The sequence below is a fragment of the Engraulis encrasicolus genome, chromosome 8, assembly GCF_034702125.1.
Source record: "Engraulis encrasicolus isolate BLACKSEA-1 chromosome 8, IST_EnEncr_1.0, whole genome shotgun sequence".
In the NCBI taxonomy this organism is placed as follows: Eukaryota; Metazoa; Chordata; class Actinopteri; order Clupeiformes; family Engraulidae; genus Engraulis; species Engraulis encrasicolus.
This window is the reverse complement of record NC_085864.1, coordinates 39,990,440-40,134,618: the sequence shown is the minus strand read 5'-3', so window position 1 is coordinate 40,134,618 and position 144,179 is coordinate 39,990,440. Positions and strand designations below refer to the sequence as shown.

Here is a 144,179-nt window from a genome sequence, read left to right as displayed (position 1 = left end):
TCATCTGAAAAACCCCTCATGACGCCATAGCACCCATTAAAATAGAGTGTTTGGAAAAAAAACGAAATATTTTGGTCCAGTGTAGAGGGCGTAGTCAGAAGAAAACGGCAACCAATAGAAGTAATACTCATCATCACTTCTATTGGTTTCTGACACGTCCATCAACCACCAGCACTCACCCCTCCTCCCTGCGCGTTCATCGACTCGTGAACTTGACCGACCCCGCCCCCATCATTCATGCACACGCGACGAGGCTCATCATCACTCGGCTAGCAAGGTAACGAGAGTTAGCAGCAGGCTGAGCTACTTGGAAACTTTGCTGGCTTTTGCAGAGCTACAGGAAGAACTTTGGCTTTTGTTACACTGGACTAACCATGTCAGGATAACATAGTCCCTTGGATTATAGGCCTAGTCATTGGACTCGCAAGACCAGATTCCAACACTGGCTGACAATTGGAAATGGGACCTGACACTCTTGGACACAGATGTCGACTACGGCAGCGGCTTCAAACATAGGCTTTGGTGACCACATTTCTAATCGAGAGGTGAGGTAATATATTTGTCTGTATAATATTTTGTGAATTGGTTTAGGACACAGTGGTGTCTTTTTTTAAGCAAGTAGGCCTATCCATTGAGAGGGGTCAGAGGATTAGCTCAAGTTCCAACATATCTAGCTGCTACCTTAATCGCTTTATTTTTGGTGGTTTTTTTCCCCCCTGTGGCATTTATTCTGTGCGCATAAACACGTTTTCAGAATTGCTCTGTGTAACTCAGACGGTTAATCGCTACTCTTGTGTGTTTTGCTACTAGAATCTAGTTGTGCGAACGAGCGACAAACCAGCTGGGAGGATGGATGCACCTGTTCTCAATTCCCCTTCTCCACCCGCGTTCAGTAACTAAATACGGATTCACCCCGTAATAAGTAAGTAACCTACCATGTTTACACACACATTACTTTGACCAGCAAAGCCCATGTCTTTCTAGTGGTTTACAAAAATATATCGTTTACATGTTTTGCTTTGGGTATATACGTCTCTGTTGTATGACGATGGTAATACTGTAGCAAGCACAAGCACAACCTGTTCACCACTCCAGCATTGCAAAATAGATTGCCTTTGGGTTTTCAAATGTAACATGATTGTGGGTGTAGAACTAATGTTGTTAACTCGCTGATGTTGTTTTTGAGAAGACAGTAGTTTTGCATTTGATAAATACCACCTAATGACCATGACGGCTACACAGCAGATCTTTATTGTGATGGCTACACTGAATGATCACATGGAGATGCCGGTACATTATTTGTTTTTACCATGGTTATATAGAAATGTTCTGCTTTGTCCATTCCAATGTTGTGGTGTTTTCCATAGCTGTTCCTTGCTCCTGTATCACAACATATCAAGGCTGCCAAGTAAATGAAGGATGAATCACCACACACTGGTAGTTTATTTGCTGAACAATGCGTTTCGCTATTGCTTCATCAGGTTCACTCTCACATCAAGGCTGCCTTTGAGTTGTTAAAATGTTTTTCATGTTTGTGGGTGTAATTTCGTCCAGTTGCAGATACTACTATCCCTTTTGGAATGATCTGCCTTTGAGAAACAATGGTTCTATCTAACAAAAGCATATGAACAGATCCTGTAGTTGTAATTGATACACTAAATTATCATATTCCTATGTGTGCGCGCACACGCGCTATAGGTTTCAATTCAATACACTGGGACACTTTTCAGTCTTTGAGGTTGCTGGAATCAACACAGACTACCTCCATGCACCTAATCAGAACACTTTGCATGGTTTTTGTGTACTTGTCCCCTTTGTGTATTGCTGCTAATCTGTCTCTTTCTAGGTTCTGTTGGTTGCATGCAGATTGTGCCAGATGATTTATCTGTCTATGGTCTTAGCATGGGCTCTGTGCTAATATGCAATTTGTGATCTTTTTTCCCTCAGGTCAACCGCAGACAGGGTCCTTCCACAACCACATACTTATGCCAGTAAAAGCTACAGCTCTTCTCCGATCCAAGAAGCCTGGACTGCAGTCACCATCTCAACACACCAACCAAGAGAAATGCGGATGGCTCAATTCAGTATGTAGTTCTGCAAATATACTCAAAGGTCTTCACAGCCCCCCATGGTGCTGAATGCATTTACATTTATTTTTGTAAGGTAAAAACAATGCTGATTACAGATCATAACTTGGGCCATGAGTGAAATTTGAGGTAGCAGCCATCACCTGATGGTGAGAGGTGGTCCTAAGATCACAGAGAGAAGCAGGTTAAAATCCCATCCTTACCTCTCCCTACCTACATCTCCATCCACAGCTGAAGTGCACTTGAGCAAGGCACACAACTCCACTTTGCTCCTGGGACTGTAGCCAACACCCTGTAAAACCCTGCTGTGTAATTTTATGTAATGAAGCCCTAATATAGTATAACACATTGCTTGTTTCAGATATGGAAAATTGCACAATAAAAGTTCCAGGACGTGAAGGCTGCATACTGTGAACGTCAACCTTCAGGACTTTCTGCCCCAAGAGGGATGGCTGACGGCAGACACTCACAACCAGGTGAGCCCAGATAAAGGAGTTATTTTTGGTGTCCCTGCCCCAACAACCCAGGTTACTTACATTTAAAATGTCACTGGAGCTACTGTCAGATATGTGATTTCTAATTCTGTTTATCTTTTTACAGCACAGACGCCTCCAACCTCAGACTAGGCCCTTCACAGTTGCTGCACTTACCCACCTTCCCCGAGTTTTTGTGTGGTAATGACAACTGTAAATATAGTATAAAGTAATGTATCTAGTGTCATGTGTAATACATTGTTTAAATTGTCCATACATTTCAATGACAGTAAATATTGGTGGACACAATTTGACTGTGTGGCTTTTTTTAATTCATTCTCTGACTGAAAATGCATGGTTACATAATTTATATATTCCACAAGACTACAATCAGAAGATTATTTGACAGGTTGCATTTATTTTCTATGTATTAAAAAAAAACAAAGGTAACAAGACAAACATGGTTCCAAACAAAAAAGGTGAGATGTATAAATGTACAGATTAATGCTCCTACAGATAATGAAAAATAAACTCTGCACACTGCCGGTTTGTGTGTTTTATACCGTACTCTGTATAAACCTTTTATATTGCTCTAGTGGAGCAGGGTAACCCTGGGTATTGTACTGTGTATTACAACGTCAACCCTGTTCAAGTGCCCCATACTGTCTGTAGGCTGCATGCCTGAAGAGTCCGTTTCTCTCACCTAGTCCTACATCAGCCCAAAGTCTTCCATCAAAACTGAGAACACCACAGCATTTCCTTTCAATGTTCATGGGCATCTCCTTACAGATTGCGCAGAGGCGCCAGGTTGGTTGTGCTACTGGGCTGTGGCTGAGGACCAGATGTCATGTGCCAGGTCGAACATCAAACTGGGGTCACGGATCAGGGCACGCTGCAGTAACCGATGGGATTGCTTCAAATTCAATGATTGAATCAAGGCCTGCAAAGCAATAAATACGTTTTATGTAATGCATTTTCTATTTGATGATGGGGACTAAATAACTATTGACAATAAGACAGATATGGACATAAGCAATCATTATTGTGTGTATAAATAAAGATGTGCCAATTGTATGCATACAACGTTTTGCAGTCAATTTCTTACAAACTGGTGTTGTGCCAGGGGCACACAGATGTATGAAGTAGAAGGGCTTTTATGGATGTACTTGAACTACCACTGGTGTTGTGTACCTACAACCATGTCATATCACACTAGTACTCATAGGAGTAGAAATATTGTAATGGGTGTTATCACAACAGGTGTACTCGTGTTGCGATAGAGTACATCTGTTGTGATAACATCCATACAATACTTACACATCTGGAGGAATACAGCAGGACATATGTTATTGTGGGATGAATGTACATCCTTACAGTTAGCAGGGCGTCAATTCTGTTGGAGTCTTCCTAATCAATATCCCCGACCTCTGCTGCGTCTATCTTCCTCCTCCTCCATCTCTGGCCATCGGTCCTACTGGGCTGTTAGGTCGTTATGATTGTGATGGGCCAGGAAAGCTGGAGCTCTCGTCGTGGTCGTGGAAGGTCTAAAGCATATGAAAATATCGTCAGCCAAAACAATTTAATTAGCGTTGATCAGTTCGGTTGTTTTTCATTACTCCCTCTGTTCCTGTGTCTGCGCGTGCGGCAACCCAAGTGAAATATCCCCGTAAGATTCGTACATAACTGAGGTCCTTGCATAAAACGTATATATAAATACAATAGTAAAATGTATATTGCTGTACACATCTGTCAAAATAAATCCATGTCAGTACTGTAGCTACTGGCTACTGTCTAGGGATGACGGTATAGCATCTGTCATCAGTGTTAGGAAGTTAGAATGAGATAAGTAACATGTATCAAGTCAAGTTCAATAACTAATCTAGTATACATCTACTGTCATCAATATTTCTTGAAATGGCAACCATGACGGCCTGTGCGTTTATTGTGATGTTGAACATTCTTACCGTAGCCGGAGACAATGCCATGGCTGGAAGTTAGCTTGGCTAGTCGATTTGACGTGGCTTCTAGTTCTAGCCCCGCCTCGTGAGCTCTCGTGGGTTCCCGGGATAATCCGAACACTTGACAGACTGCATGCGCGTTCATGTGTTTTGAAGGCGTGGCTTTGAGGGGAGGGCTGAAGGGAGAGGCGGGCTGTGTATTTTCAAAAATATAGCTCGCTGGAACCGTTTTTCAAAGATCTCCTACTCCACCTTTAACTTTGAGTATACATTTCTGTATGCATAATCTCAGAGCATGTTTGAATACATTGAATCCGGCCCCGACTTCATACCAGCTTCTGATTTTGGCCCACTGTGCATTTGAGTTTGACACCCCTCTGTTCTACAGTGTATGTGCACTTCTTCTGTGGTAGAGAGCAATTGAAAATAAAAAAAAATGTTTACTTACCAGTTATAGTACTTGAGTGCAGTGATGATGGTTTCTTCATGGGTTTAAAGTCAGCTTTGTGGCCACCGAGGAAGACTGAAATAAATAAACACACACACACACACACACACACACACACGTTAAAATGCATGTTCTCTTACCCACATTTATGTAGCTTCGGCTTCAGAGACCGCAGAGGAGATGGGCAGATCAAGCCATCTGGAAAAACTCTTGGAGAAAAAAGACCAGGTAAAAGGGCATAGTTATAGGTTAATAAATGAACAAATAATTCAATTGCTGCTGTCACTAACAAATTATTGCTTTTTTTATGGGGGTGGCGTTCCAAAGGAAATCGCACATCTCAAATCACTTCTCAAGAAAGAGAGACTGAAATTCAGGCAGCACCGCCATCGGGCATCACTAAAAATTAAAAAAATGCAGCTAAGGTATGTGCATTCAAACTATACCCAACACTGTTGTATGGCATCTTGCACAAGTAAGAGCCATGCACAGTCTCAGCAGCCCGTACATTCTGCTATGACCACCTCATTACTCCCAAGTCAAACTATGAACTTGCATGTGATGTCTGTCCAAACAGCCTTGCACACCAAATGCGAGAAAGACCCAATCCCTCCCACTCCCTGCCAAAAAAGGCCCAAGAATTCCTGAAGGGGCAAATGGCTCTGTCCAGAGCCAAGCATCATGGGCAGAGGTATACCAAGGAGCAAAAAGTTATGTCTCTGCGCCTGTACCACCACAGCCCCCGGTGCTATGGGGAACTTAAGAAAACCTTTCAACTCCCATCAGCACGCACGCTGTCCCGCCATTTGATGGCTAGTCTTGGAAATTTTGAGGCAAGTATAATATGACTATTAAAACAGCAAAATCAAAATGGTGTTTGACGTGCCCCATCTGTTCAAGTCGGTCAGGAACAACAAGACCGAAAAGCTTGAGGAATACAGTAACAGTTGCTATGGGGGGGAGGGGCTTCGTGGAAGGGTCAATTAGCTAAATCAGCACTGGATAAAATTTGTGGTTGGTCGTTGTTATGTTTTTAGTAACACAGCCTAGTTAGCTCATTAGGTATAATGGAGTAACTGGTGTTGTAGCCATGTAATATTGCTGCTGATGTAATGACACCACATAAGAACTTTTACCTCTGCTATCAATCATACTATGAGCATCACCCAACCAGTATCTTCTTCATTATTCCACAGCCTGGGTTTCTCTTCGGGGTTTTGGGGAAGATCAAGGGGAAAACAAGTAGCATGACCCCAAAACAAAAGAAGTGTGCGCTCGTCCTGGACGAGATGTCCATCAAGCCACATGCTGACTACAGCATCAGGCTTGATGCCATTGAGGGCCTGTCTGATTCAGGGAAGCCAGCCAGCCAGGCAATGGTCTTCATGGTGCGGGGAATTTGTGGACGATGGAAGCAGGTGCGGAAGAAAAATATCTTAATTCTACCCAGTCAAATGATATGTAAATAATTCACAACATATGCGAACAAAGACCGTCAATACAGTTCCCTTCCTTTTTTTGTTAGCCCATTGCCTTCTTCCTCTCTGAAACAACAATGGCAAGTAATAACATCGCCAAGAAGCTGCAGGAGGCCGTCCAATTACTAGAGGGCGTTGGCCTTGAGGTTTGTTGTACAAAATCCCTTTGCTTTGTTGTAGTTATCTTGTCAGGCAGGTATTAAATTGGAGTGACAATATTGTGTTGCACTTTCAGGTTAAGTGTGTCATATGTGACCAGGGGCCCACAAATGTCCGGGCCATGAAGAACCTTGGGGCAACTTTGATGCTGCAGGAGGACGGTAGTCCTAAGAACTTACTGCACTTGGGGAACAGCAAAATTCCATTGTTGTTCGATGTGCCCCATCTTTTCAAGTCTGTCAGGAACAACTTGAAAAAACATCCGATCCACGTAATACAATAATGAAATTTACACAACATTTACAGCTGTAATAATGGAAATACAGCACAGTAAGCATGTGAAAATTAGCATTTGAAGTTATTCATGCATTAATGTCCATTACCTCAGATTGAAGGGCAAGAGGTCTCCTGGACACACATTAGGGAGTTTTACACGGAGGACCGAAAAAGCACCATCCGTATGGCCCCAAAGCTGACCGAAAAACACATAAACCTGCCACCCTTTGCGAACATGAGGGTAAAACTTGCAACCCAAGTTTTCTCTCATTCTGTAGCAGCTGGTGAGTAATCTTCATAACATGAAGAGAAAGAAAATTGGAATGTCCGATTATATCTGGAGATATTACAAGTTTTGAACACTGTGCAAGACTGCAAACGCAAGACTGTAGTTGTAAACAAAGTTAATTATTTGATTCATCTCCTTATAAAAGGCATGAAGACCATGGTGCTAAATGGCACCCTGCGGGAGGAGGCGCTTCACACGGCCAACTTTGTGGAGAAGTTGGACCGTTTATTTGACGTCCTTAACTCTAGGTAAAGCCACTACCAAAGATCAGAACTAACTTAAACTTTAAAGTAAAGTTGACGTTAGTGTTAGTATGGGATTTTTCCACACAAAGCCCTGTTTTTATGTTGTCTGGGAAGAGTTCGAGTGGTTGTGATGAAAATTTGGACATTTAGTGCACTCATCTTTACGCAGTAGTGCACAGAGCCTTCACAAATATAGCATTGGCCGTTTAGCCCCATTGACTCCCATTCATTTTTCACTTGTCTGCGTTCGCCCCCCGAGTTACAATGGGAGTGACCACGGTCCGCCATTACCATTGCTCTTCGAATCTAATTAGGTCATCATGGTCATGAGGTCATCATGGTATGTTTTAAGCCAGAAATAAGGCCCCACATGCAAAAAAAAAAAAAACATAGTTCCCCTTCATTGCATGTGGGGCCTTATTTCTGGCTTAAAACACACCAGTCTACTCACCCCTATTACTTTTTTTGTGATTTGTCCACTTCTTCAGATATTGTATCAAAAGATATTCTCTCAACAGTAGTGAATGGGGCATGTGAATACAGGCATTACATGACTCATTCCTCATTTTAAAACTGTGCTACAGTGGCAACAATTCCCATTATAATAATAATAATAATTGTATTTGTATAGCACTGTGTCATACAAGGCATGTAACTCAAAGTGCTTAACAAATGGGAAAAAACATTGTTAGAGATAGATTTAAAAGGAGAGGTATAGAGGAGAGGCAGAAAAAGCAGGAAGGCAGAGGAAGAAGAGATAGACAGAGAATGTAGAGTCATAAGGTCAACGTAGGTTAGGACCAGGATTCTTAGATGTGTAAGGTCCATAGTGGCTGGGCCTATCATAAGTCATAGATAGTCACACAGAGATTGGGCGCTCAGGTGCGGCCCCTGGTGGCATCAGGGGTGAGGAAAAACTCCCTTTCGCTTGAATCATAGTTTGTGAGGGGGAAAAAAAAAGCTCAGTGAGGTCTGAGAAAAAAGACCCCCTGTAGTCAGGAAGAAACCTCAGGCAGAGACCAGCGGCCACCTAGGGGAGCCCCCTGCCAGGGCTGGATTGCGAGTAGTAAGGGCGCTGCGGCGGCTGGGACACTATGACGCCTTGGTAGCTAGGAGTTGGCAAGGATGAAGAGGTGGGTCTTCAGCTGCTTCTTAAAGGAGTCGACGGAGGTGGCTGATCGGATCTCGATGGGGAGGGCGTTCCATCTCTTGGGCGCATAGCAGGCAAACGCGGCGTCGCCGATCTTCTTCTGCGGGGGGGTGGGGGTCCTTAGCAGCTTGGCATCAGTGGACCTGAGAGCTCGAGCAGGGGCATAAAAAGAAAGCATGTCTGAGATATAGCTAGGGGCAAGTCCATTTAATGCTTTAAATACTGTGAGCAGAATCTTAAAGTCGATTCTGTATGAGACAGGTAACCAGTGCAGGTCTGCCAAGACAGGAGAGATGTGCTCTCTCATTCTGGTTCTTGTTAGGATTCTTGCCGCAGAATTTTGAATGAGTTGCAATTTGTCAATTAATTTTTTTGGGAGACCAGAGAAGAGAGCATTGCAGTAGTCTATCCTACTGGTGACAAAGGCATGAATAAGTTTCTCAGCGTCTTGTCGGGGGGCCAAGCCGCGCACTTTGTTGACATTTCTAAGATGGAAAAAAGCAGATTTTGTTATCTTGTTGATGTGAGGCTCAAAGCTCAAATCCGAGTCTATGACCACACCTAGGCTAGTAACCTTATCTTTAATGTGTATGCTTAGGTCACCTAGGCTGGAGTGGAGTTTTGCACGTTTTTTTCTTAGGCCCAATGAGCAACACTTCAGTTTTATCTTCATTTAATTTTAGGAAGTTACTGTTCATCCAATCTGTAATGGCAGACATGCATTTAGTCAAGGCATGAATGGCAGTGGTTTGGCTAGGCTCGACAGAGATATATAGTTGAGTGTCATCGGCATAGCTATGAAAATCAACATTGTGCTCTCTGATGATGGAGCCCAGGGGCAACATATAGAGAGAGAAGAGGAGAGGGCCCAAGCAACTACCCTGAGCAACTCCAAAAGGCACATCATACTTGTTGGAGACGTATTCTCCGATGGTGACAAAAAACTGTCTTCCTGTAATATATGTTTTGAACCACTCTAAGACGTGACCGGACAAGCCTACCCAAGATTCAAGGCGGTCAATTAGTATGTTGTGGTCTATCGTGTCAAAGGCGGCACTGAGGTCGAGGAGGATAAGTGCTGAAACTTTGTTTGCGGCAGTGTTGAGCCTAAGATCACTTATTATTTTGGTTAGTGCTGTTTCGGTGCTATGGTTGGCTCTAAAGCCTGATTGGAATTTTTCCAAGATATCATTCCCAGCCAGATGTTGATTAAGCTGTTTAAATACAACATTGTCCAACATCTTACTTGTTACCTCATCTGAGTTCCCAGCAATGATATTCAAACTGCAAGGGGAGGCAAGAGCAAGTGTCATCATTGGTGATTGGCCTCCCCTTGCAGTGTTTCCCACAGAAATTTTGGAAACTATGGGGGCAACCAGGGTTTATTTTGTCCGGGGGGAGGGGGGTCTTCTCACACGGGCCTTTTTTTTTGGGGGGGGGGGGGGGTGTATTCTTGCAGCGTAAATGCAAAACGGCAAAACAATGACTACAGTATGACATTGGCGCATGGAGAAACTGTAGGCCTGGGCCTATATTTCAGCCATTTATATTTTGAGAAATAAGGCTACATAAGATTTTACCCATGACTTGTATAATAGTAGTACATTGTCATTGTCAAAAAATGCAGTACAGTGAATAATTTCTGTTTACAACACAGTTTCATTCGTCCCTCATGCAGGGGTCTGGGAAACAATAATAAAACAAAATAGGAGCAGAGATAAGAATTTAAGAGCACTGTGAAATTGTTAACGCATAGACAAAAAGGGTCTTAGAGGGTAGGCTATGCCTTTTCCCCCACACATATCTGTAGGCATACACATTCTACATGAGGGGTGCTGGTCACAGGGCCAGTTTTTTCCAAATTCCTCCCATTAAAAGGGCTGAACAACATATTACACATTTATGTCTATATTCACATTCATTACACATTAATTTCTATATGCAGCCCGATGTCTCCTCTGCTGTGTCAATGAAGGTCTGTCACCAAACTCATTACAACTGTAAAACAAAGCCTAGGGAGTGTTAGTAAACTCATCCCAACTGTCCCTTCTCTGAAGGTTTTTTATATTGCTCCCAAACCCAAGTAAACTACAACAACTTGACTAGGCGTTTGATCCCTGTCTTTCAAGCACTTGTGGTTCTCTCTATAGCAGGGGTGCCCAACCTTTGTTTAACCAAGATCTACTTTTGAAGTTGATGGTCTGCCGTGATCTACCAAGTCAAATTCAAGGATGTCAGTATGAAAATTTAAGACCACCATTTATTAATCACCATTATTATGAACAAAATGTTTTCAGTAGGCTACTATGGCCGTATCTTTTCAGTGTGTTTTTAAAGTGTGTTGAATAGCCTATCTTTACAAAGCAATGCAGCACTGATAGTATGCAGAGATAATTTCAGTCATACACAAGTCATAAACAACTGAAACAATTTCAAAATGATAAACATTTGGTATATAAAAGGCACATAGGCCCTATTTCTAAAATATGATGAAGCATTATCATGCCTTCAGTGGTATAGGCTACAAATTAAAAAGGGCTCAGAAATTCACCATTTGTTATGGGTAAATAGTAGGCGAGAGAGAGAGAGAGAGAGAGAGAGAGAGAGAGAGAGAGAGAGAGAGAGAGAGAGAGAGAGAGAGAGAGAGAGAGAGAGAGAGAGAGAGAGAGATGAGAGAACTCATTGGATTGGTTAACACCCCTGTTAAGTGTGACTTCTTCTATGAAGGTTTTTTTTTCAGCTCTCTGGGACAGTAGCACAGCAAAGGCTTTCTATTGTGAGTTTGGCCAATCGTTTTGTCCACAACTGAAGCAAGAAACAGCACAAATTGAAGTGAATTCCATACATGTCAACAACTAACATTTCCCTTACACGCGGCACGCGATGTAAACGCAGTTAGCGATGATGCATGCGACTAGCGATTTGGACGAAGATCCTCGCATATCGGCGTGTCATAACGCATCGTTGCGCACATGTTCTGTTACTCACCCGATGTTACACGTATGCACACATGAATCAACTGTAGGCCCTAATACCCTTACGGTCACTTCCTAATGCTTTCCCCTCATTCTGTGTTACCGTGGGACTACTTATCTAACCAATACAGAGTCTATAGGATATATTTACTCCAGGAGGAAAATGCGAAGGAAATTCAAAATCGTAATTCAAATCGTTTTTAACAAAAACGGATATCGTTAAAAAAAAAAAAAAAGTAAAAAAAAAAAATTTTTTTTTTTTTTTTTTTTTACATTTTCGTAAACTATGGCGGCCAAATTTAAACTATGGCGGGCCGCCATAGTTTCCTCAATGTATGGGAAACACTGCCTTGCAGTTTGAAAATTATTGCCGGGAACTCAGATGAGGTGGTAAGATATTCTGTCTAAAATGTGAACTGCTACCACTGTAGAACAGTTTTAAAGTGAGTAATGAGTCATTTAATGCCTGTATTCACGTGCCCCATTAACTACTGTTGAGAGGATATCATTTGACATCTCAAGAAGTGGACCAATCACAAAAAAGTAATAAGGGTGAGTACAGTGGTATGTTTTAAGCCAGAAATAAGGCCCCACATGCAAAAAAAATATTTTCCCTTTAAATAGTGCAAACACTCAATGTTTGTGTTTCTAATCCCTTACATGTTGACACCAGGATGAACATTGTAACATTTCCACCCTTTTTTTGCTTTGGTTATCATGTTGTGTGTATGGAAAACAGACTGTACATCATGTACGACTTATTCTAAAATTTTAATTTGATTTGGCAGGAGCCTACAGGACAAAAAGTACTGGAGACGACCTATAACTGGGAACTCCAGTAGGCTTGACTACCTCCAGAGCTGCTTGGGGTGGCTGAAAACTTGGAACTTTGCGTAAGTTACTTAAGAAATTAACTAAAACCACACATTTATTAGTAATAGAACTTAAGCCAGTTTAAGCGCTTAAAATATTGCTCCTCTGCAGATCTCACAGGACACCACCACCTTGCCATGCCGGTCTGATGGCCAGCATTCACAGCGTCCTGCAGCTACACAAGGAGCTCCGGAGTGAGGGCATAACCGTATTATGCACCTCAAAATTAAACCAGGACTGCCTGGAGGTACGCAACATAACGTTCATTCCACCAACAATAAAATATCCTACATCCTACTTATCCAGTGCCCAATGTTACTGAGTACACCCCATTGAAAAACAACATTTTGGAACATATTTCAATAACTACACAAGTTATTTCCAATATGTGCAGAGATTGAGTTTAACAACATCTGTTGAGCTTACAACAGGAAAGGTTGATTGCATCAAATCTTTCCCATTGTTACAAAATTATGGAGGTGCAAAATGAGTACACCCCCAATGTAAAAACTCCATTGACTATCTGCTTCGGTAATCTCAGTACATGTTGACATGCGTGTTATATGCTTGACCATCATATCGTAACGTAATGCAATGCAATTCATACCTGACCTCCTTTGCAGAACCTTTTCTCAGTAATCAGAGGGAAAGGGGGGCATCGTTTTCACCCGACAGCCCGGGAATTTGCCTCAGCTCTCAAAAGTGCGTGTGTCGCAGGCCTGGTTGATGCTGAGGGAAGTGGCACGAACTGCCTGCCTGACGGCTCAACAGTCCTGGTGACCAGCGAGGGAGGAAGAGGCACACTTCAGGTTAGACCGATACAACAAAAAAAAGACTGAAACGGCAAAAACACTTATAAAATCAATGGTCAATGCCATCTCACCAGTAGCCATAGTTCCCCAGTGTAATCAAGATTTTGTTTAAATCAAACTCCAATGTAACCCAACTACGCTCGTCTTTTTTCAGTTACTGTTCTTTTTTTTAATCGAATTTTAATGCACCAGACAAAGACACATCCTTGAAAGAATGACTGCATTTGCAATGTGTTTCACTCCTCTAGAACATCACTCCAGCATCAAACCAGCTACCTACCCAGGCTCCCGAGGAGGTAATGACATGTTTCATGAAATCAAAAAATATGACTAGTTGGGGGCAGGCAAATTATCTACAGTTATGCATTGAATTTTGTGTGTATTTGGAAATCACAGGGCGTCAATGAGGAACTACGGGAAGGGGAGGAGGAAGCCCTCAACTATGTGGCCGGCTGGGTATGCCAAAAGGTGAAGGAGGACCCCGAACTCAGGCAGTGCAGTGAATGCGAGCGTGTGCTCACAAAGCACAATGATGCAGAACATTCATACAGCACTGCCATGAGGGAGGGATCCTTCCTAAGGCAGAAGCAATATTCTTCAACTGCAGGCCTGTGCAACCCCTCAGACGTGCTCGGGTTGGCTATAAAAAAATCTGAGGTGGCCATCAAGAGAGCCCTGCCACGGGTCTGGGGATCAAGGGGCATCACAAGAGCCCTTCAGGACCTCTTAAAACATGAGGGGGCATTTGAACAGATCTTAGAAGCCCACCCTACACATGGAAAGAAAATCGAAAGAGTGGCCTCCAAAAAATTTATCATGTGTAGGATGGGAGCCGCAATTAAGAGGATGAATGAGGATGTGGGGGGAGGGAAGAGGCAAAAAGAAAAGACGGCAAGGAAGTTGGCGTGCCTGAACACTATCCCTAATGTTTGCTGACGTTAGAAAATTAACTAAAAATAATCAAATGTGTGTGAGTGACTGTGTGTGTGTGTGAGAGAGAAACGTAAAACGAATGAATGGGACAATAACGTCAGCAATTAAATAAATTCCTATTATTGATAACATTTTGTTGTTGTTGTTTGATGGTTATTTCATGGTTGAACAGGTCAAATTAGGACACCACCTCTCATTTAATGTTGTGTGCCATTCAAAGGGAGAGTTAAAATTTTGTTGTACCTTGTTAATGACAATAAAGGCTATGTTATGTTAGTAATAATTCAAATACAGCTGCGCTATGACGGAGGGGTTTGGTGTGGTATAGACAGTTTTACAATACAGTAACTTTGGGTGCAATACTACATTTTGAGCCATGTAATCTGGAATATATAGGGGAATACATTTTAAGAGTAAAGTTCTCAACATCGTGAACTATGAACCCAATTACACAGCTATGCATTAAAATATTAGGCTTAGGTTTCCCAGTGGAGTTGGGCAGTGAATACATAGCTTTTGAAAAGGAAAGCAGTAGGATATTTTGGACATCAACAAGTCAAATAAATATCATGAGTTGTCAAGGGCCCCATATAATTATGTGCATAAAGACAAGCTAGGCAGACAGGCCGATTTAAGAAGCGTCGAACAACAACACAATCAGAACCCAAATATATAGTACTACGTACCGATTAAGCCTAATTTTGAAATACACACTCCAGTAAATACCACACGTGCTGTAGCGGACCGGTAGCTTTCTCTAGAGCTAGCGCTACCTTACGCAAACCATTCCCTCAATTCCCAAAAAAGACAATCGTGTCTATCGTAAGGGGGACATAAGTTATATAAGTGGATACATTTAACATTTATTTTCTCGAAAAACACGTACCTTTTCGTCCTTAGGATGAACATCAGGATTCAGGACCGTTGCCTTAGTTCTAGACGCCGAACACATGATTATCAGCTGTCGATGAACGTCGTCAACCGACCGTTGTTTAGCAGATAGATTTGAACAGTCGTAAAATCCTTTGATCACGCGTGCGTCGATGTGGCCAGATGATTGGATCAGTGACAGCGCAGCTCAGTAGGCAATTGGCTCGTGGAACCGGAAAGGCGGGATATGTGCGGGCAGATGCCATATTTGCGTTACGAATCGTTACCATTCATTTTCAATGGGTGCTCTCATGAGTGGATCTTCTCCCTATAAGAAAACGTTCTCTGCTGCGTTCAGTGAGAAATGAATCTGCGAGACCATAACAACACAGGACATGGAAACGTGTGAATTTGTTTCTTGTGGCTCGTCTTTGGTGGACAAAAATAAAATGGATTACTATGAAGTATCACTTTGGTGAACCATTTTGCGGACGTAGTTGGAAGCCGGAAGCTAAGAGAGGTAGGTGCGCCACTTTTGAAAACTCCTGTTGTATCGTACCTGTGCTACCTAATGGAACTGTGAACCACTAGATCGCGACTTCTATGGAGCCACACACTGCGGCCAAAGCGTTCAAAAGGGTTTTAATGCACGCTAGGAGCTTTAAAACAGGTCATATACGTGCCCTACAGGCCAGGGTTGAACCGAAAACAGCGCAATTGCACAACTTTGAGCAGCACGCATGAAAATTTCTCGCGGTTTCCCCTTTCATCCTTTTCCCTGGGTCCACCCAAGATGGGATATGAATCCAAACTGGCCGGAATTGCCCTTTAACATTTCCAATCACTTATTGCATGAATGAATCACATACTAATCACTTATTGCATAAACAGCAGTTTTATTGCAGTAACAGATAACAAATAGACACAACCCGTAGAATCAATGAACTTTTAATAGAACAGGAATATAAAGTAACATGTATACATGAGGACAGACATGAATAGGTTTATACATTAAATAAGTTAATAAAAAAACGAACAAATAAACAACATTATAACAGACCAATCTACTCTTGCAGCCTGCTGCGGACCCGGAAACTCCAAGGCGCTATTACTAGATAAATGCAACAGTCCCTCTGCTGGCCCTTTACTTCGATGGCGTGAGTGAGGGGTCTGACACACCAAGGCGGTAAAGCGTCGCGGAACGGCCACGTTTTTTACCGGCGTCGGTGAAAATACATTGAAACCTATCTGTCCTTACACACCAACCGGCGGTAGTCGTGCGTCAGCGGCGCGGGAGCCGGCTCCGCGCCGCGCTGCATTTGGAAAATAGAACTCGAGCGTATTTTTCACGCCGGCGACCGGCGGTGTCTCATTCAAATGAATGGCAAAGTAGCATGCTAGCTTTGGCTGTGGCTAGGGTTTTGAATAGGACTGGCCGCGCACGCCGACGCTGTCAGTGTGCAAGGCAGAGAAAAGCACGCCGGCCAAAACTAAGCAGAAAGACCGCGTCCGTCCTGCGACCGTTCCGTTCCGCCTTGGTATGTTTTGGCCCTGACTTGAGGCCGGCTGAACAGGCGGTCCTTCCAGGCCCTGATGACTGCTATTGGCAGGGAGGCAGACCACAGGTGGGGCCCCGAGATTGAGGCCCTGGTCTTACTGTTCTGGTTGGCCTGTGGTGCTGCGTACAGGGTGTTGTCAAGATCCTTTGACATTCTTAGGACCACCGTGCACAGGATGGTGCATGCCACGAGCCAGCAAGTCATGGGCATTTTTGGGCAGGTCGTCCGCCACCCTACCCGGGAGGAGGTTGTGGGCATCAGCGCAGCCTTTACCCAACTGACGGGGACACAGATCTTCTGCAGGGTGGCGGGCAGCATAGACGGGTGCCACATCCGCGTGAAACCCCCAAAGGCGGATGAGGAGTGCTACAAAAACAGGAAACTGTTTCATGAAATTTTTCTACAGGCCGTTTGTGACCCCACTTTGAAATATCTGGACGTGTGCGTTGGATTTCCGGGCTCCGTCCACGATATGCAGGTTCTAAGGAACAGCCCGCTGTTCCACGAGAGGCAGTACCCTCCTCCAGGGTACTACTTGATCGGAGACGGCGGGTACGCCTGCCTGGAAAAACCGGTGGCCCTAATGACCACCTTCCGGATGCCGGTAAGGAATGCCATGGAAGCGGCGTACAATCGGCACCTCTCCAAGGCCCGGGTCGTGGTCGAGAGGTCATTTGGAGTACTAAAGGCAAGGTGGCGAGCAATTTTTCAGACAACGGTGGTGGTCAGCGTTTATTATGCACCAGAAATAATAACCTTCTGTACCATCCTTCACAACATCGCCCTGAGCCAGGGGGACATTTTGGAGCCCGTTGAGCCTGGGGAGGCAGATGAGCCAGATGAGGACCAGCCTGGGGATGACGAGCAGGAGGACGGCGCAGAGGAGGTGGAGGCTGGTACAGTGTCTGGGGCCCAGATGAGGTTCCGTATGGCAGAATCTTTCGGGCCTGCCCACCAGCATGACCACGGTTACATTTAACCCTTTTAATGCCAATGTTATTTTGGTGAAAATGCTCGATTTGGGCATCACATATTCAACAGGCTGTGGCTGGACAGGGGTAACAGATAGAGCCTAACTGTAAATTACAAAAATGTTGAGGAAGACCCAAAGTTTATTTTGGGAGTAAATATGCATACCTAATTAGCATATTATGACGTCATATGGGGCGGCCATTTTGAATTTTTAATTAGTAATGGAAAATATTGATAATTTTCAATAGATTTTCAATAGATTATTGAATTTATTTAGAAATATGTGGCATCCCATTACTGTGATGTTGTGCACATACATTATGGTCAAGTAAAAAAGTAGTTTTAAGCCTAACATATAGTAAATATTGTAACTAATATTGTAATAATAATATTATATTATATTAACTAGCAAGAAACGGAATAACTGGGAGGTTGTTGCCTGGAGTGCCAAAAGTGTTTGCATCTACCTGTGACTTTTTAGTCTGTGAAAACCTTTCTCAGACAGGGTAAGCACACATATTCAGTACACATATATGCCTATATAGCCTATTTTACTACACCTGTGACCTATATAGGCTACTGTAGGCCATTTGGATAAGGCGCAGGGGCAATGACCCCTGTATGCATAGGATCATCCTGGATGATCATCAGCATAGCTCAGTGAATGAATGTTACAGATTGTCACTTTTCACAGAACTAATGGGCACAGTGTCAAGATAATGGGCATAAAAAAGGCCTAATTTGTATCATGAGGTGTACCCTTGTGAAATCAGTTTCAGGAAAAGGGGTGGAGAGGCGGAGCAAATCAGCATCACCTCTCCTGTTATCTCAGCTCTATTGACTTATAAACTGCTTCTATTCATTTTGGTATCATAGGCTACTGTTAGGCATACAGACATGGATCGAAAGTACACACAGCCCAATTAGTCCGACGTTGTCACGTTATAGTAGGCCTATACTTTATAAGTAACACCTAAAGTCGGCTATCTGAAGGCGATCAGAAGCGGCACCATCTCCCCTCACGCATAGCGCAGCGCTTTCCTCTCCAGTCTCTCCGGTTACGCCCCCTCTTCCATGCTGCTTTAGTGACATGACAAACTCTAATAAAGACAGTCCAACCACGGCGACCAGCCCAGTTTTCAACAAGTCTAAAATATTCGTGTTATAGGGTATGCGTCTTCATTTCGCCGTGCGCAACGGTAAAAAAAACGCGGATATTTCCCCAAGCCATGTATCGAATTTCTACGGGATGTACAACGTCTAACAGGATAATCCATTATTTTTTTGTAGCAGTGGTTTTCCTTACGGTCTTTCATAGAGGGAAATGACATACGTTATCTTTATGTTTTAGCTTTTTTGCCTACTCCAGCTTAGGGGAAGACGCACGTCAAAGTTCACCACCAAGTGAAATATAGCCTATTTCGATGAACACATGATGACTGCAATCACTTTAGGGGCGACATATGGCATTGTATTGCATATAAAACGCACGACATAGAAATAGTGGTTGCCTATTTAGAGGTTTATTCAGTGAAATTACGCATATCGCCCTGTGGGTTTGGATGACAATAAACGCTTCTCGCATGTTCTAAGGAAATCCCCCGTAACCATTTACAAGTCGCCAAGCAAACACATTCTCACAACCCCGCAAATGTTCATTAGTTTGTGTTCAGGATCATGTTTCCTAGGTCTACACCGTGTTTCTGTGTTTGACAGGGGAGGTCCCAAACAGCCGATTGATCGTCTGTGTTGCAATCTCAGCAGCAACATCTTTTTTCTTATAATAATGGCTGCAATTACTTGAGGGGCGAAATACGCAATTGCATTGCACACAAAACATCATGACAAGTTGTCGTCTGGGGGCAGGCCAACTTGCTTCAGATTTATTCAGTGAATGAAACCAGTCGCATGCGTTCAGCTCGCTGGTGTTCAAATGGGAACTCCCCTACCTAATGAAGTCTCCAAACAAACCTCTTCTCTCAATCCCGAAACTTTCCATTGAGTTATGGTTAGGATCAGTTATGTTTGTAAAACTAAATGTATGTAAAACTGACGCCATGTTTCCCTGTGTTTGGCAAGGGGATCTATTTCACTGCCTATTCGAATTGGCTGTTCTTCTCTGTAGCCACGGCTAAGCTAGCAATAGGAGACGCATTGTCTAAGGCCATATTATAAATGTCTACACATATACAATCAACTTGTGAGAAAATATAATGTCACTAAACATAAACCACAAAGACAAATTGCATTTAGAATGTATTTGGGCTTGAATTAGAGGAAATTATGTGCACAATCTCACAACGCCGATCCTCCTTTGTTTTGAAATAGTGACTTGCAACGCAACTTCCGCGTCTGGGTTTTCAGATGGAAATTACTCGAAAAAAATGCACTAAGAGGGGTCGAAATTCTTAGAAAGGATTGAAGTACCACATGTCTGCCACCCAGTGGAAAGGAGTATGGACAAGATTTTACACTCTATTCGACGTGACAGCCCACCTAATTCAATACCACGACCTGTCGCAATTTTGCGACGACGGCATTAAAAGGGTTAAACACACACACACACACAGAAAAAGTTTAGATGTCCGTTAGATTTGAAAAGGCACACAGGTGGCAAAGTTGAATTAAAAGAGAAAAGTTCTTCCAGGCACTCCCAGCACAGTGTCCAAAACGGGAATTTAAGGCTTTTTAATGTAACGTCCCGTTTGGACATTGTGCTGGGAGTGCCTGGAAGTACTTTTCTCTTTTGATGTTGCGCTGTTAGTGTTTTCTGCTGTTAGGGTTTTGTGCTGTTAGGGTTATATTATATTGTTAATAATAATAATAATAATAATAATACAACAACAGTAAACAGGTTTTTTTTTCATACTTCAGTGTCTGTCCCTCTTTGTTGAATTAGAAATCCTTTTTTAAAAACTACAACCTTAAGGGCCGTACACACACAAACACATCGCTTCTCGCTTGATCGCCTACTCGCCTCTCTTTCATGGTACGTTCGCTGAAAGTTCCCGCGGCTTTAACTGCAAATGAACAGGCGAGAAGTACCGAACTCTGCCTTCCAATTGGTTACTCGCCTCGCTCGAAGATAAAATATTTTCAACTCGGGATCCGCCCACATCGCATCACTTGTACAGTACTCGCCTGCGAGTCTCACTGGGAGGCTGTTCCAATCTTCGTACTTTCCACCCTTCCCGCACTGTGTTTGGGTACGCAGGGCGGTTCCATTTCTAATCGCGGCGGTGAAGTGTACTGTAAACTACCCAGATAACGCCCTCAAACCGGCCATTTTTTGAAGTGTGCAGTTATGTACACTTTTCGCACTCAACGGCCGCCATGTTTGTTACGTAGTTTCCTCTCTGGTTGAGTGTCAGATTGGTCAAACTGCCGAATCTCTGTGATGACAGCATAGCTTTGATTCAAAAGACAATAGCCATGTGTATAAGAGAAAGGGGTAACTTAAAAATTGTCAACATAAGGAACAGTGTCTTCCGTGATGAATTGTATATTGGCGGTTGGTAAACTCTGATGACACGCGACAACCGTCATTTCCGTGAAGTGTATCAGACAGAACGTGAATTGGACCTGCACTTCACCCTCAAATTCAGCCGTTAAGTTGAGGGTGGAAAGTGCACTGTATCACAGTACACAGTGCAGAGTGTAGAGAATGGAACACGCTCTGGGACACATTGACATTCTATTGAGTTCATTCGCTGAGCGAGTAACTAGCAGCGACTTGTGTGTACGGCCCTTTACAGTGGTATAACAAAGCCACTCCTTGTGAGGTTGTAGTGATCAAAGAAAATGCACATTTCACACCATCACATTTTATCGAGAGAGAGAGAGAGAGAGAGAGAGTTGAGTGTGTGTGTGTGTGTTTGTGAATTTTACCTGTAGTGTCATTTCCAGTGCTGTTGTGTGTTGCTACTGCAGTGCTGTGGAGCTGCTGCTGTCCTCCTGTGGGGATGTGGTATTGACCGGCTCTGCTGTTTCTGTATTCCGAGTTGTTTCTAGGCCAACTGTCTGCGTGCAGTAGCCTGATAAACCAGCCTAAATGTATTGGAACTAGGGGTGGGCATAGATTAATTTTTTTAATCTAGATTAATCTCACTGTAATTATGAAATTAATCTAGATTAATCTAGATTAATCTATATCAAAATGGCTCATTCAGAATAGGCACGATAGCGAAATAATGCCGAAAAAAACCTTGGGGTTTCTTAAGACAGATGGCGCATTAGACCAGAGCTCATCTTTTTTTCCAAAATGCATCTCATCTTCAAAAAAATGGTCATGTTGATACTTGGAGATGAAAAAATCACAGCAATATGTGTTAAGTGTGTCCAATATGTTAGGAAGCATTTACAGTTATAAGATACTGAAATTTCAAAATGAACAGCGCTATAAGCTGTAGAGGCAAATACAGATAAATCTATCAAACATTTAGAATATTTAAACAATATTACCTCAACAATTCAGCATTTCTAATGGGCAGAGAGAGAGAGAGAGAGAGAGAGAGAGAGAGAGAGAATCTGCCACTGACTGTTAAAAGGAGCAGCGGCTCCTTTAAGAGAGGCAGGAGCTCTGCGCGTAGTAGGCACAGCAGCCCTCAGCAGAGCTAGGCTACTGGATATGCCTATCTAGAACCTACAGCACTGGCACACGGCGTCAAATTGTTCTCAGAGGTAGAATGCCAGATGAGTTACAACTCGACATGAATTCAGTTTGCAAAAAAAAAAAAGTCAAGCGCGACAACCGCGAGGTTTATTACCGTCGGACATGAGAATATCTCACTGAATCGCAAATGTGCGCGATTGCAACACAAACATTCAGCGAGAGTAGATATTGACAGTTTCAGTTTGACAAACTTCAAAATGCATAGGACTATCACACGGAATGTTTTGCAATTATAGCACAGGCAAGATTTCTGGAAGTTGTTTATGTATAGTATGCAATGCGTGAGGAAATGTAGGCTATGTCGGGCTGGTAGCTACTCACACACAATAATGTCTCTCTATGCTTCACCTCAAACAATAACGTCTCTTTAGTCTACCACTTATGAAAAAGCACTCAAAACAACAACTACCACGGCAGAGGGATTAATGTTTTCAGCATGCAAACACTTCATATTTAGTAGGTCTGCTGAAACAACAAGTGGAGAGAGGAGAAGCGACTGGAGCGCAGTCCAAAAGCGTCTGTCAATTAAACGCTATGGTGACGTGCATACCCAAACTCCAACCCTATATTTTGAGAATAGATTAACGTGCGATATTTTCTTTATTGCGCGACAAGAGTCTCACATTATCGCAGCACGTTAACGCCGATAACGGCCCACCACTAATTGGAACATTTTGCCGTCCAGCAGTTGGCGCTGGTTTTCCAGGCTATGCGTCTTTTTTCTCCTGTTAAAAAAAAGGTTGATACATTTCAAACTCCTAAATACGACTCACATTCAGGTAGATAGACAAATTCAACCTAACCAAAAGAAAGCACTATCTGAAATCTTATCTAAACCATCAACCCACAAAGCAACATATGGGGCTAAACAGGACAGATTAACAGGTTTTAACATGCATAATACATACCTGCAAACTTGTCACCTTTCGGCGAAATTCGCCGTTTTCATCTCAAAATAGGTCACTTACGTGAATCGTGTAGATCCGAAGAGTTTTTTTTTGGGGGGGGGGTAGGCAGACGGAGACAGACTACAGACAGATAGACTGGATACGGTAATACTTCTCATAGAATCTCTGCTAGTTTTACAGACATTACGGTTGAGCGACATTCTATTGATCTTTTCTTGGTCTGTCTCTGCCTGCCGTTTCCATTGGCCGGCAACTGTGTTGGGGGAAGCATTGACCAATCAGCGCGCTAATTCAAAATGCTAGTTAGCGGCAAAACTTTCCGAGGCACCAGTCGGAGTGAACAGCTGATGAAACGGTGGTCGCGAAACACACGCATCCCCCTGTCATTATCTTCTACCTTGGTACTGTCGCTTTGCTTTTACAAATGACCGTTGTCCAAATCACCGTTTCAAAGGTAAATGGAATTTGAGCAGGGTTTGGGAATTGTGAATCGTTTCATTAGCTAAGCCCGTCCACTTGTGAAAACACATAGCCCAATGGTAGAAGGTCTGCGGTCCTAACATGGATGTTTCGCTATATTTGAATTGACGGCAATATCTTGAAACGGTATTAACAACTTCAGAGTGAGAAAATGTGTTAGAATGACGGTAGGCAGGGCCTGACTGCGCTATAAATTGGCAGATTAGCAGAGAACTAAATTTGGTTCCCTTATGTCAGATCATTTAACCGTGAATAGCGAGAGGCCCACTACACACTCGATGAAACCTTCATAAACGTCAGAGGAATGCATAGCAATGGCTATTTGTCATGCCCCCGCATATTTTGCAACGTGTGCGATCATGATTTTAATGTTAGCCACCAAGGACATAATATTAATAATCTAATAAATAGCCTATTAACCTAGATGACATCTGTCTTTATCTTTTTCTACAATCTAATGCTTCTTCATAGTACAACACCATTTTATTGGGGAAATGCTGAAATTCGACTATCATTCAGTCATAAATTCTCTAAAATGCCTTGGTTCTATTTTATATAGCTAATTATATTATTGGCCTAGATTTCCCTATTACCCTCTTTAGCCAAAAACAGCAAACACTTTCATTTCATATTCAAATGCAGTGGGGCTCAAAGTTAAGACAACCTAAGTGACCATGTGCTCCCTCCTTTTGGCTGGTAAATAGGACAACTTAAATTTTGACAGGTGGTGAGTGCAGAGGCGCTTCTTGTCACTAGGCTAGATAGGCAGCCGCTTGGGGCCCCCAAACTAGATGGTAAATAACAGCTAAGAATTTTCGCTTGGGGTCCCAGCTTAACCTAGAATTGCCTCTGGGTGAGTGTATGTTTGGCTTGTAAGACATATATTGGCTGGTGAAGAATACAATTAATTCAGAAGTCTGATTTCTAGTGTAGGCCTAGTAAATAAAATATCGTCTTTTTCCCAGTTTTTTTTTTTGGGGGGGGGGGATTTGCCGGGCCGCGATGCCGCGATTAGTTTGTCACCTTTTTCAACCCTCCTGAGTTTGCAGGTATGATAATATAACATTGTTTCAGTCTTCTGATGTCCACAGACAGTTTTAACGTTAGAATTTGAAATAAAAAGTGTCACTGATTTTTACCTCGTCAGAAAATGATATTGGTCCTGCAGAAGTTAGAGAAGAGGAACCAGTAGGTGCTGTGTCTGGGGCTCAGCAGAGGTTCCGGATTGCAGAATGTTTTGAACCTGCCCACGCATACATTTAAAACACACACACACACACACACACACGCATAGACACACAATGACAAGTTCTGAAGTTGCATTTTTAGTGCTGCACTGTTAGAGTTTCAGTTCAGGTCAAGTTCCACAGTTTCAGCAGCATTTTTTAAAACTGTTTAAAACTTGTCTAAAAATAATTAGACAAGGTTAGAATTTGAGATAATGTGGCATTGATTTATGACGTCATCATAAAATGGTACCGTCCTGCAGAAGTCAGAGAAGAGGAACCAGTTGGTGTCGGGCCCAGTAGAGGTCTGCACTGCAAAATGTTTCGGACCTGCCCACGCATACATTTAAAAACACACACTCACTCACACACGCACTCAATGACAAATGTGTAACAACAAATTATTAGACAAATACAAACTGTTTTAAGGTTAGAATCAAGAATTTAAAATACAATGGGGCACTGATTTTACTGTTATAATGACACCCGTCATAAAATCCTGTGGATTTTCTTCTACTTGTCAGGCCACCCAACAATTTCACCTGTCAATTGATTTAGAAGTTTCATAGCAAAAACATACATGTTCGAAATAACTGTAACAACTGACGCTGAACATTACTAAAAATAACCACAAAAATAACACCAAACTCAAAGCAAAATTTAATTTATTAATTAAATTATTAAAGTATTAAAGTTTTCCCATTGACTTTGAATGGGAGTAAAACGTCTCCCTTAGCATGTCGCAATTAGTCGTTTGACCAACTTCCCGACGTCGCACCGAGAATATACACATATCCCCGGATTCCTCAGGACCAGAGCTTTCCAATGATGGCACCCCCAGCTCTGTACGACCTTCGGGGGCGGAGCTACGGCCGCAAACAACTTTATTTTGACTGTAACTTTTGAACGGAACACGGGACCAAGACAGGCGTGTTCCTTGACCCCAAATTATGTCTGGCGGAAAGCATCGCGGAGTCTCTACGACGTACCGTTCCGGAGATATTCGCGAAAAACCGTTTTTCCTATGTATTTCAATGGAGACGCGTCGGACGAAAAACGCCTAAGTCCCAAAGCCAAAAACCTTCCTCAGGAAAGTTGTTAGGAGTACGTTTCAGGTCATTTGGAGTCTATTGGTATACCTTTTTGTGAACTTTTTTTTCCGACCAATACTTGGTGTTTTTTGGTCAAAATTTTGCCAAAGTCCCCCGTTCATTTTCCCAACGAATCCCCTAGGTTCCTGACTTGAACAACTGACTCTCGCCAGGAGTTGCACCTGGTACTGCCACCCAAAGAGTCGAGGGTTTTTTTCCCTGGAACATAGGGTTTTTTTTGGGGGTATTTTTTTTGTTGTTGTCCGGGCAACAGGACTTTTTTGTTTGCATCAATGGAACTGTAGAACTATGTGGCTAACTGTAGAACAAATGTGGCTATTTACAAGGAGCTTTCATTTCCTGAAGCATTCTCTTCTTTTGTGGCTGAAGGCAGTCAGTGTTCTGATGTGCATCCGCCGCCTCTTGCACTCCTTGACATATTCGGCATAGGCCTCCTTCATCGTCATGTCAGGATGCCTCCTGACAACCTCAAGCTCCATGGGCGTCCACCGCAGCTTCAGTTTCTCAGGGATCATCCTGCTGACAGACTCGATGAAGGGTACCTCCTCCATCTCCACCTCTCGTAGTTCGGGCACCTCCTTCTCTGGTGGTTTGGGCTGGGTCACTGGGGGCACTTTCTTTGGCTGCTGGGGCTGTTTTGGCGGTTGCTGCCTTGGGAGCCTGTATGGTATGGAGCTGTGCAGCCAGTGGAGGGGAAAGATGGTCACATTCTCAAAAAACTGCTGTCCCAGAATGAGCTTCCTCTTCAGGTCCTGCTGGGAGAGGGGCATTTCTCTGTGCAGCTGTTGCAGGGCATTGTACTCGACGAAGGTATTGTTGTGTTTGAGGCCGACGCAGCTCACAAAAGCCAGCGTCAGGAGTTGCTGGGGCTTCTCCAAGGGGGGCAACTTTAAACTTTAATTAATTAACAAAATTTAATTAATTAATTTCAAATGTCACAAGTTACAAAAACAACAACAACAAAAAAACTAAGAGAGTCATTTTTTGGCCAGAGCCTCCAAAATGTCCAACAGCCGCTCATCTCTAGCAGCAGCCTGCTGCTGGCTCGCCGCTGCCTCTCCTCCCTCGCCATCATCTCTTGCCTCCACCGCTCCTCTCTGACCATTAGCTATTAGTTCCTATATATAAAAAAAATACAGAAGCAAAAATTTGTCATAGAAACTTAAAAGCATTATTCAGTTTTACATTTACATTTTAAAGTAGTAGTTGTACAAGGCTCCACACCTCTTGCTTTGGTTGCAGAACTGAAATAAACAATAGAACCACTCATACTAAAAATACGTCTGTAATCAGTTCCCATACAATTACAATTCCCATACAATAACTTACAACTACTATTTCAACAAAGAGTTTACAACGGCATTATTGATATTACCTTATATTTCTGCTTCAGATTTTCCCTTTTTTTAAGGAAATTGGTGGTAATCTGGCCCACCAACCCTCTCTTCTCCAGGTACATTCTGTTCATCATAGAAGCACAACCATAGCCAGAAGTAGTAAGAAATTGCTAGAGCAAGTGTATGTAAATGTACCGTCAGACAGGGTTGCCAGATGAGGCCGATAATTTCCAGCCCAAAAAATGCTCAAAACCCGCCTAGAAGCACAAAATCCCGCCCAATTCTATTGATTTCTATGGCAGAAATTGGGCGGGTTTTTCTGTTAAATGCCATATTTACCTGCACACGACCATCCTAAGCAGCCCAATCTGGCAACACTGCCGTCAGATGAGCTAATGATAAGGATACCCATTCTCCCCCATGACGAAAACCAGACTTGCCTATAGCCGACAGCGTTGGTGGTCTGGCCACCGGAGAATATACTTTTATTCGCGGACCCCCACCTTGTAAAATTGGCAGTGTCCTCGTCAGTCCCTGAGTTGTTAAAACAGAAATGACAGAAACAAGGGAAATAAAGTAAAACAGAAATAAGGCACTAGTGGTTTGTTTTACACATAGCTGTTTTGATATTACATTAGTTCAACTTTGTATGAACTTGAGACAGCTGCTGTTGCTGCATGAATAGCATTAATTGCGATGTTACGCATCTCCCCCATTTTCAGATACTGTTGAACAAAGACGTTTCCCATGTCTCCCCAATTGTAGACCCACCGGTACCCGTTTTATAATTGACAACTCTGGCGGTAGCATTACAGCTGCTGCTATCATTTGCGGAACGAGAAAAAAAGAAGGTAACATTTGGAGAAAATACTGCCCTGGATTTTGACGTCCCAGACGTCTGCGGGCTTAGCACAAATCGTGGGAGAGAGACAATAAATAAGCACATTCACCGACCGGAGCATGCTGCCATTCATACACACATCTTTAGCGATACTATCGACAATGTATTCAACTTACTTGCATTCAACATACTTCTTGGAAGTTATGAAAAATGATATAAACACACGAAAGCGATCATTGTTGTCGAGAATGCTACTATCATTCTGCTAAGCTACGCCTACATTAGCAGAGCACAAAAAGCAAATTACACAAGGCAACAACAGTATGAGATATATGTTGGCAGCACATAACGTCCAATATAAACAGTGATTATGTCCAACCGGAAAAAAAACTCAAGAACTTACATTTGTAGGTAGTAGGGGTACCGGTCGAAGGACCCGCTTCATTTGACTCGTCCGCCATGTTTTTCTTTTCTGAATATCAAAAGATCGCGGGCAGTTTGTCACGTCACTTCCGCTACGTAGGCAAAACGTAGACAATATGAAGGCCGTTGAGTGCGAAAAGTGTACAATTATCCACACTTCAAAAATGGCGGTTTTGGGGGCGTTATCCGGGTACTTGCAGTACACTTGACTTCGACGATTTTAGAAATGGAACGCCCTGCGTACCCAAACACAGTGCGGAAAGGGCGGTAAGTACGGGTAATGGAACACAGCACGAGATTCCCCCGCTTCCACCCCCGTGCACCAGAACTTTCAAGTGGTCTTTGGAAGCGGCGCGGCAGGTAGTAGAACTATGTAGCGACTGGTAACTTGTCCAGCCATAGGTCCTCGAGCAACCCCGACCCCATTGGGACACTTGTGCGTGCAGTGCAGACGCTCAAAGGTGTAGGTTTGGCTCGAAAAGTGGTGGGGACATTTCAATGGAAAATTGCTTTGTTTGCATTATATTTGTGAAAGATTGGTGGGGACAAGCTAGTTTTATCTCAAAAGTGGTATGGACAAGTCCCCACCATCCCCCCCTAAAATTACGCCCATGCAGACGCTGACATGACTAGGCCTACCTGAGAAAATGTGAAGAAGTGTCACACAACACTGAGTAGGCTATCACCTTACGGCACAACATAGTTAGCGTAATTAGACCGCCTATGCAAAAATAACTTCAGTTTCGCAGGATTCTTGGCCACACCCGGGATTCTGTTTGTTTACGTGCCACCACGTGTGGCATAGCCAGAGAAATTAGAACACAGGGAGAAGGCTCAGTCTCATTGGTTCCCATTGTAGCCAGTTAGCTTTGCATGCATACTGCAGTAACAAGCGTAGGCCAGTCCTTCATGTGGGAAAATGTATGGAATGGAAAGGGGAACCCATGCTAAATACATTGCTACTGCGATTTCCAGTCACAAATATCATCAATAAAACATTCCTGGTAAGCACTATGACTGTTGTTTAACAATAGGCTGTATTGACAAATCGTTCAGGTGAGAGTAGTTTTTATAGCAGGTTAGAAGATTTCACCCTGTACTCGCTAGCATCGCGCTAATGTTTATGGGTTTGGCCCCATAAAAATTGAGCTTTGTGACCCAGTATATAATAATCTAGTGGCGCAAAATAATCGAAACGCTACTCAAATGGGGTCTTATTATTTCTAGCTTCGAACTTAATATTAATATTTCAGGACAAAAAATTATAAAAAATCACAAAAATTATAATGGTAGAAAACTCCATTGACACCCATTCATTTTGCACTGTCCCGTGGTTAGGGTTAGCCAGTTGTGGCTAGTAACTATTTCCATGAGTGAACACCCCCTGGCATAGCCTACAAATTAGAATAGCACGCACAAAACGGCGATTGGTTACACCTAGGGTGACCAGCTGTCCGGACTTCGGCCGGACAACCCCGCCCCCTAACTTTCTAACCTAGCGTCCTCGCGCCGCACCCATTGCTTCGACTTGCCGACTCCCCGCCTCCGTGAAGAAGACAGTGAAGTCAGCATTCTAAACTGTAGGCAGAAATCAGGGAACAGCGCTGCCATCTTACCTCAGACTAACTCAGCTGCCAACAACAGTTTCACTTGTAAAACAAGATTTTTTGGAAAGGATTTTCGCATTTCATTACCTCATTCCGAAGGAGTCATCAGTAGGCCACTAACTTAATGTTGTATCAGAGACGGCAGGTTACGATAGACAAATCCTTCCGTTGTTGTCTGTATTGTTTCATAAATATTTTTTTCATGTATTTTGGGTAGCCATGCATACGTAAGCCTATAATAGCCAACTATTAATTTGTTCAAAGTTGGTCAGGAGTGTGTTTATCAGCGGTGTTTTAAAATGAGAGGCAAACTGCTTCTGTCAACCTTTTTTTCATGCAGACGCTGGATAACCATCGCAACAACACAAGCTCAAAATACAAACAGAGCGCCCCTGCAGAACGCTTTCTTTGCCCTGTTTGTAAAGTTGAGAGCCCTCGTCGTAAAGGCATTTAGCGGACAAACTTAGTTGCACTATGCGTTGCCACCAGTGCAGGAAAAAATAGGAAATAGACAGTAGAAAATAATATAGATACCTTATTTAACTTTCATACTGTCAGCACTTCTATGGACCGCAATTAACACTAATTGCACGGAGATTTCCCCGACATAAGGCGACAGCAATACAGTTAATTCGCTTGCGAAGTCTGGAGTTAAATCTGGAGTAACATGGTGGGCGCAGATATCGGAAACGCGACCGACTGTCAAGGTCTAGTTTGCGTCAATGACGTTGCCTCGCATCTCGAGGCCATAAGCAAAAGACTAGGAGGAGAGGAAAGACAAAGAGAGGGACACACGGACGTCGTGAACAGGTCGTAAAAACGGACCGATGGCCACCCTAGTTACACCGAGTCCAACAGTTGCCACAAATTGTGAAATGCCTTAGGTAGCCTATTCATATTCCTTGGTTACGTTGATCAACAAGTAGGGTAGGCTACTTGCCTTAAACCTCCACGGTGGATCCTACTGCCACACAGCAGATTACGTCTACTAGGCTGGACAACACTCTTCCCCTGTTAGATTCTGAAGTCCACACGTCACTTTTTTTTGACCTGGCTTGACCCGGTTGGGAAGAGGCCGAGGTAGAACAACCATTTTACAATGCATATTGCTCAATCCTTTAGGTTTGCAGTTAATAAGGGAAACAAAAATATTTATTTTCAATGAAAGAAATGTATAACTTATTTCCGGCTTGGCAGATTTTTTTAGTATAGGCCTTCAAAGCAACTTGCAGTAGGCCTACACAATGAATCAGCAATATATTATGTATGGAAACATATAGGCATAGAGGTAATATTTCAATGTTCTTATGCAGGAAGATATCCTGGTCAATCTATCACTGATTCTTGAAAGTTTGGCAAAAACATGTCCCTGCAGTAAAATATTAATTCTGTTGAAAATCAACCAAATTTTCACAAACAAAATGAACCCAGGTAATGGCCAAGGGGTCTGTCACACGAATACACAGTTGTTTGAAATATTTAAGTGCAATTTTATTACTTTTCATGGCTATAAACCTGTCCACACCCTGTAAAAACGCCTGTCCCAAGGACTGGCATCATCATTTCAATTGACTTAAAATACAAAAATCACTAACAGAATTGAACAATATCACCATGATGTGGAATACCATATTAAAGTGGTTCTACAGATGTGCACATAGTGGATGTAAAACAATATTTACTATTATTTACTGATTGCTCAAAATGTGCCCACCATATTGGTCACCACCGTCAGATTTTTTCTAAAAGACAAAAAAATCAGGTATGTACAAGGTAATTTTCATTACTGAGGACCCCTTTTCAAACCTTTAGCTCTACTGCCTACTTCACCATCACTGAAGCTCCTGTAAGTTTATTATTTTGTCCTCAATTTGTTAATTTGTTTGGACACTGGTACTGTCCCAACCATAAACTGTCAACACCGTCGGGGGTTTTAATAGTATTGTATTACATTAATGTTAATAAATATAATTTTTTTCAGAAAAGGTATGAAGCACCCAAGAAACAGAGCGAAAATGAAATGGCTAATGTTAACAAACAATGCATAATATTTAAAAGAGTGTTTTTTTGTCTCACACCGTCAGATGTCACCACCGTCAGATTTTGTTCTGCTCATCATTTTGTTCCATATTTTACTAAATTGTGCTGGTTAATGAAACATTACTAGGCATGTTAGTAATAATTGTGATCCAAAATGATACTCTAGCCACCACTGAGGTGCATTTGGATGTTTTTTTGTCAGAAAACCTGACGGTGGTGACATCTGATGGAGTTCACCAAAAAACACATGTTTTAAGTGTTTTTGACATGTTTTAAGAATATGCATACAATAAGTATCTACAGTTATGTTGAATTGTTAAAGTAATTCACTTTAATACAGTAAACATGTGTTTTTACTTCTAATTCTTTCTGCCGCTGTTGGCAAAACAAGAAAGAGCCCATTTTATGAAAAATGTTAAACATGGGGAGCTTGGCCAATGCATTCACTGCACAGCCAAGACCTACATCTATGATAATACACCTCTATATTTTGGATTTGAACAACTTAAAAGCTGTTTTTACCACATTTTCAACAACCAGTGGCTTACTTCCTAGATAATCTACTAATGAAGTAAAAGCACATGCTCATACTGTGCACACACAAAAATAAAGTGTTTATGCAAGATGCCATTGACTTGAGAGGGCTATTTATTTTGCTAAATGCAGGTACTAATTAGGCCACTTTCACCACTCTCAGATTACTGTCACCACCGTCAGTTCTTAAGTCACCACCGTAAGAAGGAGTTTTGGACATTTTAAAGGAATGTGCTTACAACATTTTCCTTAGGAGTTGTTGAAATATCAAAGTAATAGCCAATTTAAGCCTACACGAATATTTGTGAAATTACAAAAAATTGTTTGTTCTATTTAGGCGTTAAGTAAGCATCGTATGACGGTACATATGTGACAGATTGGGTTGTGCCCCCCCCACCTGACTGATTCCAATTGGTTCCTGGCCCCTTTCCGCGGTTGGCTGAACTGTGAGTGTAGGGACTCTTATGTTGATAAATTTAGCTCTGGGATGTACGCGGTTGATCTCTCATGACATTCCTCTACTGGACGAGGCCCCTGTTCGGCAGCGACACCGGCGCATCCCTCCCTCTGATTATGATGCCGTCAAGGCTCATATAAATCAACTTCTGGAATCAGAGTTGATTCGCGAGAGCAGTAGTCCGTATGCTTCGCCCATTGTCTTGGCTAGGAAGAAAGACGGGAGTCTACGCATGTGTGTAGACTACCGCCTCCTTAACAGCAAAACACGCAAGGATTCCTTCCCATTGCCTCGGATTGAGGAGAGCCTGGATGCCCTGGCTGGGGCCCAGTGGTTCTCCACCCTGGACCTGGCTAGCGGCTATAACCAGGTCCCGGTCTCGGAGCGGGACAGGCCCAAAATGGCATTCTGTACCCCATTCGGGTTATTCGAGTGGAACAGGATGCCTTTTGGGCTCTGTAATGCTCCGAGTACCTTTCAACGCCTCATGCAGAGGATGTTCGGAGATCGACAGTGCGAGTCCCTCCTGCTATATTTGGACGATATTATCGTCTTTTCGTCTTCCATCCAACAGCACCTGCAACGTTTGGAGGCAGTATTGGCCCGTCTTCATACAGAGGGGTTGAAGGCCAAACTTGAAAAGTGTGCTTTCTTACGAAGACGGGTGAACTATCTTGGGCATGTGATCTCCCACGAAGGTGTTGCGACTGATCCAGCAAAGATTGATGCCGTGGCCTCGTGGAAGCGTCCCAGTCATGTATCGGAGCTGAGGTCCTTCTTGGGCTTCGCGGGTTATTACCGCAGGTTCGTGGAGGGTTTCTCCAAACTAGCCGGCCCGCTGCACAAGTTGGTCGCCGACCTCTCTAATGGGAAAGGAAAACGGAGGGCTGGCCAGGATTTGGGGGCCGCCTGGACAGGGCAGTGCGAAGATAGCTTTGAGGCACTGAAGGCGAGGCTGGTCTCCGCACCCGTCCTGGCTTATGCCGACTTCTCCAGGCCTTTCATTTTAGAGGTCGATGCCAGCCACTGTGGCCTGGGAGCCGTTCTCTCCCAAGAACAGGATGGGGCGGTACGTCCAGTGGCCTATGCTAGCCGAGGTCTAAGGCCCACTGAGCGCAACATGAGTAATTATAGCTCTATGAAGTTAGAATTTCTCGCGCTCAAGTGGGCCATGACTGAGAAGTTCAGAGAATACCTCCTTGGCCAGCGATGCGTGGTCTTTACTGACAACAACCCCTTGAGCTACTTGCATTCCGCCAAGTTGGGGGCCACCGAACACCGGTGGGCGGCCCAGTTGGCCGCCTTCGACTTTGAGATCAAGTACCGGTCGGGCCGCAGCAATAAGAACGCTGACGCCCTATCCAGACAGTATATGTCTGGAGCCAGTTTGGGGGAATATGTGTTGCTGGGCTCCGTTGTACCCACTGACTTGCAGCTGGCCCAGGCGTTGTCATCGGAGCCGGCGACTCAGTGCTCCATGTCGGTGTTCCCACAACAGTCCGCCCAGGAGATTCGGACCCTTCAAGAAGCTGACCCAGCGTTGGGGTCTTTGCTGGTGTTTTGGCGGCGGGGTACCCGGCCCACGCCAAAGGAGAGACTTGTGGCTTCGAAACGAGTGATGGGCTTTGTGCAGCACTGGTCTCGCCTGGTAGAACGGGAGGGTGTCCTATATCGTCGTGTTTTTAGGCCAGATGGAAAAGAAGAATTCCTCCAGGTTCTTTTGCCCTCTGCCCTCCAAACAGAGACCCTACAGCAGCTTCATCAAGATCACGGACACCAAGGAGTGGAGCGCACCTTTGAGTTGGTGCGGCTGCGCTGTTTCTGGCCCGGTCTGCTGGCCGACATCCAGGAATGGTGTCGGAAATGTGAACGATGCCAGGTGGCTAAAGATTCCGGTCCGGCTTCTCACAGCTTCATGGGTCACCTCCTTGCTTCCCGGCCCAACGAAGTTGTGGCAATTGATTTCACCCAGATTTCCACCCAACATCGAATGGGGTGGAAAACGTACTGGTCATCACCGACGTGTTCAGCAAGTACACCCAAGCTGTGCCCACCCGTGACCAACGTGCACAAACCGTGGCGCAGGTGCTACTGCATGAGTGGTTTTATCGGTTCGGTGTGCCAAGTCGCATCCATTCTGACCAAGGGAGGTCTTTTGAGAATGGTCTTATTCGGCAGCTTTGCGAGCTCTACGGTGTTGCGAAATCCAGAACCACCCCGTATCACCCTGCGGGCAACGGACAATGTGAGCGGTTCAATAGGACCCTCCACAACCTGCTCCGGACCATACCCACCACTCGGAAACATGACTGGGCATCATGTCTCCCGCAGGTGGTGTACTGCTACAACACCACTCCTCATCCCACCACAGGAGAGTCTCCGTACTTTCTTATGTTTGGAAGAGAACCCACCCTCCCTATCGACTTCCTCTTGGGTAGGGTCCCCGATCCGGTGCCAGGGACAGTTCAGAACTGGATTCTCGAACATCAAACCAGACTGAGATTGGCCTTTCAAGGGGTTCGTGACCGGCTAGTGGCTGCAGCAAATCGACGGAAGGACCGTCATGACTGTCGGGTTCAGGAGGTTCCCCTACGGGAAGGCCAGCTGGTCTACATGAGGGACCATAGTGTGAGGGGCCGACATAAGATCCAAGATCACTGGAGCTCGGATTCGTACCAGGTACTCCGAGCACCCACGGAAAACGGGGCGGTTTACACCATCGCACCGGTACACAATCTGCAGAAAACCCGTAATGTCCATCGTGATCAGTTGAAGCCACAGTTCCCCTTGGCTTATGGCGCACCGTTGCCGGAGGCCACGGCTTTGCATTCTGCTGCTCCTCTGGACAAGCAGCCACAGGAGGAGGAGCAACTCGTACTGGTGCTTCGGGACCCTCCACCGATTATGGGTACCCTTCCACCATCTGGGTCTCCGCCACATGTTGTGGAACAGGACCCATCAACCGCTGTCGCTCACCCAGCGCATGGGTCTTCTCCCCCAGTTTTGACGTCGTCTTCCGGTGCAGTAGACCGCAATGCTGATTCGGGGATAGCTTCAGCAGTTCAGCGGCGTACGTCCCGCCCTACAGCGGGACAGCACCCCAATGTGCACCACCTCCCGAGGTCTGTCATCCAGTCCATTGAAGTACTGTCTTCACCCTCGAGGGCCGAAGCTGGTTCAGCCACTTCGGCGACTGACTGTTCTTTACGCATGCCGGCTGTCGTCGGGGCGTCGACACAAGATGGGGGGGGTGGAATGTGACAGATTGGGTTGTGCCCCTCCCACCTGACTGATTCCAATTGGTTCCTGGCCCCTTTCCGCGGTTGGCTGAACTGTGAGTGTAGGGACTCTTATGTTGATAAATTTAGCTCTGGGACGTGACGTGGGCCTCTTTCCTCTCAGCTGTTGTTTTGGGAGCGCCGGCCGGCGTGTGAGCTGCTGCTAGCCGTGATCATTATCCGGTAGATTCTGTACCTTCAGGTAGGCATTTCTCATTCATACTTAATGATGTGTCCGATCGCCCTATTGTCTGAATTACGGACCTAATTCTGTGACTGTATTCCACTTCTAGCCACTTTTGGCGTGGAACCGCACTCTGCTGTGAACTGGCTTTCACTTCGCGCTGCCTATACTGCACCGGTGTTGCCTCTCTTTGGTTGGTGTGTCGCCCCATCATCTGTGCCCTGTGGCAGGCCTGATTCGTGGTGCTTACGCCGGCCTTGGAGTAGCCAAAGGGGTTGGCCCCTGTGTATCTGACTGCAGTCAGTGGATGGTAAGCTGGCATATGCTACGTTGATGTTGTTGCTTCGATGGTAACGATGACCTTAGTCACTAAATCTACCCTCACTTTCCTCAGTGTGTGGTCCAAATTGCGATTGTTCCGAACCACGGATCTATGATCAGGTTAGCGGTGCCTCTCTGACGCTGTAAGTATTCATTTCTTCCTCTTGATTGTCGCTGTCACCAATTACCTCAGGCTAGTGAGTAATGGGTACCTGTCTGTTACAGGGGGATTGCTAGCTACACTCCTCGGAGGTTGCTGTTTTGCTGCCGTCACACTCTGCGCCAGTTCCGAACTGGCTCCATCTGCTCGTCCTGTTTTGGGCCCACTGTTTATTTGTCTAGTTTTCTTGTGACCTCACTTTCGTTTGGTTTAATTATTTTCATTTGTGTTGGTTTGTTGTTTTCTGGCCCATTTCTTGGGACATCAGCCTCCTCGCGGCGCATTGCGCAGGGCTGGTTACTACCTGTGTGTGTTGAGTGTGCGTGTGTGTGTTCGGTGCGTCTGTGTGCGTGTGTGATTGTCATCTAGGCACGGCACCGGAGACAAGTGTACACCCCCTCCCGTCAACCTACGGCGGTGTAGTTCTCCCCTCTCTCTTGCTACACGAAAGTTAAGTTGCATCTAGTCATCACTGTGTATGCAAATTGTGTAATACATTAGCACGTGTCATTCTCGCCATTAAGTGTCTCTCTCTTCTCTCCTCCCTGGATAGGTATGGAGTTGCCATTACATAGCGCACCGGTCTTCGGGTGGTGGATTCCCTCACTTTTCCATTGCTGTGTGCACTTGGGTGACTATTACTATTTTGCTGTGCTTAGTAGCAGTAGTAGATGTGTGTTTTCTTTTTATTTTGTGTGAGTACTTTATTGTGTGTGTGTTTATTTTGTGTGGCCTTTTCCCTAGTCTTTAACTATCCCTTTTCAACCGTGCTGCTAGTGGTTAGCCTAAGCCTAGCCCCTTTAAGAGTGACACCATTGCCCCGTCTCCCCCCATACTGGGGCGTTTCGTATGGTTAAGTGTAGCCTCCCTCCTCTCTCGCACAGGTGCCGTGCGTGTGTACGTGTAGTGTGTGTATGTGGCCACTGGCGGTTTTGTAACTGCTCGCCAGTGAGATAATAGGGAATTTGTGCAATATTGTCTTATACCATTCATCCATGTTGTATTCCGTAATGTATTACCAGTTGTCCCCTATGCATCACCACTGTACGTTGTACATTTGAACTTACCCGACTTCACTGACCTGCATGTATATTTTATTGATTTGTATTACTATCATATCTGTGAAAAGAAAATAAAACACGAACTTGACCCTTGCCTAAGAGTGCTCCGAACCTGTGTCCTGGTTTACTAATTGGGGGGGTAATTTCACTCCTAGGTTGTCTTCCCCCACCCTAGGTGGCGTAGTCGTGCAAGAGCTGAGTTGAATTGAATTAACTGTAAACGTGCCACTGTTACACATATTTTAAAATTAGAACACATGAAACAGTATTAAAATAGAACAAAAGTGAATTTTCAACATTTAAAGGCATATGTGTGAACCAAAAAATACACATAATCACTTAAAAACTCCAGATACATATGCAACCAAATCAATACAATTTTAATAACTTTTAATTGTGTCTGACGGTGTTGACAAAAAACAAGGTATGATCGGAGAAAAGCCTGATTTCTGAAAAAAATACATAATGGGGAGATTGGCCTTGTGCATTTCCGAAAAGCCAAGACCTTAGTCTACGAGGATATACCATATAATTTTGTAATTCACTTTGTTTTTTTCTGTCAACATTACAACCTGTTTTAGCCACTTTCTCAAGAATCAGTGCTATACTAAATGAACTGAATACACTTGCATTATGCAGCATTTCATTATATTTCCAAATACTAACATGTCGAATTTCTCTCCATGGCCATGGTGCAGGCATGTCCCAGCTCCAGCACCCATCCTCCCACCACTGCCTGAACTGCTGAGGTCCAGCCCATGCCATGAAGAAATGCCCCATGATGCCTCCTTCTCTGGTGAGCAATGCCTGACACATAAAAGGGTTATTTAGGCCTACTAGGTCACTCAGGGATTGCAAACTCTGGCCTGAGCCAAATCTGCCCCATGGTGTGTTTGATTTAATCATGTACTACCATTGGCCCACATACACAATGAATACAATAATAATAGTAATGACTTGGGGGTACTGTGGCGCAGCACACTAAGCCCCCCACATTTGCGCTTACATTGCCCATAGGGACTGTAAGTACACCATTATTTTGCTACACTATCCTATCTGCACATGCGCACCACGAAAGGCTGCTCAATCCGGATTCGTGGAGCAATGTCGCCCTTCGTTTCGCTAAAAGCTGATCTGTTACCGTTGTTTCGCTGAAAGCCAGTCTGTAAGATTTGCTTTATTCATAGATAGACTTTCAGGGTCCTTACAGGTAGCGAAACGAAGGGTGACAATGCTCCACTTCCGGATCGTGCAGCCTTGCATGGTGCGCATGTGCAGATAGGATAGTGCAGAAAAATAATGGCATACTTAAATGGACCTCGGTTTCGAGTACGGTCGGGGTCATTTCCTGGCCCTGCCCCATCTCTCTCTCCCAATCAGATCCTGTCTACTCTCACACTGTCCTGTAATAATAAAGGCCAAAAAGCCCCAAAGAATACTTAAAAGAATAATAGTAATGACTTAAACCAGTGTTTCCCAACCTTTTATGTCTTGTGTACCCCTAAGGCTTTTCGTTGTGCCATGAGTACCCCCTAAGTCAAGTTCTACAAACCCCAACTCCGATGAAGTTGGGACGTTTGGTAAACAGTGAATAAAATCAAAATGCTATCATTTTCAAAACATTCAATCTATTCATTAGATGGAGAATAGTGAAAAGACAACATATTAAGTGTTAAAACTGAGAAAAAATATTGTTTTGGGGGACATATGTACTCATTTCTAATTTGATAAATCCAACACGTCTCAAAAGAGTTGGGACGGGGACAATAAATGGCAGCAAAAAGGAAGACTAAAAACAAAACAAAAGACACTTAACAGTTAAATACATTAACCGATGAGATGCTTTTATATAAAAAACAGTGTTAATTCCTATCTTGGACATGATTTCACCAGCTTAAATGGTGGGTGTATTCCTTGTCATGTTTTGCAATGTTTTCCTTTCTGTAGTGCTTACAGTGTGACAGGTCTTGGCCAAAAACCCACCATTTTATCACCTGCTGGACCTTATGATGGAGCCAAACTGTTAAAACATAGTAGAGAATGCAATTTGACCTTACTATGTGGCAGTAATCGAAGATCTCCCTTCAAAATATAATGCATGAGTGGCTTTTCATGCTGTTTAAAACCCATTTATACCATTCAGCACTGTATTTAACTCTACAGATGAGTGAGAACATCTTAACCAGAGGCGATTCCTCTTTGAGTACAAGGGAGGCGCCGCCTCCTGTCCAAAATCACGGAGAATAGTATGTAAACTAATGCTTTACACGACTTAATAACATTGCTATTTCAGACCCAGCTCCATAGAAAATGCATGTGCTCAACTTAAGAGATGAAACCAATCTGTAATAAGATCCCGAGGCTCGCACAAGTTTTTTTCCCCGCTCATGACAACGCAAGCGAGTCGAGTCTCAATGGACTTCAATGGCATGTGGGATTGCATGCTTTTTCAATGGCAAAATGCGAAACGGTCATTGGCTATTGCTGTGAAATTTTTTTGATTTTGAGACTGAGCCTCACTGGGAGTGAATGGAGAATAGAGAGGAGGTGGGAGGGACCGGAGACTGGAGCTCCGACTTGTGATTGGGTGAACCCCATGTCAGTAGGCTACAGTAGTTGATTTCATTTCGAAATGCGGATATGTTATTAATTTGACTGAGAAGTTTCGTCGTGGTAACCAGTGGGGAAGCTATTCATTGCGGTGTACTCCAGTTTTGTGTAGGCTACATATTCTTGTAAACCTAGTGTTCCGAATAAAGTCTTAATAGGCTAGTGGCACGTCCTTATCCTTTTTAATCTCCCAAATCAAAAGTTGAAGTTGCCTACTTTTCGTTAGGGCTATCTTGCAAGAACGCTAGAGAGCTATGCAAAATGCCAAGCATTGTGGATTAAATTCTGGCGAATTCCAGTCGTCCTTATGAGGAGAAAATGAATATCAAGGAGCAGAGCAGAGCACTGCCTAATATTGACTTGGTGAAAAAGGTAGGGAAGAACAACCGTTTCTTTTGAGCTTTCGTGGTGCCTGATCAACTGGTTAACTGCCAAGTCCCGTGAGTGGCGAGTTTCCTTCTGTGTTGGCAATGTCTGGTAAATAATTAAAGATTTTGCGACCTCTAGTGGTAAGTTAAGCCGTGCACCCAGTAATGAACAAAGACAACGAAGGCAAACTCAATCACATCATTATGTGGCGGAGGTAGGCCTAATGATAATAATAATAATAATAATAATAAAAACATTTCCCTATGAATAGGCTACAAGGGGGATAATGATTAATGATTAACAAATTTGTTTCAACAAGAGTCCTTTAGTGTGTGAGGCCATATGTGGCTCAGGACCGATGTAAGATGTGTGTGTGTGTGTGTGTGTGCATGTATGGAGATGCTTCAGGTGCCTTTCAGCAATGGGTGGGTAGGGAGAGGTAAGGGTGGGATTCGAACCTGCAACCCTCTGACAGACCAACACCCTACCCAGTAGGCCACTGCCACTTACTGTATAGAGTGGGCACAGCTATTAGGCCACGGTTGCCCAGGTGACAGCAGAGGTCTAAAGTTCTACAAGGCTGCATGTGTGTGTGTGTATGACTGAAGATTCTAAAGGTGACAGTTTGGCAGTCAATAGCTGAGTAATATGTGCAGCCTTATTTTTACACTGTCATATCTCCATAAGTTTTGCACGTTGTCAGACACAAAAATGGCACAAACCTGCTCTTCATGTCAAAGCTGAGATCACTTTTCTTGGCCAAATGGTTCAGTCAAAAAATTGACATATTCCGGCCTATGCTCTGAGCTGTTCACACATTTTTTTGTAAGTGAATGGGGTCACATCATAGGGATTTTAAAACTGCTCTCTTTGAAACATTTTTAAGAGTTGGCTTATGATCTTCACACAGTTTGTATTCAGAGCCAATACCTCTCTGACAATGCCTTTACCTAGTTGATACCTAATTAAAAACCCCAGGACAGGTCACCTCTCACTCTGCCACAGTTTGTGACATCATCATCTTGACCAATCTACCATTCATTTCAATGAGGGGGAAAACGGAGAGAAAACTGAGGAAAAACAAGTCTGGTGAACGAATGAAAGGGGATAGGCCAGCGAAAAATACTCCACCCTGAGCCCTTTTCGAGCCGTTCGTTTTGGCACTCGAACCGTGTCTCTATCTCGAACGCTGCAACGATTCAAAGCCGCCGTACTAATGAATGGCGATTCCCATATGCCGCGGTGAATGGAAAAATGTAGAATAATAATAAACTGTTGATGAACAATTAATATGCTTTCTCGCAAGCATACTAAATAAACTGTTGGAGAACAATTAGTATGCTTGCTGGGGACAAGCAGAGGCCTTTGGCAAGCATAGTAATAATACTAAGACTATTTCATACATGGTAGACACAATCATCTGCTCTGGGAACTGTCCATATGTCACCAGCGTAGCCTAGTTGACAGGAATGAAAACCGTTCTTATTATCTGCATTTGCCAGAAATGCCTGCCAATCTGGTAACAAATGAACAGTTCCCAGATTTGGACTATACTACCAAACATGCAGTTGCCAAAGATGTTGTCCAACTAGAGGTGAAGTGCAGCTGTACTAGTAGGCCTACTTGTACAAATAGACCTGCCAGATCTCGGTGCAAGTGCATGAAGGCAGAGTTAAAGTGCACATATCTGTGCAAGTGCACATACAATTTCTAAGACTGACCACTGACTGGTTTTGCATCTGTTCTCTGTCATAGCTATTGTAGAGTGGAGTATTGGAATAAATGTTAACCCTATGGTCTTCTGTTTACTTTTTGAATGCAGGAAAAAATTATGTTCCCCATAGTATTTATCATCATCATCATCATTATTACTAGGCCTATTATTATTATTATTATTATTATTATTATTATTATTATTATTATTATTATTATTATTATTATTGATTTACTTTCTTCCAGATATAAAGTGTTTAAGTTGTGAATAAAATGATGGCTTGATTGAAAAAAGCTGGTACTCATGATCCTAAATTCATAAACTCAAAGTTGCAAGTTGGGTGCTAAATATCAGAAAGGCTTTATGCAGCTATATTTGTGTATATGTATCCTAAGTATCTGTGTGCTTCAGGGATATTCTGAACAAATCAAGTTAAGTGATAACCCAGGCTTTATTTACAATAACTTGTAACAATAAATTATGTTTCATTGCAACTTGGAGGACATTTCCACCCTTTATCTTTAAAAAGCCCGGATTTAGCTGTCCATGGGCTAAAAGTGTGTTTATTACATAGTGTGTCTTTAATCTGGTAACCAACTATTTAGCCCACCGGTTTCTCCTCGTCATGCTGAATCCATACATACCTCATATGTTAAATATGGTTTAACTAATCAAAAGTTATAGCAGTTTATATATTTTAGAGCGCCCCCCACAGGCCATTTTGTTATCTGTGTGTTTGACACTCGAACTCAAATTGTTCTATAGACCCTAAACTTCAACTTGGAAGTGAAAACCAAACTTTAACATCAATTTGAAATGACTGAGCCTATTACGACCCCACTACAGTCCCATGTCTTCTGGGTCTATTTCAAGTGAGCTCAGGTGCTTAGGAGAATGTTACACCCCTGTATCATTTCCATGCATTAAGCATTCTTAATATGGTTAATTTTCAATAGCTCTAATTCCTGGAGTGCTAGAGTGAGACTACAGCCAATATATATTTCATGATGTCATGAACCTATACAATGATTTCATTAACAAAAATATGTCTTATATACACTCAATCGTGGTAAATCAAAGGGAATTCAAAAATGTATGTAATAACTATGGTAATAGAGTTCTTCAGTAACGCGGAAGCATGTAGTAGATTGTAGTCTTTCATGTTAGCATTTAAGGACTTCCTGGTTCCTATCGGCTTCCGGCCTCCATTGGGAATGAATTGGGGTAAATTTCAAATAAGCTCCGAGTGCAAGCACGCGCTTAGCGAACCCCCGCAAACTGTCGAGGGTGTTAAAAATAGGCTGTAGGTATGACATGGTTGATCATTTTGTGTCAAACTTCGACATAAATACGATGTTGCGTCCATATGCTAAACCCGGAAGCTTTTGGCGACTACAGAAGCGGCGCCTGTATCTAACGGCATGTACGTGCGGAAGGTTGTACCCATGGCAACCAAAGGAAAGTATGTAGTTCGGAAGTTTTAATGATCAGAAAGGGGTTAGCAATATTGAATTATAATCGTCATGATTTAACATGTGAATACACCAACATGATGATACGATCCGTTCCACTAATGAGAAAGGGATGCGGGGACACGCTAATGTTCGTTGTTGCCGTGCAACTTATATTTTTGCCAAACCTGAATCTCTATGGCGTTTTGCAATGTAAAAAATCGCCATGGAACCGGTAGTCCAAACGCCGCATACAAGTTGACGTCAACGCTGAAGAGCTCTATTATTCCCTTTGCATCTTTAATTCTGCGTGATCTTATACCTGGACACCTATATTGTCCGTCAGTACAATTCATTTTGAAATGTTCTTCTTTGTTGTTTTATCTTATTTGGATGTTTACTAAATTTCACTGATCCCCGTCCCAACTCTTTTGAGACGTGTTGGATTTATCAAATTAGAAATGAGTACATATGTCCCCCAAAACAATATTTTTTCTCGGTTTTAACACTTAATATGTTGTCTTTTCACTATTCTCCATCTAATGAATAGATTGAATGTTTTGAAAATGATAGCATTTTGATTTTATTCACTGTTTACCAAACGTCCCAACTTCATCAGAGTTGGGGTTTGTATATCACTTTCTCCATCCCATTGTAACTAAGCTCCATATATTTGTTAAATTTTCATTTTTCCACGTACCCCCTGCAGTGTGCTTGCGTACCCCTACTGGTACACGTACCCCTGGTTGGGAAACACTGACTTAAACTGTAAAACATAATATGGTATCGTGGTATCGTGTAAAACACAATATGGTATTATAAACACTCCATCGAAATTACAATAATCAATATTCCATTTAGTGTTTCTGTTGATCACACCTAGAAATGTTATGTTTTTCAATAGCTTTTGAGGTCCAGAGGCTGAAGCTCCTCCAGAAAATAGTGCATCAAAACGACCAGATTTTGGCCAAACTCGACTTCTTGGCACGCCGTCAAGTGGAGACCAGTCCTCTTTAGCAGAGATTGCCAGCTGCAACGTTGAGTTTCCTCTGGAGGATCTGCAGGAAGTAGACAGCTTGGAAACTCTTCTTAAAGACGAGGCAACAAATCGTGAGTGTTTTTTATTTGCATGGAGCCAATAAGTTCCTATAGGACAGTCGTCCATAAAAAACATGTATTTATTTGAATGCTTAGAAATGTTAATCGTAAGTGTCTACTCTGTGCCTTTTAGATATCTTCTCTATCCATAATTGGAGGCCAGAACCTGAAGCGGATTACCTGGAATGTTGTTGGCAGAATCTTCGGGGATGCCGTGGCCTGCCAAATCAACTAGAAGGGTGTAAACAACAAGAGGGCCGGATGGTTATAACTTATCAGGCCTCTTTTTTCTGTAAGTAGTTGTTCCAACACAGCCCAAAAGTACCTATCCACTATTAATAGCTTTTCTAATTAGTTACTTTTCCATGCATTTATATCAGAGTTCCCACCCGTCCTGGAATATCATTAGAGGTCTTGGAATTCAACAGAGGTTTTTCCAGTCATGGAATTTGAATATTTTGCATGTGCAGTCAGGGAATATCATGGAATTTGAGCAATATTCTGCTTTTGATTTGTCGAAAATGCTGCCTGCAACATTAGAGAATACTGTTGCGCTGAGCGGTAGCCCGTTCAAAAGGATGAAGGAGGCAGCAGATACAATTAGACAGGTCATCAGCTGGGAAAATTAGGCCTTTCGTCCTACCGCACTTTTCTCTCTGGATTACTGACCAGAAGCCCTATTGGAAGAAATTAAAACATGGGGCCACGTCAATTTTTGCTCAGAATTCAATATGGCCACCATTTTCCAAAATGACTTGTTTTCATGCATTATTACATTGTACTATAAGGTGATATTCATGAACGATTAACATCTTTCAGCACTATTCTGTCCTATTTCCTTACACACATGTTTACAAAGGTTGAATAAACTAAAACAAATGAAAATAAAGTTGGCCACGTAAATGAAAGATAAATCACCGCACACTGGTATCTTTGCTGGTAGTTTATTTGGTGAACAACGCGTTTCGCTACTGCTTCATCAGGTTCACTCTGACATTACGCATGTCACCCAAAGGTGATAAGGGTGATTACCTGGTCACATGACCTCACCCACATTCAACCACTCCACCCATTTAAGTGCTAGACAACACCCAATACTGGTTTAGGTATGTATATTATCACATCCTACCATTTAAATTACTATACAATTCTCATGCATTTTACCAGATAAGTATGCTCACATCCCTGATATGTGTATCTATAATCATATCCACATAGATTTCATACAATGCATATCGCTCCTCAGATGCAGGTTCGGGCCATTAGTAAATAAAAACACATGATATCAAAGTGCAAAAGTGCTAATCCCAATGTGCAAAAAATCACAGTATAATCAAAATCCTTTCTCCAAAAAATATTAATGTCCATATTGTAGTAGGTCTCTCATCCAGTCCGACATATTCATTTTTACATGACATATCCAACTCCTGAAGCAGGTTCATTAGTTAACAATAGTTCAAGTGACAATCTTGATGTGGCATAGGCCCATCCATTAAAAAAGGACATTTACAGTGTGCAATTCAGCAGTGCATGCATGTTACAAGAATACACTGAGGTCCTGTAATTCATTTAAACCATGGGGTTCTACTGTGTTCAGTTCGTGTATCCAGTAGGCCTCTCTCTGCGCTCCCCCTCTTGGTTTTTGTTGTATGCGTTCTATACCTATGAATTTCAGGGAAGCGGCTGATCCATGATTTTTTTCTTTATAGTGCCTAGCTATAGCATAATCCATGTTTCCGTTTCGTATTGCCCCTTTGTGTTCAGCAATTCTTAGTTTTAAATTACGCTTAGTTTGGCCAATGTACATCAATCCACATGGGCATTTTAACATGTATACCACATGTGTCGAGAGGCAATTGATGAACTCTTTTATGGGATATTTCTTCCCAGAGTGGGGATGACCGAATGTTTTTGTGTCAAATGTATGTGAGCAATGAGCACATTTCCCACATCTGTAGTTTCCATGTATCCCTTTGGCCAGCCAAGTCTTTTTGGGGGTCTCCATGTAGGTAGAACTAACCACCATGTCTTTGATATTTCTCCCTCTTTTAAAACAGAAACGAGGTGGCAGTGATGATAGATGGTGTAGACTAGGGTCACATTTTAAAATTTGCCAGTGTTTTCTGATGATCCGCTGGACCTGCTTTGATGCGGTTGAGTATTCAGAAACAAAAGTCACTCTGTTTTCAGTGTTTTTGGGTGCGGGGTTAAGTAATGATGTTCTGTCCCTCCTGTGGGCCTTTTCTGCAGCTTGATTAATTAGCGAGTCATCATACCCCCTTTCCCTAAAGCGTTGAGACATTACTCTTACTGCACATCACCAGCACCTGGACAAGTGGTTGGGCACAGGGATTTTGAGTACTATAAAGTTGGCCACCTTGCAATATCCAAAGGAAAGTGCTGAAAATAATGATTGAAATGCACATACAGAGTCTATGGCAGGGAAAATTAGGCCTATTGTCCTGTCAGGGTTTTCACAGTGGATTACAGACCAGAAGGCCTATTGAAAAAGAACTTGGGGCCATCTATGTCCTCCAAAATTCTAAATGTTCTCTGTTTTTCAGAATGGCAGACTTTCACACATTTTTCTCAATACTGTAAGGTCATAATTATCAATAAAGATAACATATTTTTCAGTTAAATTGTCCTATCTCCTTACAGACGTGAGTATAAAGGTTGTCTAGAAAAAGGCATGAATATATATATCTTGCCACTTTGAAATATCCAAAGGAATGTTGTCAAATGATTGAATTTCATAAACACAGTGGACTGCTGAAAAAAGGCATATTGTCCTGCCAAACTGTGTGTGTGTGCGTGCGTGCGTGCGTGCATGCATGCATGCATGCGTTTGTGTGTGTATGTGTGTGTGCCTGAGTGCGCTTTTCTCAAGTGTGTGTGGCCAGTGTGCTTCTTAACTGACAAAGACACAGTAGACCGGGTGTGTGTGTGTTGAGGGGGGGGGGGGGGGGCGAATGATGTGGAGGAGCGGGGGATGAATGAGGGGGTGACCGGGGGTAGGGGGGCAGAGTGGGGGGTGGGGGGGACTGAGTCGGGGTTGAATTAGGGGGTGGGGGGCAGAATAGTGTGTGGGGGGATGAGTGAGGTGTTGGGGGGGAATAGTGTGGGGGGTTCAGGGGGGCAGAATAGTGCGTCTGTGTGGGGGTGCTAAGTTGAGTCGGGGGGGGGGGTGTTGACCTGCCAAACCTTTCACATTAGATTGGCGAGTATTTTGTGGGGGGTGGGGGGAGAATGAGTCAGGTGGGGTGAGCGTGGGGGGCAGAATAGTGGGGGGTGAGTGAGGGGTGGGGGGGCAGAGTAGCATGGGGGGGATGAGTGAGGGGGTTGGGGGGCAGAATAGTGTGTGGGGGGGAGATGAGTGAGGGGGTGGGCGAGGCAGAATAGTGTGTGGGGGAAAGACACTGTAGAGCAGGGGAAAGATGAGCGGGGGATACGCGCGGACACACACGCACACTCACCCTTGCTTTATGCAAAAAATGTAGGCCTGAAAAACTTTTGGTCAGTAATCTAATGTGAAAGGTTTGGCAGGTCAATAGCCTTTTTTCAGCAGTCAACTGTGTATGTGTAATTCAATCATTTTCTGACAACAATCCTTAGGATATTTCAAAGGGGCAAGATACATATTTAAGTTACATCATTCTGTTGCCAACCTTTGTGTGGAGATTGGACAGAATTTCACTGAAAATAGGTTGCCTTTATTGATAATTATGGTCTTAAGGGCCGTACACACACATCGCTGCTATTTACTAGCTTCTCGCTTGCTCGCCTACTCGCTACTCTATCATGGAACGTTCGCTGAAAGTTCCCGCGGCTTTAACTGCCAATGGACAGGCGAGAAGTACAGAACTCTGCTTTCCAATTGGTTACTCGCTTACTCGCCTCGCTCGAAGATAAAATATTTTCAACTCGGGATCCGCCCACATCACATCGATTGTACAGTACTCGCCTGCTAGTCTCGCTGGAACACATTGACATTCTATTGAGTTCATTCGCTGAGCGAGTAACTAGCAGCGACGTGTGTGTACGGCCCTTTACAGTATTGAGAAAAATGTATGAAAGTCTGCCATTCTGAAAAACAGAGAACATTTTGAATTTTGGAGCACATTTGAGATGGCTACCAGCTGGAGAATCTTTTTCAATAGGCCTTCTGGTCTGTAATCCACTGTGAAAACCCTGACAGGACAATAGGCCTAATTTTCCCTGCCATAGACTCTGTATGTGCATTTCAATCATTATTTTCAGCACTTTCCTTTGGATATTGCAAGGTGGCCAACTTTATTTTCATTTGTTTTAGTTTATTCACCTTTGTAAACATGTATGTAAGGAAATAGGACAGAATAGTGCTGAAAGATGTTAATCGTTCATGAATATCACCTTATAGTACAATGTAATAATGCATGAAAACAAGTCATTTTGGAAAATGGCGGCCATATTGAATTCTGAGCAAAAATTGACGTGGCCCCATGTTTTAATTTCTTCCAATAGGGCTTCTGGTCAGTAATCCACAGAGAAAAGTGTGGTAGGATGAAAGGCCTAATTTTCCCAGCTGATGACCTGTCTAAATTGATCGTTTTCGTTTATTTGCTGCCATCTTACAGTCTAAAATGTGGGCAGAAGGAGGTGTCCCTCAAGGAAATTTCCTCAATTAAACAAAAAAATAGTATAAAATCAGTAAACTAATATACTCATTAAACCTTGTCCCAAAGCATAAGACCCTTTAAGCCCGAAAAATGCACAGTACCAATTTACACCAATATACACCAGCCATTGCACATTATTTGAAATAATAAAAAAACAAAGTTGAATTGTGCATTACGTAAACAATAAACAGTAAACGTGCAAGAAAAAAAACCTCAAATCACGCAATTTTACCGTCTTGGTACTCAATGTGTTAAGTACACATAGGACACAAGTGGCAGTTTGAATACTGCCTGAACCTGCCCAAAACAAGCCAAAATCCAAAATCCTATCCATGCCAAATGGTTCATTTAATATCAACTGTTAACGTTCTTTAAGAAGAATTTGTTTTAGGATCAAGGCATAGGCAAACATTAGGCAGAATGCATTTGCTGAATCATTGCAATGCGAAAAACAATCATCGGCGACGTAATCATCGCCAGCCATAAAGCGACATCAAAGGAGAGAATATACTGTATATTTGTGAAGATTTCAGAACTATAACATTTCGCCATGCAAGACTTGATTTGGGGTTAATCCTATTGATGGAATAGTCCCCTGGCCGACTAAAAGGCCAGTCTATTCTGTTTTAGTCCTTCCTTAGTCCAGTGTATCCCTTTCTTCCAATGCAGTAGTCAGCCACAGCTGATCTTCAACATCTCTGAGGAGTAAAAACAAAAAACATTTGTGTGTGTGTTCCAAAACAACCTTCTATAAATGAGCACTGCTGTCATCCAACACCCACACTCACCCTCCCTCCCTCTCCCTTTCTTTTATATATTAATGATCTTAAATCAGTCTGTTCATGTGAATTATTTTTATTTGCTGATGATTCTGCACTTGTGTTTTCACACAAGGATAAAACCATGGTTGAATCAACACTAAGTCGCGAGCTTTTTAATGTTAGTAAGTGGTTAGCAATTAATAGACTTTCTCTTCATTTAGGAAAAACGGAGTCCATTTTGTTTGGATCTAGACTAAAATTGAACAAAAAAACAGGTTTTAGTATATTAGCTGGTGATACTGCACTTAATGCCAAGGACTCGGTCAGCTAAAGCGCAGAAAGTCATCACTAAGGTTAACCAACGAGTGCGCTTCTTGGCCAGAATTGCAAAGTATCTGGATCAAAAGGCTTTGTTAAACCTAGCAAGTGCTATAATTCAGCCATATTATGATTATGCATGCTGCTCCTGGTACAATGGCATTACTAAACAGCTTAAAAATAAGCTCCAGACCTCACAAAATAAATTAGTAAGGACCAGAGATGGGACCAAGTCACTAATTTGCAAGTCGCAAGTAAGTCTCAAGTCCTTTCAATCAAGTCCGAGTCAAGTCACAAGTTACGACACATTTGACCAAGTCAAGTCCAAGTCCAAGTCGTGCCAAAGCCAAGTCAAGTCAAGTCCAAGTCCAAGTCGTGCCAAAGCCAAGTCAAGTCCAAGTCCAAGTCTTATTTTTTTCAAGTCATTAACAAGTCACCCTGTATTCTATGTGCAATATTGACAATGTATTTTGGTCATAAATTAATAACCTTTCCACACTGCTTTGCATGTCCCCCTTTGCCAGCCATGTCCTTTACTAAAATTGACCATGGTATACCATGATTTCATGGTTTTTTGAGCATGGTTCGGCATGGTTTTTGGTTTGACAAGGTTTAACTATAATGAACTATGGTTTTACTCTGAAAACTAACCATGGTTTTACCACGGTTTATAATTATTCATTAAATTACTTTTATCTTTTATCCAACACATGTATTGGTGACAGTCCTTTGAGCAATATGGGGTTAGGTGTCTTGCTCAAGGGCACTTCAGTCATGGATGGAGATGTAGGAAGAGGTGGGTTTAAGGGTGGGATTCAAACCTGCAACTCTGTGATCCCCAACTCCCTAACCATTACAGCACGGCTGCAGACAAGCTTTCATGTTTGTTTGGGTGACCATGCAACCCACACTTGATCATATATATTTTTTAGCATGGTTTTTGACTATGGTTGAAGGTAAATCATTTATTTTTTCTTTCTTTCATGCATTTTTTTCACACACAAAATGCAAAAAAATATATATATTCATTGACTTGGAGCACAATTGCAAGTCATTGCAAGCTAAAACTGTCAAGTCGAGTCAAGTCTCAAGTCAATAGCGTACAAGTCGAGTCAAGTCACAAGTCACTCCAAATATTGGCAAGTCAAGTCTCAAGTCGAGTCATTTGTGACTCAAGTCACAAGTCAGTCCGAGTCACAAGTCCACATCTCTGGTAAGGACCATTTTGGGACTGCACCCTAGAACTCACCTTGATCCTCTCCACTTTAAACGTTTGGGTTGGTTAAGAGTTGAGGACAGAGTCTCTCAAATAGAGCTGAGTATGGTGCACAAAATTGTAAATGGGCAGGTCCCTAAATACTTAAACAACTTTTTTAATAGAGTGAGGAATGTCCACAGTTACTCCACTAGGGGGAGTTCCACAGATTTTGTTCCCCTAAGAGTCAATACCAAAATAGGGAAGGACTCTTTTTTATATGTTGCATCTAGCTTGTGGAATATGTTACCAGGTAATATTAAGATGTTCAATAGCCTAAATGGTTTTAAATGGGCTTTAAAAAAATGGTTTAGAGATCAGTCAGTGTAGGATATTACTTTAAGTGTATGTGTATGTGTGTATGCTATGTATTTAATGTGTATGATATGCATTTAATGTGTTATAGTTTTAGTTTGGTCCCAGTGCTACTCTTGTCATTTTAACAACTGCTGCCATTAACACCACCAAACACCAAGGACCACAATGGAAATAAGCTTTCGAGCTTTATTGTGCTATCCTGACTCTCTGTTTCTTAATTTAAGTATGTGGTACAGTTTATATGAATCTCAATCATGTATTTATTTTAGTTATATGAACTGAAGATGTCAAATAAAATCATTCATTCATTCATTCACACCCTCAAACACACACACACAGCCTTACTTTCCAGGCACTCTCTGACTTCATTGGGCACGTCGTCCTCATCCAGACAGTTGCGCAGCTCCCTGAGTCCAGCCTTGCCCTTGTTCTTCATCCTCCACAGGTCCAGCATGCGGATGCGCTGCATTGTCACATTCCGCTCCGACTCCTGGATCTTGTCCAGCTCCTGCACGGACACTCCCAGGTAGCCGATGCCGACCACCTTCCACTCCCCGCCCATGCACTTGGCCACCTTCACCAGCTGGTCGTCCGTCATGTCCGCTGTGGTTGTCAAAATAACATTACATTATGTATTAAACTCAGTAAACATTTTGTGCAAAACAACTGCTATACTAAAGCTAAAGGCGGTTGCCAAAAAAAGATGCTACCTGGGTGGAAACACCATGATTACAGTCAATCTGTTAAGGCAGAGTAATATGAGAAGTACAAATGGCCATATACAGTAAAAAGAAAATGTGTACCACTGAAGCAACTGAACACAGCACTGAATTGGTAATGTTATGCCTGGTTCAGCATCATTGGTATGTAAACATGTGTTAATAAAATGAAAGAAAGAGAAAAAGCAAAATGGCATCATGCAAGTACATTGATCATCATCTAAGATGTTCCATAATGGTCTGAGCAGGAGGCCTCTCAAGTCTGGAAAATTACTACAGTGCAATTTGTTTTCAGCTCACATCAAATCGTGTCACACACACATACAATTGTACCTGTGTGCAATTCTGTGGTGTAGGGTGTGTCAGCACAGTCTTGTGTCTTCTGGTCATCTGCTCCCTGCGTTAGTCCTACTTCCAAAACGTGCTTCCCCGTTGTTTTGATCATCTTGAAGGGTTCATCTTGAAGGGACATACTCTCACAGGGAGCTGGGGAAGTGCATTGCTGAATGTTGAGCTGTGTATTTGCTGTATGTCCATGGGAGCTGCTAGTGGAGGCATGTGTATCTGCTGCAACTGTGAGATCTGTATAGATCCTGAAGGGAAGACAAAGGGTGACTCTTGTCAACATAGGTACAATCACAGTCACACTCAATTATGCACACCTTAAAACCTGAGAAGTACATTTAACTCAACTAAGATTGGCTTGAACCATCTGAGTTTAAGACAACTTCATACAATTACATTAAGCTCTAACGTTTTGAATTTGATGGCAGTTATCACTACTACTGTAGAATTTCTTCTTTTTTATGTTAACTGAGTCTCTACTTACTATAATGTATTGAATACTCAATCCATTAATTAACAATTCATTGTGAGTATGTGGAAAAAAGAAGCCCTGATCATAAAATACAGTCGTGTGTTCATAACTGGAGAAGTACAGAGAGGAGAGATAGGGGATGGAGAGATGAGCACACACCCAGAAGTGAAAGACAGAGCTGTGTGTTTGGTGTGGTATTGGGAGGCGGGTCATTCCACGCCAAATCTCTGCATGCCTGTCCCTAGCTTTGTTGGGACTTTTCCTATTGGAAAGTGTGTGAACCTCCTGCAATTTCTCCAGCCAAATCTGAGACGGTCGAATGGGGGCAGTCAAAGTGTTGGTGTGGAATGACCCAGGAGTCAAAGTATGCTGGGAATTGATAGCTACTCACTCTTCAGTTTGCTGTGGGTCGTCAGCAGACGGTGTTCTCACTTCAGACTCCTCCAGTCTGCGACAACTCATATCCAGCAGTCTCACAGATGGATCAAAATAACCGCACACCCTGCAGAACACCATCATCATTGACAGTCTGAGGATTACACCTGTACAATTCTCATTTACATTGACTATGTTTGCTGTTTGATTAACTAGTTATTGTGTACTGCCAGAGGACAAACAGCATTCTGTTCTTTGAAAAAACCTCAGATAGAAGAAGTACAGCTGAGAGGAGAGAAAAAACATTGAATAGTGATAGAGGGACAGATACAAATGCAGTATACAGTAATGTATGTGTTTGAGAGAGAGACACCACTCATGATATAACCAATACTTGAATACTTGAACGGAAAACACGCCTGAATTTTTTGTCCGTTTCCTATATTTTTATGTGAAGGTAAAGGTGACTTGTGATCTGCTAGCCCTTTCATACCAACATTGTGTGGTGGATACAGAAACGAACCTGTCAAAATGTATTGGCGTGTATGAAAACAGACTGATCCTTCCACACCAAAGACTTGTGTCTGTGCAGTACCCAGATGGGTTCATGTGCTGGAGTCCGGACATTAACAGTCCAATACATGGGTTCACCATGTTTATAAACACAACGTTATGAGGAGAGGCAAGACACTGGCAGTCAACCACATGACCTTTTTTTTCTCCAAAAGTGGTTTCCAACAAGCATATTCAAAAAATGAAAACCTCAATTGAACCTTACAGCTCCCTATACAATACGATTACATTTTAACTGTGTTGGTGTCATGGTCCCTCTCCTGGCTCCTGTTAACAAGCGCTTAGGCTACGTGCCCACGACAACGGTAACGATAGGTAAACGTGGAACATTTGGACAGAGTTTTGCCTATCTTGCACACTACGACAGCGTTTTTTAGGAGCTCAAAACGGAGGAAACACAAACGCCCTCCAAAGTGGAGATCTTGAAAACATTCCAACATGTTGTTGCCGTTGGAACAGTTCAAAATGCAGGTTTTTTGCAGATGCCCTTGGAGGTTTACTAATATTTTGCCACCAAATCTGACAACTGCTCTCAGGGAACAATATGAATGAAAACCAATAGCAACATTAAATGCCATGCAGGCAAAGAGACTGGATAGTTCCATTCATACGATATGAATGAACCATACCCCGTCTTTTTGATGCAGGAGTCATGTAAACAAATTGCAAGACTCCTGACCTAGTCATTTACAGCACAGGAGAAGATGTCTGCATATATTGGACATTGATTTATCGAAGTCATTGGAGGAAGCACAAGCAATTAACAGGCAATTGATGTTAGTAGTACTATCACCCATGCCCACAGCGTGCATCTACGGCAAACTGCAAGTTTTATACGTTTTCCCTGTTTCCACGGGCAAGCAGATTTCCACCCCCAAACGCTAGTGAGAACGCAGATAAATTGTGGACATCTGCGTTAATGCTTCCGACCATTGTCGTGGGCACATAGCCTTAGTGTTTTCAATTATCTCTCACTCTCACTGCTTAATTTCTACACCCATCTTCAATCTGCCTCAATGGCCAACCAGCTGCACTGCAGTCACTTCGGCATTAACCTGTGAATACAAAGCTCTGGTTTTCAGTTCCAAACTTGTTCCTGTTACCTGGCATTCTACTCTTAACTTCAGAGCACAAACGCAGACCGACCTGAATTACTGTTGATGTCCTGCACTGAAAAACCTGACCTGCCTTCTGCCTGAAACCCTCTCTTATCTCCAGTCCCGGAAAACCTGACCTGCCCTCTGTCTGGAAACCTCTCTGATCTACAGCCCCGGTAAACCGACCAGCCTCTCTGTCTTCCCACCTACGATTACTGCCTGCCCCGGTCTGTACTGTCTTGGTTAATTGCCCTGTTGTATGTGTGTTTGTTTCCCCTGAGGACTTCCGGACACTCCACCTCCAGCTCCCTAGGACGCTTCTTTGCCATAGGGATACGCGCAGACTTCAAGACTCCACCAACTCCCTTCCCCCCTGAGGTTTAAATAAACTGTGTGAGACATAACTTGTGTGGTCCTCCTCTATCTGGTCCTGACAGTTGGTTTTTAAAAGCTAACGTGCTTAATGATGAAGTATCTGCATTTTGCATGTAGTGATGTGTAACAGGGTAGACCTGTCTACGGTCAAGGTGAGCGTTGTCCCTTGCCAGCTACCATATTAAGCCGGGCATACACTGTGCGATATTTTCACTCGTGGGTCTTAAGCTTCTGCTCACACTGCACGATGGAATTTCACTGTTTAAAAGTTCACAACTCACGACTCACGTCCACACACTACACGAGACGACAGTCGGATGCGAGCAAAATGCTTCCACCGTACGACGCGACAGGCATGTTTCCCCGGTCTGCAGAGGAGGGAACATGCGCACCTGAGGTGGAGATGAGGTCGCGCTCAACAGCGAATCACACGGCCCTATTAATGTGTGCATGTGAAGTGTCAAATCGGGTCGTAGCACTGCTTTAACTGTGCGATTTACGCACGAGCCACGACCAGAATTTCAAACAGTTTTGATTTTCCTGCGACCCTGCGATTGCACGATTGTGAGGCGAAATCGCTTGTCGTTACCCCATGTACACTGCACGATGCGAGACTCACGATTGACCTGCGATTGAGCAAGAAATCGGCCCGACTCTCAAAAAGTCGTGCGAGTGCCAAATCGGGGCAAAAGTCGCACAGTGTAAGCCCAGCTTTAGTCTGACGTCACAGACTCAGCTAGCTACTGAGTGGCTCCGCAGTAAGTGGCGGCTAGCCCATTGTTTTATAAAAACAGCTGAAAGTGAGCGGTTAGCTGGAGCTCTCCACAGTGTGTGGGATTTTGTGTTGGCGAACACTGCGCTCTGGCTGAGCTAGCCAGAGATCCTGGGATGGCCAGCCCCAGGTGTGAATCCATGTCTGTCAATGTGGAGGTAGGCCTACGTGTTCGTGTAACCATTTATTATTATGTGTGTTTGCTAAACCTTCAGAACACTGTATTCACTACCGTGTTAATCTCTAGGTGAGCCTGAGATTCTCCCTGGTGCGACCTGTCAGTACCAACCTGTAACTCACACTCTGTCCACATGTGCTGAGGTATGTGTACCGGTGTGTCATGTTAACACTGTTATATGTATATATATTTAATGATGGACTTTCGCTCACTGATGTTTGTTTGCCTCACCCCTCAGAGTGTGCCGTCGGGGGTCGGCAACCTTGCTTACTGCTGTTTTGTCCCTGCTCAATTAGTTTTGCTTTTCTGTTATGTTTGTTTTTGTTTGTTTAATTTCCGCCCGGCCGCCTTCCCCCCTCTCCTGATCTACTAGTATTACTGCTGTTAGTAGGCCTACCTAGGCAATAGATTTACCCTGTTAAAGCTCTATTCTCCCACCGCTTTCAGTGCAGGCCCTGTGTCTCCTTACACACTTATCGTAGCTTTAGGGGTGACGTGCACAGTTTGAGATCACCTTTGCGGTGTAAAGACTTGCTGTTTAAATCACTTGCTTGCAGTGGAAAGACTTGCTGTTTAAATCACTTGCTTGACGTGGAAAGACTTACTGATTGAATCACTTGCTTGCAGTGGAAAGACTTACTGATTGAATCACTTGCTTGCCGTGGTAGCCTATGCCTATGCGCATATGGGTAAATAGGAATATTGTAGGCACGGGTTACCTGCACTGATGGTCTGGCGTTGAGTTCAACCATAGGAACCTCAGACCTCCCCCTCTGCATAATTCTGTCCAGTGTTGCCAGATGTGTCTGACCAAATCCCGCCCAAAAGGTTCTAAAAAACCGCCAAAATGCGTTAAATTCCGCCCAAATTCAACAAATTACATTGACTTCTATGGGCCCAAAACGGCTGAAAAAAACGCCAAATGGCCATTTTTTCCCATTTTTGCCCGCCGACGCTCATCCCAAGTAGCCCAATTGGGCGGGCACCCGCCCAATCTGGCAACACTGATTCTGTCCCTTTTTGTTTTAGGCGGTGCAGGAGTTTTTAATGGATGTTTATTTTCTCATTTTAGATATGTATTAATAAAGAAATATTTTATTTTGCAACTGGAAATACACGTCTTCTATCCGAACCTGTTGTGCCTTGGTATAATTGAGTCAAGGTTTACTCTAGGTGGCGAAATTCCCCCAGTGGCGTAGTCGTGCAATTACAATGATCAATATTGATGATTTATTATTGTAGGAAAATTAACATCTAAAGTTCCACTTGGTTACAGATGTATGTGAAGTATGTACTGTATATGCAAAGTGCAGAGACTTCATCAGTAAGCATATTGGCCACTAAAGGTGGACTCTACCATACTTACATAGTATGTACATTGTTCAAAACCTGTAAACCCGACTTAAGTTGAAAACTCATTTTGGTTTCAAATTTTGTAGTTTTTAGTGCAGTTACAAAATACACGTTTCTAGTTGGATGATGCCTGGTGACGTGAAAAGGTGACTTTGAAATGACTAAGAAAATAAAGATTTTTACTGGTATATAATAAGTCAACGCTGTTTTACATGGCATACACTACAAATTATGTGTTTTTTTTGTTGTGTCTGCATATTGGCACACTGCTAGGCCGCACTTTTACCTCTTGGGTTTGAGGAAGTGTTGTCTACACGATGCAGTTATGCGAGATGAGTATACAGTTGAGGACGATATTATTAGCCCCCCTCCTGAAATTAGACATTTCTCTTGATTTCTCAGTAAGAATGGCCATTATTAACCATTTCTGTTATATTATTCTGGAAACAAATACACTGATGGAGATAATGTTAAATGAGTTGAATTTGGATTTTTCTATTGTTACGATGAGTTTAAACAAAAAACATTTATGAACCAAAACTGACAATAGGCTCTGATAAGTTGCTACCTAGGTTGGCACATGCCCCACTAGAGATTTTGGCCTATTTCTTCACTGCAAAGTGTTCTAGCTGGTCCAAATCGCATGGATGCTGAGCATAGACATTAACCACAGACTCTCAGTGGGATTGAGGACTGGACTATGAGCGGGTGATTCCAATATCATGGTTTTAGTGTCCTTGAAGAACCTCTGAACTAATCTAAATGTATGCTTTGGCTTACAATGTTGTTGGAAGACCCAGCAATCCAGATTCAGACCCAGACTCCCTGTGTCTGAGGCTGAATAACTAACTGAATAGACTAAACTTGATGCCCTTCCACTATCTGTAACTGTGGAAACTGCTTAGACTCATTAGACCAAATAAGCATTGGACATCTGCCTAGATGATTGTTATTGACCTGGCCTCACCTGGAGGTTTTTTCCCCCAAAGAAAGACAGTTGTTAGGGCTTGTCGTCATATTGGACTTTGGGGCCATCATCACAGAAGAACCCCTTTACTAAAGGCAGTGCATATTAGAGTGTTATTGAGCTTTGCCTGTGAACATTTGAAAGTCAAAAATGTTTTTTGAACGTCTCTGCTTTCATCTGATGATATTCAATTGCACCTGCTTTGATGCATGAATCCTGCTTCTGTCAGGTGAAGAAAGGGATAGGCCTTGAATCGTTATAAGATGGTTTCCACAATTAAACATGGTGGTGGATGCATCATTCTGTGGCAGCCTCAGCCACAGGAAACCTTGTTTGGGTGTACGGCACCATAAAAACTGAAAATTATGATAGAATGTGGAAAGTGACCTTGCAAAAATATGCTCATAGAGGGAGCTAAGATATTCACTGGATCTTTCAATAAGATAATAACCCAAAACTTGCATCCAAAGTAGTTCAAATGTTTCTCAAGGATACTAAAACCATGGTCATGGAGTGGTTCAGACCTCAATCCTTTAGATAGTATTTGAAGAGTGCTGAAAATGAATGTCCATCCTCAACATCCATGCAATTTGGACCAGCTTAACTATTTGCAATGAAAAAAATGGGCCAAAATCTATGACATCTGTGACATGTTCATCTGTGACATGTTCTACTCTTATGGTGCTGCTGGCTATTCCAGACAGTTTACTATTTGCAGAAACACAGTGTTGCTACGTGCCTCTTTAAGTCGAGCGTACGTGTAGTTACAATGTAACTGTTACATGTTAGTGATTCAGCCCAACAGCGAAAATGTCAGGGGCAGATCTGGTCTTATTATTTGTTTCACTTGTTGTCTGTGGTAGTCTGTGTCATATATTCTATGCGAGACCTAGCTCACGCCTTTCGTAAAGTCTTCACGAAAATAATAGTCATTTTCGTGGTGCATTCACGTTTTTGCCCGCCTTTCGTAAAGTCTTCACGAAAATAATAGATTAATTTTCACGCTGCCTATTCACTTGAATTGCCCCACTGCTGCTATGGTTATCCAAACGTCTGCAGGGGCGGGGAGGGGGTGCTGACAGAACACTGCTGATACACTCGGGACTCACTAATTCGACGCCCTTTCGGTACTTACGCCTTATGTCCCCTAAACCTAAACCTAAACCTAAACTTAACCCTAACCTTAACCCTAAACCTAACCCTAACCTTAACCCTAACCTTAACCCTAACCTTGACCCTAAACCTATCCCTAAATTGCTTGTTTGAAATGTTTGATTACCATGTGACGGTAGGCTACCAAAAGGGCATCAAACTAGTGGGTCATTTAAACACTTAGTGGTTTCTTTTGCCTTAAGACATGTAAAAGTTTTTATCTTTTACCTGACATGTTTCGACGGTGTTACTTCCGTCTTCATCAGAGGGTCACTCATCACGTCACTCATCACTCATCACGTCACTCATCAACATCACAGTGACCCTCTGATGAAGACGGAAGTAACACCGTCGAAACATGTCAGGTAAAAGATAAAAACTTTTACATGTCTTAAGGCAAAAGAAACCACTAAGTGTTTAAGTTAAACAGTTAGACATAATGAACTTAATTCATATGATAAACTAGTGGGTCGCTAGGCAACAGGCGGGCAATTCAAGTGAATAGGCAGCGGGAAAATTAATCTATTATTTTCATGAAGACTTTACGAAAGGCGGGCAATAACGTGAATGCACCACGAAAATGACTATTTTTTTCGTGAATACTTCACGAAATGAGTGAGATACGGTTGTCTATGCAGTGGTGGTGTACTGGGATGTTCTGGACATATGTGAGGGAAGCTAGTCCTTCTAGTGACAGAACATGGACTGTTAGAACTACCTCAATGGCAGAGGAAACATCTCTAAGCAAACTGTTCACTTCAATGCTTGGATAATGACCACCATACACTCTATAACACCCAGCAATCACATTTTAGAACTATAACACCACTCTAATGTAACCTCATTCAATTTTCACCTGTGAACCTCTACCACCACTACTAGTACACCGAGCTACGTTAGCATAGGCACTGCTAATGGCCATGTTCATGATAGCGGAGGCAGTAGCAGTCTGGGCGTCACCACTTCGCAATTTCAATGTTTTCCAACCAGAACGTATCAAAATTTCATGGACTGCACAGAATGTGCCATCACGAACACAGAAAATTGTCTGAAAATGACCAACAGACGTTACAACTGAACAGAACAACTTCTGTATATGAGAGGTCTGTTTCCAGACACATGAAAACACCTTTGAAACAATGTAAACTTCTATTTTTCTATTGAAGTCCACCTTGAAACAGAAATCAACACAGTTAAAATGTTGTAGTATACTTCTATTGTGTATATACATATACATGTCAGTGTATACAATGTGTTTTGTCCGTTGAATCACAGGACATAACCTATTGCTGGTGGAGATTTGGCAAGATGAAGGAAAAGGTAAAAATGCAGTGCATTTTGTGTATGAAAAAGTATCTAATAATGATAAACTCACTGATAGCGTGGGTCATTCTCCAGAGCAAGCAGCTTCTCAGCAGCAGATTCATATAATGTATGGACATGCAGTTGCAGTTGTGTGATGCATGAGGACTGTGAGGTTAGGACAGAGGTCAGATAGGAGCAGCTCTTCTCTGAGAGGGTAAAGGACTCAAGTCTGGGGGAGATAGGTGAGAGTTAACATTAGTATATTGACAACTGCTGCAGTTGTGTGCAGCACACAAACACCTCTCTTCCAGTGTCACACACACACACACAAACACACACCAAGTGGTACTTACGTTAGTTCCTCCAGTCTGCAGTCTTGACGACCAAGAGTGGAACATAAACGTTCCCCCTCCTGATCCTTCAGGCGTTTCCCTGAGAGTGTAGATGTGTGTGAGATCAGAGCAGAGATCAAACAGGAACAGATCTCATCTGTCAATTGATGGTCCTGCAGCCTGGGAAAAAGAAAGACATACAGGCATCATGAGACCATGTACTTGCACCAATGGTGCAGTCACTTGCGGCATGGTTGTTGATGCCAGACGGGCTGATATGACTAATTCAGAAACTGCTGATCTACTGGGATATTCACACACAAGCATCTCCAGGGTTTACAGAAAATTGGCCGAAAAAGAAGAAATATCCTGAGGGCATGAGTTTAGTGGCTGAAAATGCCTTGTTGAACTCAGGTCAGTAACCTACGAAATCCCATGTTACTTTGCACAATCGTTCTGATCTGAAAGACAATCGTTCTGATCTGAAAGACAGCATGGAGTCCATACCCAGAGAACGAACCAAATCATAGTCCCTGTCACTCTCCAATCAGTGAGGTGTGGAAAGGCGATGACTGCAGCTTATTTGAAAAGATGCAACTGACATGATTGGCTTTGTCTATGTATGCCAAATGATATGCCATTTGTAACGCCCAATAAACGGCTCGTCAATCGTAAATCACACACCCCCTACAGGGTTTGCAGTAGGCCGGTCGTCAGACCTTATCTTACTTGTGATTAGATCTGGTGATAACCGGTCAAAGAGGTCAGGGGAGAATGACCAGATTCATTTGAGTTAATGAAAAAACAATAACTCAAATAATAATTTGTAATAACCAAGGTATACAAATGAGCATGGCTGAAAACACAGCACATCTAACCCTGAGGCAAATGGGCAACAGCAGCAGCAGACCATACCGGGTGCCACTTGTGTCAGCTAAGAACAGGGCTAACTGAGGCTACACGTTGCCTGGTCTGAAGAATCTTGCAGCAAATTTGTGCTGCGACACTGGCATGGTAGGGTCCGTCTTTGGTGTCAACAACTGATTGATCAACAACAATCGATCTTTGTTGGAATGCCGCAGGCAGTTAAGGCACTTTTGTATGTTTAGTACAAGTAGATATTGAGCACCTTAACTCCCAACGCTTGCAATCTGAATGGCAACCACTTGAAGATGACACAGTAAGGGATGATAATGATGATGATAAACACTCCTTCCAGTCTGGGTCCTTCAGCTGCAGAAGTGTGAGGTGCGAAGAGCTTGAGGTGAGAGCAGAGGCCAAATAGGAGCAGCTCCTCTCTGTCAAAGGACAGTACCACAGCCTGGGAGTGACAAAAGGTTACAATTGGTCAACAGTTAGTCACTTAGACCTGATGATTGCAATATCACCAACTAAACAGTTTTGTATTACAAAACAAAACAAACCAATCACACACACAAGCACGCGCACACGCACGCACACACACACACACACACACACACACACACACACACACACACACACACACACACACACACACACACACACACACACACACACAGGCAAGGGAAGACAATGAAGTTTTACTTTGCAAGTTTCTACACATGATATAAAGAGTTGTGATGCATGCCTACTGTAAACGGTTTGCAATTATCCATCGGTCATGTCAGTGTGGTAAGCAAAAGCAAAACATGGTGACTTAATATGCCACTCGGAAGAAGGATAGATCGATTTTCAGAGAATTCAAGATGGATGAACCAGTGGGGAGCACCAGACATTATTTTCACGCATAGAATGGCCCACAGAGTCCAAATCTCAACCTCATTGAAAGTCTTTGGCGTGTGCTGGAGATGATTTTGCACAGTAGGGTATTCACAGTCTACCATTATACAAGCTCAATGCAACACTACGTATATGGAAATAAATCCTGACTTTGCAGCAGTTTATTGAAATAATGCAACCGTAATCTGCAAACCAAATGTGCATCGTAATCAAAGTTAATCAAAGTGTGTGTGGATTAATTTTTGATGGGGACATTATTTTGGTCAGGCTGTGTATATCTCAAAGCACAAGATTCAACCCTTGTTCAACCACATGAGCAACACCACTTTCCTATTACCCTGTAATAACTGCATATCGCTTTGGATGAAATGCCGGTTAAGTGTAATGTACAGTAATGTAATGCTTACGTTAAAGTCTTCAGTCTGCAGGCTTGATGACTAAGAATAGCACATAAACGTTCCACCTCCTCTTCCCTCAGGCATCTCCCATCGAGTGTAGTTGTGTGTGAGGTCAGCGCAGAGACCAGATGGCAGATCTCCTCAGTCAGAATACAACTCTCCAAACTGGGTGAAAGAAAGACACACATCTGTAGCATCATGGCTCTTACCTGATTATCATCGACTTTCAAATCTCGTACTGAGATGTTGGTCTGACCAAGCAGGCTGTCATCATGCTTTAGCGTATGTATCGCACGCTAGTGCATTCAGCGTGCTGGTGCAACGCATTTTGAAGTTAAAGCGTGCTCCTCAACGCAACGGTAAAGCGCTTTCTTGCACTTTTGACAAGTGAAGAGGTTTGCACAGTTTTCCCGCCGTGTCGGCGATTTTGTTTTCTCACAGCGCATTTATGTTACTAAACGCAAATATGCTTTGCTGTGCCCTAACCAAAACCACCCCTAAACCTAACCTGTCAGTAAAGCAAAGTTTCTGCTGCTTTACTTTTGCCAAGAACAGCGAGATTAGGCGAATTTCTACCTAAATTGTGCCTAAACCAAAACCATCCCTAAACCTAACCTGTCACAGGGCGTTGTGGAGCACGACTTAACTTGAAAATGCGTATTGGACAAACGCGATAGTGGGTTCAAATCAGTGTGTCATAGATACGCCTATGCATGATGACAGCCTGCTTGGTCAGATAACAAATAGCTTTTCCCAAACGCCCTGATTAACCCGCCTGCCTCGGCTTGCTACTGGTCAAGGCCAGAAAAAGGCTGTGCCAAAGTTTAAACCAAACATTTTCTTGGTCCCAATTGAATGTAACTTCTTAAACCACGTCACTGCCTTGAACACGCCTCTACCCAGGGTCATTGGAGCTGCTCAAATTGATTCCTTCCAGACAAAGTGGGCGGAGTTCCCAATTTCTCCAGAACTCAGAAACTATATTTGTATTGCTCCTGGCCTGACTAGAAGGAAACCGAAGGTGTTGCGTCACTAGGAGGGCGTAGCCTGGCTACCATGCCTCGCACCTGCATGCACACATAGGCCTACTGTCTGGTCACCGCAAAGTTGAGAAGATTTACACTTTTACATTTTTTTTGTTCATTAAAGCTAATTTTAATGACTTTGGATGTTTTTGCAGAACTCTTCACACAGATACAATACCACCTATTTGGGAAAACTAGTAGCACAAAAAGTTGTGCAAATTTGGTGTGAGGTCCATGTGTAGAGTTCAGCAAAAGAAAACAGATAAAGTTGTCAAAAAATACATTGTATCACAAAAGTGAATACACCCCTCACAGTTTTGCAGATTTTTGAGTATATCTTTTCATAGGAAAGCATTACAGAATTTTCACTTTGACACAATGATTAGTGACCTTTTAACAACATATTTAAAAGCAAATTTGTTTATCTTGGTCTCTTCAGATCACACGACATGGTTCCAGTGATCCATATCCTTGGTCTGTTCATCTCTCTTGAGACCAAGATAGATAAATTTGCTTTAGATGGTGTAAAGCATGTGTGGTGGTAAACAAGTGAGTTTTACAAAAAAGGTGTATCCTCTCATAAGCCAAGCATGGTAGTGGGACTGACATGGTTTGGGGATGTATGAATGCTGAACATTGGCAATCTGAAATACACCTAAAAGAAACATGCATGTCAACATGCACTGTGACTACTGACGCAGATCATGATATTCTCCATAGGATTGCATTCAAATCTCACACCAATCTATTTAAGCCAGATGCAGACTCAAAATGTAAAAGTTCAATGCAAAGAAAGGTTGAAACGCACACTGATGACCTCCCTTGTCATCCCTTTTCATTTCGTTTCATTTCGAGATGATTCGAGCCAACATAGCCCCTTCTCTACCGGATTTTAATCTGGGGTGTACTCACTTTTGTGAGTACATGTTCAAACATTAATGGCTGTATTTAGTTTTTTTCTGAGTGAACAAGATTTTTTAGTGGTTAAATACGTTGTTAAAAGGGCACTAATCATTGTGTCAAAGTGAAAATTCTGTAATGCTTTCCTATGAAAAGATATACTCAAAAATCTGCAAAACTGTGAGGGGTGTATTCACTTTCGTGATATACTGTAGCTTTAGCAAACAGGAAAAACTGTGATTTACCTCAGATGGATTTGAAGTTGGAGGAGAACCCAATGTCTAGTCTAATTCTGTTTTCTGCATATCGCCCATTATATCTGCCTGTTCTGACAGTGATCAAGTAAGTTAAGAGGGGGGATGTGTAGAATGAATGTTTAGTACCTCAACTCCCAGGACTTGCGACCAGCTAAAGATGACACAGTCAATGATGATTCATACTCCTTGTTTGGGTCCTTCAGCTGCATAATCAACTGCAGCCGTGTGAGTCTTGAGGAGTTTGCAGTCAGGGAAGAGGCCAGGTAGGTGCAGCTCTTCTCTGACAGATTACATCTATACAGCCTGGGAGAGACATGTAACTGTATGTTACCTACACATAAATACCTGAATCGAGGAAAAACACCCAGCTAATCTATTTCACACACACACACACACACACACACACACACACACACACACACACACACACACACACACACACACACACACACACACACACACAGGTGATAAATGTCACAAGTGCTGTCAACTATTTAAAATACTTTTGTCTCTTTAATCCTATTTTTTATTCTCTCACTAGAAGTACCACGAAATGATATGCCTATTCATGACATCAGTCAGTCCAATTCACCCAACTCATGCTGCACACGCATTTGCAACCCGCCACCAGTAGTCATACATAACTTGGCATACTCAGTCATGTTCCCTGGTTTGTTCATGGGGGTATACCGAACTCTCCTAGTCTAGATGAGGGGGTGATCACCCCTAATGCAGCTGTCCTGCCTTTTTCATAGAGCTCAATTCCTCAGATACACACTGACAAATTTAATTCATGACTTAAATACAAAAAATTAAGTTAGAATTTCTTGTGCTTCTTGACTTGACCTGCAAGAAATGGATAACGAAACAAGTTTCAATCTATATAAAATAATCTTGAAGGATGTGGTTTTATTCAGTTAACCCTTAGTGGAGTGTTGGTGAAAAAATCCTCCTCTAAAGGAAAAAGTGGGGTTTGGCAATAAAAACGCTCACGCTGAAAATGCACACACACACACCAGTGTTAATTTTGTCAGCTTTTTTAAATTTAGTCGTAGTCTTAGTCACAATGACGAAAATCAATTTTAGTCTTAGTCATATTTTAGTCATTGCCTTCCCAATTTAGTCTTAGTCTTAGTCTAAATGACGAAAATCAATTTTAGTCTTAGTCAATTTTTAGTCATTTTAGTCATTTTAGTCAACACTGTACATAATAGAACTTCTCCACACACTGCTTCTCTTTTGAACATATATCATTGACTGTACAGAATAACCCTCTCCGCACACGGCTTCTCTTTTTAACATACATCATTGACTGTACAGAATAAACCTTCTTCACACACTGGTTCTCTTTTTCTAAATTTTATTGAACACCAGTGTTAATTTCGTCAGCTTTTTAAAATTTCGTCTTAGTCTTAGTCACAATGACGAAAATCAATTTTAGTCTTAGTCATATTTTAGTCATTGCCTTCCCAATTTAGTCTTAGTCTTAGTCTAAATGACGAAAGTCAAAAAAGGGCATTGACGAAATATTTTAGTCATAGTCATGGTTGACGAAATTAACACTGACACACACACACACACACACACACACACACACACACACACACACACACACACACACACACACACACACACACACACAGGTATATTTCACTTACTTTGCTGAGGGGGATGATTTGAATACATCAGATGGTATCAGCTTCTGGAGGACATCATCTGGAAAGAGGACTTCTGTCTTATCCATCTCTGGTGTTTCCATGTAACTTCTCAGATCAAACTCATCCAGGTCAGTTTTAAACTTGAACTCCACCGTCTTCCACTCTCCTGGTATAAGCATCTTCACAAGCAAAGTTCCTGATCTCCTGTCAATTTCCTCCACTACAGCATGCTGATTCAGCTCATTCATACAGTAGAACAAGTTGATCTCTCTTTCTCTCTCACTCTGAGCTCGGATCATCTTTTTCACTAACTGGATAGTTTGCTCTGCGTTCTGTGATTGGCTTCTGGTTTCTGGAAGTATGCTTCTTCTTTCTGGCAGTATGCTTCTTAAGAGAATCTGATTTGACTCCAGTGAGAGGCCCAGAAGGAAGCGGAGGAAAAGGTCCAGGTCTCCATTCTCACTCTGCAAGGCCAGGTCAACTGCACTCTTGTGTACGTCGTGTAGATGTGGTACTCTGAATAGAGCAGATAGCCGAGAGGATTGTGGTCGGTCAGGCATGTTTCTCTCTCTTCTGATGAACACATATAAAGCTGCAAGGAACTCCTGAATGCTCAGGTGAACGAAGCTGAACACTCTTGCCCGAGACACTCCAATGTTCATCCCTTCTTCTCTGAAGATCTGAGTACACAATCCTGATTTAACGGATGCTTCTGTGACATCAATGCCACAGTTGTCCAGGTCGTCTTTATAGAAGATCAGCTCTCCCTCCTCTAGCTGTTGGAAAGCTAGTTTCCCCAGTTTGAAAAGCATCTCTTCATTTCTCTCATCACTCTCTTCCTTACTCTCATCCCTCTCTGTGTACTTGATTCCTTTTACTTTGATCTGAAAGATCAGGAATTGTATGTACATCTGAGTGAGAGTCCTTGGCATCACCACACTCCCTAATCCATCTGACTTTCTTTCTGCTACTGAAGCTGCAATCCAGCATATGATTGGAATATGGCACATGATGTATAGACTCCTGCATGACTTCAGGTGCGCAATGGTTTTGTCAGCCAGGCTCTTGTCAAGCTTCTTCCTGAAGTAGGCATCCTTCTGTTGGTCGTTAAACCCCCTTATCTCATTCACCTGATTCACTATCACTGAATCAGTGATCTTACTGGCTGCTGCTGGTCGGGTGGTGATCCAAACGAGAGCAGAGGGTAGCAGATTTTTCATAATTAGGTTTGTAAGCAGCACGTCCAGTGGGACTGACTCTGCCACATCAAAGCACTCTGGGTTGGAGCGAAAATCTAGAGGAAGGCGGCACTCATCCAGACCATCAAAAATGAGCATGACACTCTGCTTTGAGGTGAAGATTCCTGGATCCTCTATGCCTGAGAAAAAGTATTTAATGAGATCCACTAAACTGATGTCTTTCTCCTTCATCAGGTTCAGCTCTCGGAAAGGAAGTGGAAATATGAAGTTGACATCCTGAATCGACTTTCCTTCAATCCAGTCCACAATTAACTTCTGTACCGAGACTGTTTTTCCGATGCCAGCCACTCCCTTTGTCAGCACTATTCCAACAGGTTTCACTTCTTCAGAGGATGTCTTGACTTGTTTAGATAAGGATTCAAAGATCTCACTGCATTTAATTGCCTTGCATTTGGATGCTTTTCTCAAGGATGCCCTCTCTATCTGTGTGATCTCGTGTTCTCTATTGATCTCTCCTCTCCCACCCTCTGTGATGTAGAGGTCTGTGTAGATATTTTCCAGAAGTGTGGGGTTCCTCTCATCTGTGAGTCCTTCCATCAGAGACTGAAACTTTTTTAGCAGATAAGATTTGTGTGCCTCTTGCATTTCCATATTGAACGGATCACTCTGGAAACTGTGTGTGAGAAACAACAAAACATTTTTGCATTTCTTTACAAACTGAACAAAACACACATGCGCGCGCCCACACACACACACACACACACACTTCATTAGAGATCTTAGACAACTTGTTCGGGTCGCTCTGTCAAGTTACATTCGGGGTTCTCTGACAGCCGACCGTGAAAGTGGTCGCGAGAGTCATCGTGCACTTACTATTGACTCAAATAAGCATTGGCTGACAGTGATTAAGTTTTAATCCTACATAGTGACGCTTTTAGGCTGCCATTTGCAACAAGCACCTGGACTATGCAATAGTGTGCCTCCATGTAAAAGCAAAAGATGACTCCTACGCATCTTGAAAATTCTGGGGAATTGACAGTATCACACCTCCCCAACAAGATGATGATATGATCAAATTGCTAATGAGACCTACACCTGTGATGTCTTTATTTTCTCTGTAGTATCACCAGTATCGTTTGACTCTGAGGAGGTGCACTGAAACGTCAGGTATATTGAAAGTTCAGTCACTTTGTGTACCGAATTTTTTTTTTTAAAAAAATAAGGTGAGTACCCCGATCATCCTTAGGTCTAGTCACTGAGAAGTAGCCCAGTCTGTCTTGATGCTACATGACAAATCCCCATCATTTGATTTTTAAAAAGTATGGTCAGGTGTGTGTGTCGCATATGAAATGTTACGTTAGAAAACCATGTAAAATTATAAATGCATGTAACAAGTTTTAATTTTTAAAAAACATGTTTGAAATCTTAAAGCCTGTTAAGTTTGAATGAATATTTTGCCATGTCCAATGACGTAACGATTCACACTATTTGACATTATGACCCTATTATTACATTCATATTACATACCCTGTTAAATACTGTAGGCTATATCAGGCGATGACCTAAACCTCAACTTTTCCCTAAAACAACATATTTATATGTTGGTTTTGCAATGTATCAAAATATCAAAATATGTCAAACATAACTAACTTGCTGGTTAGAACAACTGCTACTGTATTTCCACCCAGTGTCGGGTTCATTTTTAACAAGATCTTTTAGTAATGATGGGAGAGCCTGACCACTATGCAAAGCTTTCTCCAGCACAATGGGAAGTATTCTCAACAGGGTTAAGGTTTGTACGCTGTGGTGGACAATCCATGTGTGTAAATGATGTCTCAAGCTCCTTGAAACACATTTTCAAAATTTGAGCCCCATGGCATTGTAATCTAAAATGGCCATGGGGAGTCAAAAATAATTACTGGGCTTGAAATGAGGGGTTTTTCGACACTAATCCAAACCTTGGACCTCCACCTATGCACCACAAATCCACCACGACACGCCTCGTTCATTTCCATTCAATGTTTTGCAACTTATTGCCCCACGAACCAGGAAGTAGAGGGCGTGACTGTTACTGGACTTGAGCTGCCACCTGCGGTTGTTAATGTGGTACTGCAACGCTATTGTCATGTACAAGATCACCCAGTGTACCTCCTGTGTTGTTGCCTTGTTGAACATGAATAGTCAAGTACACCAGCACCGCCGTGTCCTCGTTCTTGTACATGAAACAGTGACTTAGGTGCCCCATTCTCTCTGCCTAAAGCAAAAGAGCCTGCGCAAGGGAGCCAATCAGGGAAAAAGGAGGGGTGGAAAGGCAAACGGAAGCTTACAGTTTGTTTGAATAGATACAACTGACACGATTGGCTACAGGTATGGGATATGTATGTAAATGCCAAATGATCTATTCATAACGGCCATGGCAATGTAAGATATTGGTGAAAAATGAACCCAGCACTGAATGGAAGTAATTATTGTGACACTGCAGACACTTATCAAAACAATGTGTACCACAATTTAAGCTAAAGGCTTTCCAAAAAAATGCAACCAAAGAAAAAAAAAGTTTGCACACTATGTTGATAGTGTGCAACCTTTTTCTTTGTCTGGCAGTGCATTAAGTTTGCTTATGTAGGAGCTAGGAACACTAGTAAACCAGCCCCAAATCACTAGTGGTGAGTATGTTTACTGCGTGAATCTCAGAATGACACTGTTACACACCTCTGACCAGGAACATCTTCATCAACGGGCATGGAGTCATCCATGGGCTGGTCACTTTCCATGGACACATAACTCAGCTCTCTTGAGGGTGATATCTTACAATCCGTGAAGCTATATATCACACACACACAAAGTAAAAATGTATGGCATTATTTCTAGCCCCTAATGATCAGATCACTACAACTACCTCTCAGGTTAGCGGAGCCCATGGGCGGCGCTATTAAGAGGCTAGGGGAAGCTTAGCTTCCCCAAAGTTGTCATAAGAAATAAATAAAAGGAATTTTTAAAATATTTTTTTTATATCCAGCGATGGAATGTCGCAGGCACACACAATGAACCAAAACGAGGGTTTCCTGCTGAATGGCCTATCCACCTTGTTAGTAGATCTAGTTTCGTTGCGGCGATGTCATGCTGCGGTCAACCAATCAGGTGTCAGTTCTACTGGCTCCGACAGAGCCAGGCGGCGAGGCGGTCTCGTTGCTTACGAAATGAAATCTGGAATGTTTAATATCTCGATAAAAATGACCTCTGGAATAAATTGGGATTCCACTACATTTCATTTTCAGATCATTCGTTTTTTTTTCACCAGCCATAGGTCACAATGTTGACATTTTCCTCTTGTAGCATTCGTTATTCAACCACACTACAGGTATCTATAAATGGATAGCCTATTTGGCGAATCTAAATGGATATTTTGCCTCTATCTTCAAGTAACAGGAATTAACAAGACAGAATAAGGTAGGAAATCCGTTTTTCCCCCTGCTCGCCGAAGCACTAAGTTTACTATGTTGTTGTCAATGTTGTTATCGATGTAGTTGTCTACTTGCCTTCCGTCTAACTAGCCATCACTTCAGTGCAAATCACCTGTGCTATCCTGTCACCAAGCTAACACCACTTTCAAAAATGCACCCCTTTCCTGAATTCATGGTGGGCTGCCCGGGTGGTTTAGTTACCATATGTAATGTGATGTGTGTAGATTCGCTTGTGTTTGTTGGGCATCTGCGTGTGACTGGAGTGAACAGTGTACAGTGCGAGGCAGCGAGAACAGTGTCTGGCTGCGCAAGCTACTTGTAGAACCTAGTAAGCTAACATTTAGCTCCCCTAGACAAGCTACATCCAATAGAAATATTAAGCTAGCTACAGCCATCTGGAAAATGTAGTGAACTACATTACAAGCTACTTCAAATAGAAATTCAAAATTACAGCATATTTGTATTATTTGGGCTGCAAAACCGACATCTGATATGTCTGTTGGATATGATAGCCCCATATGATATTTTTGGGCATGGTAATACCTATGCTCAATCAGCTGGCTTCTTTGCTCTCCTGTCTCCCCCCGTGTGTGCGCATTTTGCCTCGTCATTAGTTTTGCGAGTTTGATTGCGAGTTTTGATACCGGTCTGATGGAGGTAGAGCGCATGAAAATGTCAGTCTGGTGTATGATTTGATTGCTCGAGACATTTTTGCGAGATAATAGTCCATGGTGTGGCAACTAGCCGTCTTCCTCTCCTGCCTTCAGTGTGTGTGTGTGCGCGTGTGTGTGCCTGTCGCGTTTGACAGTTCCATTGGCGCACGAGCATGAAGACCCGTAGTTGCGCATGGAAATGTTCCGTTTTATTTGTTCATCATTTTGTTTCAACATCATCTAATGTCATGATAATATATCAAAAGCCGCGGTTAGGGCCTCGCGTGGCGACTGATTCAGTGCCCCCGGACCCTGATACCACAACAGTTTCTCCGATGACGCCCCCCCCCCCCTTTTTTATTTATTTTTTTTAATTATTTTTTTTTTAGCTTCCCCAAGAGTCTTGCTGTAGCGCCGCCTATGGCGGAGCCCATCACTTATTTTCACAACTTTGTCTCTGCAGATCAATACACACAATTCTCTGCTTTTTTACACATGTTTTAGAAAACGTTGGTGTAAGAATATTACTATATGTACAATACAAAGACAACCAGAATCCTTTAAATTTCAATGGCGCAAGGGGGAAAACAACACAGATTATTACAATGACATTTTTTTCTGATGGCTTAAACACAAACCAAAGCATTGTACTGACACTGCAAAAGCAAACATCTTTTGTTAACGCCTACACACTATTTTCTTCAAATAGGTCTGATCCCTAACACTTCTCAAATTTTGGAAAACATTTGGAAAACAGGACGGCATGAAAACGCCCAGAACCAGTATTAAATATTCAGTCTTGCTGAAGGAAATAATGCCATGTCTTCACTTTCTGTATTATATGAAAGATAAATGTGTGCTAATGTCCAAAACATCATTGGATGCAGTTAATAGTTAGTGGAATTGGCAAATAAAATCCATGGACTTAAAAGCGCAGCTGAATCGTAGAATAACCCACAGGCATAGTTCCAGTTCCACGTAGGCTTCTCTCTCCCTCCCCCTCTCTCTCTTGTATGTGCACATTAAAAGCTGCTGCGCATTCTTTGATGCACGATGTTGAATGCCTTGTGTAGCCTACATGCTCTTCTTCACCTGGTCGCAAGTTATTTGTAGACCATGTCACTGTCATATGCTAGAGCAGGGGTGTCAAACATATGGCCTGCGGGCCGGATCCGGCCCGGCAGAGGGTTTCATCCTGAGAGGGTTTTCATCTCTCTTTCTCTCTCTCTCTCTCTCTCTCTGTTTCTCTCTCTCTCTCTCTCTCTCTCTCTCTCTCTCTCTCTCTCTCTCTCACACACACACACACACGTAGTAGAGAACACGTCACACCTATTATAAATGGTGTATTTGTACCATGACTAGCATTTAATAAAGCCTACCAAGTGTTGATCATTTAAAAAAAATATTTCAGTTGTGTAGGACATTGAAATTATGATATCAATGTAACTGATTGAACTGCCTGTGCACAGTGCAAGGTGTGTCCCTATGTTTTCTCCATAGTCCAATGACGTGCGAGATCAATGTGAGAGTTCGATTAACTGAGGATGACATGTTTACATCCAGCACAACTACATTTAGCTTACGCAGTTGCGGTCCGATACAAGCCTAATGTTGTGTCATGTTAGGGGTGACCTGCACCGTGAGGCTCGAATCGTACTACAACCTTGTTAGGTAATGTAGTTGCGCTGGTTGCACACAGATGTTGGTGACGTCATCCCAACTTAATCGAGCCCCACGTTGATCTTGCACAACGTCATGGTACCCAGCCAGCCACTGAGTGGCTAATTAGTCAGTGGCGACTAAGCCATGATTTTTATAAAGACACACGAAATGGTAGAGTTGTGGAGCTCTCCCGGTGTTCTGGTCTGCTGAGGTAGGCTACTGTGATGCCCGGTCATACTGTGGCTGCGTCCCTCCTCTCTATGTCTAAGCACTGATTCTTGAGAAAGTGGCTAAAACAGTTTGTAATGTTGACAGAAAAAAACTAAGTGAATTACAAAATTATATGGTATATCCTCGTAGACTAAGGTCTTGGCTTTTCAGAAATGCACAAGGCCAATCTCCCCATTATGTATTTTTTTCAGAAATCAGGCTTTTCTCCGATCATACCTTGTTTTTTGTCAACACCGTCAGACACAATTAAAAGTTATTAAAATTGTATTGATTTGGTTGTATATGTATCTGGAGTTTTTAAGTGATTATGTGTATTTTTTGGTTCACACATATGCCTTTAAATGTTGAAAATTCACTTTTGTTCTATTTTAATACTGTTTCATGTGTTCTAATTTTAAAATATGTACCGTCATACGATGCTTACTTAACGCCTAAATAGAACAAACAATTTTTTGTAATTTCACAAATATTCGTGTAGGCTTAAATTGGCTATTACTTTGATAATTCAACAACTCCTAAGGAAAACTAAAGAAGGCAAGTGCTACACCCTACATCATGACAACATTCTACAGAGGAACCATAGAGAGCGTCGTGTCCAACTGCATCACAGTGTGGGGAGGAAGCTGCACGGAGAAAAACAGGAAGACACTCCAGCGTGTTGTGAACACAGCGAAGAAGATCATTGGAGTACCACTCCCCTCCCTGCAGGACATTTACACCACACGCCTCACCCGGAAAGCACTGATGATCATCAAAGACACAAGCCACCCTGCACACAAACTGTTCAGCCTCCTGCCCTCTGGAAAGAGGTACAGGCGCCTCCGTTCCCGTACCACCAGGCTGGCGAGCAGCACAATGCACCAAGCGATCAAGATGCTGAACACTCAACCCACTCTCCCTCCACTGTCAGCCTCTAGCCAGCAAGGCCACTGACAACCCCCCCCCCCCCATCCCCCACCACCATATCTGCGACTGAACATTCCACCTGCACTACTATACTTGTGACTGAACTTTCAACCTGCAATAACTCAAAACATGCACACACACACACACACACACACACACACACACACACACACACACACACACACACACACACACACACACACACACACACACACACACACACACACACACACACACAAGCACACTGCACTTTCTGCACTAAACCCAAACATAAACACACTGACACACACACACACACAGACACACGAACACACACACAGACGCACACCGCACCTTCTACCTGCACTAAACACATACACACACACACACACACACACACACACACACACACACACACACACACACACACACACACACACACACACACACACACACACACACACACTGCTGCTGGTGTACTTGACAACCTTTTTAATATTTATTTTTCTTCAAAATGCTACTATTACCATGTCTAGAACGCTATAAAGGACTTTTTTAGGAAAAGCACAAAAGCACAACAATACCTCTTAATGTATGTCCTCTACAAGTCTTCTGTTGTCCAGTCTTGCACTTTAAATGTCTGTATGAGCACTGTCTATGTCCATACTGTCTTAAGTCCATGTATAAGTACTGTCTATGTCTATACTGTCTATGTCCTTACCTAGATTAGTCTATGTCTGTATGGGAAAGCAAGAAATGTAATGTCAAATTCTTTGTATGACCAGTGCATGTAAAGAAATTGACAATAAAACCTACTTGACTTGACTTGACTTGAAAATGTTGTAAGCACATTCCTTTAAAATGTCCAAAACTCCTTCTTACGGTGGTGACTTAAGAACTGATGGTGGTGACAGTAATCTGAGAGTGGTGAAAGTGGCCTAATTAGTACCTGCATTTAGCAAAATAAATAGCCCTCTCAAGTCAATGGCATCTTTCATAAACACTTTATTTTTGTGTGTGTACAGTATGAGCATGTGTTTTTTCTTCATTAGTTAGATTATCTAGGAAGTAAGCCACTGGTTGTTGAAAATGTGGTAAAAACAGCTTTTAAGTTGTTCAAATCCAAAATATAGAGGTGTATTATCATAGATGTAGGTCTTAGCTGTGCAGTGAATGCATTGGCCAAGCTCCCCATGTTTAACATTTTTCATAAAATGGGCTCTTTCTTGTTTTGTCAACAGCGGCAGACAGAATTAGAAGTAAAAACACATGTTTACTGTATTAAAGTGAATTACTTTAACAATTCAACATAACTGTAGATACTTATTGTATGCATATTCTTAAAACAGGTCAAAAACACGTAAAACATGTGTTTTTGGTGAACTCCATCAGATGTCACCACCGTCAGGTTTTTTGACAAAAAAACCTCCAAATGCACCTCAGTGGGGGCTAGAGTATAATTTTGGATCACAATTATTACTAACATGCCTAGTAATGTTTCATTAACCAGCACAATTTAGTAAAATATGGAACAACATGATGAGCAGAACAAAATCTGACGGTGGTGACATCTGACGGTGTGAGACAAAAAAGCACTCTTTTAAATATTATGCATTGTTTGTTCACATTAGCCATTTCATTTTCGCTCAGTTTCTTGGGTGCTTCATACCTTTTCTGAAAAAAAATATATTTATTAACATTAATGTTATACAATACTATTAAAACCCCCGACGGTGTTGACAGTTTATGTTTGGGACAGTACCAGTGTCCAAACAAATGAACAAATTTAGGACAAAATAATAAACTTACAGGAGCTTCAGTGATGGTGAAGTAGGCAGTAGAGCTAAAGGTTTGAAAAGGGGTCCTCAGTAATGAAAATTACCTTGTGCATACCTGATTTTATTGTCTTTTAGAAAAAATCTGACGGTGGTGACCAATATGCTGGACACATTTTTAGCAATCAGTAAATAATAGTAAATATTGTTTTACATCCACTATGTGCACATCTGTAGAACCACTTTAATATGGTCTTCCACATCATGGTGATATTGTTCAATTCTGTTAGTGATTTTTGTATTTTAAGTCAATTGAAATGATGATGCCAGTCCTTGGGACAGGCGTTTTTACAGGGTGTGGACAGGTCTATAGCCATGAAAAGTAATACAATTACACTTAAATATTTCAAACAACTGTGTATTCGTGTAACAGACCCCTTGGCCATTACCTGGGTTCATTTTGTTTGTGAAAATTTAGTTGATTTTCAACAGAATTAATATTTTACTGCTGGGACATGTTTTTGCCAAACTTTCAAGAATCAGTGTAAGTATGTGTATTTGTAAACCATGTAAACCCCATTGTGTATGCATTATGTTCACTGTAGGCTATTTGTTAATCGCCAGGTTGGACAGAGTTACTGATGTGCACTGATGAAGGTCTGAGGACCGAAACGTTTGCACCCCCACTTGGTAGCACTTTATTTTATTTTTTTGTTGAAGTTGATGGATTAAAACACCTTTCCTGCATCGGCAACCCTTGGTGTGCGAGTTCTCTTCTTCCTCCTGTGTTCTACAATACCCAGAACCCACGCACCCACAAGGCCTGGAGTAATTGGTGCGACACCCTTCCTGACCTAACGTTCCCCATACATGATACATAAAACTGGAACTGGAAAAAATTATGAAATGAATAATGTTAAGAAGAAGAAGAAAAGACAAACCTGTCATTATCTTGAGTTCATTTTTGTATTTTCAAAATACAAGACATGTATATCATGTATATCATACAAGACATGTATATCATTCAAACCATTTTTTAAATATATTATTTTGATACATTTCATGACCAAGTATTTGGATTTTGTATCAAAATAGCCTACTTTATGATGAATATGTGCCCAGCTCTGATCAGGGCTGCGTTCTTTACCAAATGTGACATAGGGCAATATTGCTTACATTCGCTACGATAAACTTATTGTCCACCCTCCCAACCAAAAGCCGGGCGGAGTTGCAAATGTTGCAACAGCGCCACAGAGGTCTGAAGGAGTCGTGGGGGAGACGCCAGCAGAGAACACCGGTCCGTAAGTCGCTGGCACGCACGCACAAACTGTGAACTGCGGTATTTTCCTTTTCTCTTAATTGACTACTCACTATGTCGCGATCAACACTTCCAAAGAAAGGGCTAAAAATAGCTCATCTAAACATATGCAGTTTAAGAAATAAGGTGCAAGAGATTGAGAACATTTTAACTGCTGACGGTATTCATATCCTTGCCATCTCGGAAACTCACCTTGATCAGACATTCAATGATGCCACAGTGGACATACCAGGCTATAGGATTCACAGAAAGGACAGAGATATGCATGGGGGTGGTGTGGCAATATACATCCAAAGCCACATTCCTGTTAAACTCAGACTGGATCTCATGTCATGTGATGTAGAAATGTTATGGTTACAGGTTCACTTGCCCCACCTAAAACCTGTACTGGTGGGATGCTGCTACAGACCACCAAGCTCCAGCAGCCAGTATCTTGACAAACTGTGTGATATGGTTGAAACAGCATGTGATGAAAATCGAGAAATTTACATACTGGGAGACCTGAATATTAATTTTATGGTGCCAAGTTGTCCTCTGAAAAAGAAAATTGACAATACCATCAGTGTATGCAATCTTGTTCAGGTTGTCAAGCAACCCACTAGAGTGTTCATAAATAAGATCGGTTGTACATCAGCCACATGTATTGATCACATTTACACTAACTGTATATCAGTTCCTGTTGGTTTTAGTGACCATAACTTGGTGGCCATCTCCAGAAAGGCAAAAGTCCCAAAAGCTGGACCAAAAATTGTGTACAAAAGATCATATAGAGGCTTCAGTTGCGACTCATATGTTAATGAGGTCAATAATATTTGCTGGTCTAATGTCAGTAAGCAGTGTGACCCGGATACCGCACTGGATGCTTTCACAGAACTGCTGGTTCCAGTTATGAATAAACATGCACCTATCAGGAAGGTGACAGTCAGAGCTACTGGATGTCCCTGGATTGATGATGAATTAAAACAATGCATGTCAGAGAGAAAGGAGGCAAAAGAAACTGCAAATAAGTCAGGCTGTATGTCTGACTGGCAAGTGTATTCTAAGTTAAGAAACTACACCACTAAACTGAACAGGAAGAAGAAGAAACTGTATTATGAATCAAGATTAAATGACATAAAACATGATGGGAAGAAACTGTGGAGTACCCTAAATGACATCATGGGAAGAAATAGTAGCCCAACTCCATCCTTCATTGAAGTGGAAGGCTCTTTTATAACTAAGCCTGTTGAGATCGCAAATTATTTTAATGATTACTTCATGAATAAAGTCTGTAAACTTAGGCAAGAAATGTCATCACCCAATGATGAGTCACTGTACTCATGTATACAAAACAAAATAATGCATGACAAGAACTGCAACTTTGAATTCTGTGAAGTAACGGTGGAAGAAGTGAAAAAACTGATAATGTCTATTCATAATGAAAAGCCACCAGGCATTGATAACCTGGATGGAAAATTATTGAAGATTGTTGCCGATCACATTGCCATCCCTGTATCCCACATTTTTAATCAAAGCCTTAATAGCAACAGGTTCCCTCAAGTCTGGAAAGAGGCAAAGGTAATCCCTCTACCTAAGAATCCTCGTGCTGCATTTACTGGCTCAAACAGCCGTCCCATCAGCCTGTTACCAGTTCTAAGCAAATTGTTGGAGAAAATTGTATTTAATCAGATACAATCCTACTTTGCACTGAACAATTTAACTAGTAATCACCAACATGCCTACAGAGAAGGACATTCAACTTCTACAGCACTCACACAAATGACAGACGATTGGCAAACTGACATCGACCAACAAAACATGATAGGAGCAGTACTATTAGATTTTAGTGCTGCCTTCGATGTCATCGACCACAGCATATTACTGAATAAACTCAGGTGTTATGGCTTTGCAACATCGGCTGTAGCTTGGATAGAAAGTTATCTAACCAAGAGAACGCAGAAAGTTTTTTTTAATGGATGTCTTTCAAATGCACAGCAAATGCAATGCGGAATTCCGCAAGGTTCATCATTGGGGCCTCTGCTATTCTCAATCTTTACAAATGACCTCCCACAGGTCTGTAAGAGTGCCTGTGTGTGTATGTATGCTGATGATTCTACACTGTACAAATCTGCACAAACAATGGCGGAAATCACCTCGGTCCTCAACAAAGAGCTGCAGTTGGTGTATGAATGGATAACTAATAACAAAATGGTACTTAACATATCAAAAACCAAGAGTATTGTTTTTGGGACTAAATACTCATTAAGATCCAAACCCCAGCTGAGCCTGTCACTGAACAATGTGGCGGTGGAGCAGGTGCAAGAAATCAAGCTTCTAGGGGTAACCCTAGACAGTATTTTATCATGGTCAGAACACATTGATCTCCTTGTGCAAAAAATGGGTAGGAACATATCAGTAGTCAGAAGATGTTCTCCTTTTTTAACACCTCAGTTGACTAAACAGGTCTTGCAGACCCTGGTACTGTCCCACCTGGACTACTGCTCAGTGGTCTGGTCAGGCACAACAAAGACAAATCTTCAGAAGCTTCAAAGGGTGCAGAACAGAGCAGCCAGGCTTGCCCTTAAATGCACACAGAGAGCTAATACAGATGTCCTACATAACCAACTATCCTGGCTTAAAGTTGACAAAAGATTAAAAGTATCCCTCCTGTCCTTTATTAAACATATTAATACATTCAGCAAACCTGACAGTTTGTTTGAACGTCTTACTCTGAGCTCCACTCTGCACACATACCCCACAAGACATGCCAATAATGGTAACTACACAATACCAACTATAAAAACAAACTCAAAACAACGCACTGTTTTATGTAGAGCTATGGTGGAATGGAACTCCCTCCCAGAACATATTTTAAAAACCCAAAGTAAAGTTAGTTTTAAAAGGCAAATAAAGCAGCATTTTATGGTCAACTGTACATAATCCTTTAGGATGTAATCTTGGTCAGATTTCAAGTTTTGTTGTCTACTTTGTGTTGTGTTAGGGGTTTCTTATTTACCAATGAACTGTTTTTTGTGTGTGTGTGTTTTGCTGTGTTTTTTTTGTCATTTAGTTAGTTATTAATTGTTGTCTGTCTCTATTTTATATTTTTTGTGTATGATCAAGAAAAGATGTCTTTCTTTTCTTCTTTTATATATACGTAGCCCTGTTTTTGTCTGTTTTAGTGTGTGTTTCCCCAAGAAAAGAAGTTTATCTTTTCTTCGTTTTATATGTTGTTTTGTATGTTGACGTTTGTGATTTTTTTCTGTGTGGACCCCAGGAAGAGTAGCTGATATGTTTATCAGCTAATGGGGATCCTAATAAAATATCAAAATATCAATAACATTGAGTTACCTGGATGGACTTGTTGACATCAACATTTTCATCACGGTTTGCAGAGAAAAACAAGTATTTTTCGGTTTGAAACGTGAACCTTCCGGTTCCAGATTTTCTGCATAAAAACGTAATTTGCTTCAAGGTGAGGTGCCGGGAACAAGCACCGGCACAGTTCTCTGACAGCCTAAATGTGCCTCTACGTAGTAAATCAGTTGGTGTGAGACAAATCAGTGAGTGCGTTTACATGCAGTTCAGTATCCCGAATAAGAGGCATATCCCGGTTATGATCATATTCGGGATAAGGTGTTTATATGCGCACAGAACGTTATATCCCAGTCTACATTCTTGGCCGTTATAGAATTCTCTTCAAATGCGTGTAGCCTGGATACCAGCAACAGCGTTCCATGGGAAGCCCCTGTATTTGGGATAAGGTGTATACATGCGTCAGTATCCCGGCTTCTTTCGGAAAACTCCACCTAGCATATCCCGATTTCTCAGTATCCCGAATAAGGGCTTATTCGGGATACTGAAGTGTTTATATGCGCAAACGCAAATTCGGGATACTTAATATCCCGATCATATTCGGGATACTGAACTGCATGTATACGCACTCACGGGTGGTAAGTGTATTTCCTGTGTGGAACTGGTACACACCTTTGGGAAACAGAAACATCTCCTGCATCATCTATGGCAGGTTCATAGTCCGTAGACACACAGTCCAGCTTTGGAGAGGGTGATCTCACATGGTCCATGGAGCTACATCAAACAAATACACAGAAAATGAAAAAGAAGCAGTTTTGACAGACTCTCCCACATACAGTAGCCTACTGGGACGTGGCATGCTGCCCCACCAAAGTACAACCATACAAATGTAACAAATAGGGTTTACTGTAGAAAAGTGTAGTGAAATATAGGACAACATGAAAAAAATGTTTCAAATGTACAGTAAAAAGACGCTTCAAGGAAGATGCTGTATAGGGGGTTTCAAAAGAAAGCCATTACATTACAAAAATGCCACAAATTAGTTTGCTTACAATACACCTAATAGCAGAGACAATCATCAAAACTCCTGGGACAAAGTGATTTGGAAAAATGAGACCAACATTCAACTTTTTTCAGCTTCCATTATCATCACACTTGGAGAACAGTCAACAAGGCCTGTGGTCCTGTGAAACATGGATTGCTGCTGTTATGGGGACATGTGAGTTACAAATACACCATCTGTTTATCTTAGTCTCATCAGACCACACAACATGGTTCCAATGATCCATATCCTTGGTCTGTTCATCTCTCTTGAGACCATGATGAAAAAATTCGCTTTAGACGGTGTCAAGCATGTGTGATGGTAAAGAAGTGGGTTTTACAAGAAAAGTGTCTGATATGTAAAATCAAGCATGATCGTGGGACATGGTTTGGGGCTACATGAATGTCGTCAACATTGGAAAGCTAAATTTCACCTATAGAAACATGCATGGCAACATGTACTGCGACTACTGAAGCAGATCATGATACTCCCTATAGGATTTCCTTGAAATCTCACACACATCTATCTAGGTGCAGATCCAGGTTCAGACTCAAAATGTAAACGTTCAATGGAAGGCAAGTATGAAGCGCACAACGATGACCTACCTTTTCATTTTTTTCAATTTCGAGACGTGTAAGTCAAGTCAACTTTATTTATATAGCGCATTTCATACACATGTGCATCTCAATGTGCTTTACAAATACAAAGAGCCTTTAAAAGTATTTAAAAGCCAAAGAAGATTTCAAACATTAAGATAAAACATGGTAAAAAGAGAATGGAAATAAAAACATATAATTTGAGCTAAGCTGAAATTAAGTGTAAAAAAAAACGCTAAGGGTAAGCATCTACAAAAAGCTTCGTCTTGAGTCTAGATTTAAAGCTCAACAGAGGGTGCATTTTTTACGTCATCTGGAAGATGGTTCCAAAGCTTTGCAGCATAGCTTCTATAGAAGCTAAAAGCTGCCTCCCCACACTTTGTTTTGACTCTTGGCATTACCAGCAAATTCTTCTCCGGTGTACTCTCTTCTGTGACATACTGCACCTCTGAAGTAATTTAGATGTATGCTTTGGGTTATGTTTTTGGAAGACCCCTCAATCCAGACCCAGGCTCCCTGTGTCTGAGGCTGTAAATCTGCCGAACAACTTGATGCTCCCACCACCATGTGTAACTGTAGGTTAGTGGCATTAGACCAAAGAAGCCCTGGACACCTGCTTACATGATTGTTATTGACCTGGACGCATCTGGAGTTTTCTTTCGAAGAAAGACATTTGTTAGGCAAACATGAGTTTTGGAAGTCTCTGCTTTGGTCTGATTATGATATTTAATTGGACCTGCTTGGACACATGGATGCTGCTTCTGTTAGGTAAGGGAAAGCGACAGGCCTTAAACCTTGGTAACATAGTTTCCACAGTTAAACAAGGTGGTAGCTTCATTCTGTGGCAGCCTCAGGCATAGGAAACCTTGCTTGTGTGTCATTTTATTTAACTTTACTTTCATGTATTATTTATTTACAATGTTTTTCTATTTTGTCTTGTTATTTCTATCTATATTTACAAACTGTACTTCATTCCATTATTTTTTGTTTTTGAACATTGTTGTTAATCTATCTGTTAAGCACTTTGAGATGCATGTCTTGTCGAAAATGTGCTATACATGGGGGCGCTGTGGCGCAGCACGCTGAGCCCCCCGCATTTGGGCTTACATGCCCATGGGTTGCACCCAGGGTTCGAATCTGTCCTGGGTCATTTGCCATCCCTACCCCGTCTCTCTCTTCACATTCGCTTCCTGTTGCTCTTCACTGTCTTATCTAAAATAAAGGCAAAAGGCCCATAAAAATAGAATTTTAAAAAAGAAAATGTACTATAGCTATACAAGTACAGTTATTATTATTACTGCACCATGGAAAAATAAGACTATGATTGAATATCGAAGGAGACCATGCAGAAATATGGTCATAGATTAAGTTAAGATCTGCGCTCAGTATAAGATAATAACCAAAAACTTACATTCACACCAGTCCAAATGTTCTTCAAGGATACTAAAATCATGATCATGGAGTGGTTTAGACTTCAATCCTATAGATAATCTTTGAGTAGTGTTAAAGATGAATGTCCATTCTCAACGTCCATGCAATTTGAACAAGATAAGCAATTTGCAATGGAGACATGGGACAAAATCCCAGGATATATGCCTACACTAATCAAAAAGTCTGATGTTAGCTTTGGTTCAGATGGCACCGTATTAATTATTAATGATTGATGATGGCTAATAATTTTGTCCTTGCCATTTTTGCCGTTTTTTGTTTAAACTCGTTGTAACAATAGAAAATTCCAACTGCAGTTTATTGGACATAATCTCCATAGTGTGTTTGTTTCGAGAATAACAGGAACTTGTTAATAATGGTCATTCTTACAGAGAAATCAAGAGCGATGTCTAATTGCAGGAGGGGGGCTAATAATAACATAACACGTAATTCACAACTTTTTCAATAAAATAAATTTAGTTCTGATTTTTCTCTTGTGTTTCTCCACTCAAATGGTCTCAACAGAAATATTCTTACCCCGCATGTTCATGGTCACCATCTCCTTTTGGACCAGAACGCTTTCCACAACTGCATTGCACATCCCCCTCTGAGGAATCCTCCATCTTCAGCTACTCTTCTGGAACAGGGAAAAAGGGACATCAGCATACATCCAAGGAACTCCAAATAAGGGTGGGAAAAATTATGAAAAAATAGATTATGATTATAGAAATAGATTAAAATTATGATAAAGATAGATACTTCAATGAATTCAAATATAGTGATCATTTGTCAGTCACCCCCTGCGCACCATCCTTGAGTGGACGGCATCTACAAAAGAAGCCTCTCCTGAAACTGAGACCATCTGTGTGGTGTCAGTAAGATGAGGAATACAAAAAAAATGCATGGCGGCGCACCAACAGCAAGACGTGTTCTTATCTGGGGTTGTTTTTGTGTGGTGTTAACTCGGCATTCTGGCCTCAGGGCCTTGTGTTTAACTCGAGTGGACACCGGTAGCCAATGCAGCTTGACAAAAAGTGGCGTGACATGCACCCTTTTGGGCTGGGTAAAACACTAGACACGCCACCGTGTTCTGGACCATTTGTAAGGGTATTATTGCACAGGCTGTAAGACCAATCAAAAGGGAGTTGCAGTAGTCAAGGCAAGAGATGACCATGGCCTGCAGGGCCGCTTTTCTGCATGTGCAGAGTACGCAGAATGTGTAGGGCATCGACCATCAACAGGGGCCTCTTGAGATTGACTAAAAAAAATCTTAAAATTATTTAATAACATTGCAAAATAAATATTCAATATTTATGAATTTGCCCATCGTTTGCCTAATATTAATACCCTCCCTCCACATTCCCTGGAGTGGTACAGCTCACTGTGTGTCTTTCTACACAAGTCTGATCTGAAGTACCCACATTCAGAAGGTGCCACAATTCAACAATGAAGCGACAACACAAGTCTTAATTTAAGCATGAGTCTTAATTATTTGTTGTAGGCCTGTATCTGAAATAAATATGAGGAATAGCTTATTGACGCAGTGAAATGAATGCATTGTCAGGAATACTTCATAGAAAATGTAGTGCACCATTTTAAATTCCGAAGTGATTTGAAGTTAGGTGTAGGCTAAAGGCCTGGACAGAAAGGCAAAGTCGCACCATGGAAAGAAACAACATTCGCACATAGGTGCAGATAGGCTAATGGACTCGAATTGGTCTGTGGTTGCATGATGAACAATTACAGGTAACTCATTTCAAAATTCGTTGCACTCTGTGCATGTTCACAGTGAACAAGCAAATATTTCAAACATCGCCTGTATGTCTTGCACAACCAAATAGGGAAGTTTTCCAACGAGGCTTTTTATCCGTTCACTATTTGCAGTGTTCACATAGAGGGGAAGAAACGTGAGGGACGCATTTGACACAGAAAGAACGAGTGACTGAGACAGTGCTCAATGGACAAAAAGGAGAACAAGAGAGAGCGTGTGATGAGCTAAATGTCTCCATGCGCAGTTGCACCGACTTGGCTGTCCTTATAGCCCTGAAGCACTACTTTTTCATGGCATACTATGACCTGCACAGTGTCATTCCGAGTCTGACCAACTCAACAAATTACATGCAGCATGGAGCATGTCGAGGTGTAGCCGATAGGGTAGAGGCGCCAGTTGCAAGCACCACTTCTGAATGACCAGTCTTTTTCTCAAATACAAGTAATGACAACGTCTTCCAGCACCACCAAGTAAATATACTGAGTAGACCTGTCCACATTTTAGCTGTGCTGTGCTATGCATTTCTTATTGCCTACAATTGTTGTTGTTATTACAACAATACTCATACTTAGGGTCAAACCTTAGCACCGGCCCTAATGGCCTGTCCCAGAAGCTGAGTGGCATGGTCAGGTACGGTCTGATCTTTCTCATATTGAACAGTGAGAAGTGGCATCATCGGGCAACCGAGGCTATGTGGTCGGGGAATGATAGATGGTCATCAATCATGACACCCAGGTTTCACCCCAAAACTGAGAAACAGGGCCACAGTCCCAGAACATGGGGAGAAAGGTGCCATGGGATTGAGTTGGGCAAGAAGTGCATAAAGAGCTATTGGTTATTTTCATGTGGTGCATTCAGGGGTCAGGTAGGTTATGGATGAAGTTATAATGGGCGTGCTCCAGAATGCATTGAAATGGTAAAGTGTGCATCTGCGCTGCCCAGTAAAAGCTGCACTGGGCCATCATGAACGCAGCCAATGAAGGTGTTGGTGATCAGGATCATGTCATGTGACACCTCCGAGATGCTGGACCAAACATAATCTCAATCAAATTCTTTGCAATTCAATTCCAATTTATTATAGTATGGTCTCAGAGCACTTTACAAATTCATGATTAATATTAGGCCTGACTTCGGTTATCAGTTTGAACCCATAAAGTGAGTAGCATATTTCCCGGGAACAGCATGTGCTTTGAGCATGAAGTTTGTAGAAAGGGCTGTGGAATTGTTAATGGTTGGCAGGGGATCAAATACTTTCCGTCAATTAGCCTAAATATAAACCAATTATTATCTATTCTTTTAAGTTACTTTTTATGGATTTCCTTTTGTATCTCCGTGTTAGAATACACCAACCACTGAAATATAGACTGGTCATATGTATAGACTAAGCAACGAAATCAGAAGGGCTCAAATATGTAGGCCAACTATTCTCACTAAATGTGTTAGTTCAAGCAGAACGTGTTGACGCTTGTGCACAAGCGCACACTTGGTGCGACTTTTGTTCTGCTGAACTAGGCTAGTTATCAGTTTTAAAAAAGCGCAGGAATTCCTCAACTTGGCCAGTTCCTGACGCATATTGATTCTAATGTAAACAATTCGAAATGTTTTCTTGTTAAAGACAGCCGCCCTAGACGTTGAAATTAGGCCTAAACATAGCCTACTTTTCTTTCTCTCAAAGACATTTCACAATCGTCCGCTAAAATTTTACCGATGTTCAACAGACCCGGAAATACAGTGGGTTGGTTGGACCTCACCAAATATGGTAGGCTACCCTTACCTGGAAAGTGTAAAGATTCCATAGCCTATATTTACGGGTCTGTGTAAGCGACGTTTAAATCAGCTTTTTGCCACTTCCAAAACAGGTGCAAACACACCGTTCTTTGTTCGAACGATACGCATATGACACTGGCAAAATACCTGTATGAAAGGTAGACTACTGTAGGCCTCCTGAAATTAGGCTTCTAATTCAACAGCCAGCAAACGCGTGGACTGAGTTGTTTTCGATTCTATTTCATTATTCTTGCTTTTATCTGCTCGCTTCGCCACCAAGTGTTTTCAAGAAGTGTAGTGCAAATACAAACGAGCATCAATTGGCCGCGAAAACCTTTCCGGTAGCTTCATAGGAGAAGAAAAAAAAACACAAGAAGTATGCGCACACCATACCTATGTAGGCCTATACAAGCCTTAAAGAATACGAAGAGAAAGGAATAAGACACTTACGCTGCTTGTTTTCAAATTAGGCATTGCAGATGAAGACGCATTATTGAGGTAGCCTAAAAAGTAAACACAGCATCAAGTTTAGTTCACACAAAATGGAGTCAAGTGAATTTTACTTTCAATTTACAGTTTCGTTTTGGCGTTGTTCCGATTCTACTAATAGAGCAGTGTACCCTAGCGGCCATTAGGGGTAGCTCTAGGCCTATAAGAGCACTGGTGGCAAGAGTAGGCCTACAGTTACTGGCCGAGGTAGGCTATTGCAACTGTGCAGCTCATTGACACTTCACTGTCTAGTCTACCGCCAAATTTGATCTTTTCATGAATATTTACTAAATGATGGATTTATTGTTACCAGTATGACCCTACAGTAAATGTTGCAGTTCAAATTGTCTATTTCTGGAAATTCAAAGTGGCGGACAATGGCGAAGATCCCCCTTTTCATGTATAAAAAGTGATATTTTCCCAGTCATAATGATGGTGGTGGTAATTATTCATGAAAAATGTAACATTTGTCAATGGGCAGCATAACTTCTGGAAAGGAACTGCACTGTGTAATATTTTAAGTAGGCCTAGTTTATTTCCCAGTCATAAAGAATACTTAGAATTTGATGGTGGTGGCAACCATGGCGTAGTGGTTAAGGAGATGGGTGCAGAGGGTTGCAGGTTCAAATCCCACCCTCACCTTTCCCTATCTCACTCCATGACTGAGATGCCCTTGAGCAAGGCACCTAACCCCACATTGCTCCAAGGACTGTAACCAATACCCTGCACTTAAAATAACTGTAAGTGGCGTTGAATAAAAAAGCGTCAGCTAAGTGTAATGTAATGTAATGTAATGTAATGTGTCACAATAACCGATATACTGTTAAACCGAGGCCTGACAATAATAATTACTCCTTGAAATGTTAAAAAATACCATACCGTACCGGATAACCGCACCGTACACCGTGACACCCGTGAGCCTTTTGGACCTCTATCCAAGTCTGCTGATGTTGCCACTGAGGCACTTTGTCGCCTAACACCTATTGTCAAAGCTGGAATCATACTGAATAGCTGAATCATATAATTCATTCATTATTCATTATGACTGGGAAAGTTGCACATTTCATACAGTGTATCTATGTCATGCAATAGGTGAATCTTCTCCATGCCTGCCATTTCGAATTTCCAGAAGTAGACATTTTTAACTGCAAAACTTGCTCATACTGCCAAAAAAATGTTTATTTCTAAGTGAATATTCATGAAAAGATCAAATTTGGCAATAGGCAGCACAGTTTCAATGAGGAGCATAGTTGCAAGGACAGCAGTACATACTCTGGTCACCATCCTACACAGTGCACCATGTTCCAACACTTGCAAAGCTCTAACAACAGGTGGTGGTGTTGCATACATTATGCCACACTCAATCCCCACGTTATTGCCCAATATGAGCTCTGCTACTCCATACACTGTCAATGATTGTCTGACTACTATTATTGCCTAAACTAAGGCTAAGTAAGCACTGCGTTTTGGCGAGGATAATCATTTGGGTTAAATGAAAGGCAAACTATTTTGCTAAGTCATATTGTATATGCTGGAGATTGTGGTCTCTGCACAGCAGTAAGAGCGAACAGGGAGGTTTTTTGTTTTGTTCATTAGCCGTTTAAATAGACTAGCCTACATCTATCATCCAGATGGTCTTAATGTTGGTATCATTTATTTTGTCTCTGTGGCACTAGCACCCCCACTCATCTCATCACATAGATGAGGAGAGAGAGAGAGAGAGAGAGAGAGAGAGAGAGAGAGAGAGAGAGAGAGAGAGAGAGAGAGAGAGAGAGAGAGAGACTATGTCATTGAACCTGTAAGTAAGATCTCTATATTTTCTCTCACACATCAATAACATAACAGTCTTCATATTTTCACCTATGCAACATAAACGGTCTTTGGCCCACCCTTGTCCCCCACTTCACCCCCATCCTTAGTCTTGTCACCTCCCTTATTGATTATTCTCTTCTCTTTAGTCTTCCAAACAAATCCCTCCACAAATACCAATTAGTCCCCCTTCATTTCTTCATGTCACCCCCCCATCAACAACCTTGCACAACCTTGTCTGATCTTCTCCACATTGCTACCCCTTCCACTCCTCAGATCCTCCTCACGGTCCCCTCTGTTCGCTTTCAATTGCTCTATTCCCAACTCTGGAACTCAACATCAACTCTTCCCCTCTACAAATCCTGCTGAAACCCCATCTGTTCCAGTTAGCCTATTCTGTTTCATTGCAATGCTTATCCATTTTACCCTTTATTTACTCTTTATTTACTATTATTTTCTGTTGAGCTTTTTTATTTGTATGTGCTATTGTTTCTGCTTTTACTGATGTTTTAATGTTGTACAGTGGTCTTCAGCGTTTATAAGGCACTTACAAATAAAATTATTATTATTATTACTAGGCTATTATTAGTAGTAATAGTATTTCAATGTTGTAAGTACAATATAATACAAATATGTGTACCTAATGAGCTTTCAAGTGCATACTATTACAATAAATTTTAGTTAGTAAGTCTTTTTAATGGGTTTTCTACCCAATGCATATTCATTATTACCTCTGCCAAGGATGTTTGCGGTCATGTTGGTTTGTCTGTTTGTCTGTCTGTTTGCCTGTCTGTCAGCAGAGTAACTCAAAAAGTTATTAACAGACTTTGATGAAACTGTGCAGTTGTTGGAAATGACAAAAGGACAAAGTGATTAGCCTAAATGTTGGTGGTGATCCAGATCAAATGTTCTTTCAAACAGCTTCCTTGGCGGAGGTTTGCACTTTCTGAGTGCATTTTTAGTTAGGTATCTGAATTGCATAGCTGTGATGCAATCTTATTAGCCTGATATGGCCAGTCCCTCTCTAATAAGCCTAAGTAGGGCCATGTTAGGCTACAATGTTATTGCCATGACTTTATGTCTGCATGACCTGGTGAGTATACTGAAGTGAAGACTGAAAAAAGAGCTTGCCAGGGCCACCTTTTGACATGGGTAAAGAGTGTTGCTCAGTGAAAGTGGTGGTCTTTTTTCTTTCCGTTTTCTTTTTTTACTTTGAAAGTGGAAGTCAGCCTGACTGGGAGGAAATGAGCCGAGGGCTTCAGACGCTCCTGCTGCGTGGGCTCATGTTGCAACGCTGTGAGTGAAGGGAAGCAAGAGAGGCACATGTGCAGAGAGACGCAGACAGACAGACAGAAAAACACAGACGGGTGTTGTAAATTCGTGCAAGATATACACACGACACGCACCCACACTTATTTTATCACATCTTCTCATGCATGCCGTTCCTGTTCTGGTAAATAATCTGAAATAAATATATCAAATAAAATATTTAGCATCTACATCACTGAATGCACTCGAGACACCTGTTCTCCAGATTCTTCATTAAAAAAAACCCGGACGTTGTGGTCATGTTTAGAGATTGTGGTCATGTTGAGGCTGCAGTTTGCCCTTGCTGCCCGTGTACAGGGGGAGATGCAGCCCCACTCTAGCCTGGTCCTGACCATCCCATAATACTACCATTTCCATTTCGTATTCATGGTCTGGACTTTGTTTGATCTGACGCGATTGCATTTTCGGAAAAATCAGGATTTAAGCTGTTGAACAAATATGTTTGACGTCTATCTATGGCGATGTAGGACCGTTTAACTGACATGTCTGACAGAACATCCTACCATAGGACAAAATTACAATGTAGGACCGTTTGTCAGAACACCGGCGAAAATCCTACCGGTCAACATTGCTCCACAGATGACAGGTACCAGACGTAGTGCGGAGCCAAGTGTCTTGGCGGAAGTACGTAGGATGCCGCGTGAGGCTAGCCCCACTTCACACTTCCCTGGCCCTAACTACAGTACATTTGGTAACACAATATTTTACAGTCTCTTTATCTACATGTGATATTTTGTACTTATCACAATACATGAATACCTAATCCTAACCCTAACCCTACATTACAGTGCAAGTACCTATTACACATTGTTACATGCTTTGTTACACTGTAACACTTAACAGTAAAACAGTAGGTAAAATAAGACTTTATTTTAACTCACAAAATTACTGTGTATACAGTATGTTTGCATGTCCGAACACTGAATGCATATCTGACAGTGCTACAGACACTGTCCCATAGGCCTACTTTGTGGTTCAAGCATACTTTTTATGGCCATGCAACTGATTGTGCTTGTGTCTGACTGTGTATTCACCCCTACCTAGGATGATATCAATGCAGGGATTAGTACAGGACCTATTTTTGTTAGAAAGAGCTTGTATTCTTTTGTGACTACAAGGACACACTGCGAGACTTGGTATGTTCTGTTTATATGAAATAGAATGGCCTCTGACAACACAAGGGTATTAAACATTCTGCTTGCTTACTTATGTGATTACCTCGATAAAACGGGAGGCGGAGTCAACGCAGTGCTCCGAAGCTACTCACACTGATGTAGTTAATGTTTTATCACAATTAACACAATGAAAACATAATACATTTATATGTGAGATGCCAGTTATAATGATATGCTTGGTCAACATGTGTTTGCTTTGCAGTAACAACAATGTAGGCCTACCTCGTGATGTACATGGATATGTGAGAATCTACAATCATAACTGGCTGAACAGTCAGCTGTATAGACAGGCTCCAAACCAAAACTGTGCAAGTTGACCTTACAGCTTGGGTCAGAGGGCTACAGCATGCATTTTTTAAACTAGCAGGAAATGCAAGTCTTTGCCCTGAATCAACTTGAATGTTCTCAGTAACCACAGTAGAAACTCACTCCACGTCTGGTGAGACCAGAGCTGCCCTTTATATTATTATATATCGTCGATGTCAGGCAGAAACCACTTATCTCCACTTATCACTGTTTTTATGTATTGATTTATAAAACCACATTTTCTAAAAAAAAATAATCATTGCAACATTAAAGTTGGCTACTAAATTATTTATCATACACATATACCCATGGAGACTGACCAGTAGTACTGTCTTATATTTTATAATAAATAAAGAACGAACATAAAAAAACTAAAAATAATAGTGGAGATAAGTGCTTTTCGCTGGACAGCGACAATATTATATATATATCTCCTTTATTAGCCACTGCAACTGAAACCATCTGTTAACTCTTCTTCGTGTTTGTGCTCATTGATACACTATGGGTTAAGCGCAAGCAACAGATTTTCTCTGTGTGGGCAAGAAAGCACTTAAAAAAGAGAAGAAAAAACACTTTCGTCATGTGACTGGTCTGGCATGAGGCAAGTTTCCCACGGTCGTGGCGAAATTCTGTTGTAAAACAAGAAAATGCCAAGCTCTGCCCTGACCAAAACCATCCCTGACCCCAAACTGTCAGTAAAGCAACATTTCTGTATCTTTACAACAACAGCGAAAAAAGCAAGGAAAAAGGCTAAATTGGGCCCAGACCAAAACCTCCCCTATTACCTTAACCTGTCTCAATGTGTTGTAGAGCACAAGGAGATGTGCAAAAGCTTGGTGCACACATGCAAAGATGGTTAATCTGCGTTGTATTTATATGCATTCTCATGATGCCATGTTTGTGTGGGACAAAAAAAAGACTACAGAAAGTTGATGTATCTTCCTTTCAGCATTTCAAAGTGTGTGTTCAGAGTTTGGCAGACCTGTTGGCAATTTTTAAGTTGCTGGGTGGAATTTCACAATAAAATATTGCATGCTACGTTATTAATGAATCACTGTCAATCCTTAATTAAGCACCGTTTATTTAACCTGAGTATACTTTGATTAATGCTCTGGTTGATTTACACAGTGTGGAGTTTAAATGCAATTATAATTTTCAGAAAAAACAACAGTGCAGGCCGGTAGATTTCTATGGCCCAAGCGTCCGTGTTTACTGTGAGTGCCCATCCCTCATCACAGAGCACGTCCTGGCACAGGTGCACAGTAAATGTTATGGTGTTAATTCAACACTTAGAGAGTTCATTTAAGTCCAAATGATGCCGAATCAACTCTCTGAGTGTTAAATGAGCACTGCAGAATTCACTGTGTGGCACTCAGACAAAAGGACCTGAGCACAAAATGGGGGATTGAGAATGGAGCTACGTACCTGAAGCACAGAAGAGGGGACATATCAAATTCCCCGTCTCTTGTTTGCACAGTCAGACACAGACCCTGCATACAAGCAGGGTCACCAAGAGAGGGGTCAGTTGTTCCGGGCCCAGAGACAGAGCAGGGCCCAGAATTGGGTCCTCGTTGCATTATACAGTATGTATTGAGGGGGGGACCTTTCAAATGACTTCGTCCCCGGCCCGGCCAAAGCTGTCAGTGGTCCTGTTTGAAAGTGTCAAAGGCGCTGCAGTGTACATGTACACAGCTTCAGCCTGTTAGTGTGCTGCCAGGGGACACCGCTCATGCACTCTGAGTCTGTCTCACCACATCCTCCCACCATTATCATCTGGCGGAAATACTTAATTTCCACTCAGAAGTAAACGATAGCAGTCCTAAGGATAGGACTTTGTGTTCAGGAGTGATATCTATCATTTTCCTCTGAATCTACTTTGTTTCGAGGAAACAGCACCTATTCGTAGAACCCCACAAAAAGTATTCTTGAAGAGGGACTGACCGAACAGGGCTGTAGCAGGTGAGTGACTTTGATTTTCTTTTACTTACTTTGAAATGGCCTTTTGGGGGACCTTTGCAGTTGGCCAGATCTGAAGTAACATGTGCACTACTAAATTCAAACATGCTGGATTTGCGTCATAGCTTTGCTTTACCCTACTACACCTATTCTTCGTGCAGTGAGCTATGGGCATCGGCACGATTGCAGACATTTGCTGATACTCGTGTGAGCTTCTTATGGCCCAAATGGGAACTGGCTGACACCTTTGACACGGGACATTGGGCAACGGGGCTGAGACGGACAGACCCTGCTGCTGCCCTTTAAAATAAAAGAGAAGTCTACCAAGAAGGTACTTTTGGATAGGGGAAAGCTTCCTCTTTGCTTTGTGGGTTCTGGTGGCTTCAGTGGTTTTGATAATTAGATTTTCTCTTTGAAAGTGTTTTTGTTTCAGTGATGTTTCTGTATACTAAGTGCTACATTGAAGCGTTGGTCAAATAAACAAATTAGACTGAATGAAACGGAATGAAGCATAAAAAAAGGGCGCTAGAGTGTTTTTGCGCGTGCATGCGCGCATGTGTGTGTGTCTGTGTGTGTGTATGCACACATACTTGTGTGTAAGGGTGCAGATCAATGGTGCCAGTCTGTCGTAGTACATCTTCCAAGGGCGGTCTGTTTAATTGCCCTTACAAGAATTTCACTTTGGAAGCACTTTGGTGTGTCCCAAACGTGCTTTAGAAATAAAACCCTGACTTGAGATATATAAATAGGCTGAAAATGGAAGTTAGCGGCTAAGGAAAACATAAGCCTACACAGTAGTTTCTACAGTGTGAATTCAACACTGGTAGGAGTGAGGAGGCAATATACAGACAGACACAAGCGCAATCATTTGTAGGGCCATAAAAAAGCATGCTTGAACCAAAGAGTCTATTTCACATACTTTAGAGCAGTGGTTCTCAAACTTTATTGAATAAATGCCTCCTTGACCTCATTGTCAGCCTGCCAATTGCAACTAAGTACTGCCCCGTTTCAGTTGTAACTTTCTCAATGCCCACCAAGGGCTCCCTAATGCCCCCCATTGAGAAACACTACTCTAGTGTATTTCTCTATAGTTCTCTCCAAGTGTTGACATGTAATGCACACTGTAATTTTTGCAAACACAGGTCACGTGTATGATGTGCGTACACACATCTAATCAGATCTGTAGATAGAACACACCGCTCAGCTGGCTGTGTAGTGCAATGTCACAATGAATGCAGGGGTACATTTCTGGAAAGTGTAGTTGCTAACTATGTCAGCTACTTTGTTGGTTGCAATGCAATTTCCCATTGGCAACTACCGGAGTTGCTAACTGCTAACAACTACGCTTTCCAGAAATGCACCCCTGGTGCAATGTCAGCACAATGTCAGTTTAAGAGTGGCAGCGTCTTAAGACTGCCTGTGTAACTTGTTCACTAGGCATGGCTGGAAACTTGAAAAACAGAAGTGAGATTGAAAGCGTCCCCATGTGACTTGTTTTTGCCGCACACAATTGTTTAAACTCTTGGAAAAGGGAGATCGTAGTGCTATGGCTAGGGGTGTCTCGCTGGGGTCTGGTTATCTGCTCACTGTCTACTGATTTTTAGTTATGTGGATAGATCTTCGCTAGTTGGTGTCTGCCCTGGAGTAGGAGAAGGCGTGCGGCCATATGTAAGGTAAGAATGTGTGAATTAGCTCAGCTCTTTTTCCTGCTTTTGCTTCTGCTCCTGCGGTTCCTGGGATGCTGCTCAAATTTGCATTTTCTTCTTTGCATTTTTTTTGCATATTTTCTTAGATACAGACAGTATACCATTCATAAGAGCTGTTGCACCTCAACATTGTAATTAATTAATACAGATCTCAGATTCATTTTTTATCAAATAATCAGTTGATGGCTTATGTTGTGTTTGTCTCCATAGGCATTCTGACATGTGACATTTCAATCAAGATCGCAGAGCCGCCTGAAGGACAATGTATGACTCCTCGTCTATTTTAATAGCATACAACAAAGCTTTTGAACCTGCTTTCAATAATTATTTATTTTACATACACATATGCATGCACAAAATTATATTTATGATAAAATATAAAACATTTTTTTATAAAATTATACAGTATATATAAAAAACAAACACATCCAAATGGACATAGGCTTCTACACAGTAAAACTGCAGTGTGAGTTTAACGCATAGAGAGTCAATTTAACATCTTCTTGAGTGTATTTGGGCCCAGAGTACTCTCTAGGTGTTGAATTAACACATTTTACTGTGTATGTGTATTTCTCATTTTTCCCTACTACATAACTATCTATCCAATAACTGCACACATTTGCAATTTCTCTTTCTGAACACATACAGGGATGACGTGATGGTCCCCTTGTTTTCCTCCGTGGTTGCCAACGGCAGCAGCGGCAGCATCCCCAGCGGTGTAGTCAACTGTTCCCGCGACAACGTGCTGAAGACCACCGTGTTCCCCGTACTCTACTCGTTCCTCTTCCTGGTGGGCATCCCGCTCAACGGCCTGGCCGTCTGGGTCTTCTTCAGCATCCCCAGCCGCTCGCACTTCATCATCTACCTGAAGAACATCGTGGTGGCCGACGTGGTCATGACCCTCACCTTCCCCTTCAAGATCCTGTCGGACGCCAACCTGGCCTCCGAGGGCGTGCGCCTGTTCGTCTGCCGCGTCTCCTCCGTGCTCTTCTACCTCACCATGTACATCAGCATCCTGTTCTTCGGCCTGATCAGCGTCGACCGCTGCCGCAAGACGCTCAGCCCCTTCGTGGGCACCAACGCGGCGCGCCTCCGGCGCCGCAAGCTCATGGCGGCCGCCATCTGGGCGTCGCTGCTGGCCCTCTCCGTGCCCAACATGGCGCTGAGCAGCCGCGCGCCCGCCTCGGCCCGCTTCAAGTGCAGCGACCTCAAGACGGAGTTCGGCCTGCGCTGGCACGAGATCGTCAACCACGTGTGCCAGGTGATCTTCTGGGGCAACCTGGTGACGGTGGTGGTGTGCTACACGCTCATCACCAAGGAGCTCTACAGCTCCTACGCCCGAACCCGTGCCGGAGGAGGAGGAGGAGGTCAGCAGCAGCAGACGCGCGTCGGCACGATGCGAGGCCCGCCAGGTGGTGGGGGCACAGGGGGGCGCAAGAAGACCGTGCGCCTCAACGTCTTCCTGGTGCTGGCGGTGTTCTTCGTGTGCTTTGTGCCGTTCCACTTCGCCCGCGTGCCCTACACCATGAGCCAGACGCGCGGGCGCCTCTTTGACTGTCGCCAGAAGCTGGTGTTCTTCCAGCTGAAGGAGAGCACGCTGTGGCTGTCCTCGCTCAACTCGCTGCTGGACCCGCTCATCTACTTCTTCCTCTGCAAGTCGTTCCGCACCACGCTCTTCAACACCCTCCGCCTGGCCCCGGGCAGGTGCCGCAAGCTGCGCGAACTCGGCACCGACACCAACGTCAAGTCCGTGCGACAAGGGGAGTCCTCCTCAGGCCCTCTGTAGTACACTCTACTACAACAATAAGGTGTTATTTCAACACTTAGAAGATCCTCTGGGACCAAATAGACGCTAGGCCATGTTAAATTGATTCTCTAATTGTTGATTTAATACACAGCATTTTTTGTGGTTAGGGCCGGAAGATGCACAAACTTTGCTCTCACACCAACGTGAAGTCCGTGCACCGAGAGGAATCCTCCTGTTGTCCTCTGTAGTACACAGTTAGGGTTGTAACCCTTTCATGTAGATAGATCGCCGACTATCCGACTGTTTTCCGAAAGATCTTAAGTACATCATAACTAAATTGCTATGACACTGCCGAGCATTGTTGTGCACATGCCCCACACATTGCAGTATTTTATGTTTTCTCCTATCATAGCAGCATACTGTGTATTGTGATTGTGTACTGAACACGTTGCCACACATATTCTCCATTGTGTTTATGACAGATTAGGCATTGAAATGGTTTGAACTGTCTTTTAATCCATGGTGATTTAATCATTAGTAGTACAATGCATAGTAGTATTTTTGTATAGTAGCCTAAAATGATATGTCGTCTTGGCTATGGGTAAATTCAGGAAATGTATCCCCTTTTACTGACTTAACAGTACAAGTGAATCTCATACTGCGTTTCATAATTTCTTATTATAATTAGAAATAACTCAAGGTTACTTCATACAATAATGCTCCTCTGGCACAACGGTTAAAAAAAATGCTTGTGGAAATATGTTAACAATTCAGATAAAGGTAATAATTCAATGTCAACCTTTTAACATAACAATAACACATAAGCCACTACCTACAGTAGAGTCTACAACCTGTCTGCATAATCACTAACAGCCTGGTACCAGGATAATAGCCTACAATTGGTACCAGCGATAATAAAATGGCGATTGAGAGAAATGTAATGTATTGCATGTGATTTCAAAGTCATTTAAACACTGTACTTCAAGCTTTTCTCTAAATTCAAATGTGGTGTGAGTTATCTATGCATCTATGTATGTTGAATTACTATGTACTGACTTTGTATTTACTGTAAGACTATTTACAATAATTACTATTTACTAATTACTGAAATTACTAAGTTACACAGTAAGCCACATGGCTCAGTTAACCCATGCATTGACCCTTGCCTACAAAACCATCACAGGAACGGCCCCAGCTTATCTGAAGGACCTACTAACGCCTTATGTTACTGGAAGAGAACTGCGCTCATCCAGCACAAGCCGTCTGGCTCTGCCATCCAGTCCCTCTAGGTACTCCCAGTCAAGATTGTTCTCCGTTGTGGTACCCAAGTGGTGGAACAGTCTCCCAGAGGCAGCAAGACTAAGCACATCTCTTGCAGCCTTCAAGAAACAACTAAAGACATTCCTCTTTCGAGAGAATCTACTAGACTAATGCTTGAACTGGCCTTGCCCCAGGGCAGACTCCTGACATGATGTTTAGTTTAGTTTAGTTTAGTTTAGTTTAGTTTAGTTTAGTTTAGTTTGTGAGTGTGTGTTTGTGTGTGTGTGTACTCGTTATTTCCTCTTTATTAAAAAAAAATTAAAAAACGAACCCCTCTTTGCAATTGCACTTTTTGTTCTGTATATCTCCTATGCACTTTGTATTTGCTTGTGATGTTGGCTTGATTATGTCCTCTTTTGAAAGTCGCTTTGGTTATAAAGCGTCTGCCAAATGCAATGTAATGTAATGTAATGTAATATTTGTGCAAAAGCAATCAGCAGAACTGTGCTTTGACAAGTTGACAAGTAACTTGAGAGGTCCATAATGCATTAGATGAAGGTCCACTGCAGGCACTTTGAAAGCAATTTCCAAAAGTAAAAAATGTCAATAAACCCATTCAATGAAATGCATACCGTATGTGCAACACATCCTTTGAAACTGGCTGCAGTATCTACGTATTTACATTTAACAGTGTCAACATTTATATTGTTAAGACCCATTAGGTCTAAATGGGTTAAGTTGTGCCTGGTGAAATGTTCATGTCTTTGCCCTGTTGTAGTCATGCCAGGGGCGAAGCTGTGGGGGTAGAGGGTGGGTTTCCTGCCCATGGGCCCGCCATATGGGGGGACCCTATCAATGTTGTGACCCGGGGCCCTGAGGGTACTTGTTACACCACTGAGTCATACATTCATGCATTTAAAGTGATGGTACACCAGTTATCAAATTAGGCACAGGAAAAAAAGATATATAAAAACATGGGTATACGGATCTACAAAAAAAGAGAAATGGGCCACTTATCATATGTGTCAGTTGAATAAGTGCAGTTACATGTTGCATTACATGGAATGCTTGCCTTTCTTATACGTATATAGGCCCTAATGGAAAATAAGGAATTGACCACTTTTATTTCATATGCCATATCATATAGGCCTACAAGTAGTATGGTTTATAGTCCAGGGATGGGCAATTAGCAACCTGGCAGCCAAATCTGGCCTGCCATCAATAATATTTGGCCCACAAGATGATGCTTGTTTATTTGTTTATTTATTTATTTTATTATTTTTAAAATAGGAACATATATATTTTAAACTTCATGTTTTATTTAAAAAATACAACTGCACAAATTCTGTAACATTTATTGTAGAGTACTGATAAGTTACATGACAAGAGCAAGAGGTAGACAAAAGTGATCAGTATTCCAAAATGTTTCAACAACAAAAAGCATAAGATTGGCTCAAATATCAAATAGCTAAATTGAAAAATATGCAGACAGGATGAATGTCCCTCCATTCTTCTTTGTAGGTACTGCATTCAGAATCAACTTTAAGTTCCATGGCTTTTGACAATGAAATTTTGTATTGATATCTTGCGATCTTCAGTTAGTGAAACATGTCATCCAAAAGAATGAAAAACAGGCGCTTTTTTCATGAGAGATGCCAGGATATGAAGTTGGCATATTATCAGTACATAGAAGAACATTTATTTATTTATCAACATTTATTTATATTAAAATAGAGATAATAGAACAATCAGAAAAGCAAGGCCATAGCCAGCTCACAATGCTCATTAAAAAAAAATCCCGGGTCCAAACCTAATTGCGACCCCTGGTATACATAGGTTTTTTTCGTTCACAAACATTGATGTTATGAGGAGGGGCAAGATACCGGCAGCCAACCACGTTAGCTCATTTTTTGACCGACAGTGGTTTCCAAAAATCAGAGGTTGAACGGTGTGCAGCCAGGGATTGTTTACGAAGGTTAAACCCATGTATAGTTCATAGTATATGAAAAATGTTGCAACTTTGTTTTTCGGATGGTTACACAATTCATTACACTTCTATGGCGCTTTTATCCAAAGTGACGTACAGTTAGGTCCTGGTTAGAGTCCCTGCAGGACTCTACAGAATAAAGAATTCGAACCTGCAACCTTGCTCTTAATGGCAGGGGGTGGTACCCTGCATGGCAGACAATGCCAGTGTGTGAATGCGTGAATGTGAGGGATACATTGTAAAAGCACTTTCAGTCCTCGAAGGAGTAGAAAAGCAATATGTAAATGCAGTCCATTTACCCTCTTCCTCTCTGAAGCAAACTGTTTCCTTTTCCTCTCTGATGGACTGAATTGATGTAGGCCTACATAGTGCTTTACCACTCTTTCAATCACTGAAAGTGCTTTTACAATGTATGCCTCACATTCACCCATTCACACACCCAGAGGTATTGGCATAGAGTACCACCCTGCCACTAAGAGCAATTCTGGGTTAAGTGTCTTTCTTAAAGGGACACTGTGTGAGATTTTTAGTTGTTTATTTCCAGAATTCATGCTGCCTATTCACTAATGTTACATTTTTCATTAATACTTACCACCACCATCAAATTATAAGTATTCATTATGACTGGAAAAATTGTGTTTTTCATACATGAAAAGGGGGATCTTCTCCATGGTTCGCCATTTTGAATTTCCTAAAATAGCCATTTTTAGCTGCAAAAATGACTGTAATTGGACCATACTAGAAAATACTTGTTTATTACTTAGTATACGTTCATGTAAAGATGAAAGTTGGCAATAGGGAGCCTAGTTTCAATGAGCAGCATAGTTACAGTACCTTTTTTGACCATTTCCTGCACAGTGTCCCTTTAAAGACACATCGATGGGGCCATGCAGAACCTGTGGGCTCAAAACTGCTACTTCAGGGTTGCCAAACAGGCTCTTCTTCCCAACAACAGGCTGACAGAGATGGAAATGAAATAGATGTAGAGTCAAGAGTACTTTAAAACTGCCACATGAAAAACGGGAGCTAGTAATACTGATTCAGTTATTGTTTCGGACATGTATTTGGCAGCTTCACAGCGCTTGTCACTTTTGTAGGCAGGGCGAGGGCAACGAGAGCAGGTCAATTGTCCCCAGCCCAGCGAGAGAGGGGGGAACTATTGGGCCCAAACTTGTATCTGGACCAGGGGCGGAGCACTGGTATTGTGACAGGCGGGGCGAGAGATGTATCAGAGGCCCCCCTCACAGATAATGATTAAAAAATACAGGCAATAAAGGCATTTAACACCAACTTTGCTGTTTCGCATAATATTGAGTTACTTAAAAAATACAGAAATATCGCAAATGGGGTCTCTGAGGTGTTTAGAAATCCAAAGCCATTGGTAGGGGGACCCCCTTAGTGGTGAGGCCCGGGGTTTCTGGCCCCTATGCCCCCCCTCTGTTCCGGCCCTGATCCGGACTCTTCTGATAACAGGCCTGATGTTCAAACCTCACAAACTTCACCTCACTTCCTGTTATTTTCAACTGCTCATGCCTCAACAGCATCTCAGAGGGTGTACAATATAGCTGTTATTCAGGATGTCACACTTATTTTTATCTCTGCAAGGAACTGTGTATAAAACATAGAAACCATAAACCAAGAAAGTGTGACATGACACATGAGTGGTAACACTTCCAAATAAGGGGCCATAATTAACAGTAAAGTAGCTGTAACCTAATACTTAAGTAAGGGTTAATAATCATTATTTAATGCCACATTAGACACATATTAATTGTTATTAATGCATATGTTGAACATTAGTAAGCAGTTACTTAACTATTAGATAACTATTACCTTGTGTTACAAGTTAATAGCATATTATTATTTAACTAATAGATAAGTAAGGGCACAGTTAATAGTTAAGTAGCTATCAGGTCATACTTAACTAAGGACCAAAATTAACACTTACTTAATACAAAAGCAAGGCATAACTAATGGTTAATTAATACATACATATTGGGTTTTGGGACCCTTATATTAGAGTTGGCTGAGGATAACTAATGGTTAATTAATAGATAGATATTGATATTTGGGACCCTTATAATAGAGTTGGCTGAGCATACCTAATAGTCAAGTAATTAATCTACTGTGACATCTAGTTCTCACTCGTTCAAATCACTGTAATAGTGGCAACAGGAGCCATTATATAGCAAGGATTGGACGTACACTTCTCAATGATGGTGGGGTGATGTGATGTAATTTTTTCATGTACCACTTATTAGTTTTAACAGTAAAAACCCTACAATAAATGCAGAACATTATGAAGAGTAATAGTTTTGAAGCGAAACTAAACCATTCCTTTGTGATAATTAGGTTAATGTTTGAGAATATTAGCTCCAAGAAGAGCAGTGCATGATGGGTACACAATCTATAGACAACAATAATTCGGTATTATTTAATCATTAGATATGCCTTACTTTTGTATTAAGTAAGTGTTAGTTAAGGTCCTTAGTTAAGTATGACCTAATAGCTACTTAACTATTAACTGTACCCTTACTTATCTATTAGTTAAATAATTATATGCTATTAACTTGAGACACATGGTAAGGGGCCATATATATAATTATAATGAACATAATTAACAGCAAATTAGCTATAACCTAATACTTTAGTAACAGTTAATAATCACTACTTAATGCCACATTAGACACATATAAATTGTTATTAATTCACATGTTAAACATTAGTAAGCAGTTACTTAACTATTAGATAACTATTACCATGTGTCAAGTTCATAGCATATAATTATTTAACTAATAGATAAGTAAGGGTACAGTTAAAAGTTATGTAGCTATTAGGTCATACTTAACTAAGGACCTTAATTAACACTTACTTAATACAAAAGTAAGGCATATCTAATGATTAAATAATACCGAATTATTGTTGTCTATAGATTGCGTACCCATCATGCACTGCTCTTCTTGGAGCTAATATTCTCAAACATTAACCTAATTATCACAAAGGAATGGTTTAGTTTCACTTCAAAACTGTTACTCTTCATAATGTTCTGCATTTATTGTAGGGTTTTTACCATTAAATTTAATAAGTGGTACATGAAAAAATGACATCTCATCATCCCACCATCATTGAGAAGTGTACGTCCAATCCTTGCTATATAATGGCTCCTGTTGCCACTATTACAGTGATTTGAACGAGTGAAAACTAGATGTCACAGTAGATTAATTACTTAACTATTAGGTATGCTCAGCCAACTCTATTATAAGGGTCCCAAACACCAATATCTATCGATTAATTAACCATTAGTTATCCGCAGCCAACTCTAATATAAGGGTCCCAAACACCAATATCTATCTATTAATTAACCATTAGTTATCCTCAGCCAACTCTAATATAAGGGTCCCAAAACCCAATATTTATGTATTATGTAAGGGTTAACGTTCGGCGAGAAGGTCGCTACCGTGGAATAGCAGCACGACAGAGAGAATCTTTAGACCCCGACGCGGAGCGGTTCTCTCTGAAGTGCTGCTATTCCACAAAGCGACCGACTCGCCGAAAGTTAACCCGCTTATTATATGGATATACTTAAATGATTCACACATGGCGGGGACATTTCTTTAGGCCTATTTAATGTTAAGATTGTTGCTGCGCAAAACAAAACAGTGCCGTTGTGGAACACCGCTAGGCAACAGCTAGGTAGCCAGGACAACAGGTGTTGTCTATCACAGCAGCTGATTAGAGTCGTGTTGAAAAGTCGCTTTAGCAGTGAAAAGTCTTGTTGCCATTGACAGCGGTCTGTTATAGACCAACCCGTCCGTTATCGAAAAATAACAGACGTGCGAACGTTGGGGAGCCCCGTTGAAATGAATGGAGCATTCGACCGATGACGTCACACCATATAATAAATAACCATTAGTTACGCCTTACTTTTGTATTAAAGTGTTAATTTAGGTCCTTAGTTAAGTATGACCTGATAGCTACTTAACTATTAACTGTGTCCTTACTTATCTATTAGTTAAATAATAATATGCTATTAACTTGTAACACAAGGTAATAGTTATCTAATAGTTAAGTAACTGCTTACTAATGCATTAATAACAATTAATATGTGTCTAATGTGGCATTAAGTAATGATTATTAACCCTTACTTAAGTATTAGGTTGTAGCTACTTTACTGTTAATTATGGCCCCTTATTTGGAAGTGTTACCACATGAGTTTGGTTTCCCTGTGAATGGAAACACTATTCAGATCCAGTATATTAAAATCTCCTCATTGTATAACATCATTCATTTTCAAACCTGAGTGAGGAGTGGATAAGTCCAGGAGAAGCTTAATTTACTACTTGAAGTTGAACACAGCAAGTCTCTGTTCCTCTTCAATCCATAGACAATTCTTCCTCAGTCCCTGAGCCAGTGTTCGAAGATCTCATTATCCGTATTATTCCAAAGTTTAACAGTTTCTCTCTAAAGCCTCTGCACAGGAAGAAGTAGATGAGTGGATCCAGGCAGATGTTTGTGCAGGCCAGCCAGAGACCAAATTCCTTAACCACCTTCATGTATTCCCTCGGGCAGCTGTCCTTGTTTTTCACCTGCAGCTCCGTGTAAGGGATCCGTATGATGTGGTACGGGGCGTAGCAGATCAAGAACACAGCGAGCACTACGAAAACCTTCGCTTTGGTCTTGCGCTTTCTTGCCACATTTTTGCTGCCCGAGTTCCGGAATGACTGGACCACGGTCCTGGCTATGCACGTGTAGCAGAACCCCACCAGGGCTAGGATGACCAAGAAGAGCATGTTCATCGCCCGGACAATTGCCTTGTGGTAGTCCTTCCCCTGCTTGCTCTTCATGCCCATGCATACCTCCGGGGTTTTGTCCAACGCATCCTGACTGCTCAGGACCATAGTGGGCACGGCTTGTCCTACCAGCACAGCCCAGGTGAGGGCGGACATGGTCCAGCCGAACGCCAGGCTCTGGCAAGGCGTGCTGCCGCAGGGCCGGACAATCTTGAAGTAGCGATCCAGGCTGATGAGCCCCATGAGGACCATGCTGATGTACAAGCACGCGTAGAGCGTCACGCTGCCAAACTGGCAGGCGAAGGCCTTCAGCCCCAGGTTGGCGTGCGGCAGCTCGCTCGTCGCCTTGATGGGCACCAGCAGCGTCATCAGGAGGTCCGCCACCACCAGGTTCTTCATGTACACCATGAAGTTGGAATCGGTCTTCAGCCGGAACAGGATCCACGCCACGCTGGTGTTCAGGAGGAAAGCCGGGACGAAGATCAGGAAGTACAGGCTCGGAAGAGCCAGCGCGATCGCTGCCTTGTCGATCTTGCCACAGTCTGGCCTGTTATTTTCTTCAGTTGTATTCATCATATCAGTCGGCATGTGCTCCAGCACGCGTGAAGTATATCTAGAACACATTAAATTCATAGGTCAAGGCAATGAAGAAAATATACTGTAACGCAAGCAAACGTTATTAACAGAATATTTGCGGTACGACTTATAACCCACACATTAAACAAGGAGAGAATAAAGTATGTTATACTTACACCCCTTTAACTCACTGCACTGTGTATCAAGTGGAATGAGCTACACTCCTGCTTGACGATGTGCATGGCTGTTGCAGCCGCAAAGAGGATATGACTGTGAAGTATTGCCAAATGTGCCAAGGGCGGACCCTTTCTGTAAGTGCTTATCTGAAATCCAAAACCACACAAACCCCAGTGACCTGTTGGATGCATACGTTTTTAAGGGCATCTTTAGCCTGATGAGCTGTGCTTCGTGTATCACATTACAATGGACAGAGGAAACATCCACTCACTCTTCCGCAGTAAAATACCAGTGTTAATATAACGCTTAAAGAGTCTACTCAATATTTTGTAAATGCTAAAAGCTGTACATTTCAAATTATTCTGGATACCAGCAGAATGTTACAGACTTTTGAGTCAACTGTAATTTAATTCAACAAAGTGATATAAATATTCCATCTGAATACTCTCTCTGAAATAATGACAGCCCATTTTTATTGTGTACCCAATGCAAACACATGGCAGTGCCAATAAATAAAATCCACACCAATCTACTGTATATATGTCAGTAGATGATGCTGCACAGACCACTGTATTCGCTGTGTTTCACATGAAGTTTATATAAAAAGCTACCTATATATTACATTATCTAGTTTAACTGTGAATGCCATTGAATAAAAACACAAACAGTCAAACTATCAAACCACCTCACTAAACACCAACATATAATTATGGGTACCTTCAAGCCACATGACACGGTAGGGTAACACATTGCTGGCCTACATCATAGGACGATCTATTTAAAGTTTGTGCAAACCACAGTGCATGTAACTGCATTTCGCATGAAGTCTATATTAATAGATTAACTGTGAAATGCACCTATTTAGGCCCTCGATACACTTGCTGTGAGCCTTAAATTATGCACACCACCGCGTGCGACCGACTGCTTGTAGATACTTACACCAACAACCCTGGCGGTATCTTCCAGGGGGCAGAGAGAGGGGACAGCATTGTGATTTGGAAATTGGAAACACAGACTTTACAGAAAAGAAAAAGAAAAAAAAATCAGAAATGCCCTCAGAGAGTGCAGACCTCCACCAAGGAAGCTGTTTGATAGCATGCTTGACTTTGAGATTGTGAGTCTTGGTCTAATGTTTGTATGGGTTTGAAGTGCACTGGTTCCTTATGAACTTCTCAATAACTCAGACTCTCAAGAATATCCGTTATGAAAACCGACCATGGTTTTACTATAGTAACCATGCTTTTACTACGTACTCTGAACCAACCATATTACCAGATGTTATGTTTGCATGGTTTGTGGGTTTCATGCTAACGAAAAATAATGAAAACTTGTTCACAGCCGTGGTGCAATGGTTAGGGAGTTGGAGTGAAGGTCACAGAGTTGCAGGTTCAAATCCCACCCTTATGTCTCTCTACACCTCTATCCATGACTGAAGTGCCCTTGAGCAAGGCACCTAACCCCACATTGTGCATTGGATAAAAAAGCGTCAGCTAAGTGTAGTTTAATAAATAATTAAAAAACGTGGTAAAACCATGATTAATTTTCAGAGTAAAACCGTGGTTCATTTTATAGTTAAACCATTGTCAAACCAAAAACCGTGCCGAACCTTGCAAAAAAAAAAAATCAAAATCATGGTTTACCATGGTCCAATTTTGTAAGGGATGCTTGTAAGGAGGAAAGCCCTAACGTTGAAATGTTAGTCTGGAAAGAGGAGGGTGTTCCAAAGCCACTGTAGAATTGCTACTGGCCATTATCATAGCCCATGTACAGAACAGCTTTTTAAAATTAATATTAATTTTCAAAGGATATGTGTAAGAAAATACTGTATAGGCTTATGAGAGAATTGTGACCTGATTTACTTTTATATTCTCTAGTCTAGGCCTATAGATGACATTTCTGCAATAAATCATTAGGGTAAGTATGAGGTGACCCATAGCCAACATATCACTAAAAGTTTTTTTATTGATGCAACAATTTTCAGCTCTGAAATGATCAGATGAACTGTCCACTCAGAGACATTGCAATGAATGCTAGCGGCTCTTATCTGATTGGTTACAGTTGTTCTATTTCCTGAAGATCACGCAGCATGACACATTACATTCTGGCCGTCTCAGAGTTCAGACATACGATGGTAAGATCTTAAGCCGTTTTAAACTTGACCATGCAGAATTACGTTGTTGTTTTTGTTTTGTGTTAAAACATACTGTAAAACACTAATATGAACTGATATTATCCCCAGAATCCTGAAGATTACACCACGCAGATCACTGCAGTCATGGTCTCAGCCTCCACTCCTGTGAACTGTGGGATCAACCATTATACCATTAGCCTTGTGTTTAAGTCACTCTACTTTGTTTTGTGTGTCCCTGCCCTACTGCTCAACATCATGGCAGCCTGGATCTCCTGGAAGCTGAAGAACAAGTCCTCCTTCATCGTGTACCTGAAGAACCTTGTTGGGGCCGACCTTCTGATGACTTTTCTCATTCTATTGAGGGCCGATGCTGGCTCTCCTGGGTCAAGATGGGGACTAAAGGCGTTTAACTGCCAGTTTGGCAGTGTGCTATTCTACCTCTGCATGTACGTCAGCATTGTCCTGATGGGAGTCATCAGCCTGGACCGCTTCTTCAAGATCGTCCAGCCGGGTGGGAAACTGTTTGGTCAAAGCCCCCTGTTTGGCAAGGTGGTCTCCGCAGCCATCTGGGTGGTTCTACTCAGCACAATCTCCATACCTGCAATGGTTCTAACCAACGAAAAACCTAAAAACACCACCACAGAGTTTTGCATGGCAATGAAGAGTGACTTGGGGAAACGGTACCACGAAGGGGTTATTTTGGTGAGCACTGTGATTTTCTTTGTGGTTCTAGTTGTCATTGGAATCTGCTACACCTGCATTGCAAAGAAAGTCATTGAATCCTACCGAAACTCTGGCAGCAGGAACACAGAGGGAAAGCGGAGGGTCAAAGCCAAGGTGTTCATTGTTCTCGTGGTGTTTCTGGTGTGCTTCGCTCCCTACCACATCGCACGTCCGTTTTACCTTCAGCAGCAGGTGATAGACAAGAATGACTGCCGCTGGGCCTACCTTAGGGTCGTGAATAGCATCACCCTGTTTATTGCTACGTCGAATGTCTGTCTGGATCCTCTCATTTATGTCTTGCTGTGTAAAGCCTTTCGTCAGAAACTGTATGAGTTCAGGATGTTCCGGCTCTGCTTAAGCTCTGTATCTGAGGTCAGTGGGGAGGAGCAGAGGACTTCTGGTCTTCAGCTCACTCCAGTGATGGAGTCCCCAAAGTGAAAAAAAAAGCTTTTGTAAAATCTGGCGTTCCTTCTATTGCAGTTTGTTGTAGTGCAAAAAAGTTCGGACGGAAATTGTTTTTGCATAAATTAGGCCTACTTATTTCAATGGAGTGTGCCATTATTTTGGGGCTAAATACTATTAAAATATTGTTACCATGGTTTTAGTTTTGCCATGGCAATGATTTTAGTAGTATTTTGCCCCCAAAATAATGGCATATCCTTTAAACTACTGTATATATTTTGAATTTAATTTTAAATCATCTCTGCCTTTTTCTATTACAACTTAAGTGTCATTTTAGAGACATGTAAATAGTAAAAGAGCCTATTACAACTTTTCTGATTGTTAAAGCGCATTTTTGTAACTTAAGATGTATTTGCAGAACTCTTCACATGAATACAGCTAAATCTCACCAACTCAGCAAAACTGCATACATACCAAATATGGGGTGGATTTCTCAAAACCAAAGTTGCTTACTACATTAGCTACTTTGTTGTTTTCAATGCATTTTCCCATTGGCAACTACCGAAGTTGCTAACAGGCTAACAACTTCCCTTTTGAGAAATGCACCCATGGTTTGTTAACTCTACACACTTGTGAAATGAATCGCTTTTGGACCAAATCACTAGCACACCCATCACATTACTAGCACACATTGCAGCAACTAGACACAGACAATACACATTTTAAAAACTCAATGATCAGGGGTCAAACTCAAATTGACTGAGGGCCAAAATCAAAATCTGGAACGAAGTCGGGGGCCGAACTCAACAATTATTCTAAAAAATGGACTAAAATTGTGCATGCATGCAATTCATACTCATAGTTACAATTCACATACACTTTCCCATCATATCTGTCTGTTCAAATATGTCTGCACATCCTGTGACACAGCAAATTTCATGTTCGAATTGTGTTATGCTACACATTAATGGTGTACGTGGGCCAACTGTAATACACCTTTGAAATGATCTCCCGGGCCAAATAAAATGGCTCCGCGGGCCAAATTTGACCTCCGGGCCTGAGTTTGACATCCCTGCTCTCTAGATCTTCTCATGGTTTTGCAAGGTTCTCAGCAGTATTCAGTTTTGCATGGAAAAAAATCAACATGTGTTGAGAAGTTATCTTCACATGTTTGAGACAACAGTCTTTCTAAAGTCATACTAATAAAGGAGCTTTGAATGAACCCAAATTATTTTGTGTCTCTGATTTAACTATAAGCAATGGATCGGTAGCCTACTCATGAGAAAACTACTTCCTTATTAAATTAGGGTAGTGTGGTGTTGAGATTGTGCCACAAACCACAGACCTGGATGGAAGAATTAACGTCTATCTATGTTGACAATTGCCTGGCCAAATTAACTCCATGTCAATGCAATCCGAATCACACACACAATAATGTCTCACAAAATTCTGGAAAAAATGGTGACAAAACAATAAAATAATGTTAATAATTATATTGCACTTTTAAAATTAAAAGTATTTTGAAGAACATACTTTACAATGATGACAATGTGTACTTTTTTGGGACGCCATCTAGCCTACAAATTAGTTCTGCTGCGCATCCAAGCCAAATGAGAAACGCAAGCCAGTTAGCAGCACTGTTTGCACTGATGATGTTTTTCCGACTTTCGAAACCTAGTTGATACTATATTTGAAATCACACCCCAGACCACGATTGACACATGAAAGTGTTGTGCCACACATCTCTGAATGATCTTGTTTCCTGTGCTAATGCAGTGCATTAAGAACCACATGTGAGATGTGATCGCCAAGGCAACCATCAGTTCAGTCTGTCAACAACGGCTGTAAACAGCAACCCCTCTGAATAAGGGGTTGTGAAACTCGTCTCCTCACATTTGTGCTGTACTGAAGGACCTACGTTTAAATCTACCATAATTCTACAAATACAGTATGGTGAAATATGCTCAATGGCTGTTAACTTGCTCATTAACATGGGTAGAACCACAAACCAAATATTGACTGCAAGGTAACATCTAGTGTTAGTGCTAGGCCTACATTTATTAGCAATGTGTCTACTCTAACTTACATAACTTGTAAGTCATGTGCAAAATCAAACATTTGTTAGACATGTATTCACACATGTCTTGTTCATGCACAATAAGGGATTTATTACCAATTTAACCTTAGTAAGGACTTAGTAGGCCTTAGCTTTTGCTTAGTAGGCCTAGATGCTTTACGAGTTACTTTTGCAGGCATTAACTTTGTATATATTAGTGCTAGATGTAACACTAAAATAAAGTGTTACCGACTGCACATAGATAATGGCTTCCATAAACATCCTTGTAAAAAACGTATGAGTTCTTTTAGTCTTATTTTAAAGGGGCACACAATGTAGGATGACGTTGTTTACGCAGTGCCCGTGGCATGCCTGTCTAAAAATCTACATACACAGTAATGAAAAAATGCTGTTTAAATAAACTGTGAGGTTTTTTTTTTTCATCACGGAATGCCAGCAGTTGATACAAATCTGAAAAAGCAATTTTTCGGATGAGAAGTGTTTCCCACGACACTCGGAGCTCTGTCAAAAGTTGCATTTGGGGTTTCCTGACAGCGAACCGTGAAAGTGGTCGCGAGAGTCATCATTCACTAATGACTCAAACAATCATCGGCTGACTCGAGAGAGTGATTAATTCAACTTTTAGTCCTACCTAGATCCCCTTTAATTTCAGTCACAAGCATCACTTATTATCATTATTCAGAAAGTATTAGCCAGGCAGGTAAGTAGATGTCAGGACTTACTTAGTCCTTATTAAGTCTTCATTATACACGGGTATTAGAGAGAATAAATGATTAATTCATCATGGACAAAAACAACTGTTTATGCATATAATCAATTATTGATGCAGCATGCCAAAATAGTCACTGAAACATACATTAGGCTGTAAGGTATGCACTAGAGATCAATATGTTTAAACCAAGTGTTACGATAAACCTCAGCAAACAGGCCACAGTGCAGATGTAGTGTCTGTCAAGTGTGATGATGCAAACACTCTCAGGACTTGTTTACCCGTGCGCCTCCTGCTGGCTACTTGCAGTATTCTTTCCTCTTTCTTTCCTCATTTTTGGGTTTATTTATATTATTGTCCTTGTCACCTTCTGAGTCGACGGTTGCTGTGTTAGATAGAGCACATGTTTGAAAAGAGTAACACAATTGAGAGCTATCTGCATGATTGCAATAGGCCTATGCAATTTTAGTGTTGGGTGGGAGAAATTCCTACATTTGTATGTGGTAGGCTAACCTAAGTCTAGTCAGACAAACCTAGAAATGCTGCCTCAATATTGAGAAATACAGTCAGAGAACTATAGGCCTACATTTGTCAGCTAGATTTTAGAATGTGGGGTTTCTTATGGTGCTGTGTCAAATTGAAAGTTAATTCTCCTCCCTCTCTTAATGTCATGTTGACCTGAATTTCCGGGTGCTGATGTGCTGCAAGAGTTTCCTCATATCCTTTTAGATAAGGCCAACTGACAGTATACGTAGCCTGTAACCTGACGGAGAAAAATAAAAGTTGAAATGTCGTGGTAACATAAGCCTACATGTTATATGCAGCCAAACTACTATGACGGGAACCAGGCTGAGAAAAGAAGACTTTGAAAAAGATGTAGACATAGGCCTATAATCAGCATGCACGCATGGATCCCCACCCACATATCTATATACTTGACCTTGTGGGATCCCCCACGTAGGTGGGACCCTGGTCACTCTGTCCCACTTAGTCCCCCATGACGATGGCTCTAAATGTAATTCTCCACAAGAAACAGCTGTTTGACCAAAGGTCAGAAATCATAGCAGTATTTCACGTTTCCCCAATGTTACAAGGATTACTGGGTTGATTTCTTTCAGCTTGCTCTCACTCACACTCCTGTATACATCGTTGATATTACAACTAATTTAAATATTATGGTGCTGTAAACATGTGTTCCAAGCCAGTTAACCTGGTGAGCCAGACCGACAGCATAATTGAGATGTGAGGTAAAAATGTTGCAATCTTGACTACTAGTAGGGCGGTGTTTGCACTTTTTATGTTATAATCATAGTGTCACCATAAGGTTCCTGTTTGTTGCTGGTGGTCAGTGGCTAGACCACAAATGCTAACCAAAGAGTGGAAATGGGGAATGGAAATTTAAAGGAGGAATTACTGTAACCTACCACACCAAATTATCATTGTAAATAAACAAAAACTAAACTTTGTGGATGCATGAACTATCACCCAAATCAACAACGCTCACCCCAAGTAATTGCATTGATAAAATGGTGAATCTTTCCATCACCAAAGTTGGTGCCATATCGGTGGGTCATGCTGGGAAAAAAGGAAATAATCATATTCATCATATCCTGTTGCATGGCACAATTCATAGAACAGTTTCCCTGTTTTCTTATTGAAGCAATGAAAACTGCTGAGGGTGTGGGTGAGACACTAAAGTCATAGCCAGGGCAGATCCTTTGAGCACTGTAGTAGGATCGAATGGGAAACTCTTATGAAAAAAGGACAAAAAATAGAGCTTATATGGAAATAAAATTAATAGGAAAAACACAAAACTGTATTTTGTGGCATTTTTTGTTTTCAATGAAATACTGCACATTGAGTATGACATGTGGTACCTCATGGGTATTACAAGATACTTGGGAAATTCGGTTTTGTTGACATTGGTTGCTTCTGCGAGAAACTTACGTTCAACTTCTGATCTACCACACATTTCTCAAAGTTGGGCGTCAGAAAGCTTCTGTGTTTCACACCCACATTAGCAGAACTGTTCACCAACTAGGCCACATATTCTGAATTTACTTCCATAAATGGCCAAACAACACATGGTTGGGGGGGCCTCCAACACATTTTTTCTCTTTTCTTTTAACTTTAAGAAGTCAGCTGCACATGAAGTAGTATGAGACTGAACTTGTATGCTCTTATGACACTTTGATTTCACTTGATTTAACTTTTGTCTTTGTCTGATCTGACAGTCAAATCAAATCAAAGAAGTGATATGAAATGTGAAAAAATACTTTGAGATTATAGCAGGAAAATTAATAACAGGAATTAAGAACAACTTTAATTTTTTAACTTTAACTTTAATAAAATTTAGCAAATTAATCCACACGCCATTTTATGAGAAATATCATAATGCAGCTTCTCACCTCACCAGCTGGCACTGAGTCAAGCCAAGTCAATGTCTGGAAAGCACCTTATTGTTTGAATGACCTCATTATAATCAGTCATCAGTCAACAGCATACATGCCTTAAGTGTTTGAGTCACAGCCAAACTAAAACACTTTGACCTAGGCCTATCTAGGTTTTTTCCCTGTGTCACTCATCATCTTTGAAGTACTGAAATGTGATTTTGTACGGATACTTTCCACAATAATGACATTATGATCCAGTGTTCATTACTGTGCTGGAGTTAAACAGAGGTGAGCATAAGAGTGTCAACATCAGTCGTCAAAGCCCTTTCAAGTTGGCTACAGTAGAATAATGTTGTTCTGAGCTGTTCTGAAATTAGTATGCTTCCTGTCAGAGGCAGTTAATATCATGATGCTAGTGAAACGGATGCCAGCTACCTGCACAGCTCTGCATGCATGGGACATTAGCGACCCTCCCTCCCAACACCTCAAAATGATACACTACTTATAACAGCATGGCATTCAGCTGTGTAGACCCGGGGTGAGGACCCTTTTTCATTCAAGGGGCCGATTCAAATTTTATAGACCTCCCAGGGTTGTACTATGAACACAAACCAGCACTTAAGGCCTATATTGAAGGCGGCCACCTTTACAACCGACCCCACCTTCACTAGGTCCCCTGAAAATACAACTTTATTGCAAATGCACATGTATTGCTAATGTATTTTTTTTCTAAGATTGTTTTACAAAACATGCCATATTTCATGTGAAACTGCATGAACATTATATTGGGACCATCAGCCTGCTTGCCATACCAAATCTGCTGTGAGGTCATGGGTTTTAGACTGAGTCTAGGCTGTATTGGAAGACCTTAGACCTTATTCTGAAGAGCATCAATTACCACATGGTGATTTGGCTGCCACTGAACACTGTACACTGCTGGCAAAACAATATGCCCCTTACAGTAACAGAAGAGGCTTGATGAGTAAGTGACACTTGCACTAAATGACCTATCCCACAAACCACATCCTACAGTGTGTGTGTGTGTGTGTGTGTGTGTGTGTGTGTGTGTGTGTGTGTGTGTGTGTGTGTGTGTGTGTGTGTGTGTGTGTGTGTGTGTGTGTGTGTGTGTGTGTGTGTGTGTTTGTGTGTGTGTGTGTGTGTGTGTGTGTGTGTGTATGTGTGTGTGTGTGTGTGTGTGCAGGCATGCATGCCTACATGTGCATCTTTGTGCATGCATTTCCGTGCACTGTGTCTGTGTGTGTGTTTGTGTGCCAGGGTCGGGGGAGGGTAGGAGGATATTGCTCAATACTGAGACGGGCAGGTGTGTGTGGGCCTGTAGGAGTGCAAGTGTTGGGCGAGAGAGAGGAAATGAAGAGAACTGCGCCTCATGCAATATTACTGTACGTAAAGGGCAAGTGAGTGTAAGAGCGTGGGTTGGGCAAACGTAACCCGAGAGTACTTTCGTGTGGACTCAATGGCTAAGTTTGCATGACGATTTTAATTCCAAATGAATAATTCAGAATTAAATAGTTCCATCGAGTCTACTTTGATCTTTCATTTCATTCGGAACTGTGAGTATTTACATGTCGTTTTCAAAGCGGAATTATTCAGAATTAAAATGAGTTACTTCCGAATGAAATGTCTCATGTAAACGTAGCAATTGACTCCTAGGCCTACTGAATATTTTATATTACATGTAGTCAGGATATACGCATACAGTCCACTGCTATAGTTTGCTAGATGTTGAAAGTGGGGCTTAAGCGTGGCTGCTTGACTAACTTGGCAAATAGTTCTTTCTCTCTCCCGATGTAAGGAATAAAGATTCTTTTGAATTCTTTTGAATTCATGTAAAATGTGTAGACGCATTTGTTTGAGTGATATGCTGAAGACGATCTTGATTCACTGGCAGAATATTATGACATCTGCTCTCATAGTACCAATATTGACAATAGCTGTGAAGGGGGGAAAAACGAGCTGAAAATATATATTTTAGTCATAGTTTTACATGTAGAAATGACTTCTTGCCTTTTGGAACATTTGGGGAAATTGACGTGTTTGTATTGTGCATAGCATTGCATTGCAAAATTGCAATTTTATACAGGTTTAAAAAGTATGTTCTCAAAATATTAATGATTAAGACGCCTGAAAAGTAATTTCCAATAATAAAATGCAAAAGTCAAAAGTCATGTTACAATGAAACTCTTCAAATCAAGAAGGTGATGTTTTAATGTCTTTAACATCTCAGAAACAATGGTATTAAGTCTAAACACTGACACATATTGCTTTGCCTGTGCGTGACATGTGGGACCACAGCATCGGACACTTCCTCTCTATTGCAGTGACATGCTTATCGTGACAGTTTTTTGCAGAAGTCTTAGCAGTCTGAAAGTCTCCTCGAGCAAAGCAGACCACTAGACGGGTAGGTTTTTTTGGTCGTTGTAGTTAAATGATGTCTTTAGTAAAAGATCATTATATGTTTTGTTATTAATTGTATTTGACTGTTTTGAAGCAGACTACATGTGCATGCTTTGTTATCCTTTATTGTCATACTCTCTGTTTTGCCTTTTAATATTTAATACAAGAGAGTATGCATGTGAAATTAATTGTGAACATAAAAATGTCTGTCATTGCATACAAGTCTGCAAAGGACATTTTTGCATTCCTGGTTTGCTTAAGATGACCTTCATAAGAATAAGAATATGACGAGTTCAGATGCAAACCCCCCTAACTCCTTTTCTAAAGACCTGCACTTCTATATTTTTAGAGAACCCCGTTGTTGGTTTGGTTTACATTCATGTACTTGATAATACATATTAATAGTTATATTACATTAAAAAAAATTGTATTAAATAAAAATGAATTACGATTATTTTCTGAAAAGGCACATAGGTTGGTTTGCATCTGAACTCTTCATACGCACATCCCACCTCTGAGGTCAGGTGCAGGACAAAGGCGCATCTGATAGTGGAAGAACTGGAGGTCCGCACACTGTAGCTTGAAGACCCTGTTGGGTCGAAACATTGTATGACCTAAATACATTTCAAAGCGGAGCTAGTGTGCAGACTTCTTCTTCTTTCACTTGCTCTAAAGATGATACATTTCCTTTTCTCCTAAGATTCCAGAAGACAATGAACATCAGCCAGAGCACATCAGGTATGGCCTCCATACCTTCTCCTCTTCTGGACTGTGGGATAGACCTTGACGCCATCAACATTGTGGTTAGATACTCCTACTTTGTTTTGTTTGTTCCTTCGTTTCTGCTCAACATCATGGCAGCCTGGATCTCCTGGAACATCAACACCAAGTCCTCCTTCATCGTGTACCTGAAGAACCTGGTTGCAGCCGACCTTCTCATGACCCTGCTGATGCCACTCAGGGGCGCTGACAAACTTCCTGGGTCATCGCTGGCACTGCGGGCGTTTAACTGCAAGTTTGGAAGTGTGTTTTTCTACCTCTGCATGTACGTCAGCATTGTCCTGATGGGAGTCATCAGCCTGGACCGCTTCTTCAAGATCGTCCAGCCCGGTGGGAAGCTGCTCGGCCAAAGCGCTCGATTTGGGAAGGTGGTTTCCGCAGTGGTCTGGATATTCCTGCTCGTCACAACGACCATACCCACCATTGCCCTCACCAACGAAAAGCCAGGGAACAACATCACTTCTGCTGAGCTGTGTATGGCCATGAAGAGCAGTCGCGGGAAAGCCCTGCATCATGGAGTCATCATGTTCTGCAATGTGATTTTCCTTGTCGTCTTGGTGGTGATTGCGTTCTGCTACACGTGCATTGCGAAGCGGGTCATCGACTCTTATCGAAACTCGGGTAGCAAGAACGTTGAGGGGAAAAGGAAAATCAAAGCCCGGGTGTTCATCGTGTTGGTGGTCTTCCTGGTGTGTTTTGCTCCTTACCACATCACCCGTTTCCTTTATGTCAAAAAGCAGGTGGAGAACAAGATCAACTGCAAGTGGGCCGCACTCAAAGCTGCCAAAGGATTCACCCTGTTGCTCTCCATCACCAATGTGTGTCAGGATCCACTCATCTACTTCTTACTGTGCAAAGCCTTTCGGAAGAAACTATACGAGATCAAACAGTTTAGAAAGTGGTTCAAGCCCACGTCCCAGGTCAGCAGTGAGGACACCTCTTTTTGAAAAAAAGTGGAATTGACTGATCTCTGGTTATTGATCTCTTGTGTTGCAGTGCTTGAGACTATGGCCAGAGAGAGTAGAGAGAGAGAGGTTCCATTGGCCCATTGTTTCCTGGTTCTATTATGGCCCCCTTTAGGCAGACCTAGGCAGACCTAAGGACTGTTCTATTCATTGTAGGAGCATTATGACACGGCCCTTTAGGCAGACCGGAACCTGGTCGCGTTAGGTGCCCATAGAAACCTATTATGTTGGCATATCTCTATACTTAAAGAATCTCTGCTATGGCTGCAGTCATGCCTCGCTGAACAGCATTATACCCTTTCTCTACCAGTCCATTAGTGAAACAGCTACATACCATTAAATAGTTGGCTGTCTTTGTAGTCTTAAGGGCCGTACACACACGTCGCTGCTATTTACTCGCTACTTGCTCACTCGCCTACTTGCCACTCGCTCTGGGTGATTTTGTTTACTGGTTGTCATGGTTCCCGCTGTCCGCGCCAATAACGTCCGTTTGAAACAAAATGTAGGTCTACGCTGTTTAACGTTGATCGTGTGCTGTGCACAACCATGCATATGAGCATTTGATGGTGTACACTGTATTGGATGTATTTTCCTCAACACTTCAAAGTGTGATGGCGTGCAGAATTGGGTGGTCAGAACACCACAGGGGCAACGTCACCTGTCAATAATCCGTATCCTGCATTCCAATTGGTTACTCGCTTAACTCGCGTCGCTCGGAGATAAAACAAGTTTATCTCGGAACCCGCCCACATCGCATCGCTTGTACTCTCCTCGCCTACTCGCCAGCGAGACTCGCTGGAACACGTAGACATTCTATTGACTTCATCAGCCGAGCGAGTAACTAGCAGCGACGTGTGTGTACGGCCCTTAAGCCTGTGAGCTTCTATTCACAGCATGTGTGTAACAGCTGACATGCCTCTACCTTCAAAGGAGAAATGTGTGCATAAAACTATTTACTCATAGATATTTAATTGATGTAGTGCAAAAGGAACTCATGACATTACTTTGCTCCATTCATTTAAAAAAAAAATGGCCTATACGTATCATATGGTGTGGTGTTTTGGTGTGTGCAACACATTAATGTTCACTGAGTGTATGTTTTGATACCTTTGGGCTTTGCATGCCTTCATTGATAAGCTAGCGAGAAAAGAGTGACTGAATAGTGGGAAAGAGATTCGGGAAAGGCGAACTCAAACCCGTGTTCCTGGATTTATGGTCCTTGCAGACCAAGAGCGTTTTTTGGTAAGAAGAGGATAGTGTATATGGACATGTTAAGCATTTCGACTAACGGAGAGTGTGTGGTACATAATGTTTGACTGTGAAAACTTTTGTACAGTTAGATTTTTTTGTATATTGTAGGAGCTTTCAAAGACCACACATCTTCATCCAGGAGAGGAACATGAGTTCAAGGGATGGTCACATTTGTCACAGCTGTGACTGACTATTGCTGACTGATGGCATTTCTTAAAGTTCAGGTTTAAAAAAAAAAAATGAGCAGCAGTCTTGTGATAGCCAGCATTTCTTCACTTTTCCATTACTAGTACATCACCTATATACAGATGATAATTATAGGCCTTACCTGCACCTGGTTAGCAGAGATATGGTCCAGATACTATGCCCTGCCATGTATCTATTCTATGCATGCTTAGTTTCTTTCACCAAGCAATTTGATTGCTGAACTCATGCTGAAGACAACTAAGGCACTTTTTCTCTCCCCCCCCCTGTCTTTTCACACACGCACGCACGCACACACACACACACACACACACACACACACACACACACACACACACACACACACGTACGCACACACACACACACACACACACACACACACACACACACACACACACACACACACACACACACACACACACACACACACACACACACACACACACACACACACACACACACCTTTCATTATTTTATCTTTAGAGGAGACAAAGACAATTTTACTTTATTGTACACCTATAATGAGATGTAATAAAAGGAATCTTGAATCTTAATGATGCAGATGATTGCTCTGGTTAACTGATCCACATTTGTGCTTGAGTATTTGATTTTAAGGAACAGCCGTGTACAAAATGGGTAATGATACACAACATACACAATATGCGATTTTCATTCTGAAGCCGTGAAGGGCCATGTCTGGTAGATGGCTCATGTATAATAGTACTAACAGTTTCAAATTCAAGTTGAAGAACTTTTATATTATGATTTCATTGCTAAGTGAAAATGGTTTAAGAATTATTTGATACTGCTCTATACTAAAGCTGACCTGTCATACCTCGGCAAGTGTGGGTTTGACAGCTATGAATACATAAATGTTTTGTTGTTGGTTAATAATTGGATTATCATCTTAAATGAACTGTATATATGCCAAATAAATTGATATTTTTTACAATCCCTGAACTTAGCAGGTTTTTGTTAATGTTGACGAGTCAAAATACAATTTTCAGTAACAGATGTATAACAATGAGTCACAACAATAACCTTTTTTATCTTGTCTTGTCTATATGCTAATTTGTGGGCTAGTGTTGCCTGTCAGTCTTGTTTCAAAATGCGTCATGTTTCAAATTGACTGTTTGCCAAGGTCTTACAACATCATGCACACAATCTATTAAGCTCCCGGAATTGACTTCTGTGAAAATGCAGTTATAAGTGTTTCCCATTTCTCAAAATGTATATATATCCTGTTTGGACACTGTCTGTGAGAAGGCGCCTATACGTCTGTTTCTGCACAGCCATGTGATGCTCATGGTTGGAATGACAGTTAACACAAATGTGAAAGTAGACAGACTGTGTGTGTGTGTGTGTGTGTGTGTGTGTGTGTGTGTGTGTGTGTGTGTGTGTGTGTGTGTGTGTGTGTGTGTGTGTGTGTGTGTGTGTGTGTGTGTGTGTGTGTGTGTGTGTGTGTGTGTGTGTGTACGTGCGTGCGTGCCTGCATGCGTGCGTGTGTGTCTGAGTATGCATGCAGGCATGCGTACGTGTCTGTGTGTTCTTAGCTCCACACACAAACACACACACACACACACACACACACACACACACACACACACACACACACACACACACACACACACACACACACACACACACACACACACACACACACACACACACACACACACACACACACACACAAAGATATAGTCGGCAACACCAGATGACATGGTGTTGACAGTTTGTTAATTAAATCTCAATGAAATGAGAGTCAAGAAGTTTGTTTTACCCCGGTCAACATACATAGCAGTTATACATGTGTATGTTGTACAAAAAGGGTTTTCTGATATTCAACAAACAAGACTGGAATGAACACTGCCTTTTATTTGTACGTTTCACACTGCTGTTGCAATACCTGTGCAATGACTGACATAATAATTATCTGATTTCAAGCTCAGGGTGGAGCCCTCCTGCAAACTTGAGAGTCCTGGAAATTGTGTTCTAATATAATTTCTGCTTCAACAACTGAAGTGTCTCTAAGTGAGTTTGTACATGTGTGTGGGACGTGTTCACCTGATTTGACTAAGCAGTTGTTTACACAGGAAAACCACAAAAGCCTCACGAATGATTCCACACTTCAAGTGTGCTTGCTGTATTAGAGAGTAGTGACAATCTAAATTTAGACTTTTCTTTTAAATTGATCTTCTAGAATACCTTTTGTGTGTCTTGGAGATATCTTTGATAAGAAGTGAAGTTCCAATGGACAGACAAATAGCAATTCGGTCGAATTCAACAGATGAACAACACAATCTCAGTGTCTCTTAACCCATTGGTGCCTAAAGCTGCAAAAAAGGATGCTGAATGCCTGAAGCCCTTTTTAAGAAAATGTACCCTCAGTCTGTAAAAACAGAAATATCTCAGCCTCTGAAGCACATAAAAACATGCCATAAGTTGCATTTAAATGCCAAGACCCTCATCTTGCACATGCAGCTCCAGGCGCCAGGGCCAATATTGTGCAACACAACATCCAGCATCAGTTGGTTAAAAGACGTCGTGGTCTGTCATTCAACACACTCAGCAGCGGTTAATAACGTGGCAACTTCAAATGGCATCTCTCAAAGATCTTCAACAACACACATTTCCACCTCCCCTCCACCATACATATAGCCTATTCTGTGTCTCATATTGTGCACTTGTGCCAGTGAACTGATGGTTACTGCACAGTGCACTGACTGAGGTCTTTAGTGCATAGTGTTGTGTAAAAGTTTGAGCACCATGCACTGTGCCCTCACTGGAAGTGACACGTCTGCATAGCTTTAGCTCGACAAAATATCGGTTGACTACAGGTCTGGACTGGGACGATAAAATCAACCGGGCATTTTTTGCTTGGCTTAAACTGGCACTTCACACACACTCAACCTGATTATCCTGCTTACTCAGCCCATTGGCTATATTGAAGATGGGTCACTGGGCCGGCCCGTCTAAACTGTGGGCCAGTCTCCTAGAGAAAAAAAACTATGAAACAAACAAAAAACAACAGTGTCGGCCCCTGGGGACTGTCGGCCCACCGGGAAAATGCCCTGTATGCCAGATTACCAGTCCAGCCCTGGTTGACTACTGTAAACATTGCATTGTTGACTACTGTATACATTAATTTAATTTTATTTTATTATTTTTATTTTTTACCATCCAACACAGCACAGAGCAGTTGCAATCCCCATTTCACTGCCAATTGTGCTTGCACAAGGAAGCACGTGACAAATAAAAATCTTGAATCTTGAATCTTGAATCTTGAATCTTGAATCTAGCGTCTAATGCTTGTATTTCCATCTCCTTCACCCCACCTGGCAACTATCTCGCATACAATACTTGGCTAAGCTTGGCATGAAAAGGTTGGTGTCTATACTTACAGACTTACAGACTGTGGACCATACTGTTTTACTGAACTGAATGCCACGTTTCTTCCATTTCATAAACAACATGGCGGCCGTTTAGTGCATGCAGTGTCCATTGTTCAAGCACTGCATTTTTGCCCATTGTTAGGGCATCATCCGATCACTTTTAGTACAGTGAATTTACCAAAATGTTCAGCGTGAGCGCCATACACACTGAAACATAGTGCCCGAAGTGCACAATATGAGACATAGAAATAGTTGTCCAACACATGTAGTATATTTCTCTCAACACAGCTCATCCACACATAACCCATTGAACATTTTGCACTCCTGTTTTTTAAGCACTATTGCACCCTCCCCCACACACGGAAATACACGGAAACACACAGAAACACACACACAGAAACACACACACACACACACACACACACACACACACACACACACACACACACACACACACACACACACACACACACACACACACACACACACACACACACACACACACACACACACACACACACACACACACACACCTATGCAACCCACCCAGGCGGACAACTCTAATTCCACTGCAAATTTTACTTTTAGTAACTTTATGCATGTGACAAATAAAACTACTTCTATCCAGTCATGATAATTCTGAGATGCCAACAATTAAGACAAGAATTAGTTGCACGAAAAACAACTTCTCGCTTTTGGTAAAGCAGAGTAGCAGAATTTCTAATTATATCAGATCCAAAACCTGAACTGAAAACATTGTGATGAACAGTGAGAATTGCAGCTGTGTTATTTTTGTTGTGTCAACATCATTACTTCCTTCCCATTCTTGGCTGTATATTTTCAAGTGTGTACTGTAAAGTATTTTTTGGTCCATACTCTTACTATGTCAGAGGTCTGATCAGAATCAATCGTGCTGTTGCTCAGCGGTGAGTTATGCTACATCGAGCTCTTTGCTAGCTATTTGCACACTGATTAAAAAGCAAGCATGGGTTGTTCTTTTTTTAGCGATTCAAAGATCAACTAACCTTGTACTTAAAAAGAACAACAGACCGGAACAGTCAGCAAAAAGAATTTTCAAGCACTTCAAAAAACAAAATGGTTTCTGACTGACTGAAGGACCGAAAGGCATTGTGTCTTGTAAAGAACACACGATTAAAAAAATGTGTGTTTTGGCTGTGAGCTCCAAAGATCCTGGTTTGCTACAGTATATTGATCTTCAGTGTATTAAGTGATTGTATGTCTGTGGATAACCCCAGTGGCCCTATTTCCATCTTTCATATCATCAAACCTATGGGAAAAGCTGTGGCCTAATGGTTAGGGGGCTGGCCTTGTGGTCAAAAGGATGCAGATTCTGTATTAGTGTATTAGCAGCACTACCATGTGGTAGCCTGGGCTGTCCTAAACCACACAAGATCTCAAACAAGTCAGTCTGGGCAAGACACCTGTTAAATATCCCCTGAACATCTTCCCTAAATTGGAGCCAGTAAAATTCTAGTACTTACAATGGCTTAAAGGGGCTTGTTCAAGGCAAAGCCTTTGTCATTGGGTCTGCTACTGTAAGATGGGGTGATTGTATATGGTAATCTGATTGATTGTACAGTAGTTTTGATTTATTTAACCTCTATTCATTTCTGGAGTGGCCTTGAGCAAGGCTTTTCACTTCACATTACCCCGGGCCTGCATATGAAAAACAGGTTTCTCGGGATGAGAGCAGAATCAAACAGAACCATGATGGTAGGTGTTAATGATGGTGCATATATTGACACACAGAGACACGGTCACAGATGCATGTGCACGCACGCACACACGCACGCACGCACGCACGCACACACACACACACACACACACACACACACACACACACACACACACACACACACACACACACACACACACACACACACACACCCTTGACGACATCAATTGAAAATAAAGCAGAACTAGAAATGCACTCTGAGATTGCAGACCTCCGCCAAGGAAGCTGTTTCATAGAATATTTGACTATGTTTCTCCTTCTTTTTGTGTAGTTAGAAACTTGAATGTCAAGATTCACTCTGTCTGCAATTCAATTTGCCAATTTGGTCAATTTGGGGGCGTCTAGATTTATAGGCCAGCAATGGTGAAGAATATTTTAAAATATCCGGGTTCAGGTTCGTGATCCAGATCACCACCAGAATTTAATCACTTCTTCCTTGGGTCATTACCAACAACGTCGTCCAAATCCGGTGATTTGTTTTTCAGTTATTCTCCCGACAAACAAACAAAGAAACAGACAGACAGACAAATCAACGCGATCGAAAACGTAACCTTCTTGGCGGAGATAATGATCTATTCTTACATCGAGTGACAACCACATTTAACACTTCCTGAATGTCATGCAGCATTGTGTATTATTACCGTGAGAACTTGCATGCATTAAGGCTGCCTTGTCTTTGAGTTCTGTGTCATAAGTCCAAACCATTTCTTCATGGTCTTACGGCCTGGTGGGAAACCATACCGAAATTCCAGTCACACAAATATTCAATATTATCTTCCGAGGTTGTTTTTGTCAAGGATTGCAACATTTTCGTGTCCTAATAAAGCTAGTGCATATTGCAGTGTGTTTTACGACTTGCAGTATTTTCCTGTCAATAGTGAAGTGTGAAAAGTGAAAGTCCATTGGGAAACTCCAACTCCCATTGTCATTGTGCCACAGCACTCCACACAAGTGAACACTGCACACTGCACACAACGAAATTGCATTTATGCCTCACCCGTGCAAGGGGGCAGCCCTCAGTGGCGCCCCATGGGGAGCAGTGCGGTGGGACGATACCATGCTCAGGGTACCTCAGTCATGGAGGAGGATGGGGGAGAGCACTGGTTGATTACTCCCCCCACCAACCTGGCGGGTCGGGAGTCGAACCGGCAACCTCTGGGATGCAAGTCTGACGTCCTAACCGCTCACCCATGACTCCCCAATATTGCATTCAGTGCCTTAACCTGCAGTGCACACTTTCTCACATTGTTTTTCATAAGGTCTACTAATGCTGCTGTAAACCCTTTCATCTAGAGCAGTGGTTCCCAACCTTTTTCTTCAGGGACCCATATTTTTACCATTGTAAGCTTTGGTGACCCAACCGTGTGAGCGCCCACACGAGAGGGAGTCACATGGTACTCTGTTTCCGGCGAAAACTCCAAGTTATCATTTTAGTCCACAATTTGTCTTCATTTATTGTCAAATAAATAAATGTTTAATGCACATTGTGTTGCTTCTATGCATATATTAGTTTAAATGCTTTGTCACTTGTTCAACATGGGCTATATACGGTATTAAAATTAAACACCTTAAAATCAAGAGAGCTTCGCGACCCACTGTGGCTCTTTGGCGACCCATAGGTTGGGTCCCGACCCATAGTTTGGAAACCACTGATCTAGAGAGGTGGTGTGAAGTCATATGGTTTACACCTAGCCCACCCCAACAGTGAGACCACTTCTGACTAGAGACTAACGAATAAAAAAAAGTTTATTCTAAGAATAGTATTTTTCATGCATATGAGGTTTATGCGTTTCAATGGTTTGCCTCATGTGATCTGAATTGATTATTTCCTATATTTATTTGTGTGGAAATAGTAAAAGTAACTAAGAGTAGGTCTAACCCAACAGTTCACTCAGCACCTCAAGGCTGAACATTCTGCTGAGGCCCCCTAGTGGACACATTGATACATTGACAAATGCAGTATGCTGCTTGTCCATCATTAGGTAGGCTACTATTAATAGTAACAAGCCTTCCTCCTATGTATAATAAAGTTGGTATAGGATAATATGAATAACACACACACACACACACACACACACACACACACACACACACACACACACACACACACACACACACACACACACACACACACACACACACACACACACACACACACACACACACACACACACACACACAGAGACAGACCAGTGATTTAGTAAGAGAACAATGTGAAATTACACACTGTTCATTAATATGGAAAGAAGTATACAGAATATTAACAAACCATGCATTTATTGAAGAGATGCATTTATGTGTTTAGTTTTGTGTTTAGAAGATCAGGTTTTCAAAATGTGAGGTGCGGATCCCAAACAAACACCTGGCTGGGTTACAGCCAGGGCTGGACTGGCCATCTGGCATACCAGGCATTTCCCGGTGGGCCCTGCACCCTTGTGGGCCCCTATTTTCAGAAATGTTTTTAAATATATATATATTATAATAAATATATTTATTCAATATATTAAATATATTTAATAATTGAATATATATATAACATTTCTAAAATAGGGGTCCATAAGGGTGCGGGGCCCACTGGTGATTCAGTTCTGCACCGCTATTTATGAGGGGGGCCTTTAAGTCAAAAGTGCCCGGGCCCCATTTCTCCCCCTGACCAGCCCTGGTTACAGCTCACCGTTCAAGGACTGCCCTCTAGCATGAATGAGGCATACACACTATTTCATTCTGTGCTGTGTAGTGGTGCTGTGTCCCACAGACAATGGGATTTTCCCAAATGGGCTTTTAAGCTTAAACTCATGAGTGGTTTGCTCAAGAGAATGGCACAAGACCTTATACACATAATTACGTTTGTACATTACACTCTTACACGTAAGTACCACCACACATGCACTCTCTCTTACATACACGCATGCTCGCTCGCTCACCCTCTCTCTCTCTCTCTCTCTCTCTCTCTCTCTCTCACACACACACACACACACACACACACACACACACACACACACACACACACACACACACACACACACACACACACACACACACACACACACACACACACACACACACACACACACACTTCCACACAAGCATGTGCTCAGATTCTCAGGACACCTTCTCAGGGACTGGTCTAGTCAGTTTGGTACCCTAGGCTAGCACCATTTTAACTAAGTGTACACAAATAATCATTATTTTAAATAGTTATGTAAAGTTTAATGTCTCATCAAAGTTTAATCTCTCATTATACAAGATTCAGCAAAGTAGACTCAAAATATGTACAACTTACAATTCTTTAACAGATAAATAAAGCATTAACGGTAGGTATCCATTGTATACACATTGTCATTTTGCCTAATTTCAGAATGCAACATCAAAGTGTTGACTGAGAGAGACAACATTTTGTAACTTCCTGACTGATATAGAAGAGTGATATGTAATCTTATGCATAGAGGCCCGTCCATTCAGTTTCCTCAGGAAATTCATACCAATGCATGCATGGTAAGATTCTTAACCTGCTTCTGTGCTTAAAGTGAAATGTACTTTGCATTTACGTAACTGAATTGTGTCTTTCTTTTGCATTTGTTACGTTATTGCTTATTTTAGTGAGACTATCGTGACTGAGCAATGTGATGTTAGTGAGAAACAGAATGTCAAAAATTGAATTTCACCCACTTTCATTGTCATATGATCTGGCAACACTCTATTTTACGGTGTCCTTTTCCGTGTATCCACGTGTATCAACATGTAATAATATGTACTCGCACTGTACGTAACACTGATAGACCTGCCTTGTGTTGAATGTATGTAAGACTGAGCTATGTATACTTAGTTAATGTGTAATGATGTGTGTAATGTCTTGTGAGTAATGTCCTCTGTATTTATGTATGTATGTATGCTACTTGACACCTTAATTTCTCTTAGGGATCAATAAATTATACTCTAGTCTACTCTAAGCAACCCCAAACCTGGGCACAGTGCAAGTACATAGTGTTGTTACAAGCGTCTTACATGAAAGGGAACTAGGAAAGTAAAATTAAGTATACCAATGTTTCAGCACCATGCCAGTCAAGTCTTACCACAAATACATCAATGTCTAGTTGTTGAACATTTGATTTTGATTTGCCTTTGATTTTCTCTCCTGCAAAATGTTACAATGTGTGACTACTACATGTAGTATCCATATAGTGTATGTATCAGCAGGTCACTGACGGGGGAGGATGACTGGGTCAGTTGTCCTGGGCCCAGGAAGAGAGGGGGACCAGAATTGGTTTGCCAATTGCATCACATGTATTGAGGGGGCTCTTTCAGCAGATTTTGCCCTGGGCCTGGCAAATATGCTAGCAGCCCTGTATAACGGAGCGTGAAATACAGTTGTACCAGAGAGAGTAGAGAGAGAGAGGTTCCATTGGCCCATTGTTTCCGGGTTCTATTATTGGGGGGGAAATCCCCCTTTAGGCAGACCTAGGCAGACCTGAGGACTGTTCTATTCAATGCTAGGAGCATTATGACACGCCCCTTTAGGCAGACCGGAACCTGGTCATGTTAGGTGCCCATAGAAACCTATTATGTTGGCATATCTCTATACTTAAAGAATCTCTGGTTGTACTATATACGTATATTGCTTTATCTCTGCCTTTCCAAAGCCTGCAATTAACATTACCCCCATTTGTCCACAGATTATCTGAAGACGACAATGCCCATGTTCCCTCTGACCACACAGAGCACTGCAATCATGGCCACATCTCCAGCACTGCCGGACTGTCCAATCAACCCTTATGTTGCCAACCTTGTTATAATGGTCCTCTACTTGCTCTTGTTCGTCCCTGCACTTCTGCTCAACATCACGGCCGCCTGGATCTCCTGGAAGCTGGAGACCAAGTCCTCCTTCATTGTGTACCTGAAGAACCTCGTCGCTGCCGACCTTCTCATGACCTTAACATTGCTACTGAAAGCCAGTGGTTGGCACCCCAGGTCTCCGCTGGGACTGCAGGCTTTTAACTGCCAGTTTACAGGTGTGATTTTCTATCTCTGCCTGTATGTCAGCATCCTTCTGATGGGAGCCATAAGCATCAATCGATTTTTCAAGATAGTCAAGCCTTTCGGGAAAATGTTTGGTCAAAGAGCTACGTTTGGGAAGGTGGTATCTGCTCTCATCTGGATCGTGTTGCTCTGCACTTGTACGATACCCACCATGGTGAACACCAATGCGATCCCCCAAAACAAGACCGGTCGTTTGTGTATGGACATGAAAGACGACATGGCGATACAGTACCACGAAGTAGTGGTCACATTTTGCTTTGTGATTTTTTTCGCAGTCTCACTCATCATGGGATTTTGTTATATATGCATCGCAAAAACGGTTATAAAGTCATACCAGAAATCCAAGAGCAACAACGAACAAGGAAACCGGAAGATCAGAGCCCATGTGTTTATCGTTTTGGTGGTGTTTCTGGTGTGCTTTGCCCCATTCCACATCGTGCGCATGTTCTTCCTCCAACAGCAGATGGACAATGACGAGGACTGCTCCTGGGCTGTGGCCAAACACTTCACATTGTGGCTGGCCACCACCAATGTCTGTCTGGACCCCCTCATTTACATTGGGCTGTGCAAAGCCTTTCGGGAGAAGTTACACAAACTCAAGCTCTTTGGCTACTTGTGCTCCACCACAACAGAGCAAATCACAGACAGCTCTCTCTGAAAAATAGTGTTGCCACCTGTCCCATTCTAACCTGATTGTCACAGTTTTTAATGGTCTGTCCTGGAGAAAAATACATTTTTCCTGGACACTGAATGAAGAGAGCCATTGCTAATGAGCAAAAGCTCGATAATTGTTGAAATTCAATGAAGTCATTAAATAAGGGGCTCTTTTCGTGTGACGCTAGACACCTTCGGACACTGAACGTTTCAATTAATTTGAAGCAGGCACAAGTCCCATTCACTAGAAGCATACGGTTCTCTCCAATATGCAAACTCCTGTCCTCGGTCTGTACTTGTGTTGTGGAATGGTGGCGTGTCGGAATGGCGGAGTGTAATCGCCCTTTAACTTCTTTCAAAATGTTTTGAGTGGATTGCATGGTGTGTGGGTCCATTTTCCTCCAACTGTCATCACCTCTCCAATTGGAATGTACAGTATAATATAATAATTAAATCTTCCTAGAAATACAATCAATAATACACGTAGACTGGCATGGTAGCCTTGCCTAACTCCAGAGGGTGAATTACATAGGTGAATGGTCCAAGTATTGCAACCATCATCAACATTTAAATTGCAAATAATTATACATGTGCTGAATGCATACTGCTGTTTTATTAGTATTATTATAATTGTTATTATTGCTATTGTTATTGTTGTTGGTATTGTTAATGTTAGTATTAAAGGGGCCCAATGTAGGGTGACATCGTTTGTGCCATTCCCGTGGCAATACCTGTCTCAAAATCTATACAGTCACGAAAAAATGCTGTTTAAATAAATTGGCGTTGAGAATGTTTTTCATCACGGAATGCCAGCAGTTGATACAAATATGAATACGGTATGTAAAGCGATTTTTCGTATGAGAAGTGTTTCCCACGACACTCGAAGCGGACCGTGCTGTCAAAAGTTGCATTTGGGGTTTTCTGACAGCGGACCGTGGAAGTTGTCACGAGAGTCACCGTTCACCTACTAATGACTCAAATAAGCATCGGATGACTCGGGACAGTGATTAAACGTTTAATCCTACCTTGAGCCCCTTTAAAAGTCCTAATGCATACACTGGAGGGTGATGTAGAAGCAAAAGTCATGAAAAGACATGTCTTGATTTTGTTTTTGCTCAAAAATAGGCTTAATCTTCGTCCTGTATCACTTATGTGGTTAACGTCACATCCTCATCTCACATTCATTAAGTACACTTGGCTGTTTCAGCACTTCTGCTCATGCATGTGAGATTGATATCTGATCTGATAGATCAAGCACAGCACAGGAAAACAACAGGAACAGGTAGACCACTTACGAGTAACAGAATACTCGTATGCACACTTCACTTCAGATCTCTGATCAGAACCTAATGACTGGAACCTGCTTCCCATTAAGTCACAGCTGCCAGTGGCCCTGTTAACAGCGTTTTACTGGCTCAGTGCAAGGGTTATGAAGTAAACTTGTAAACCACCTTGTAAACACTCTGCTACAAATAAAGTACCAAAACTGTAGTTCTGCTTGTCTGTTTTAATTTTGTCTGTAGAAAAACTAGAGAATTCAAGAAGGCATTTGAGCTTCAATGGTATTATCACTGTTTGCATTATCCTGGTTGTAACCTGCTGGCAGTGCACTGTCTGCAGACGTTCAGAGACCGCTGTCCTTTGTTCTGTAGCTTCTGCAGCAGCTTTCACTCAAATAGCTGCTGATTGCCCAACTTCCTGTCATGTCTTAGATGCTAAACTCTGCAACCAAAGTCCGAAGCGTTATCAGACATACCAGTCACACTCGCATGCACACAATCTAAGCCTAGGTAAGTTCTTTTTTTTAAGTTCAGGTGTTCCATAAGATTATGCCATTGCACAATTAGTTTCAAACCTATCCAACTGAAAAGAAAACCTAAATGATAGTAAGATACTGTGATTTTTAAACATTTCTCTAACTTATACATGTAATCTTTAAACACATCTTAAAAAAAACAAGTTAGTATTTTCACTTAATCTTAATTTGCTTGCACATTCCAGCTTTGCTAAACGTCTATTAAAATACTAAATCCTGCTGTCCATCACCAGACTTCAGAGAGCGATGGATTCATCCGGCATTTCAGTCATGGCTTCAACTTTTGCCCGTCTGGATTGCGGGATCGACATTCGCACTTGCAACTTTGTTGTGGTCGGCTGCTTTTATGTGCTGTTTTTCCCTGCCCTACTGCTAAACACAATGGCAGCCTGGATCTCCTGGAACATCAACACCAAATCCTCCTTCGTCGTGTACCTGAAGAACCTGGTTGCAGCCGACCTTCTCATGACTTTGATCATCCCCGTTGCAGCATCTGATTTGTTGCCTTGGTCACCACGAGGACTGCGGTCGTTTAACTGCCAATTTGGACGTGTGCTTTTCTACCTCTGCATGTACGTCAGCATTATCCTGATGGGGGTCATCAGCCTGGACCGTTTCTTCAAGATCGTACAGCCAGGTGGGAAACGTCTTGGCCACAGTGTGTTATTTGGGAGGTTGGTTTCTGCTGGCATCTGGATAGTGCTGATCAGTATCAATGCTGTTCCCACTATGGTACTCACCAATAAAACACCTGGGAATGACACTGCAGAACTATGTATGGCCATGAAAGACGATGTGGGTAAACGCTACCACCAGGTGGTAATTATGGTATGCAATGCGATTTTCTTTATTGTGTTGATCGTAATCGCATTTTGTTACATGTGCATTGCCAAACGAGTAATCGAATCGTACCGTAACTCAGGGAGCACGAATGCAAAGGGGAAAAGGAAAATCAAAGCCCGGGTGTTCATCGTTCTGGTGGTGTTCCTGGTGTGTTTTGCTCCCTACCACATCACACGCCTTCTCTACATCCCTCAACAGGTGAAGAACAGGATCAACTGCCAGTGGGCATCTCTGAGAGTGGCTAAAGACATCACTCTGTGGCTGGCCACCACCAATGTCTGTCTGGACCCCCTCATCTATTTCTTGTTGTGCAAAGCCTTTCGGGTGAAGTTGTTTCAGCTCAAGATATTTTCTCACCATTTTTCGACCTCAACCTTCCAAAGCACTGATGATACGAGTCTTTAAAGCACTAATGATGCAAGTCTTTAAATTGATTAAGTCCCTAACTCCCTGTAGCAGCCTGCTTGAGCAATTGCTTTGACTTTAAGTCCCTCAGTCAGCAATTTGGGACCTTGTTTTAAGAACTGAAACTAACAGCTCACAATGAGGATGTACCATATTTAAGCCTGTGTTTGCATTTATGTGTCATGAATATTGTATATAACTTGTCTAAACTATTAATTTTGTCTCTATTTTTATGAACTGTAGTAATTTTACGTCATTGTTTTGAATATCAGACCTGTGTAAAAAATAGCTTTTTTCATCTGAAGGCCTTTTTGTTCTTGTCAAATGTTATTTGACAAAGCTATGGTTTACATTTTCCTGATATCTGTTGCACTACTGCATATGAAAGCAGCAATCAAACATATAAGAGGCCATTACTACTACATGAGAACATGTCCAGGTTCTGAAACTATAGGCTAGATTCAGGCAATGAATGCATCTAGTGCCTTTCCCAAAAGGTCATGATGTCTAAAATATAAAAGGCCTTGTAATTGTATGCTAAATAAAAAAAAAACATAACAGTGAACTCAAATGTGCACAACAGCATCCATGAAATCATCATTTACAGACTGTAAAAAAATGCCTGTCTGTCAATTTCTATTGATAAAGATTTATTGTGGATATGCAACCTATGTGTAATTTATGAAACATGTTAACTTGTTGAGTTTTGTTACAACCTTTGCCATGGGGTTGTAGATGACGCTTTTGGCTGCCAATGATCTGCCACCCAACATCCCATGCTGCATGAACTGGATAAAATAAAGGTTAATTCAAATTAAACAACGGTTTAGTGACATCCCAAAGGAATACAGTAAACAAAAAAAACCTGATGTGTTGTGGGTTAGCAGTGCATGCACTGTCGTGACTGAAGTGACATGATGTCACACTGTGTCTTTCACCAAAGCAGAAATTCCGTGGTACAGATATGCAAAAATGAATTTGCCCTGAAAACCAGTGTGGCAGGATTGACCAGGAGAGCATGATACAATATAGAAGCACAATACCTCATGATCGTGAGAAACACCATTGGCTCAGACCAGTCAATACAGCACCAAGCGTTCAGCTCCAACAGAGGTGAGATTCACCACAACACTTTTTTGTGTATTTATTTGTGTAGTATGTGAGCTGCTGGACAACTTTAATTCCTTTGGGATTAATGAAAGTTACTGTACTACTCTTTTCTTTTTTAAGTATTTTTTGGGAAGGCTTTTTGGCCTTTATTATTATAGGACGGTGTTAGAGTAGACAGGAAATGATTGGGAGAGAGAGATGGGGCAGGGCCGGGAAATGACCCTGGCCGGACTCGAACCGGGTTCCCCGTGGGCAATGTAAGCCCAAATGTGGGGGGCTTAGCACCCCCTACCATACTCTGTTCTATTACTACCATTATCAGATCATTGAGCAGATAAATTGTGAAATACAAAGACAAAATATTTTAAACTCAAATGTCCAAATGTGGTCTACATTTAAAAAAAAAAAACATTTATAATCAAAGATTCACTAAAAACCAATAAATACCGATACATTATCCTTTGACCACACAGTGTCCTGTCCAGTCATGGCTTCATCTCCAGCTCAGCTAGACTGTGGGATCCACCTCGACGTGTCCCGGCTTGTTATCATGGGTCTCTACTTTGTCTTGTTCATTCCTGCACTTCTACTGAACATCATGGCAGCTTGGATCTCCTGGAAGCTGAAGAACAAGTCATCCTTCATCGTTTACCTGAAGAACCTTGTTGCTGCCGACCTTCTCATGACCTTGATTTTTCCTCTCAGAGCAGCAGAGGAGCTTCCTGGGTCGCCATGGGGACTGCGGGTGTTTAACTGCCAGTTTGGCAGTGTGCTATTCTACCTCTGCATGTACGTCAGCATTGTCCTGATGGGAGTCATCAGCTTGGACCGCTTCTTCAAGATCGTCCAGCCAGGTGGGAAACTGTTTGGTCAAAGTGCCCTGGTTGGGATGGGTGTCTCTGCAGTTGTTTGGATAGCGATTCTCAGCACAAGCACCATACCTACAATGGTTCTCACCAGTGAGCAACCAAAGCACAACCTCACGTCTCCAGCTGAGCTCTGTATGGCTATGAAAAGTGACCTTGGGAAACTGTACCACACAGCCGTGATACTACTCTGCAATGTGATCTTCTTCATCATCTTGGTCGTCATCTTTTGTTGTTACGTGTGTATTGCAAAGAAGGTCGTTAAGTCATATCGTAACTCGAGGAGCACAAATGCCAGAAGGAAATGGAGGGTTAAAGCCCACGTGTTCATCGTTCTGCTCGTGTTCCTGGTGTGTTTTGCTCCCTACCACATCACACGCTTCCTTTACTCTCCAAAGCAGGTGGAGAATGAGATCAACTGCCCCTGGGCATCTCTGAGAGTGGCTAAAGACATCACCCTGTGGCTGGCCACCACCAATGTCTGTCTGGACCCCCTCATCTATTTCTTGTTGTGCAAAGCCTTTCGGGAGAAGTTGTATGAACTCAAGATATTTGGGGACCGCTTTTCCTTGACAAAGCAGCAAACAGAGGAGGTCACTTCTAATTGAAAAGGTGATAAATTTGCTGTTGCCAGAATGGCAATGACCAAGTCTTAATTAATTATTAATGGATCTGTGTAATGTCACTGCTGTAATGTAATATTAGTGTACGTAGTACTATGGAAGTCACAGACCATTACATTTATTATGATTATTTTAATGGGACAAAATGTGCATTATAAGGTCACAGAACTGTTATTTTTTGCCTGTTGCTTGTACTATACAGTAGAGTCATGTATGCAAATGACAATATCACGTCGTGCAGCTATGTTGTTAGTTCAGAAATGCAATTGTTTGACTTTAAATGTTTGGCAAACTATTTGTAAAGGTCTGGTGACATAGTGTTGTAACTGCGGGATTTATGGTTCTTCCACAAGTCACCAGATTCCTCTGAGAACTTGTAGGTAGAGTTCACCACAATGGCAAACTGAAGATTCTTTTAGGAACTTTTAGTTTTTATTGTGCACAAGATGAGGCTACACTTCAGCTGTGCTCCATGCAGGGAAGCTGATAAAGGGGGCAAAGGGGTCAGTTGTCCCGGGCCCAGGGAGAATTGGGGCCCAGAATTGGGTCATTACATCGCATGCATTGGGTGAGGGGGCCCTTTCAGATGACTTTGTCCTGGGCCCAGCCAAAGCTGTCAGTGGCCCTGGCTGCTCCATGGGCAGAGGTCACTGCACAACATGTAGGCCTACAGTACCATGCAAAAAAGGACATCAACTATAAGAATCAATGATAGACAATTATGAATATTAATAATTAAATAAAAGAATATCAAACCTATACTATACAGTACTACAACGTATGTTTTTGGTAGGTGATCTAAAGCAAATCTGTTTATCTTGGTCTCTTCAGAGCACACAACATGGTTCCAGTGATCCATATCCTTGGTCTGTTCATGTCACTTGAGACCAAGATAAACAAATTTGCTTTAGATGGTGTCAAGCATGTGTGGTGGTAAACAAGTGATATTTGCCAAAAGAAAGTTTATCCTCTTGATATTCAAGCATGGTAGTGGGACTGACATGGTTTGGGGATGCATGAATGCTCTGGACATTGGTAATCTGAATTACACCTGAAAGAAACATGCATGCCAACATGCACTGTGACTAATGAAGCAGATCATAATAGCCTACTCTCCATAGGATTGCATTCAAATCTCACACCAATCTATTTAAGCCCGGTGCAGACTCAAAATGTAAGATGTAAGAGTCCAATGTAAAAAAGGTTGAAACTCATACAGATGACCTCCCTTTTAATCCCTTTTCATTTCGAGGCTATTTGAGCCAACACGGCCCCTTCTCTACCGGAATCTAATCTGGAGTGTACTCACTTTTGTGGGTACATGTTCAAACATTAATGGCTGTATTTTGATTTTTTCTGAGTGAACAAGAAATTTGAACGGTTATATCTGTTGTTAAAAGGTCACCAATCATTGTGTCAAAAGGATATGTCTTTAAAGATGGCCTCTCAACGTCATTTGATTAATATTGCTGTGTCCCCCATTGTTATTGAATGTGTTACGCGTTGGTCCTGTTTTAAAAAAAAAACGTTCTGGTTGCTTTGTTTCAAGCCGTTTTTGCAAGCTAGCAAGGTGGCTTGTGGAGAAACGAGAGGGTGTTCCGTGTTTCTCGTGGAAATGCGTCTCTGATTGGCTCACTCTTCCAGCTCTCGTGGAAATGCGTCTCTGATTGGCTCAGTCCTCCTGTCCTTGGAGAGAATGTAATGGGAAACAGAGTCGCCACTTCCCCGGGTGGTACTGCACTATAGGGGCGCCAACGGAGGCGTGCATGCTCCATTCAGGGCTGTGCTCTTTCGACAGCGACCCCTAGGCGAGCTGCAGGCACGGAGCAACCAGAGTGGGCATGCTCTATGTATGAGGCTTTGTGCTGTGTGTGTACCTGAGAGTAGCAACCAGCTGATAGCTAAGCTAAGCTAGATTTCGGGCCACCAGACGTTGCTTGTATTGAAAACAAGCAGAAAAAAATTACTCGACATGTTTTTAGAAAAATGGTCGACATAAACCTTTGTGGGCAACGCCTTCTTTCGACATGACGAAACACAGAAAGGCTTTCGTGATTCGCTTGTTTCTCTGCATTATTTATGTCAATTGAGAAACACCGGGAAACACAGCCAGTCGAGGTGACACATCGCTATGAGAGCCTTGCAAGTGAGTTTAACTTGGGGTGACCGTCCGATCTTCAAAAGGAGTGAGTAAAACTGTGTTTTATCGGAAGTTGGCCTTTAATGCTCTCCTATTAGGCCTGGGTCGGTACAGAAAAGTCACGGTTCGGTACGTACCTCGGTACAGACCCCACGGTACGGTACATTTTCGGTACGGTACAGGGTAAAAAAAATAAAATAAATAATAATAATCATTATTATTATTATAATTATTGTTATTAAGCATTGTCCTTGGGTATCTTTTATTGAAAGGTGCTTTAAACATTTTAGACTACTATTATTATTATTGGGATATTATTATTATTATCATTATTATTATTACACACAATCAAAAGCCTATTAAATTCCCTTCCACATCTTGAAAAGGCCAGAAACACTGTCAGTGTAGTTACAAATTACAAATTACTTCTTTGGTAGTCTTATATAGACCTTCAAGGACAGTCTTTACATAGCTTTAAGGACCTAGCCTTTCTGTCACAGCTATGAGCACATTCCTGCATTTGGAACACGGCTAACATTTACATTGCAATGACGAACCAAATAAAAAAGTAGCCTATCACTTCGTTCTGCTCGATTTTTCGGTCAAAATAGAATATTGCACACCTTTGAGAGCATCTTCAAGGACAAGGGGGATGCCCTCGCGCGACATTGGAGTTAAAACTTTTGAGGCAGAGGATTCTTTCCCCGTGTCTTGTTAAATGTCAGGTAAGACTACTGCTATTTATTTCACAGGATTAAGGAACGACATACAGCTGAACGGACTAACTTGATTAGCAGTAAGACCGTGTTTTTGTTTGTTTTCCATCGCGCTGGCAGGCTTTTTTGAAAGTAGTCGCGTTCACTCGGCAGCTGATTAATTCGCTGTTATTAGGCTGTTGGCAACGTAGTCTATCGATTTAGAAAGACTTTGAACTATTTAACTGTCAAACACCAGTACACAAACTGCTCGACATGGCACAAGGTGATGATAAACTGAACACTATACTACTTCAATACTACTTCAGTGACATATTACGCAGGTGGGTTTTCCCTGTCTCCCCATTCATGCTCGCATGAAGCCGAATGCATAATGTAGGCTACCTTATGCTGCTTAGCAAATTTGAAGGCGGGTTTTGGATGGCAAAACCAATTGGGAGTGCACAGATGCAGTGGTTACATGTGTTCTTGGGACTCCGACGCAAAGTGCTTGCTTGCGCGGAACTCTTCTCTCACGCGCCACAAACAGCTGCTGCGCTTCCCATATAAATAGGCTACTTTCATAGCGTACCGAATGTATTCTCCGTGGCAATGCGCGTATTGTTCCGTGACCCCCGTACCGAGATCGGTTCGATACGAATACATGTACCGACTCGGGCCTATCTCTTATGAAAAGATATACTCATAAATCTGCAAAACATGTGAGGGGTGTACTCACTTACGTGACATACTGTATGTGGCATATGAGCATGTGTGATTTTTTGTTTCAGATCTTCCACATCTTCCCAGAATCCCACAATGCTGCTTAAAAACAAGAAAATGAAAACATTACATCACAAAAAAATCACAACATTTATTACATTGCTCACTAACGATCTGTGACCCGAGTAGACATACACTTAACTTTTTATCATGGTATATTAAAACAAATGATCAGATTATGGAAAACCAGAAGACAAAACTGAACATTTTGACCTGCATGCGTTGGCGTTCCAACTCAACTCAAAACTGTACGAAAGTGTACACGCATTGCAAGTCATTAACTTCCCCTGATGATCAAACAGGGATAAACAACCTCAATTGCGCCACAGTATGCTTGTTTCCCCAGCAAATATCTGATAGAGGTATATGCAAAAAACTGAACTCATCTGATAATGAACGGTGAGTGGGTGTGACCAGGGCAGCATTATTTTCAAGAGCAGACAAAACTCCACAAAGCTGACAGCAGTCCAGCACGCAAAGCCACAGACACCTGTCTGCCCAAGCAGCTTAGTTGACAGAAGATCAACAGAGAGGTGAGTCACCATCAAGCAAATAGTTGTACCTTCTGTGGAAAGTGCATAATAATGCACTGAAAATAAGTTGCGAAACACTGATGTACAGAATGCATTCAATCAAGTAGGTAGCAGGCTTCACTCAGGTTTCTTGATAACTTTTAAGGGTGCTGCTGTCTCAAATGAATACTTAGAATCAAAGAAAAAGGGGGGGCGCACCTTGCATCAATTTTTTTCTTAATTTTTTTTGTGCACAGACGCGTTTCGGCGTGTTTCAGCACGCCGAAACGCGTCTGTGCACAAAAAAATAAAGAAAAAAACTGATGTACAGAATGCATTCA

General features: G+C 42.0%; 9 protein-coding genes and 2 long non-coding RNA genes across 13 annotated transcripts in view; 9 read left to right on the top strand and 2 right to left on the bottom strand.

Moving 5' to 3' along the window:
• LOC134454600 (uncharacterized) overlaps window positions 1-2,515 on the top strand; it is a 2,540-nt gene extending 25 nt beyond the window's left edge. The window contains exons 1-4 of the long non-coding RNA XR_010035868.1: window positions 1-545; window positions 811-922; window positions 1,948-2,084; window positions 2,449-2,515. The exon at window positions 1-545 is cut by the window's left edge and continues 25 nt beyond it. This is a non-coding gene — a long non-coding RNA (uncharacterized LOC134454600). The remainder of the gene's footprint in view (window positions 546-810; window positions 923-1,947; window positions 2,085-2,448) is intronic.
• Window position 2,516: 1 nt separating this feature from the next.
• LOC134454601 (uncharacterized) lies at window positions 2,517-2,869 on the top strand. The gene is made up of 2 exons (XR_010035869.1): window positions 2,517-2,563; window positions 2,688-2,869. It is a non-coding gene; the product is annotated as an uncharacterized LOC134454601 (long non-coding RNA).
• A 13,750-nt stretch (window positions 2,870-16,619) lies between these two features.
• On the top strand, window positions 16,620-17,564 carry LOC134453869 (putative nuclease HARBI1). The gene has a single exon (XM_063204618.1). It carries the CDS (start codon window positions 16,620-16,622, stop codon window positions 17,562-17,564), a length of 945 nt encoding a protein of 314 aa, XP_063060688.1.
• A 32,466-nt stretch (window positions 17,565-50,030) lies between these two features.
• Window positions 50,031-90,381, bottom strand: LOC134454602 (NACHT, LRR and PYD domains-containing protein 3-like). Of its 2 annotated transcripts, XM_063205675.1 has the most exons (14): window positions 90,300-90,381; window positions 86,849-86,948; window positions 83,918-84,019; window positions 72,676-72,786; window positions 68,765-70,636; window positions 67,233-67,409; window positions 64,934-65,089; window positions 63,895-64,086; window positions 62,787-62,945; window positions 62,504-62,662; window positions 54,678-54,788; window positions 53,803-54,062; window positions 53,096-53,353; window positions 50,031-50,796 (listed from the first exon to the last, which is right to left on the bottom strand). In XM_063205675.1, the coding sequence occupies exons 2-14, from the start codon at window positions 86,932-86,934 to the stop codon at window positions 50,771-50,773; spliced, it is 3,669 nt and encodes a 1,222-aa protein (XP_063061745.1). In that variant the 5' UTR covers window positions 86,935-86,948; window positions 90,300-90,381; the 3' UTR covers window positions 50,031-50,770. The 2 variants fall into 2 exon arrangements, with proteins under 2 accessions (XP_063061745.1, XP_063061744.1); XM_063205674.1 differs by lacking the exon at window positions 50,031-50,796 and having other exon boundaries at window positions 52,765-53,353.
• Window positions 90,382-98,451: 8,070 nt separating this feature from the next.
• p2ry12 (purinergic receptor P2Y12) lies at window positions 98,452-100,797 on the top strand. The gene is made up of 3 exons (XM_063204477.1): window positions 98,452-98,586; window positions 98,830-98,883; window positions 99,268-100,797. Coding segments are annotated over exons 2-3 (1,140 nt in total). The 5' UTR covers window positions 98,452-98,586; window positions 98,830-98,881; the 3' UTR covers window positions 100,406-100,797.
• A 7,189-nt stretch (window positions 100,798-107,986) lies between these two features.
• On the bottom strand, window positions 107,987-109,230 carry LOC134453868 (P2Y purinoceptor 13-like). The gene is made up of 2 exons (XM_063204616.1): window positions 109,156-109,230; window positions 107,987-109,016 (listed from the first exon to the last, which is right to left on the bottom strand). The coding sequence occupies exon 2, from the start codon at window positions 108,989-108,991 to the stop codon at window positions 107,987-107,989; it is 1,005 nt and encodes a 334-aa protein (XP_063060686.1). The 5' UTR covers window positions 108,992-109,016; window positions 109,156-109,230.
• Window positions 109,231-111,431: 2,201 nt separating this feature from the next.
• On the top strand, window positions 111,432-112,448 carry LOC134453867 (P2Y purinoceptor 13-like). The gene has a single exon (XM_063204615.1). It carries the CDS (start codon window positions 111,432-111,434, stop codon window positions 112,446-112,448), a length of 1,017 nt encoding a protein of 338 aa, XP_063060685.1.
• A 7,534-nt stretch (window positions 112,449-119,982) lies between these two features.
• On the top strand, window positions 119,983-121,788 carry LOC134453688 (P2Y purinoceptor 13-like). Its single transcript, XM_063204476.1, has 2 exons — window positions 119,983-120,010; window positions 120,707-121,788. Exon 2 carries the CDS (start codon window positions 120,720-120,722, stop codon window positions 121,731-121,733), a length of 1,014 nt encoding a protein of 337 aa, XP_063060546.1. The 5' UTR covers window positions 119,983-120,010; window positions 120,707-120,719; the 3' UTR covers window positions 121,734-121,788.
• Window positions 121,789-133,044: 11,256 nt separating this feature from the next.
• On the top strand, window positions 133,045-134,049 carry LOC134453865 (P2Y purinoceptor 13-like). Its single transcript, XM_063204614.1, has one exon. The coding sequence runs from the start codon at window positions 133,045-133,047 to the stop codon at window positions 134,047-134,049; it is 1,005 nt and encodes a 334-aa protein (XP_063060684.1).
• A 1,731-nt stretch (window positions 134,050-135,780) lies between these two features.
• Window positions 135,781-137,280, top strand: LOC134453687 (P2Y purinoceptor 13-like). 2 transcript variants are annotated; one of them, XM_063204473.1, is made up of 2 exons: window positions 135,781-135,835; window positions 136,095-137,280. In XM_063204473.1, exon 2 carries the CDS (start codon window positions 136,108-136,110, stop codon window positions 137,107-137,109), a length of 1,002 nt encoding a protein of 333 aa, XP_063060543.1. In that variant the 5' UTR covers window positions 135,781-135,835; window positions 136,095-136,107; the 3' UTR covers window positions 137,110-137,280. The 2 variants fall into 2 exon arrangements, with proteins under 2 accessions (XP_063060543.1, XP_063060544.1); XM_063204474.1 differs by having other exon boundaries at window positions 135,794-135,835; window positions 136,047-137,280.
• Window positions 137,281-138,706: 1,426 nt separating this feature from the next.
• LOC134453864 (P2Y purinoceptor 13-like) lies at window positions 138,707-139,693 on the top strand. The gene has a single exon (XM_063204613.1). The coding sequence runs from the start codon at window positions 138,707-138,709 to the stop codon at window positions 139,691-139,693; it is 987 nt and encodes a 328-aa protein (XP_063060683.1).
• Window positions 139,694-144,179: the final 4,486 nt, after the last annotated feature.

What these genes read in the sequence shown, in the direction of transcription:
- LOC134453687 (XM_063204473.1), top strand. Translation starts at nt 136,108, where the DNA reads ATGGATTCATCCGGCATTTCAGTCATGGCTTCAACTTTTGCCCGTCTG.
- LOC134453869 (XM_063204618.1), top strand. Translation starts at nt 16,620, where the DNA reads ATGACTGCTATTGGCAGGGAGGCAGACCACAGGTGGGGCCCCGAGATT.
- LOC134453867 (XM_063204615.1), top strand. Translation starts at nt 111,432, where the DNA reads ATGGTCTCAGCCTCCACTCCTGTGAACTGTGGGATCAACCATTATACC.
- LOC134453864 (XM_063204613.1), top strand. Translation starts at nt 138,707, where the DNA reads ATGGCTTCATCTCCAGCTCAGCTAGACTGTGGGATCCACCTCGACGTG.
- LOC134453865 (XM_063204614.1), top strand. Translation starts at nt 133,045, where the DNA reads ATGCCCATGTTCCCTCTGACCACACAGAGCACTGCAATCATGGCCACA.
- LOC134453868 (XM_063204616.1), bottom strand. Translation starts at nt 108,991, where the DNA reads ATGCCGACTGATATGATGAATACAACTGAAGAAAATAACAGGCCAGAC.
- LOC134454602 (XM_063205674.1), bottom strand. Translation starts at nt 86,934, where the DNA reads ATGGAGGATTCCTCAGAGGGGGATGTGCAATGCAGTTGTGGAAAGCGT. An exon ending in CGCAAGTCCTGGGAGTTGAG is followed by an intron (nt 65,090 to 67,232) that starts GTACTAAACATT and finishes TCTTTCACCCAG; the next exon opens with TTTGGAGAGTTGTATTCTGA. An exon ending in GACCCACAGCAAACTGAAGA is followed by an intron (nt 54,063 to 54,677) that starts GTGAGTAGCTAT and finishes TCTTCCCTTCAG; the next exon opens with GATCTATACAGATCTCACAG.
- LOC134453688 (XM_063204476.1), top strand. Translation starts at nt 120,720, where the DNA reads ATGAACATCAGCCAGAGCACATCAGGTATGGCCTCCATACCTTCTCCT.